This window comes from Pongo abelii, chromosome 2 (genome assembly GCF_028885655.2).
Source record: "Pongo abelii isolate AG06213 chromosome 2, NHGRI_mPonAbe1-v2.0_pri, whole genome shotgun sequence".
Lineage (NCBI taxonomy): Eukaryota > Metazoa > Chordata > Mammalia > Primates > Hominidae > Pongo > Pongo abelii.
In genome coordinates this window covers 168,497,409-168,641,587 of record NC_085928.1, presented here as the reverse complement: position 1 = coordinate 168,641,587, position 144,179 = coordinate 168,497,409, and the positions used below count along the sequence as shown (strand labels likewise).

Genomic DNA, 144,179 nt, shown 5'->3' with positions numbered 1-144,179 from the left:
CTAAAAATACATTCACTTATTTGTGGATGTGTTCTGTATTACGTTAAATTTTGATTAAAAGTTTACCCCAAAAAAGAAAAAAAAAATGACATATAATTGAAATATTTACCAAAAGAAAAGACTTAGGCTAGAATTGCTGATATTGGACCACTTATAAGCTCTCAGCAAGAATAGCTCTGGGCAGGTGTACAGGAATGATTAGTGTCCCCAAAAAGCCATGCCCACCTGGAACCTCAGAATGAGGGTTTATATGGAAATGAGGTCTTAGCAGATGTAATCAAGTTAAAATGCGGTCATACTGGATTCCAGTGGGACTTAATCCAATGAGTCGTGTCCCTATAAGAAGAAAATTTGGACAGAGATACAGAGAGGGTAAAAAAAGCACCATGGAGAAGCAGATACACAGGGAAAATGCCACATGATGACAAAAGCAGAGACTGGAATGATGTACAACAACCCTAGGAAACCAAGGATTGCTGGCAAACACTAGAAGCCAGAAGAGGCAAGGAAGGATTTTTCTGTAGAGACTTTGGAGAGAAGATGGCCCTAACGACACCTTGATTTCAGATTTCTAACCTCCAGAACCGAGATAATAAATTTCTACTGTTTTAAGCTACCTAGTTCGTGATACTTTGTTATAGCAGCCCTAGAAAACTAATACAGCAGATATAGAAGTCAAGAGTGCAAGAAGAAAACCCACTTTAAAAATAAGCATGCAAAAGCTTGAAAAGGGGGAGGGTGGAGAGACGGAGAGAGAGAGGAGAGACAGAAAGAAGCTTGTTTGGAACCAGGAGGAAAGCTGGCCCCTCAATCTCACCCACTGGGATTGTGTTTGGTGCTTTAAATAGCATTTATTGATTTTATAATACTGTCAAGCCCTATTTCAAGGCCAAGATATGAACAAACAGACTTCTTGGAGGAAACCACATGGAAAAAATAGAAAACAAATTTTTTAGAAAAGAGAAACCAAGTTTGGGCTTTTTTCAAAGAGCTCAGTCTGGCACACCTGTAAATTAAAGATGAAAGTGTTTTGCTTATAAAATACCATGCTGCCATGAAGAGACAAGTGTTTTTACATATTAAAAGTAACAGCTGTGTTATTTAACTTAATAGAGCAAATACATGCAAAAACAGCACATCAGGTAACCCTAAGAAAGATGTCTAAGTGGTGAGCATGGGACAGCAACAGTGCAGTAATCTGGATGAGTCAGTGAGTGTTCTGTGAGGGAGCAGGAGGGAAAGGGACTGTCACAAAAGCACTCCCCAGAAATCTCCAATCCTGAAACAGATCATAATGCTAAAATGATAAATCTGATTGGACCTCATTATCATCTATTGTACCTACTGAAAGGGGTAAAGGGGAAGGCTGCAAGAAGGTGAAGGAGATGAGGAACCTTGTTTCTTCTACTGGTTGCTTACCTTCACACCAGTTAAGTTTTTCTGCAAATTAACAGCAACCTTAATGTTCTAAAATAGCAATGGCAATCAAAGCTCATATTCCCTGAGGTTTGGATTGCCACCACCAGATCATGCAGTTTTTGTTATAGTCAAAATTTATGCATAAAGGTTATTTTTTAATGGGGTGATGACAAGTTCAGTAACTTAACTCTTTTCTGTTAAAAGGGTTTTTCAACAATCAGTGAATCCAAGGAGGATAACTTAAAGAGAAGCAGTATACAATCTCAGAGATTTAAACACCCCTTACTTAGAAATTATGATGGCCTGTCCAAGACCTGAGTTATGTCTATCCTAGTTTTCAAAAATGTGTGTTTCCAGCATATCCTCACGGTAAATAAGAGTACAAGGATAATGCTAACCTAACTACAGAAATCATTTTTAAGAACTCTCAGACATTTTGAAAGCATTTATTTATGATTTGCATATGCTAATCATAAAGCATTCTGGTTATTCGAAGAGGTATTGTAAGAGCCTCAACTATGCAACACTGTTGATTCGTTTATAATTAGGCATACTTTTAAATAGTAAGTCTTTTTTTTTAATAAGAATCTATACCTAAGACTTTTCGCTAATTCAAAACTCTTCTTCATATCCATTATTCATTGATAACATCTTACCCTGAACATGTGTAGCCTTCTTAAAGTGAATTCAATGTGTAGAAACTTGCACTTACAATGCAGATTACTTTGAGGGCATAATTGTTTATTTTGCCAATGGGATCTTCATTTTAGAGAAAGATTCACTACCAAAAAAAGTTATAATAAGCTTTCATAATATGCTTTAAATTCAATTTACATACAACTTTGCAGGACTATGAGTAAAATGAGACATAAATCCAATTCCTCACTCTTCCAACTGATCTTTACATGGCCATTGCCTCACTTCACTCAGGACTTTCATAAATGCCCTCAATCAATGAGAACTGCCCTGATGATCCTGTATAAAATAATATCTCTGCCCATAATTCTCTACCTCACCTTACTCTGCTTTATCATTTCCAGAGTATTTATTACCACCTGACATATTCCACATTTATTTATCTTTGTTGTTAGTACTTAATTTCTGCCTTCCCTCATTAGAATGCGACCACCTTGAGGGTGAAGTCTTTGCTGAGCCAACACCAAGAACAGTACCCGGCAAATAGAAAACAGGCAATAAATAAACCTTAAATGAATAAATGCCATAAATGAAATAATAAAGTCTTACAAGCTGTGATGAAAATTGAACATTTTCTTAGATGTACAGTACTGGGTTAGGAAATTATCCCACTTGGATTATTAATAACATAGCAATATGGTTTCCTATAATTATTTTCCACTGGGTAAAAGGTTTCAGGGCAGATCTTTTATGAGCTGGCCGGTAACCTTCCCCATTTTAAGTCAATAGGGATAATTAACCTAGTGCAGATTTTTTTAAAAGCAATAAAATTATTAAAAATTAAAACCACTTAATGGTGGCAGTAGTTAAGAATCTGGGGGTATGGAATAAGTCAAATCTCTCCAAAGACAGAATAGTTCTTTGATTCAGGTGCAGCCCATTCTGACTAAAGAATGAGATTTTGCAGTGTTTCCCTTATGAGAGTTCTGACCTCTAGCCGTCAAACATGAGGTGATGAAGCACTTGTCCTTATTATTATACATTTTGCGTGGGTAATGGATGGCTTCTTTATTTTCCTGAAGGTAGTACTTTATGAGTCACCTATGAAATCTGTTTTCTTACTTGGGTGGCCTTTCATTGTGCCCTATTGTGGTAACACCTATTCTTCATCCTTGTCATTCCTAGAGTAAGAGAGCATTTTAGAAAATACATCTATAGTATACTTTGCAGCACAAATGATATGCGCCCCATAATTTTTCAATATGTTCATACTACTGCATTAGGTGGTTTGTGTTATGCTTCAAAGAGCTGTTCCTGACTTCAGACACCTCCTTGTATTGGTGATTTTTTTCCTATACACACTTAGCCACGGGGCAGAGGGAAGAAACAGGCACAGAGTGGCTCCCTTCTGCTAGAGAAGCACTCTGAACCTGACAAAATAGCCTCTGAGTTTCAACAGACGAACCCCACAGAACTAATATCTTATTTCAGTCTCCATGGGGAAACCTTGAAGTACCACACAGAATCCACAGGAAAAATGTGTCACTCATTAATGGACTAAACCACAGGAAGCTGATCACACCAGGGCCTTTCAGCAGTGTCCTGTAAGATTCTGAATGTAACCCAAGCTGCCACCTGCTGGAGCAGTCAGCTTATGCCAAGTTATGTTGCCAGCAGCAAAGAACCCCCAAATCTCAGTGGCTTGCAACAATATGGTCTATTTCTTACTAGCGTGACATATTCCAGAGTCAACTTCAGCTCCAGTTCTTCATTCTCAGTCAAGAAAGTAGACGCAGCTCCTCTTTGGGACATGTTAGTCACATGGCAGAAGTAAAAGAGTGATGGTGGAATCAAACGATGGCTGTTAAAGCTTTTGCTCAAGAGTGTCATGTGTCATAGCCACTCATTTTAACTATCAAAGCAAGTCACATGGCCAAGCTCAACATCAGTGGGATGGGACTCTAATCTTTCTGCAGGAAGGTGCCAATGGGGAGGCACAGTGAATACTTTAGAACAATAATACAATCCATCACCCCCTAAGACCTAAAACGCTAAATCATTTAAGACATGATTGTACAACCAGTGTGGGAGTGTTCACATGCCCCTTTGAGAACTTGATAAAAATTGCAGAACCTATCCCTAGAAAAATGTACATATATACAAACCTATCCGTGAAAAAAACACATACATACAAGTACCTCCAAACGTTTCAATATAATTTCAAGAGTCAGAAACCCCTGAGTTCCATACATGAACTCCAAATCCAGGATAATAATTCTCATTCTAAAGAGAAAATTTCCTCACCAATAATCAAACTGCTATTCGTTAACATGAGGTCATTCCTCATTCCACCTGAAATTATACACGAAAGACATCATTCAGAAAGGACACCTAGGTACTCTGCACACGGCCTGCTATGCTTGCCCTGAGGAGCTGGGGCCCTAGGTCACTGTCCTCCACACCACCTGGCAAAGTCCATTGAAAGAGGTTTATATTGCCTTTAAAATGTATTTTCTTCCTGTTTAAATTGTGCACTATTTTGTCACAGCACTTTTTCTTTCTATTGTTTTATAAATCATGATACTGAAACTTAGTATTAATTAAGTCATATTGCTTTATCCTAAGGCAACAGAATATTTGTGGTTTTACACACACAGATGCATGCATGTACACACACACAAAATGTGGCCATAAGAAGATCAGATAAGGGAGCTCAGGACAAGGCCATTCATGACACTACCCAGAAAGCAACTCTAGCAACGGAGCCTCATATGGGGGCAGCACGGCCTGCCATAGATGCAACTGATGCAAGGCAGGTGAACCCCAAAATTAGAGATTAACCTGAGAGAGTTCTTGGCTTCACCCAGGAAGGAATTCAAGGGCTACCCAACAGGCAGTGTGCCCAGAGCAAACCTGTTCCACAAGGAGCAGAACCTCTGATGCTGCTGTACACTGCCAGTTCAATAAAAGTTGCTGTATAACACTACTGGCTTGCCTTTGAATTCTTTCCTGGGCAAATACAAAAACCCTCCTAGGCTAAGCTCCAATTTTGAGGCTCAGCTGCCCTCCATCATTCAGTGATTAACAAAGGGATGAAGACAGCCAGAGAATGCGAGAGATGACAAGAGATGGCAGTCAGCAAAGACAGCAAGAATACAGCAAGAGACCATAAGAGACAGCAAGAGACGGAACAGTGAGACAACAAGCAGAGATGGCAAGAGACAGCAAAGCAGTCTGTGATAGAGGCTGCAAGAGCTATAATACAAAGGCTGTAACAACAAAGAGCTAACACTATAGAGCTGTACCAATAGCCAAAGGCTCTTTTCAGAGCCATCATTTTCCCTGGCAGGCAACAGAGCTGAATGGATGAGCAAGTGACCATAGTGCTGCTGCCTCATGTGAGACTCGCTGCTCTAACCAACAGCTCAATAGGTTACCAGCATTTGCGCCAGACATCCTGTGTGACAGCCAAGCCCATCCAAGCTCAGGAAATCTGGAGAGACCTTCAACTGGGTCCCATGTGGAAGATCAGTCAGTGCCATTTTGGTTCCTGAGGATGAGTGAGTATCCTCTCTTCCCCATGGTCCGCATAATATCAGGAGAGCTAGGAAATAAAAGCCTTTGGCTAATTGGTCAGTCAAAAGTCCTGCACAGTTTGGGTGCCCTGAAGCACGTCCCCATCATCCTTCTCCCAGTTCTTTCTCCTCTGACTCCATTTTATTGTTCCACCAGTCATACTGTTTTAGTTCTACAATGCATGTTTTGTTTGCAGTCTTTTGTTTGCTTTGGACTTTGTGTTTGGGCAGTTGTTAAAGGCAGGGCACTTGGTTGTGAGAGATCCCCCACTGTGTTGACCCTGGGATGCCAGAGTCACCTTGTTCAGTGACCCCAGCTTGGCCTTGGGTTCACTGTTGGCCACCCCCACCCTGGGTGCCCCAGGGATCTTGACATTTGGTGTAGGGGGACCCTCATTTATTGAAACTTGGGCACTCTGAGTTTTCAGTGTTAGTTTTGGCCACCACCTAGATGCTCTGAGATATTTGGCACTGACATTTCCTCTAAGATTGTGGATTATAACCCCTCCCCCTAGAGGAATATTGCTGCCTTTTTCTACCCTGAAGTTAGAAGGTATTATTTTCCTAATAATAATCCCATTGCAAGCCCTTTCTTGTGTGCTGACTTAATACTGCCTTGTTCAAGCCCCTCTTGGTCAAAGGAACTGGGAGCTTTTAGGCCCCTGGCCTGATGGACAGCCACCTACAGTGGTAGATGAATGACCACCTAAACATTTTTTTCAGTGTCTCCGCTGCTGGGTAAGTTCTCCCACAAGTCAGTGCTTCCAAGGTTTCCCCTTGGGCGATGCTGTTCACCCACTTCCCTTTCTCCCTTCCACAGTCGCCATTTGTTTAGTCCCTCTCTGCATAACCCTCGCTTTCTGTGGTATTTAGACTCAACCTCCAACAGCTCATTTGTAGTGCACAATCCACTTTCGTAGCACCTTATTATCTGTATTTTGTAGAAAGTAGGAAGTTAAAAGAGAGAACTAAACATTTGCTAATCTTAGGCTAACTGAAATCCCCTGTAGAAATCTTTACTAGACACGGGGACAACAGCAAGCATCCCAAGGGACTCACCACTAGGCTTTCAGGCATTTGGAACAAATTCAAATTAGACAAATTGAAACAGAAAAAACTCATTTACTATTGCAATCATGTTTGGGTTCAACACAAATTGGCAAGCCAACAGATTTTGCCTAGGCATGGTTATTTACATTACAATAATATTGTACAATTAGATTTGCTTTGTAAAAAGCAAGGAAAATGGGAGGAAGTTTCTTATGTGCAGGCTTTTATGGCCTGCCACCAGCATCCTAACCTAAGGGCTAAATGTAGCGTGTGTCTGGCTCAAGATACTCCCAGGCACCCAGAAGCTGCACCACATATTCTAGACGGCCCCCTCCTAACTGCTCCCCCTAGGAGGCCTGTGCCCCGCCACCTTCAGAGCTTCTTTAATCCCCTAGTCTAAGGGGGGGGCCTCACCAGTTCTCTAGTGCAGGATTCCACCCCAAGGCCATCTTGGCACTCTAGCCCCCTCAGACCAAGACAGTTAAGAGCCTTTTTAGGAATGGCCAGATTTTGCCAGATTTAGATTCCTGAGTTTGGGCTTATAACAAAACCACTCTATGAAGCTCTGAAAGGAAGTGATCATGAGTCTTTGAATTTGGATAGAACCTGCCAACAATCATCCTTAACCCTAAAAGAAAAACTAGGAACAGTTGCTGCTTTGGGATTCCCTAATTTAGTAAAACCTTTCATCTTTTCTGTGGCTGATAAACAAGGGATGGCTTCGGGTGTCCTAACCCAAAGGCTCAGGAGTAGCCCCGGAATAGTGGCTTACTTTTCTAAACAGCTAGACAAGGTGGCAGCTGGGTGGCCAGGATGCTTGCAAACTGTGGTCGCCACTGCTCTATTGGTAGAAGAAGCCAGGAAGTTTAACCTGGGACAACAATTAGATGTCATGACCCTTCACCAAGTACAGGAGGTTCTAGATGCAAAAGGACACTAATGGCAGCGACAGGAGGTTACTTACTTAAATATCAGATCCTTCTGCTTTATACCCCAGATATTACTCTTAAAGTGTGTCAAGTTTTAATCTCTGCTACCCTGTTTCTGGACTTCACATCCCAGAAAACAGATCCCCAACTTACTCATTGCTGTGTGGAAACCACTGAACAGACCTACCAGAGCAGGCCTGTCCTCAAAGATGAGCCCCTGCCTAATCTCCATGTTGAATGGTTTACAGATGGGAATAGCTTTGTGCATGATGGAGTAAGAAACGCAGTTTATGTGGTAGTTATCCAAAAGAGGTCACTGAAGCAAAAGCTTTGCCACCCTAAACTCCTGCTCAAAAAGCAGAACTGCTTGCTTTAATTAGGGACCTCCAATTGGGAAAAGACTTAAGAGTCAATGTATTTACTGACTCCAAATAGGGGTTCCTGGTACCCCATGCTCATGCTGCTATATGGAAAGAAAGGAGACTCCTAACGGCTCAGGGATCCCCCAGACAATATGTAAGGATGGCCCTAAAGGGAACTCTAAAACTTAGTCCATTTGAGATGACTTAGGGGAGGACATTTTTAACTTCAGATCTCCTGCTTGATGAGGGGACACATAGAAAGCTCACCCATATTATCAACTTAGGCCAGGTTCAAAAGGCCCTCCAAGCCTATGGAAATAAAATATCGCCCCCTCCTACAAGCAAAATATTGAATCCCCCATTCAACCAGGAGACTTAGTCCTGCTAAAAACTTGGAAAGAAGGATCCCCTGAAGATCAATACAACCAAAATGGAGGGGCCACTATCCGGTGTTGTTGAGTACCCCCATAGCTGATAGACTTCAGGGAATAACTATTGGGCACACCTGCCCAGGATTAAAGCTGTTTTTTATGAATCACAGGCACAAGAGGACACTATGGTCTACATCTGTGAGCCTTTGGAGGCTCTCTGCTACCTATTTAAAAGAATCAACACTCAGCTACAAGTGGTAATGTGATGTTGTGGGTGGGAATACGAGCTTAATTTTTCTCTTCTAGCTGATTATGATACTTCTTTTCTGTTACTTTAGCCAACCTCCTAGGAAACATTTTTGTCCTTGTTGGGTGTAGAGGCCGCTCTAAGGTCCAAACCGGACACCATGCTGTCACTGTTAATCTCATTTGCTTTCCCTGTTACCCTGATCCAGCATGGGTAGGAACGTAACTCCATAGTAAATATTTCAACAACTATAACATCAGGGAATCATATTTGTGGTTGCTGGATTTGTCATCGACATCCCCAAGACAGAGTTCTATCTTCTGACTTATCCAGAAAATCTCACGACCATCTCCCCAGACCTCTTAACTAACCATAGTGATCCCCAAATACCCAGACTCCTACTTGTTAAGTGGAACGCGCCCCTACTTAACAAATTCCACCTGAGTCTGCCCACCACTGTTACCTGGACCTGGGAAGCTGGATATCTAAAAAGTAAAAGTTTCCCTGCTATGCTCTGATCCAACTCTAGTTGCCAAGCTCCCAAGGCTGCAGCGAGGTAAAAGGGATTCCATTTTTAAGCAAGGAGACCATATGTGATGCCTTCTAGATCATGCAAGAGAAAAACAATCGCCTTGTCGGTGAAGATGGGACTACTGCCCCCTTCTGGAAAACAAAGATTGTCTGACCAATCTCCATGGGATCCGGGGGAAAATCTCTCTATAGACCCAACTTGACAGCAAAGCATAAACATCACACCCCAGAGGGCCTCTGTTTGTGCCCCAACTGGGCTCATTTTTGTTTGTGGCCATGAATGGGAAGAAGTCACACCTCATAACTCCTGACTCCCCAGGGAGTCACCTCTTCTTTAGGAGCAGCTTTCCCTTGTATGTCAAAAAACTTGGAATAGAGGTGAATTACATTGGTTACCCTAGCCCCTCCAGGGGTCACTGTCTATAACCCCTTAAGACCCAGGAATACCAGAAGTAAACAAGCAATAGGGTTAATTCTGGCAGGAATCAGGGCAGCGAAAGGACTAGCAGCACCCTGGGGCAAACTTGTCTACCATAAGTTAACCCTAAAGAATTTAACTCAAACCCTAGAATCCTTAGCCACCAACACTGGTGTCAGGTTCAAACCCCAGCTGAGGTCCGAGAGGAGTGGGTGAACAAGGGGGCAGGGAGCTGGGAGAACACTCGAGACAGCAGGTAGATGAGACATGGCTTTATTCAGCTCTTTCACAGTGTCAGTGCTGCATTTATACACCTCATAAACAATAGTGGCTGAGAGCCAGGTGATGAGTCTGTTATGTTGACATAGCTATGATTATACAAGACACAGAATTGTACACCTGTGCTCCAATCCCACCAAGTCACGCAGGATATTTACCTCAGCCTATGCCTGCCTGGCTGCAGCGCAGCCATGTTCCTTACAACAGGCCAGGAATTAAAGGGAATTCAAAAGTCCCTGGACTCTTTAGCAAATGTAGTTCTTGACAATAGACTAGCTTTGGATTATTTACTAGCTGAACAAGGTGGAGTCTGTGCAGTTATTAATAAAACCTGCTGCTCATATATTAACAACTCTAGACAAGTTGAAATTAACACTCAAAGATTTATGAGCAATCTACCTGGTTATGTAGATACAGCAAGGGCACTGACCGCAACTAAAACTGGTTGACTATCAAAAGGGCCTTTCCAAGTCTTACCTGGGTTTTACCTCTCCTAGGACCTTTGATAGCAATCTTCTTGTTACTAATTTTTGACCCTAGTTTGTTTAACGTCTTATTAAAGTTTTGTATCTTCTGGATTACAGCAGTTCCAGGTAAAGACAATGCTGGCACAAGGCTTCCAACCCATCCCACCTGCTGACCCAAAGAATAAAACTGTCCTGCCTCTGGGCCCCTTAGGTCAGGTACCCGGAGATATTTACTCCTCTGGTGCTAGGCAGTGCCCATGCCCATAAACTCGGCAGGAAGTAATCAGAAGACAGACCTCTGCCCTTTTGCAGCCCCTTTAAGGAGGAGTATCTCATCTGAGAAGAGAATGAGGTAAGAGGCAGAATTCAACTCCAGAGGTAGGGTACAGACACCAGAACAAATTGCAGACTAGCTACAATAGGGCCTTGTGGAAGCAGCTTTCCATAAGACATGCCCACCAGTGTGCTATGTCAATTTACCATTGCTATGGCAACACCCAGGAGCTATCCCCGCTTTCCATGGCAATAACTTGATGACCCAGAAGTTACTATGCTTTTCCCAGAAATTTCTGCAATAAACTAGCTGCTAATCTCATACAATCAAAAGTAGGTATAAATTTACTGCCTATGGGGTATTCTCTGCCTATGCTCTGCAGGAAAAGCACAGCAGTGCCACACTGCTGGAGCTGTAACATTGCCACTTCAATTAAGCTGTTTTCTTCTACCCTACCACTGGCTTGCTTTTGAATTCTTTCTCTGGGGAGGCCAAGAACCCTTCCAGGCTGGGCCCCACTCTGGGGCTCACCTGTCCCGCATCACAATGGTATTGCACCAAATGTCGAATGTGATGGAATCAGCCACCTACTAATGCAATAAAAGCCTCGCAGAATTGTTGGCAGGCTCCTTGTGAGAGCCATTTTTGTTCATGCTGTAGTTTGAGCTCCCTTGTTTCTCAAACATTTAAACGTAGATTTGTTTCTTTTCAGTTATGATTTTGAGCCAGAAATCCAAATGAAATTAACGTGTTTTAAGAAAGTGTGTGAGACCAAGGAAAGTGCTGATCAGAGTTACATGGCAACGAGCACCTTAAGTCGGATGCAGTTTTGACTTTTTGACCCACACTTCTCTCTGTGGGAGATGAAACAAACATCACTAATTTAAAAAATAAAAACGTCCTGAACACTTCATGACTTCACATTTCAACAAGCAGCAGCCCAAATTGAAAGTTCAGCTCCTGGATGTAGAGGGAGAATCCCAGTGAGTCACAGGCCCATATTTTGTCTGACTGGGCTCCACTCAACACACAGGCAGTCTCAGCCTCTGTGTGCCAAAAGACCCACAGCTTGGGCCTGGAGGGCTAAAGGGGGAAAAGTGCTGTCAGCGGAGGAGTCTCCTCCCATGTTTTCATCTAAATAGGCTCAACTTCACACACACACACACACACACACACACACACACACACCTCTTGTGCTGTAAAATCTCATTAAGAAAGCAAAATAATTTCACTGGGAAAAGTTTCCACAATCCAGAAAGGCTTTCTGTTGAATTCTAAAATTCCATTTAAACTTTACATATAACCGCATGCATTTCTTTAACCAAACTCAACACATAAACATTCTGATTAGGAGATGAGAATTTGTTTTACAAAAACCTTCACCAAAAACTCCTTTAAATAGCAACTGTCTCTGATGGCACAAAAAGATGATTTACACACATTTTGATACACAGTTAATGTATTAGGAAAGTACACCACCCACCCAATATTTAGTTTAATATTGTTTCTTAAGATTTTACTAATACCTAGTTATAAAAACAAAACCAAAAAAACCTCCAAATACTCACATTCTATAATCTGCAAAATGTTTAAGATATTAATAAAAGTGGTATTTTTGCAAACTACACAGAAGTATAAATGCCATTATTTTCTCAGAATATGGATTAACTATTATTAATTTCATTTTAATGGACTTAAGTATCAAAACCAAACAGCACATTGCAATTTTTGTTTAATTGTGGTTGTGAAATAATTAAGAATGAAAACACATATAACATTTTTCTCATATGGTTCCACTCTAAATCCCATTTCAGCCATTCCCCCTCCCCCATATTTCTCAATGCCTTAGAAATACTTCATACCAGTTATGAATGCCCCGTTGGCCCCAACCACGATGCCATCCCAACTAGCTCTAACCCTGCAGGGATCCAGGAATGGAGGACTCGGGAATAGGCATAAGGCACCTTTCAAGCTTTTATAGACCAATGAGAAGATGAGATTCCAGATAATGGGCCATTTTAATGGTGTAATGCCTCAGATTCAGACATTCCCCATTTCAGACACATCATGATTAGAAAATCCAAATAAAGGCGGGGCGCAGTGGCTCACGCCTGTAATCCCAGCACTTTGGGAGGCCAAGGCGGGTGGATCACGAGGTCAGGAGATCGAGACCATCTGGCTAACACGGTGAAACCCAGGCTCTACTAAAAATACAAAAAAAAAAAATTAGCCAGGCATGGTGGCAGGCATCTGTGGTCCCAGCTACTCGGGAGGCTGAGGCAGGAGAATGGCGTGAACCCAGGAGGTGGAGCTTGCAGTGAGCTGAGATCACACCACTGCACTCCAGCCTGGGCGACAGAGCAAGACTCCGTCTCAAAAAAAAAAGAAAGAAAATCCAAATAAAGGAAAATCATTTTACATAATTTATGACTATTCCCTAATATTTTAAAATATCACATAACCCTCCCTAATATTTTATTACTAATGGTAAGACATGCTACATGCTGATACCAGCTGAAAATTAGGATAAAATGTCAGGAGTCAGAGGGATAAGACTTACCAGGGAAGGAATATAGCCCAGAAATCTTGATTAGCAATCACTTTTCACCTTGTAATGAGTTTCTGGACAAGCAGGGGTGAAATTGCATGCCAAAAATCTCAATAAATTATTCTCCATTTGAACACAGACTATCCATATCATTACCTAGTTCCAGGTTTAGAAGATTAAACTTATCAAATGCATTACTGAACAAAAGCTTGCCCTCATTTCCTAATGCAGTTGACTGCTTTGATGATTGATTGTGGATGAAGTCTTCCAGTAATATGGAACAACAATCAAAACCGTATATCCCATCAGGCATGCAGTGCTGTTATTACGGTGTCAATCAGTAAACAGTTTTTTAAGAGACTCTACTAGTAACACTAATTCAAGAGCTGAGCTGGTCTGTAGAATTGCTCCACAGAGAAATTCATGGCAGGGTACCACAATTATAATGTCCCTTCAATTAATACCATCTGGTACTGGAGTAAGCTACCTGTGTCTTCTGAGTACTTTTTTAACTGGCTAACTTTTTATAAAAATGGCTTCAAATAGCCTTGAAAGCAGATTTTAAAGAAATCATTTCAATATTTACTCCTACATTTACTAATATCGTCATCCTCCTTTTAATATATATCTTTCAGTAGCATCACAATAAGAGAATACAAGTACGTTCAACAATACCCAAGAGACACCAAGTTAAAAAAAATCTGACCAAAGGAAAACTGGAAAGGCAGATACGTGTAGTTTTCTTAGGATCTCTGCTCTAGATTCTTGATAAACCTGAGAAAAAAATGTGAATTTGTATTTATATCTGGTTTAATAAAAAGTGTTTCCTGAGATGTTTTCTGAGTCAACAATGCCATGCTTATCTATGTACAAATAGTCATTAAATTTCAACCAGTCATTCAAGATTAATTCAACAAGCCCTGAGTTAGAACATGTGCTAAGCTCTGAGTCCAGCATAGGAAATAGAAGAACACAGTATTGATCCTTGCCCTAAGCCCAGAGTAGGGGGTAAGATGCTTAAATACTAATTATTTAGAAGAAATAAAGAGTAGGATAAGAGAAATGATAGAGATAGGCACTGAGTATCTTGAATATCTCAAGAAGGCTACCTAAATAGAATGGGGAGCCCTCAGGGGAGACCTTCCCCAGGGAATGATGCCTGAGCTGTGCTACAGGAGAGTAATCATCACTTCATGAAAGATAAAGGGGGATGGACTGAGGGCACAGCCTGAACAAAGAGGTCAGATGAGAACTACAGCTGTTTTGCATTGTGGAATGTGAAAGAAGAACCAGGCAAGGAATAGCAAGAAATGGGCAGAGAAGCAGGCAGAGCAGATCAGAGGGTATTGTAATGCAGCCCAGAAAAGGTTGGCTTTATCCCACAAGCAAGACGGAGCAATAGGAAAGAAGTGGCATAGTAAGATTTTTAAGCAATCGCTTTGTTAACTGTATGAAAAATGGGTCTAACCAGAATCAAAGTGTCCAATTAAAAGTAGTCCAGATGAGAATGGCTGAAGTCCTGAACTAAGGCAGAGGAGAGAAGAAATTAAAGACATGGGAGGCAAAATTTCCAGAAGCTGATACTTCATTGAATGTAAGGGTAAAAGAAAGAACAGGCAGTAAGAACCCCTGTTTGGTGTCCTTTCTAGGCAACTGAGTGAAAGGTGATGCTGTTGAATCAGATGCAGAATGGAGAAAGAAGAGGAGGGGGCAATATAGAATATAGACGCTGAGCCCAGTCCTTATCTGTGTTTGAAGGCCTTTGGGACCACCATCAGTTGACTGGATTTTCAAATCTAGGGTTCAGGGTAAAGTCTACTGGGATATAATAATAGATACAACAGTTGGTACCCAACAGGTGCATGATGTCATCCACATCATATGTGAATATCATGTGAAGCAATCAAAAAAAGGACTGAAGCCAGAACCCTGGGGACTGCTTGATGCTTAAGTAGTGGGAAGAGGAGCTCACCTTCGAGAGGGAGATAGACTAGAGGAAAGGAGGACATTGTCATAATTGGAAGGAAGAAGGTGATGAGCAGTACCTAATGCACAAGTCCAGTGGAGAGTGCTCTATCATGAATATAGCATCTAGACAATCTTCACTGGCTCTGGCAACTAAAGGGTGGCATTGCTGCCCCCAAACAAGTCACATTAATGGTATGATAGGGGTGAGCCCAGACATCAGAAGGTTGAGGAATGAGCAAGTGAAAGAATAAACTATTCTTTCAAGAATTTCAGAAAGAAGAGGGATGAAAGATTTAGATATTAGTTCAAAGGGAGATTGAAATGGCTGAGAGGTGTTGGCTCATTTTGTAAATATGGGGGGCCTGAGTGTGTTTATACACTGAATTCTTGACAGAAGCTATGAAGGGGAGGAGGTTTGAGGGCCCCAGGTGTAGGGAAATGAGAGACTGAGGGAATGATGAAGGAGGTGGGAGGGAGTGTGGTCAAGAGAAAAGAAGAGGAAACTAAGCCTGATGCTGGCATTAGCTTTCTCAATACCATGCTTTTTGCCAAGCTTTTTTCCAAATAAATCATTTTTGCCTTCCTAGAAAAGCTGTGGCCACTGGAGAAATGAGGTCAGCCTTCAGAGTCCCTATTGACTAAAGACTACGCAAAGAATGGGAAATCCATAAATAAGTTATATGTATTGACAAATGTATTAGTCCATTCTCACACTGCTAATAAAGACATACCTGAGATTGGGTAATTTATAAAAGAAAGATGCTTAATTGACTCACCGTTCCACATGGCTGGGGATGCCTCACAAGCATGGCGGAAGACAACAGAAGAGCAAAGACACGTCTTACCCGGCAGCAGGCAGGCAGGCAAGAAAGCTTGTGCAGGGGAACTCCCATTTATAAAACCATCAGATCTCGTGAGACTTATTCACTACCATGAGAACAGTATGGGGGAAACTGCCCCCATGATTCAATTATCTCCACCTGGCCCTTCCCTTGACACGTGGGGATTATTACAATTCAAGGTGAGATTTGTGTTGGGACACAGCCAAATTATATCAACAAATAATATGCTTACCCACAGAGATATAAGCATATTCATTAAGTATATTTTACACCAACTTCTAAACAATATCCTCCAGTAAATAGCTGTTTAGGTAAACAGCAGAATTATTTTAAAAATACATGGAGTCCGCAATTTTAATGAGAATCTCTGTGACCTCATCGGCAAGTTAACCACTCTTCAAAGGCCCAAGGAGCTTGAATGTCAGATAATGCAGACCACCTGGCCTCAGATATACCTCACAGCTTAGTCCAGCTTGTCAAGGGTCTCATCACATAGACATATGCATGCTGTGTACCTGCTTATTCCTTTCTTCCAACAGGAAGCAGGAAGGCTAATCCAATTCCCCTGGGAGGTGGGAGACCATTCTAGGAACACCCAGGGAATAGATAAAACAACAAAAATCAAGAGCAACCCAGGTGGGAGCAGGGAGAGAGATAAAAGCAATATAGGCAAAGGAAAGTGTTGGAATTTATCACTGGGATCCCTGAGAGCTACTTTCTGCCTGATCTCACTGCTATAAAACTTCTCAGACTACTCTAAATCCATCTTTAAAAGTACTGCATGGTGAGACTACCGATTGGCCAGCCAGTAGGAAAAACAAGAACATAGGGTCATTACTTGACACTGTCTTTTTTTTTTCAACTTTTCAATATTAATTTATTGATAGTGATTAACTTATACTATAGAAATAGTACTATTAATTAACACTGAATTTGTATTACTTAGTTGTTTCTCTCTGAGCTTTTCTTTTTTTTTATTATACTTCCAACTGGATTAAAGATAAAAGTCTGAAATATCAAACCATAAAAGCATAGAAGAAAACAAGATTAATCTTGTTTTTAATCTGAGTCAGAATGGTCTAAGTATGACACAAAATCCAGGAAAAACAAGAAAAGAGCAATAAATTTCACCAATATTTAAAATTTCTGAGTAGTAAAAAAAAAACAAATTACAAAATCATATTTGCAACTCATATTCCAGACAAATAATTGATTTATTTAATAAATAAAGAAGTCCTACAAACAATAAGGAAAAAAAGCCAACAAACCAATAGAAAAAGGAGCAAAGAAGATGAACAGATTTCTCACTAAAAAATAACGAATTTCTCTTGAACACAGAAAGATATGCAACCTCATTTACATTCAGAGAAACACCAATTAAAACTCTAATGAGATGCCATTTAACCTGTTAGGTAGGCAAAGATCAAAATATTTTAAAACACAGAGTTTTGAAGACAGTATAAAAAGAAAGGAATTTTATACATAACCAGTTAGATTATAAATTGGTGCAACATAAATGAAAGACAATTGTTATCAAAGTGTAAAGTGTGCATACCCTTTGACTCTACAGTTTCACTTTATATGTAAGATATTTGTATAAAGATCTTTTTTTTTTTTTTTTTGAGGCGGAGCCTCACTCTGCTGCCCAGGCTGGAGTGCGGTGGCATGGTCTCAGCTCACTGCAACCTCCGCCTCCCAGGTTCAAGCGATTCTCCGGCCTAAGCCTCCCAAGTAGCTGGGATTACAGGCACCCACCACCATGCCCAGCTAATTTTTGTATTTTTGTAGAGATGGGGTTTCACCAGGTTGGCCAGGCTGGTCTCAAACTCCTGACCTCAGGTGATCCACCCACCTTGACCTCCCAAAGTGCTGGGATTACAGGTGTGAGCCACTGTGCCTGGCCTGTATATGGATATTTACTGAAACATTTTATAGGAGCAAAAGATTACAAACAATCTAAATGTCCACAAATAGATAACTAGTAAATAAATTCCAGTTTATTGATATAATGAAATAATATGAAGCCATTAAAAAATGAAATAGTATTACTTGTACAGATAAGAAATGGTCTCCAAGATATATTAAACAGACAAAGAGTAAGGAGCAAAGCAATGTATAGTATGGTATTATTAACGTAGGAATTAATACACACACACACACGTTTGCAAATTGTGTAAATTATCTCAGGAAGAATAAACAAAAAAGTGATTGCCTTAAAAAGAGCTAGGTAACTGGGGTAGAGAGGCAGGCAGGAAACTCACTTTTTTTGTATGTCATTTACATATTTAGAATTACATGGCAAGCATTGACATTACCTATTCAACAGTAGATTTTTAAAAATACATCTTATAACAATAGAGTCTTCACACTATAGACATATAATATCATCTGTCACTGGGAGATATATTGTCAAAACACAGACTTTTTTTTTCTTTTGTGAATTTTCAGGATCCTGTTTCTGTTTTCATTATTCGTCACCACTGGATGACAAGCATATGTGCCCGGAAGTTTAGAACAGCAGTTTGCACTACTTCCCATGAATGAGGCTTAAATAATTCAAATACAACTCCCATATGGAGTTATTTAAAATAATTTTTGAACCTCCTTAAATCCCTTTTGGAACTGTGTAGGGTCCAAATAAATGAAGTAAACTCTTTATTAGCAAAGTATAGTTTTATAGCTGTCATATTCAAATGAGACAAAGAGATCTAAGAAGACAGAACTGCTGTAGTCCTACAATCTATATATTGTCTGGCATGAACTACGTGGTTAATAAAAACTTGTTGAATGCATGGACAAAAATGTAATTAATTAAACTATAAAATGTTATTTCAGTTGAAACAGTCATAAAAAGTGTATAAGATCTAGATGGAATCCTCCCAACTTCAATTATTTCTGTCTCTCTCTCTCTTTTTTTTTTTTTTTAACAAAACTCTATCAAGCCTAATTGTAATTCTTACCCTGCCCTGTTCATTCACAGTCAACCAGCCCCGACTCTCCTGCCCAGGTTGTACACCTTTACTCCAGAATTTAAATCAGCAATTGTTAAAATTGGCCCCAAGACACTATTGGGCAATTAGAGACCTTAACGTAAACACATTTTTAGTTTTATTGCCACCCTGCTGGAAAACCTTCACGTGTTTCCTTGCTCTTGGAAGGCATCAAGGATGCAACTGGGACTTGAGTGGGTCATCACTGAATAAGAGAGATTCTCATTTATTTCACAATTTGGATGCTGCATACTCTCCTTTATTTCTCTCTAGGCTTTCTTACTATAAATTACCCTCAAGGGGTAGCAATGCCCTTCCTACCTGATCACAAAACTTTTCTGAAGTATCAGAAAGGAGCCCCCCTTCCATATGGTTCTATATTAGTTGTTGTATACACGTATTTCCCTTTAATGAGAAACCCTATATCCAATGGAAGGCTTCCAAAATTGGTGTTATAATAATGTTCTGTGGGTTTTTGGCATCTTAGACTCAGATTTTCTCATATACCATGGGTTGAGAAAGTTGGCAAAACTCAACAGACTCTCCACTGTATTGCACCAGCCACACCCTATTTTCTTTACCATCTGGATGATAAGTATTTTAGTTTTGTTTTCATAATTAACAGATATTATTATTAGGGCATTCTGCCAGGTCGCCCTGTGGCAGATGCATACCCTCACTCCATGGCCAAGCAGACCTACAAATGGAAATGGAAATTGCTGCTTTGAATCTTCCTAGGAATATTGTCAGAGGGCTGGGTGCAGTGCCTGCAATGGGTACAGCCTTAACCAGTGATTTGGGGTGTTAAATAACAGAAACCCACCTTGAACCATTTTAGGGGAAAAAGGTGGGGAGAGGAGGATTTACTACAACAAAATGTTTCTCACAGCATCCCTGGAAAGGAGGAAGACCAGAAACTAGAGAGTCATCAGCAACCAAAGCAGCCGAACCAAGAGCTTCTCTCTCTCTCTCTCGCTCTCACTCTCGTTCTCGCTCTCGCTCTCTCTCTTTTTTCCTCTCCCCACCCACAGTCTCCTGGCCCTCTACATGCATGCTTCATTATGCCTTCTCTGTGACTGCTCTCCTCTGTTTCTCTGTGCATACAGGGGCCCAACAGCCTCCAGGTCAATGTCACTTGTCATTCTATCCAGACAAACTTATGACTACATTTCTCTCAATGCCTAATCCAAATTCCTGTGAAAGACAATTTGACTGGCCCAGCTTTGGGTGAGGCAATCAATCAACTATTCCCAAAGTTCATAATAAGCTTGAAAGAAAACTAACTGTACACCTATTGCCTTTCAGAATTGCTTTGATAGTGCTTCCCAGCATTAAGAGGCTTCTATCTTAAAAGATAAGCTAGGCTATGCTGTAACAACCACCAACCTCCAGATCACACAAATCCTCAAACAGCAAAGGTTTAGTTCCCATTCACACTCCCTATCCACTGCAGTACAAAAGGGGACTCTTCGTGTTGTCCTCACTCTGGCAAACAGGCTAACAGCACTTCCAGTGTCAGAAATGCCTTTGATCAAATGAAAGAGGACAGGGACACGGCTCTCATACTGAGGCTGGAAGTAAACATGGCACTTCCATTCATATTTCACTGGCTAAACAAGTAACATGGCAACATCTAATTCACAGGGACAGGGAGGGTGACCTGGGATATGTCCAGCAGAGGGAAAGCTGGACTATCTTGGGAGCACCAGTGGTGTTCACCACAGGCCTCATGCATGACAAGGATGCCTGGGTAAGAAAACATCTTTCCTATTCAGAAATACCACTGACCATCATGCCATGAAAAGCTAAAAGCCAGCTACTTCCCTTTACATTCACTGTGAGCCCCCATTTATTTATTTTCATCTCACTTATTCTTGGATCACTGGGCATTAAAATAAGCAAACAAAATTTAATTACATTTGTATGTATATTAGCTATCTTCAAAATTAAAATGAAGAAAAACAAGGAGAAATTCAGATTTTTAAGTTATGGTAAAAAGATCTTATGTATACCTTCTTAATTTCTGGAATTTTCTTTAAGAACTGGTTCTAACACAGTCACATGAGTGATATACAAATCTTTGGAACAGCAGTCCATTAAATCAATTACTACTGTGGTATAAATAATAATCTCAAATCAATTTACCTTCTTAAATGAGATCAAGAATATTCTATTAAATAAGAGTTCTGCCACTTAAAAACCTTTATCAGTGTATAAAACCTCATGACTTTTGGTTATATTTATGTCTAGAAAAATTGCCAATACAAGTTCATTTACTTAAACCACCATAAATATATATCATGAAATAGTATTAAATCAAAAACAAATTGATTATGTACAATATATCTGATGAACTTCAATAAGGCTAAATTAAAGAAATACATAAACAATAAATGCACACTAACTCTCTTCCTTAACGTGTTTAGATGATGAATTTTGTGGTTTACAATTCATAGTGTCAACAGAAATTTATTATTAAAATGTGACATGGGCTACTAAGCCCAAAAATATCCAGTAGTAAAGAATATCTTCCCTAGACCAGCTACAACTCAGAAAGTACAGGCATGAAAACTACCAAACAAGGTTCATTATGAGCCACATGCATTATATGAATTTCAAGGGCAATTAGTAAAAGGAGGTGCTGGTATCATATTGGAAAGGTATGTCTGTGCACACTCATGCACATTGTTTAAAAAGTATATTTTATTTACAATTAAATTGCATTAGTCAACTGGACTGATAAAATCTGTACTTCAAGGTTTGTGTGTTAATTATCTCTTTCAGTATGCATGAACACCTAAAGTAGAATGAAGGTACATTTAAATTTAAATGGGAAAGGTGATTTGTTTATAAATGGTGCTTGAACAATTGCTTATGCACATGAAAGACAAAAAGGTAAACTTTTACCTCACCCTCCTTTAAAAAATAAATTCCAAATGAATTAAATGCTTACGTGTAAAATTAATGGATTAATCAAAAATTTTAAAAATAAATAGGAAAATATTTCATAAGCTGAGAGAAGAGATCTTTCTATGCTAGACAGGAAATCTAAAAGCCATATAGGAAAAGATCAAAATATTTGATAACATAAAAATTAAACAGTTTGGCTTAGCAAAAGATATCATTAAAAATCTCAAATGATATGAGTGAAAAAAGATTGCAAACCAGATGGCCAACAAAAGGTTATTATTCATAAAATACTTAAGGCCCTTATATATTGATATAAAAAAAGCAATCCAATCAAAAATTGGGCAAAAGCTATGTAAAGCAAGTGGCAGAACAAATATAAATGACCAGTTGACACAGAAGACATGTTCACCCTCACTAGTAGTAGTCAGGCAAATGCAATTGAAGTAAAAGTGAGATGCCTTTGTTCAGTGATCAGATTGGTACAAATTTATAAAAGCCATAAAACCCAGCATGGCCAACTTTGGAGAAATAGACTCTAATTCTGCTCATGAGGACTGGAATAAGCACAACTGTAACCCAATAAACCTATGTTTCACTTAGTAATCCTACCTCTGGCTATTTATGCTGAAAAATAGTAAAGCTCTGATATATGAATGAGAATATGCTAACCGCAGCTTTGTTCGAAGAAGCAAAACAACTATATTTCTTTCCATAGAAACTGGATGTAAGCTACATCAAGTTCTTTTCTAAAATTAAGCAATATATGAATAAATTATGAATAAAATATTTAAGAGAGATTATCATATATATCTATATATGGATATATGTGTGTGCATGTATGTGTGTGTGTGTATATATATAATTTAGTAGAATTTTGCCTATGCAAAAGACTTTGATCTGTATTTTTAAAAATTCAGAGACTACACTAGCATTTATACTAAGAGTGAGCTAAAAGCAATCTTTTAAAACAGACTTAAAAACTAAGGTAATTCTATTAATTTGTTTCCAAAGCAGTATTTCTTAACATAACGGAAACCCCTCCCTTTTTCAAATTGTCTTGTTTGTTTCAAAGTCCTAAATCAAAGTATCAGTGGGGTGGCCTTTTGCAAACAGGTCAGCTTTCTAATTCAAATTAAGACATGTTTGTTTGATATAATCCTACATGGTAAGTAAATTATTCCCTGCAGTAAATTAAGCATTTGATAATTTAACAGTTTCAGCCCTTTAGGGAGGCAATTCGAATAGTGGAATAGAGATATATTTGACACATTTATGAAGAATGTAACTCTAGCTTCCAACTAGTCCAGTTTGTGCAAAGGAAACAGCTTCCCCAGCTGGCAGAATTAGGTTCTATGTGTTCATCATGTCCAGAGATCAAAATACCCTATTATTGTTATATTTTTTATTCATATATATGTATGTGTATATATATATATTTATGTTTTATTTTTCATACAACAAAAGTAATTAATGTTCATGACAGAAATTTAGAAAATGGAGGGGAAAAGGTAAGACAATAAAAATCACCCATCATACCTCTATCCAGAGATAACTACTGCAAACCTGTTGCATTTGCCTCTAATGCCTGTTCTAAGCATGCAATCAACAATAACAGGAGTTTGAAGAGAAGGAAGTCATGGCTAATCCCAAATCACAGTGAAAACAGAACCAGTCAACAGTAGGCACAGCATTCATTTAACAATGGAAACATTTTTTAACACTTACCATTCTATGGTTGCTCTTATGTCAACTTGCATTGTTATTCAGTTTTATAACTAATGTTTCCTTATTTCAAATGAAGCTTATGCACCATCATTAGTTTATCGGTGTGTAAATTATCCTGTAACCTTTCTAAAGGACCCAGCAAGACAGTACAGACAATAAAAGCCAGCACTAGGCATGGCTCTATCCCTGCTCAATGGCCTCCAGTCCTCATATCCCATGAACTCTGCCCTCATCTCAACCCCATTCAAGGGTCCACTATGTTGTGAGTCTCCTCCATGCACTCTGGGCCAGAATCTACTCCAGCAGGTGACAGGGATAACAGCATTGTTATCCCTCAGTGCCTCACACCTCAATTCACAGACATCTCTGTCAAGCCACTAATTAATGCTATTTTCAACAACTGTACTCTACCAGAAAAGTGATTTCCTATCATAGAGTGACTGGTTGGGCAACTATGTAGTTCCAAAAGACAGAGGTCTCTACTATATACATGTTTTCAGTTATTTTACAAATGTTACTTTTTAACTAATTATATTGTTCGTTATTATTTCTGCCACTGTTAATCTGAATTCCAATTACTCTATCCCAGATAATTAACAGGTTTTATTTTATTTGCAAAGAAGAAAAAAAGGATCAATCTGCATAAAGAAAGAAAAAGGATCAATCTGTTTTAGTGTACAGCATTTGTAACCTGTTTTATGCTTTTTTTTTTTTTGCAAAAAAATGAATCATTCTGGTTTTGTGTTTACTGTTTTGTAACCTACTGTCTTGGTTAACCAGAATTAGAAGTGACTAGAAAAGATAACCACATGTTCTCACTCATATGCGGATGCTAAAGAAGTTGACCTGATAGAGTAGAAAGTGGAGCACTGGTTGTTAGAGGCTAAAAGTAGGTGGGAGGGGGAAACAGGAAGAGGTTGTTTGGATACAGAATTACAGGTAGATAGGAAGAATAAGTTCCAGTGTTCTATAGTACTGTAGGGTGACTATAGTTAAGAATAATTTATTATATATTTTCAAATAGTTAGGAGAGAGGGTGTTGAATGTTCCCAACACAGACAAATGGTAATTGTTTGAGGTGATAGATATGCTAATTACCCTGATTCCATCACTACACATACTATGTATCAAAATATCACTATGTGCCCCATAAATATGTACAATTATTAACCATCAATTTTTTTAAAAGCCAGAGTTTCTGAAAAAGATCTTTTTCACCGATCAAGATTGGCCATTAGCAAAACTTTTGAAGAAACTTGAATTTACCACCAAAGTATCTTTTTATACACAGTCAGTGCTTTTTCTCCATTTAACACTATCTTCCCACCAAGAAAATATGTATTTCCATAACACAAAGTAAATACAATTAGAAGAAACTACTTCATACTAAGGTTTATAGTCTTAAAATAAGATTAACCAAAAAAATGTTTAACTCAAAGTAGTAAATATTATTAAGTAGAATTTCAGGCACACTAGAAATGGGAGAGATTTCTGGGCAGGGCTTTTCTACTGCCCTCATGTAATATCTGTAAGGGCCCATTCACAATATCTATACATGAATTAAACTCTGTCAACCAGAACCCTAACTAAACTAGATGAAATTCTAAGTGCACACTGACATCTCTCTGGTTGCAATATGGTGACAATCAATATTAGTACATTCTGCAAAGCAAGTCTTCCAAAAGATGCGCCGGCACCCAGATATGGAAAATCAATCAGGTTGACATCAGAAAGCTACAAATGAATACAAGTTACTAAGCAAAAGGAATGCTAAAGAATATTGACTAAATTTTTATTTCAAGTAGAAGGTCACTGAAGCTTCAGATGGTAACATGTTGGTTATTGCCTATATGAGAAAAGTGAGTATCTGAATGATTCAAAATTTAACTGTGATTCAAAATAGTGTTTTGTATTTACTAAAATTCTCCATGGTGCAGCTAATATTTTGAAAAACAATAAAAACTCTTAGAGAAAGGCCAATTTTTTTAAAAGTTCAAGCTTAGAAAATGTTTCATTTGCCCTTTCCACCCATTGCATTTATAGCTTAAATTCTAAGCTAGCAAAAGTATTTGAATACCCAAGTAGTTTTTGTAGAGATTCTGAAGGCACTAAGCTACGACTTCCTCAAGTAGTATCATTTGACAGCACTTAGAAAATGCTACAAAAAGAAAAGTGGAAGGTTTGAACAAGCAATCCCTTTAGTCCATCTCCTAGACAGATTTTTCTCCACCTTAAGGTGAGATTAATTGTCAAACCAATGGGATATCACTAGTCATGCCTTTTAACCTGTTCATTGCATTTGGTAGTAGTGGTTCTGATGTCTTTTGGATGATTAGACTTTCTGAATAGAACATTATAAGATATCTAGACCTGTTAAGTAGATTTTCCATCTATTTGCAAAATACAGTATTTGCAAGGAATTAATTATATACATGTCCTCCACCACAAATGTCATCGACCATAACAGGTAAGAAAAACAGTAACATCTGTGGCCATTATGTAAATACAGAATATAAATAAAACACCACTCACAAAATCCTCCCAACATGTTCTGGTTACACCACAGTACAGCATCATCATCATTTTCATTCCCTCCAACAGTTTATCTAATCTCAATTTTGAGAAGCTGACCGAGAAAGATAATATTTAACAAAAGATAAATGTACACACACGTAAAATGATGTTTAATGTCTTATTCATTCTGAATGCTACAGTTATCTTTATCAAGGTAGTCTCTATTGATTTTCAGACACTTTAATACCAGGTCTGCCTATAAAATAATGAAAGGCCTGCTTTTATTTGAGGTATCAGTCACATAGATTTTTTTAATCATTATATGTCTTACACACAGTATCTCTCAGGAGATAATGCTATAATAATGATGTAGGAAGAACATGGTTAAAGAGCTAAATAGTGATCAGGTAGGATAAATATACTGCAAGTATATTTAATTTTACATTGAACATGGGTATATTTCCATTTCTGTTAAGTTGGAGTTGGAAGGAAAAGGGGATCCACACAGATTGCTGTTCTGTTACATCATTGCAAGGCCATTTCAAATATATTAGGTCGGTGCAAAAGTAATTGTGGTTTTTGCCATTAAAATTAGACAAAAACCAAAATTACCTTTGCACCAACCTAATAAAATGGAAGGATTCCCCAAGGAAAAAGAATCTCTTCCCTTTTCTGTTAGAAAAACATAGTCCTCTGCAGTCTGTAATGGTTTTTTATCCTATTCTTGCTAGCCCAAATCACTGAAACATTCCAGCATTTGAGAAAAGTCAGCTCCCCATGGACTTAGAAAGAAGAGCCTACTTGTAAAGTTCCTTTTATTTGCTTGAATTCATTTTCAGCACCATTTTCTAGTATTCGTATAACACAGTCCTATTCCTGATGAAGAGGGCAGTGCAACACTTGGAGTCAGGTGCTGATTATAGAGGAGTTAAAAGTTGGGTGAAAATATATTAAAAATTAACCATTTCTTAATTCTGCTCCAAGGATAGAAGTTAGATTTTTTTCCCCACCACTAATATGCCAATGAAAAGATAAGCTTTTCTGTGAAAATTATTCCTGTTAAATAATACATTCATTAAATTTTACTCTTTTAATTGCATTAAAAATGTGGAAAGTATAACTTTCTATGGTGACTAGAATGAATTCAAAATTCCTACTTGCCACTTATATTTATGCACATGAAAATTATTTGGAAGCAATATATGAAGTTCTGAATTCACTCACATCTTCTGCTGCGTAGTTTTCAAAGGAGATGTTAAAACCAGTTATTTTAGCACCTTTGTTTATTAAGAGTCATTCTGGTCAGAGGAAAAAAACAAACATTTGTTCACTAAAAACTGTGCATTAGTACTATGCCTTGATATTTAGTTAGTTGAGGTAATTTGCAGTCTAAACTCAGTATTAGTTATATTTCTTAATTCATGTTCCCTCTAAATTTAATAAGTCTGCCTTGTGCAGCTTTCCCTAAGACATTGATGAAAACATTGGAGAGGCTGGAGCCAAAGTTGGAGCCCTTTAGGACTCAACAAGAGACCCTGGTCAAGGTAACATTGAGTCATTAGTCATACTCTGGGACTGAGCAGCAAACCCACCTTAGCTTTCGTCTTCTCACTCTTGCAAGGCTTTCTAAAGCTTTGTTGAAGTCAAAACACAGATTTAGTAGGTCGAGTCTTATGAAATTATTTTTTCTAGGTCAAGAATGGATCAATAGCAGCAATTTCATGTGGTTCAACGTCATTAAAGGCACCCACTAATAGTTAGCCAATGTTTTGTTTGTTAATTTTTCCGGACTTTCCTTAAAGAATCTATACTGATTCTATTCTGCCATGTCCAGCATCTGCCATCTTCCACCTCTGAAAATCAAGGTATTTGCCCTTCTCTAACTAATGGTGCTCACCCATACAGATTTCTTCTTCATTTAGGATGCTGCCATTCGCTTGAATCTGGAGACCAAGACTCATTCAATGTCACTGAGGGATGGTCTCCTACAAATGCCAATGTGTATCTTGGACTCTTCTTCCACTAAATTGTGTTTTATTATTTATGGCCTGAAGACTATTCTCCTTACAAATACTTTTATACACACATAAGAGTTCTCAAAATAAAGCCCTACTTCTCTTGAAGCTGAGTAATTGGCATTTAAAGTGCTTCAATAAATGTAAAAGTTAGGTATTTTAAAAAGCAGAAGGCTGCCGGGCATGGTGGCTCACACCTGTAATTCCAGCACGTTGGGAGGCCAAGGCAGGCAGATCACGAGATCAACAGATCGAGACCATCCTGGCCAACATGGTGAAACCTCATCTCTACTAAAAATACAAAAAAAAAAATTAGCTGGGCATGGTGGCATGCACCTGTAGTCCCAGCTACTCAGAAGGCTGAGGCAGGAGAATCACTTGAACCCAGGAGGCGGAGGTTGCAGCGAGCTGAGATTGCGCCAATGCACTCCAGCCTGGTGAGACAGCAAGATTCCATCTCAAAAAAAAAAAAAGTGGATGGCATGGCAAGGCCTTCTCCCACCCCAAAAGTGACAAATGACCATACAATTAATAATACAGTAAACCAAAAAGAAGAAATTGCATAAGGCAGGTTTATATGTGTGTGACCTTCAGGCAATAAATGTGAATTTTAAAGGATCAGTGAAAAATATTACTGAAGTAGGTTCAGAGCTGTTGAACATATGAATTTGAACGAATACACCAACACATGGAATAATTTAAAAGTTATACTATACACTATAGGCAGAGATTATATAAACATTTACCTAGGAGAGATTAGAAAAAATATATAGAAAGTTGTCTCTGGATGGTTATCATTTTCAAAAACAATAAAGCTGGTAACTAAAGCCATATGTCATAATATTCAAACATAATCCTAGTTCTTACAAATATAAAAGAGTTTCAAAGTGTAACATCTTGTGCATGGTATGTTATAGAATTAATTTTTCAGTTTTGTTTTTTGTTCATTTGTTATTTTGCAATTTGTATATTAATAGTGGTTAGAAGTGAAGAGTGGGAGAAAAAACATTTCAGTAATTGAACATCATTAATGTGTTTACCATTTTAAAATACATGGAAACAACCTTAAAAAGCAAACCAGACCTAATATTTAATCAGATAAAATGTCTAATAAGTATTAACATCTATCTTTAAATTAGAGAAGGAGGAAAACATATGACTTTAAAATTATCTAAAACTAAAAACAAGATTATTTTTACGAGATGCCTTGGGCAAATGAATCTTGGCAACAAAGATATCAAATCAGCTCTTTTAAATAAATTATTTTCTCTAGTGGCCAGCAACCTGAACTATGAAGGCTTCTAGCACAAAATTCAAAGGTTGCTTTTCCTCCCAGAAAGTAATGCTGTCCCCTCTGTACTTGCCAAACCAAGCTTCTGGACTGTGTTTATTTGACTATTAAACTGTCAATTATTTATCAGGTTTTCTAGTTTGCAGTTTCTCCAAAGCACTTTGCTTCTTGCCCACTTTGAACAATGCACCTGCTCATTAGCAGTAACTGTGTACATTCAGGAAGGGAAGGATGACCCTCAAGCCAAGCTATCTAGTTGTTATTTGCATGACTAATAAAATATGCAATGGAGTAAACAACTGAATCTACAGTTTTCAACAGGGTTTGGGGACCAAGTATGGATTTTAGTTTTTCCTTAACTTGGCAACATTTTGAAGTATTTTGCTCACATTAAATTGGTTTACTTTTGTGTTTAAAATTTCTAGGCTCTCTATTACTTTATATTTTCAGATAGTCAAGAAGCACATGTTTGGTCTATTGCCCTAAGCCACTTTTCAAAGGCAACTCAATGAAAAGGATTTGCAGCTAGAGCAAAGGTGACAAGTTGACCTTTACTGGCTGCAAAGACCTTTGTCAAAATAATCAGCTGCTTTCTGGTCTATAAGAGAAAGATTCTCTCGGCTTTCATTTATTGTTTCTAATATCAGCACGTCATTATAAATATTATTGCAAGTCTGCAGAGAGCCAGGGTTTGAGTGATGATGCCTTGAAATGCTCCAGACCTTAATTTTAGCTGGAAAATCAGGCAAAAACAAGATGTTTTCTCCTGTGCCCTATCTTTTACAAGAAATATTCACTATGCCATTTGATAAATTAACCAATAAAATATATTTTCAGATAAATATATGTTAATCCTTGTATATTTCCTAGGTATTTTAATTTGTGATGGAATTTGCCTCAAAAGGATCCATAAGTTCACACTGCAAATACTTCTACAAATCTCCCCAAAGGACCTGCAACCATGTACTAGAGTGTCTACACATTGTACAAAAGAAACACCCAAAGTTTTCAGAGATTACTAAACACTGGCCATGAATTGACACTAATTTCTAGAGACTGAAAATGCCACCAGGAGCTCTGTAGAGCTCACAGTGGTCAGGTAATAGATGGAGTCATACATCATTTCCAAATTACAGTGGACCCAGCTCGTCCATGGACCTACTTTGCAGTTATTCCCCAGGTTCTGAATGTATAATTGAAATAGACACACTCAGCAACTGGAAGAATTCCTATGGGATGAGGGCCACTGGAACTTCCCTTTTCTACCAAGGTAGTAAATCTGGGGAATTTCAGAGACTAATAGCACCGTAACAGTCTTGAAAGAAGCAAAGATGGGACCTAGCACACACTCATTTAACTCACCAATTTGACCTAGGCAGACATTCATGGATTACAGAGAATGACTGTGGATTACCACAGTCTTAGGTAGTGACAACTGCAGCTACTGACCTACACGTAGTATCTTTGCTAGAGCAAGCAAACATGGCCATGGGCACATGATATGTAACTAATGCCTTTTGTGTCATGCTAATTTGCAAAGACCCCCAGAAGTAGTTTGTTTTTACCTTACAGGGGAAATAGTCTTCCTTCTGGGCTATATCAATTCTCCTGCTCTCTGCCATATATAATCTGCAGAGACCTTGATTGTCTTTACGCCACATTGACAACATTACGCTGATGGGCTCTAATGAGCAGGATGGAGCAAGTACTTAACATCTTAGTAAAATATATAAAAGACAAACCCAACTAAATTTCAGGGGACCCCAGCCACCTCAGTGAAGTTTCTAAGGGTTTAAAGGTCTGGAGCAAGTCAAGATATCCCCTGCAAAGTTAAATATAAATTGCTGCACTTCATATCACCTACACCCAAATAAAAGGCACAACGCTTGGGAGGCCTTTTTGAATTTTGGAAACAATATAGTTACAAGCCTCTCTACCACTTCATCCTTATTATCCAACAGATTCAGTGATATCTGAAATCTCTGTGGCAAATAGGATGCTGTCTGGAATCTCTGGTAGGTACAAAAGAATACTCATAATGCAAACCTCTGGAATGGTGAAGACAATTTATGTCATTTTTTGCAAATGACTATTTTCTTTTCGGGAAACAGCTACTGGTCCTTGATAGAGACTGAACACCTAACCATGGGACATCAGGTGACCATGAAACCTGAACTTCCCATCATGAACTGAGTGTTTTCCAGCCATAAGCTGGGAGTGCACACCAGCATTCTATCATAAACTGGATGAAAGACTAAGACCAAATGAGTTTGAAAGGTATGAGAAAGTTGCAAAGCAGGTCGCTCAGATTTCCACGCAATTCCTGTTGCATTGCCTCCTCTCTCTCTCAATCCATGCCTATGGCTTCCTTATGATCACTTGAATAAGGAAGATATTTGTGCTCCATATGAATTTCCATATTTATCTACTGCAGAATAGGCTTTTAATAATCAAATGGACAAAATGATGCACTCTGTGAATGTTAGTAAGTCTCTTTCCCAAGTCACCGCAGTGCTTTCTTAATAGGTAATTAACAAGTGGCCAAGAAGACAGGGATGGAGAATGATATGGTTTGGCTGTGTGTCCACACCCAAATCTCATCTTGTAGCTCCTATCATAATTCCCATGTGTTGTGGGAGGGACTTGAGGGGAGATGATTGAATCATAGGGATAGGTCTTTCCTGTGCTGTTCTCCTGATAGGGAATGGGTCTCGCAAGATCTGATGGTTTTAAAAAACAGGAGTTTTGCTGCACATTTTTTTTTTCGCCTGCCACCATCCATGTAAGAAGTGACTTGCTCCTCCTTGCCTTCAGCCATGATTGTGAGGCCTCCCCAGCCATGTGGAACTGTAAGTCATTAAACCTCTTTCTTTTGTAAATTGCCCAGTCTTGGGTATGTCTTTATCAGCAGCATGAAAATGGACTAATATGGAGACTATGTATGGGCTCAACAACATGGACTGCCCTTAGAAATGACCCAAGTGTGACTAATCTGTCAATAGCTAAGACCAACACTGATCCCCAGATATGGCACCATTTCCCAGGGGTACAAACCACCACCTGGTAGCAAGTTGATTAAATTGGACTATACTCCTTCCAAAATAGATGGGATATAGATTTTGTCCTCACTGCAACAAGCACATATTCTGAATACGTATTTGCCTTCCTTGGTAACAGGGAAGACGGTAGTTGAGTATTGCCATTGATAGACCCACAGAATGCTTTACCATCATCATGGCATGCTCCATAGCACTGCTTCTGATCAACAAACTCCATTTCACAGAGAAGGAAGTACAGCAATGGTCTCAAACATATGAAATAAACTGGCTAGCTAATTGAAAAGGGGAATGGCTTTCTGTGACTCAGCTATGATACTAGTTGAGACCCTGCACCCTGAAAAGGGGTTGTGTCTTACAGGATACAACATATGCTTTGAGTTACAGGCAATTACATGGTGCTATCTCCCTCCCAGCAGAATACACAAATTTATGAGTTGAGAAGTAGAAGTGGGAATGCCTCTTCTCATTATTATGTCTAATACCTCACTCTCAGAGTTGATGCTTCCTTTACCAGCAACCTTGAGCTGTGCTAGTTTGTAGGTCTTTGTTCCCATGGAAGGAATGCTTCAGTCTGGGGGCACAAAAATGGTTCCATTGAATTGGAAGATGATATTGCAACTTGGCCATTTTAGGCCTATACCACTGAATAAAAGACAGAAAAAAAAATGATTATTCTTTTGGCTGGAGAAATTTATCCAATTACCAAGGGTAAATTAGGTTACAGAAATGAGGAGAAGAGTAACTATTTCTGTAACACAGGGGGTTCTTTGGGATTCTCAGTACTCCCAAGCACAGTAGTGAAGGTTAGTGGAAAATCACAGCAACCAACAAAAGACAGGACAATTGAGGACTCAGACTGTTCCCGAAGGTTTGGCTTACTCTACCAGGTAAAAAAAACTCCAGCTAACTGAGATTCCAGGTGGAAGGCAGAGTAAATATGATAAAGGTGGTAGAAGAAGGAAGCCATTGGCATCAATTACAGCCTCATGACCAATTAGAGAAACAATGTCTGTAGTAGCTTTGCATATTTTCTTCTTGCTTGCTATGTGTATGCGTTTATTTGTATATGTTAACAATTTGCTTCTATCTCTTTATTTTTTGGTTTTACATACAAGTTGTTGGAGGTTAACGTTACAACTTAGTTTGTAGGTAACAAAATATTCTGTGGGCCTTTGACAGAATTTGATGAATAATGAATATAGCCAGTGATGGATACAATGACTGTTGGGACTGTGTGTCCCTTCATTTGGGGAAGAGGCTAAGAATTTTACTTGTAAAAAGGACAGCTGCATCTTGTTTGGGAGAAATATAGAGTTGTTTCATTGTTGTACCAAAGTTCAAATGTGTGTGGAAGAGTGTGTATGGAAACCGAGTAGCCAGAGAGACTGCAGCAGTTACCAACGTATTGTCCCTGATCTCCAGATCCACCTTTTATTGCCTTCTCTATGGTACTGAGCTGTAAATATTTCTCCACTTCCAGTGGGCATGATAGGCTTTGCCACTCATGGTGGCAGGAGGTGCACTGGAGGGATGGGGCGGGAGGTGCACTGCAGGAAAAAGGGATTTCCCTTCCTGGTTCTGGTGCGCTCCTCTCTTGAGAGTCCCACAGCACACATGGCTTCACTAACACCTGTCCCTACAATGCAGGTGGTTTCTCCTGCTCCCAGCTCTTACAGTATGAACAGCTTCTCCAACACCCAGCTCCCGCAGTGTGCAGCATCTAGCAGTACCCAGTGGTCAGCAGCTTCCCCCAGCATCCCTAAGGCAACTTCACAGGGGAGTGCCACTGGCAAGGCATGTCCTAGTGAACTACTTGCCTTAGGTTGGGAAGCTTCAAGGCATGTTCCCAGGTGTGGCACTTCCTGTGGATGCTTCCCCTGGCCCCAGAGGGCTGATTTCCAGCAAATTCTGCCAGCACAGCATCTCAGTGACTTCTCCACCATCCAGTTAGCCATGGCCATGCCCTCTCCAATGAGGTCTGTATCTCAGCACTAGGGCAACCTGCTTGGTCATCCTTGCGTGTTCCATCTCAGCCCTAGATGTAGTGGTTGCTCCTTATATCTACTGTTCTTGTATTCTTCTGAGTCCTATTTACCTCTTACTAACCAGTTCCTCATTATTCCAATCCCCTGTTACAGTTAATAACTCTTGATATTAAACTTGCCCTCTTCAAATTACTGTGTGGCCTCTCTCTCCTTGTCAGACCATCATTGATTCAGACAGGCAAAAACAAATGTCATGTCTTTTGGACAAAGTGTTCATTATACTTCTTAGTATATTTAAAAAATAAAACAGACTTTCAGTCTGTTATATATGTCAATTATCTATATAAAATTTACAGATTGAAGTCCTAATCCCCAGTGTGACAGTATTTGGAGGAGGGGTCTTTGGGAGGTGATTAGGTTTCGATAAGGTCATAAGGATGCAGCCCCCATGACAGAATTAGTATCCTTATAGGTAGATAAAGGAATCAAAGCCCTCTCTTTGCCATGTGAGGATACAAGAAGATGTTGGTCTACAAACCAGGAAGGAATCAGCCAGCACCTTGAGTTTGGACTTTCCAGCCTCTAGAACTATGAGAAATAAAGTTATGTCATTTTAGCCACTCAGTCTATTCTATTAATTTTTATTATAGCAGCCCTAAATGACAAGACATACTATTTACATGTTTCTAAGCTACTTGATTCTGCATACTGGAATTTAGTATTTATAACATTTAATTTAAACTATCTTAAAAAACAATCTACTATGAAGTGATTTGGAAAGCTACATATTGAAAACTAAAGAACTGTAGATTAGTGGTGATTTGTGAGATTTTGGTGCACCCATCACCCAAGCAGTATATACTACACCATATTTGTAGCCTTTTATCCTTCGCCCCCCTCTCCCTTTTCCCCCAAAGTCCCCAAAGTCCATTGTGTCATTCTTATGCCTTTGTGTCCTCATAGCTTGGCTCCCACATATCAGTGAGAACATACGATGTTTGGTTTTCCATTCCTGAGTTACTTCACTTAGAATAATAGTGTCCAGTCTAATCCACGTCACTGCAAATGCTGTTAATTCATTCTTTTATATATATATGTGTGTGTGTACATATATATCTGTGTGTGTATATATATATATCTGTATATATATCTACATATATATCTGTATATATCTATATATATCTGTATATATATCTATATATATATCTGTATATATATCTATATATATATCTGTATATATATCTGTGTGTATATATATGATGCAGTGTATACTGCTCAGGTGATGGATGCACCAAAATCTCACCAATCACCGGTAAAGAACTTACTCCTGTAACCAAATACTATCTGTACCCCAATAACTTATGGAAAAATATTAAAAAATAAAAATAAAATAAAAAGAAGTGTATTATTTTTACACTTAGGAAAGAGAAATAACCAGGAATGAGAAAAGAAATACTAACTACAGTTCTTTAGGTTGGTTCCATGAATTTGCTATTGTAAATTGTGCTGCTATTTCTCCACATCCTCTCTAGCATCTGTTGTTTCCTGACTTTTTAATGATGGCCATTCTAACTGGCATGATATGGTATCTCATTGTGGCTGAGAAAAAGAGGGACTCCTCCCTAACTCATTTTATGAGGCCAGCATCATCCTGATACCAAAACCTGGCAGAGACACAACAAAAAAAGAAAATTTCAGGCCATATTGGATATTCCCTGATGAACATCGATGCAAAAATCCTCAATAAAATACTGGCAAACCGAATCCAGCAGCGCATCAAAAAACTTATCCACCATGATCAAGTCAGCTACATCCCTGGGATGCAAGGCTGGTTCAACATACTCAAATCAATAAATGTAATCCATCACATAAACAGAACCAATGACAAAAACCACATGATTATCTCAATAAATACAGAAATGGCCTTCGATAAAATTCAACACCCCTTCATGCTAAAAACATTCAATAAACTAGGTATTGATAGAACATATCTAAAAATAATAAGAGCAAAATAATATTCATGACAAACCCACAGCCAATATCACACTGAATGGGCAAAAGCTGGAGGCATCCCTTTGAAAACCAGCACAAGAAAGGATGCCCTCTTTCACCACTCCTATTCAACATAGTATTGGAAGTTATGGCCAGGGCAATCAGGCAAGAGAAAGAAATAAAGCGTATTCAAATAGGAAAAGAAGTCAAATTGTCTCTGTTTGCAGATGACATGATTGTCTATTTAGAAAAACCCATCGTCTCAGCCCAAAATCTCCTTAAGCTGAGAAGCAACTCCACCAAAGTCTCAGGATACAAAATCAATGTGCAAAAATCACAAGCATTCCTATACACCAATAATAGACAAACAGAGAGCAAAATCATGAGTGAACTCCCATTCACAACTACTACAAAAAGAATAAAATACCTAGGAATCCAACTTATAAGGGATGTGAAGGACCTCTTCAAGGAGAACTACAAACCACTGCTCAAGGGAATAAGAGAGGACACAAACAAATGGGAAAACATTCCATGCTCATGGATAGGGAGAATCAATATTGTGAAAATGGCCATACTGCCCAAAGTAATTTATAGATTCAATGCTATTCCCATCAAGCTACCATTGACTTTCTTCACAGAATTAGAAAAAAAACTACTTTAAATTTCATATGGAACCAAAGAAGAGCCCATATAGCCAAGACAATCCTAATCAAAAAGAGCAAGGATGGAGGCATCACTCTATCTGACTTCAAACTATACTACAAGGCTACAATAACCAAAACAGCATGGAACTGCTACCAAAACAGATATATAGACCAATGGAAAAAAACAGAGGCCTCAGAAATAACATCACATATCTACAACCATCTTATCTTTGACAAACCTGACAAAAACAAGCAATGTAAACAGGATTCCCTATTTAATAAATGGTGCTGGGAAAACTGGCTAGCCATATGCAGAAAACTGAAACTGAACCACTTCCTTACACCTTATACAAAAATTAACTCAAGATGGATTAAAGACTTAACTGTAAGACCTAAAACCATAAAAACCCTAGAAGAAAACCTAGGCAATACCATTCAGGGCATAGGCATAGGCAAAGACTTCATGACTAAAACACCAAAAGCAATTGCAACAAAAGCCAAAATTGACAAATGCAATCCACTTAAACTAAAGAGCTTCTGCAAAGCAAAATAAATTATCATCAGAGTGGACAGGAAACCTACAGAATGGGAGAAAATTCTTGCAATCTATCCATCTGACAAAGGGCTAATATCCAGAATCTACAAGGAACTTAAACAAATTTACAAGAAAAAAACAAACAACCCCATCAAAAAGTGGGCAAAGGATATGAACAGACACTTCTTAAAAGAAGACATTTATGCAGCCAACAAACATGAAAAAAATGCTCATCATCACTGGTCATTAGAGAAATGCAAATCAAAGAATTTTTATTTTCCATCTTAATTTCGTTTTTGACCCAATGCTCACTCAGGAGCAGTTTATTTAATTTCCATGTATTTGCATGGTTCAGAAGGCTCCTTTTGGAGTTGATTTCCAGTTTTGTTCCACTGTGGTCTGAGAGTGCTTGATATAATTTCAATTTTCTAAAGTTTATTGAGGCTCATTTTATGGCCTATCATACGGTCTATCTTGGAGAAAGTTCCATGTGCTGTTGAATAGAATGTGTATTCTGCACTGGTTGGATGAAATGTTCTGTATATATCTGTTAAGTCCATTTGTTCCAAGGTATAGTTTAAATCCATTGTTTTTTTCTCTTTTTTTTTTTTGTTTTTTTTTTTTTTTTTTTTTTGAGATGGAGTCATGCTCTGTTGCCCAGGCTGGAGTGCAGTAGCACAATCTCAGCTCACTGCAACCTCCACCTCCCAGGTTCAAGCAATTCTCCTGCCTCAGCCTCCCGAGTAGCTGAGATTACAGGCACCTGCCACCATGCCTGGCTAATTTTTGTGTTTGTAGTAGAGATGGTGTTTCACCATGTTGGCTAGGCTGGTCTCAAACTCCAGACCTCAGGTGATCTGCCCACCCCAGCCTCCCAAAGTGCTGGTATTATAGGTGTAAGCCACCATGCCTGGCCTAAATCCATTGTTCCTTTGTTGACTTTCTGTCTTGATGACCTGTCTAGTGCTGTCAGTGGAGCACTGAAGCCCCCACTATTATTATGTTGCTGTCTATCTCATTTCTTAGGTCTGCTAGTAATTGTTTTAGGGAAAGAAAACAAAAAGTGTTTCATTGCCTAGATTAGAGTTTATTACAGAATTACCATGAAAAATATTTGCAATATTGTGCATTTTACTTATTTTTTATGCATTTTAAGTAGATTTGTAAGACTTTTTCAGTCAATCCTAAAGATAGTTAATAAGCTTGTAACTTCTAACCCGCAAACATTGAGTGTCTCTTATGAAAGCATGAGATTATTCAGAAGTCAGAGTTATCACTTTTCTTTTTGTTAATGCATTTGCACAATTGTTATAATTTTATATTTTAATTCATTAAAGTAAGCCTTGTCACTAAAGTGGCCTCAAAGCCCATAGGATGGGATTCTGGTTAACTCCTCATACAATTTTTCTTCTCATGGCTTGCAGAGGCCTGATTGTCCTCTGAAAGAAACCAGCCAGTGTGTGGTAAACTGTTGAGTTTGCCAGTAGGTACACTTTTTGTTCCTTAATTCTTTGCCATTTTTGTCAAATAACTGAATAACATATGGCTTTTATCCCTGTGTTTGTCTGTTTGTATCACTATAAAGGAATACCTGAGACTGGGTAATTTATCAAGAAAAGTGGTTTAATTGGCTCATAGTTTTTCAGACTGTACAGGAAGCATGGTGCCAGCCAGTACTGCTGGTGAGGGCCTCAAGAAGCTTACAATCATGGCAGAAAGCAAAGGGGGAGCAGCTGCATCACATGGCAAGAGTTGGAACAAGAGAGGGAAGAGTGGCGCCAGGCTCTTTTTAAACAACCAGATCTCCTACGAACTCAGAGCAAGAACTCACTCATTACCATGAGGACAGCATAAGCCATTCATAAGGGATCTGCCCACATGACCCAAACACCTCCCACCAGACCCTATCACCAACACTGGGGATCACATTTCAACAGAAAATCTGGAGGGGAAAAACATCCAAACTATATCATTCAACCTCTGGCCCCCCAAATCTCATGTCCTTCTCACATTACAAAATAACATAATCCCTTCCCAATAGTCCCTCAAAATCTTAACTAGTTCCAGAATTAATTCAAAAGTCCAAAGTCTCATTTGAGACTCAAGGCATGCTCCTTCTACCTCTGAGCCTGTAAATTAAAAGCAAGTTATTTACTTCCAAGATACAATAATGGTACAAGTATTGGGTAAATATTCCCATTCCAAAAGGGAGAAATCAGTCAAAAGAAAGGGGCAGCAGGCTCCACACCAGTCTGAAACCCAGAAAGGCAGACATTAAATCTTAAATCTCCAACATAATCCCTAACTTCATATGCTGCATTCTGGGCACACCAGTGCAAGGGGACGGTTTCCAAGGCCTTGGGCAGCTCTGCCTCCATGGCTGCTCGCACAGGTAGGTGTTGAGTGCCTGTGGCTATTCCAGGCCCACGGTGTTAGCTGCCACTGGTTCTACCATTCTGGGGTCTGGAGAGTGGCAGCCCCCTTCCCACAGCTCCACTAAGCGGTACCCCTAGTGGCGATTCTGTATGGCAGCTTCGACTCCACATTTCTCCCTTGGCACTGTCCCTAGTAGAGGCTCTCTGTGGGGGCTCCACCCCTGTGGCAGGCTTCTGCCTGGGCACTCAGGCTTTCCCCTACATCCTCTGAAATCTAGGGAGAAGCTGCCAAGCCTCCTTATTCTTGCATTCTGTGTGTTTGCAGGCTTACCACCACATGGCAGCTGCCAAAGTTTACAGCTTGCATCCTCCAGAGTGGCAGCCCAAGCTGTGCCTGTGGCCCTTGGAGCTGCAGCTGGAGCTAGAGCAGCCAGTATGGTGAGCAGCATCCCAAGGATGAACAGGCCAATGGGGCCCTGGGCTTGGGCCCTGAAACCATTCTTTCCTCCTGTGGGCCTGTGATGGGAGGGGCTGCCTCAAAGATTTCTGAAATGCCTTCAAGGTCTTTTTTTCTATTATCTTGGATATTATTAGCACTTGGCTCCTATTTAGTCATGCAAATCTCTCTAGCAGGTGGTTGCTCTGTAGCCTGCTTGAATTTCTCTCCTGAAAATTCTCTTTCCTTGTCTACCACAGGGCTAGGCTGCAAATTTTCCAAATTTTAATGCTTTCTTTTTAAATGTACGTTCCAACTTTAAGTCATTTCTTTCCTCCTATATCTGATCTAGGCTGTTAGAAGCAGCCAGACTACATCTTGAATGTTTTGCTGCTGAGAAATTTCTTCCACCAGATATCCTAAGTCATCACTCTCAAGTTCAAACTTCCACACATTCCTGGGACATGGACACAATGCAGTCAAGTTCTTTGCTAGGGCATAATAAAAGTGATATTTATTCCAGTTTCCAACAACTTTCCCATGTCCATCTGAGGCCTTGTCAGCCTGGGCTTTCATTGTAAATATTTATTATCAACATTTTGGTCACAACCACTTAACAAGTTTCTATGAAGTTCCAAACTCTCCTTTTTCTTCCTTTCTTCTTCTGAGCCCTCCAAACTCTTCCAATCTCTGCCCAATATCCAGTTCCAAAGCTTCTTCCACATCTTCAGGTGTCTTTATAGCAACATCTCACTCCTTCTACCAATTTTATATTAGTCCATTTGCATTGCAAAGAAATACCTGAGACTGCGTAAGTTACACAGAAAAGAGATTTAATTGGCTCATAGTTACTCAGGCTGTACAACAAGCATGGTGCCAGCATCTGTTCCTGGTAAGGGCCTCAGGAAGTTTACAATAATGATGGAAGACACAGAAAGATCAGGCACATCACATGGCAAGTCAGGAGCAAGAGAGAGAGGCAGAGGTGCCAGGCTCTTTTTAAACTCACTCATTACAATATTTCGTAAAAACTCACTCATTACCATGAGGACAGCACTAGGAAATTCATGAGGGATTCATCCCTATGAGCCGAACACCTCCCACCAGGCCCCACCTCCAACACTGGGGATCACATTTCAATATGAGATTTGGAGAGGACAAACATCCAACTATATCAATCCCTGTTCATTGTGAATTTTTATATTAGAATAAAATTTAAATGCAATGAAGCAGATGTCTCCAAGTATGATTATGCATTTCTGTTCCCTCATCATCCAACTGACCTCCACATCTCCATCAGTTTGCGTACTCCTTGAAAAACAAACAAATATTCTGTGAGCCCCTAGCAAGAGTCAGGCACTGAATCCTCACAGAAAACCTATTATTTCTCCCATTTTATTTTACTTTATTGAGACAGGGTCCTGCTATGTCACCCAGGCTGGACTGAAGTGACACCATCTCAGCTTACTGCAACCTCTGACTCCCGGGCTCAAGCAATTCTCCCACCTCAGTCCCCTGAGTAGCTAAGACTACAGGCATGTGCCACCACACACAGCTAATTTTACCTTTTTTTTTTTTTTTTTTTTTTTTGTAGAGATAGGGTTTCACCATGATGTCCAGGCTGGTCTCGAACTCTTGGACTCAAGCAGTCTACCTGCCTCTGCCTTCCAAATTACGAGGATTGCAGGTGTGAGTCACTGTACCTGTCCTATTGCTCTCATTTTATAGATGAGAACATTAGATAGGGGAGTTGAGTTATTTGACCAACATCAAGTAGTTAGTAAGCAGCAGAGCTAGGATCTGAATCCAAGTCTGCATGGATCTAAAGTCTGAATAACCCTGGCATCATGAAAACCAAATTAGAGTAGAGGTATCAATCCAGAAATAATTTCCTGACTTGAAAAAATAGATCTTCTTGAATTTAACTGTTCAACATTTGTCCGTTTGTACCAGAGCAACCTTTAAAGATGGCATTATACCTTTTCTAAAGAAATTGAACATATAAAGAAAACCATTAAGGTTGCAGTCAAATGTTTGTGCACCAAAGATGTGGGCAATAACCTCAAATGTCTATATATAGGTTGAATGTTATAGCACAGACACAAAATAAAATATTATGCAGTCATTAAAAACAAACTTTCATAGACATTTCAATGAAATGGAAAGTGAAAAAAATCATGATAGAAAACATTATAGAGTATAAAACTAGTTACGTTAACATACAGACACACATATACACATTATTTTTTTAAGAGCACAAGATGTATAGAGATTAGCTCAGCCTCAGAATGCAAAAAAAGTTTCCTCTTTTCTTTATAGTTTTATCTGTTCTCTACAATATATGCAATACGCATCACTATATTTATAATAATAATAAACATAAGTTATAAAGTACTTTTCAGACTTTCAAAATGGGAAAATATTTGATTTCCCAATGATTTGGTCTGTAGAAAATGATTTCAGAAATGTGTAACTATAATTATAAGAAATATTTATAAGACCAACTATAATTCCAATGTTACTTTGTTTCAATAAGACACAAAACTTACATGGTCATATGCAACCCACGCATCAATTCATTTATAGCCCTCCTGATCAGTGTATATATATTCATAAGGCCCTAGAAAATTTGATCATAACCAGTGACAAAGAATTCCCATTTTTAAATTTTGGAAAAGAACTATCAGCTTAAGCCTGAAGCCTCTCTTTCTTCAGTCTATTTCTCTGAGTAAAATTTTTGTTATAAAAGACAAACCAAGAAATTATTTGTCCTCCATGCTCAAATGCAGCCCTTCTCCAGGTTCTCCCTCATAATGACATTCAGCTCAGGGCTGCATATTATGATAATTGAAACCACACACTTATTTTAATTACTTTCTGCATTTTCCATTTGCCATCTTGTCAGAACGATGTATGAATCACAGTGAACAATTAGTGCACTGGAAGAAACCATGTGTGAGTCTGAATGGAAGCCTAGCTCAGTTTGTTGCTCAAGCCAATGCTGTGATGATCCTGACAGTTCCATTCCATTAATTCCAAAGCCACCAAATTACATTGTCCTGCTCTTCTTGTGCAGAGATAAGGTCTACTGCCAACACCTTCTTTTCACTATGACCAGGTTCTGGAGGAACAAAACTGCTTCAGGGCCACCCTGGATTGCCATGAATCACCTTCATATCTCACATTGTCCAGGGCAGCCCTTGCACAAAACTAGTACTCATAAACAATGGGGAGATTAACCTATGCGGCATGCCCATTTGGTAGGAGAGAAAAGCTCTTTTCAGCAGTCTGCATCTCTTTTTTTTCTCAACCATAAAAAGATAAATGTTTTTATTTCTAGGTGGAATATCCTATTGTCAGACTTTCTGGGGGTATAGATCTAAGAGAAGAAAGGCTTTGTTCTTCAGGTTTCCTCAACTCATATAACTTCTATTTTCTCAGAGCTACAGTGCCATTAGGATTTTTCTGGTGGCTTTCTTTTATTTGATTTAAGAACATGGGTGGTGGAGCCAAGATAGCCGAATAGGAACAGCTCCAGTCTACAGCTCTCAGTGTGAGCGAAGCAGAAGACGGGTGATTTCTGCATGTCCAACTGAGGTACTGGGTTCATCTCACTGGGGAGTGCTGGACAGTGGGTGCTGGACAGTGGGTGCAAGACAGTGGGTGCAGTGCACCATGCATGAGCTGAAGCAGGGCGAGGCATCGTCTCACCCAGGAAGCACAAGGGGTCAGGGAAGTCCCTTTCCTAGTCAAAGAAAGGGGTGACAGACAGCACCTGGAAAATTGGGTCACTCCCCTGCAATACTGTGCTTTTCCAATGGGCTTAACAAAAGCACACCAGGAGATTATATCCCGCACCTGGCTCAGAGGGTCCTACGCCCACGGAGCCTAGCTCATTGGTAGCACATCAGTCTGAGATCAAACTGCAAGGCGGCAGCGAGGCTGGGGGAGGCACACCCGCCATTGCTCAGGCTTGAGTAGGTAAACAAAGCCGCTAGGAAGCTTGAACTGGGTGGAGCCCACCACAGCTCAAGGAGGCCTGCCTGCCTCTGTAGGCTCCACCTCTGGGGGCAGGGCACAGACAAACAAAAGACACCAATAACCTCTGCAGACTTAAATGTCCCTGTCTGACAGCTTTGAAGAGGGTAGTGGTTCTCCCAGCACGCAGCTTGAGATCTGAGAACGGGCAGACTGCCTCCTCCAGTGGGTCCCTGACCCCCAAGTAGCCTAACTGGGAGGCATCCCCCAGTAGGGGCGGACTGACACCTCACACGGCCAGGTACTCCTCTGAGACAAAACTTCCAGAGGAACAATCAGGCAACAGCATTTGCGGTTCACCAATATCCGCTGTTCTGCAGCCACCACTGCTGATACCCAGGCAAACAGGGCCTGGAGTGTACCTCCTGTAAACTACAACAGACCTGCAGCTGAGGGTCCTGAGTGTTAGAAGGAAAACTAACAAACAGAAAGGACATCCACACCAAAAACCCATCTGTACATCACCATCATCAAAGACCAAAGGTAGATAAAACCACAAAGATGGGGAAAAAACAGAGCAGAAAAACTGGAAACTCTAAAAAGCAGAGCACCTCTCCTCCTCCAAAGCAATGCAGCTCCTCACCAGCAATGGAACAAAGCTGGACGGAGAATGACTTTGACGAGCTGAGAGAGGAAGGCTTCAGAAGATCAAACTACTCCAAGCTAAAGGAGGAAGTTCGAACCAATGGCAAAGAAGTTAAAAACCTTGAAAAAAAATTAGACGAATGGATCACTAGAATAAGCAATGCAGAGAAGTCCTTAAAGGACCTGATGGAGCTGAAAACCATGGCATGAGAACTATGTGACGAATGCACAAGCCTCAGGAACCAATGCGATCAACTGGAAGAAAGGGTATCAGTGATGGAAGATGAAATGAATGAAATGAAGCGTGAAGAGAAGTTTAGAGACAAAAGAATAAAAAGAAACAAACAAAGCCTCCAAGAAATATGGGACTATGTGAAAAGACCAAATCTACGTCTGATTGGTGTACCTGAAAGTGACAGGGAGAATGGAACCAAGTTGGAAAACAATCTGCAGGATATTATCCAGGAGAACTTCCCCAATCTAGCAAGGGAGGTCAACATTCAAATTCAGGAAATACAGAGAATGCCACAAAGATACTCCTCGAGAAGAGCAACTCCAAGACACATAATTGTCAGATTCACCAAAGTTGAAATGAAGGAAAAAATGTTAAGGGCAGCCAGAGAGAAAGGTCGGGTTACCCACAAAGGGAAGCCCATCAGACTAACAGCGGATCTCTCGGCAGAAACTCTACAAGCCAGAAGAGAGTAGGGGCCAATATTCAACATTCTTAAAGAAAAGAATTTTCAACCCAGAATTTCATATCCAGCCAAACTAAGCTTCATAAGTGAAGGAGAAATAAAATACTTTACATACAAGCAAATGCTGAGAGATTTTGTCACCACCAGGCCTGCCCTAAAAGAGCTCCTGAAGGAAGCACTAAACATGGAAAAGAACAATCGGTACCAGCCACTGCAAAAACATGCCAAATTGTAAAGACCATCAAGGCTAGAAAGAAACTGCATCAACTAACGAGCAAAATAACCAGCTAACATCATAATGACAGGATCAAATTCACACATAACAATACTAACCTTAAATGTAAATGGGCTAAATTCTCCAATTAAAAGGCACAGACTGGCAAATTGGATAAAGAGTCAGGACCCATCAGTGTGCTGTATTCAGGAAACCCATCTCATGTGCAGAGACACACATAGGCTCAAAATAAAGGGATGGAGGAAGATCTACCAAGCAAATGGAAAACAAAAAAAGGCAGGGGTTGCAATCCTAGTCTCTGATAAAACAAACTTTAAACCAACAAAGATCAGAAGAGACAAAGAAGGCCATTACACAAAGGTAAAGGGATCAATTCAACAAGAAGAACTAACTATCCTAAATATATATGCACCCAGTACAGGAGCACCTAGATTCATAAAGCAAGTCCTTAGAGACCTACAAAGAGACTTAGACTCCCACACAATAATAATGGGAGAATTTAACACCCCACTGTCAACGTTAGACAGATCAACAAGACAGAAAGTTAACAAGAATATCCAGGAATTGAACTCAGCTCTGCACCAAGCGGACCTAATAGACATCTACAGAACTCTCCACCCCAAATCAACAAAATATACATTCTTTTCAGCACCACACCACACCTATTCCAAAATTGACCACATAGTTGGAAGTAAAGCACTCCTCAGCAAATTTAAAAGAACAGAAATTACCACAAACTGTCTCTCAGACCACAGTGCAATCAAACTAGAACTCAGGATTAAGAAACTCACTCAAAACGGCTCAACTACATGGAAACTGAACGACCTGCTCCTGAATGACTACTGGGTGCATAACGAAATGAAGGCAGAAATAAAGATGTTATTTGAAACCAACGAGAACAAACACACAACATACCAGAATCTCTGGGACACATTCAAAGCAGTGTGTAGAGGGAAATTTATAGCACTAAATGCCCACAAGAGAAAGCAGGAAGGATCTAAAACTGACACCCTAACATCACAATTAAAAGAACTAGAGAAGCAAGAGCAAACACATTCAAAAGCTAGCAGAAGGCAAGAAATAACTAACATCAGAGCAGAACTGAAGGAGATAAAGACACAAAAAAACCCTTCAAAAAATCAATGAATCCAGGAACTGGTTTTTTGAAAAGATCAACAAAATTGATAGACCACTAGCAAGACTAATGAAGAAAAGAGAGAAGAATCAAATAGACACAATAAAAAATGACAAAGGGGACATCACCACCTATCCCACAGAAATACAAACTACCATCAGAGAATACTATAAACACCTCTATGCAAATAAACTAGAAAATCTAGAAGAAATGGATAAATTCCTTGACACACACACTCTCCCAAGACTAAACCAGGAAGAACTTGAATCTCTGAATAGACCAATAACAGGATCTGAAATTGAGGCAATAATTAATAGCTTACCAACAAAAAACGTCCAGGACCAGATGGATTCACTGCCGAATTCTACCAGAGGTACAAGGAGGAGCTGGTACCATTCCTTCTGAAACTATTCCAATCAATAGAAAAAGAGAGAATCCTCCCTAACTCATTTTATGAGGCCAGCATCATCCTGATACCAAAGCCTGGCAGAGACACAACAAAAAAAAGAGAATTTTAGACCAATATCCTTGATGAACATTGATGCAAAAATCCTCAATAAAATACTGGCAAACTGAATCCAGCAACACATCAAAAAGCTTATCCACCATGATCAAGCGGGCTTCATCCCTGGGATACAAGGCTGGTTCAACATACGAAAATAAATAAACGTAATCCAGCCTATAAACAGAACCAAAGACAAAAACCACATGTTTATCTCAATAGATGCAGAAAAGGCCTTTGACAAAATTCAACGACCATTCATGCTAAAAACTCTCAATAAATTAGATATTGATGGGATGTATCTCAAAATAATAAGAGCTATCTATGACAAACCTACAGCCAATATCATACTGAATGGACAAAAACTGAAAGCATTCCCTTTGAAAACTGGCACAAGACAGGGATGCCCTCTCTCACCACTCCTATTCAACATAGTGTTGAAAGTTCTGGCCAGGGCAATTAGGCAGGAGAAGGAAATAAAGGGCATTCAATTAGGAAAAGAGGAAGTCAAATTGTCCCTGTTTGCAGATGACATGATTGTATATCTAGAAAACCCCATCATCTCAGCCCAAAATCTCCTTAAGCTGAGAAGCAACTTCAGCAAAGTCTCAAGATACAAAATCAATGTGCAAAAATCACAAGCATTCTTATACACCAATAACAGACAAACAGAGAGCCAAATCATGAGTGAACTCCCATTCACAATTGCTTCAAAGAGAATAAAATACTTAGGAATCCAACTTACAAGGGATGTGAAGGACCTCTTCAAGGAGAACTACAAACCACTGCTCAAGGAAATAAAAGAGGATACAAACAAATGGAAGAACATTCCATGCTTCTGGGTAGGAAGAATCAATATCATGAAAATGGCCATACTGCCCAAGGTAATTTATAGATTCAATGCCATCCCCATCAAGCTACCAATGACTTTCTTCACAGAATTGGAAAAAACTACTTTAAAGTTCATATGGAACCAAAAAAGAGCCCACATTGCCAAGTCATTCCTAAGCCAAAAGAACAAAGTTGGAGGCATCACGCTACCTGACTTCAAACTATACTACAAGGCTACAGTAACCAAAACAGCATGGTGCTGGTACCAAAACAGAGATATAGACCAATGGAACAGAACAGAGCCCTCAGAAATAATGCCGGATATCTACAACTATCTGATCTTTGACAAACCTGACAAAAACAAGCAATGGGGAAACGATTCCCTATTTAATAAATGGTGCTGGGAAAACTGGCTAGCCATATGTAGAAAGCTGAAACCGGATCCCTTCCTTACACCTTATACAAAAATTAATTCAAGATAGATTAAAGACTTACATGTTAGACCTAAAACCATAAAAACCCTAGAAGAAAACCTAGGTAATACCATTCAGGACATAGGCATGGGCAAGGACTCCATGTCTAAAACACCAAAAGCAATGGCAACAAAAACCAAAATTGACAAATGGGATCTAATTAAACTAAAGAGCTTCTGCACAGCAAAAGAAACCACCATCAGAGTGAACGGGCAACCTACAAAATAAGAGAAAATTTTTGCAACCTACTCATCTGACAAAGGGCTAATATCCAGAATCTACAATGAACTCAAACAAATTTACAAGAAAAAAACAAGCAACCCCATCAAAAAGTGGGCGGAGGATATGAACAGACACTTCTCAAAAGAAGACATTTACGCAGCCAAAAACACATGAAAAAATGCTCATCATCACTGGCCATCAGAGAAATGCAAATCAAAACCACAATGAGATAGCATCTCACTCCAGTTAGAATGGCACTCATTAAAAAGTCAGGAAACAACAGGTGCTGGAGAGGATGTGGAGAAATAGGAACACTTTTACACTGTTGGTGGGACTGTAAACTAGTTCAACCATTGTGGAAGTCAGTGTGGTGATTCCTCAGGGATCTAGAACTAGAAATACCATTTGAGTCAGCCATCCCATTACTGGGTATATACCCAAAGGATTATAAATCATGCTGCTATAAAGACACATGCACACGTATGTTTATTGCAGCACTATTCACAATAGCAAAGACTTAGAACCAAGCCAAATGTCCAACAATGATAGACTGGATTAAGAAAATGTGGCACATATACACCATGAAATACTATGCAGCCATAAAAAATGATGACTTCATGTCCTTTGTAGGGACATGGATGAAGCTGGAAACTATCATTCTCAGCAAACTATCGCAAGGACAAAAAACCAAACACCGCATGTTCTCACTCATAGGTGGGAATTGAACAATGAGAACACATGGACACAGGAAGGGGAACATCATACACCGGGGACTGTTGTTGTGTGGGGGGAGGGTGGAGGGATAGCATTAGGAGATATACCTAATGCTAAATGATGAGTTAATGGGTGCAGCACACCAACATGGCACATGTATACATATGTAACAAACCTGCACGTTGTGCACATGTACCCTAAAACTTAAAGTATAATAATAAAAAAAAGAACATGGGCAATGGATTTTTGCTGTTAACATTTGAGTTTGTAAATAAGACCCAGACATGGACACAGCAAACAACCCCAAAGTGGCATTTGAAGGACAACAAAACCCTCCCTCCTGAAACGTTCTCTTCTCCCGATCCAGAAAACCACCTCATTGATTATTGCTTTGGGCTCAAACCCTGGGGGCCCCTGGGAGAAAAAAAGGCCATAGTATAATCTGGGAGAAATAGCATAGTGGGATAACACCGCTTTACAGCTTTGTTGTTATAACACTTTAAATTCCATTTGGATGTATTTTGGAACTATACGTGCTGGGTAAGTTTGGATTCGTTATCAGCAAAGAGATATGGCCCCTGTAACAGAAAGTTGTTTGTGTTCTGAACCAAGTTTATGGGTTTGCACTTCAGTGAAGTGGTTAATGAGTACGTTTAACAATTAAATTATCTGCAAATTGGCAAAATGGAAAAGAGAAGGAGACGCTCTCTCAGATACTAAAAGAGATTAGAAAATTATCCCACTGATTGGGAAATATGGTACCCAGGAAAGATATGGACCAGGAAGCCACTCCTGCCATGTCACCTTTCCATTTGGCTTCTGTTGGAAACAGAAAGTAAGCTCTAAAGGGAATTAAGTTAGAATTATGAGACAATGGCTGTATACAATACAGTGGACTATATAAAAATACAGTTAATGAAACAATTCACTAAGTTAAAATAGCCATAGGTGGTGCAACATAAAAGTTCAAAAGATTTTGGAGTCACACTGATCTGAAAAACCACGGCCAAGAAGAACATGTGACTCTGCACCAAGAGTGGATTTGAGGAGTGGCTATGACCTCAAAGAAGGAGTTTTAAAACCAGAGATATATTCAACAGAGACTGAGAAACATTAGGCAAAAAATAAGGAAAGGAAACTTCTTAACTGGATCTGCGGTTTGATTCTTTAAGCCCTGTGCAACTTCTATAATTTTATCAAGCTTGTTGCTAATTAACAGGGTCGAAACATAGAAGGGTTGATAGCCATTTTATGTCCTCTCTCCTCCTCCATCCTTACCTGGTTGAGCACCATCATGTGACTACTTAGCCAAGACTGAGACCTTTCTGAGGCTACTCAATCTCTAGATCCTCTGTTGTCAGAAACATCTATCCCCCCTGACATTAATTGGTCCCGATTCTTCTGAAACAAACACAAGTCCAAAAATATTTCCATAAGACAAATATTTGAAATATTAGAAAACAGCTGTGGTGTGCCCACTGAGCCTTCTCTTCTCCAGGCTAAATTAAGTTCCTTCTACAAGTTCGCATATAAAACGGCTTCTGGTCTTTTCATCCTCTCGGTGATCCAGCCCTGAGTGAGTTCCACTCTGTCTAATTATTTCATAGTGCAGCACTAGAACGTTTGGTGCAGGTGCCCTGTCTTCAGTTGAAAGTAGAGAAAAGTGATTATCTTCCTCCTATTATTCTACCACAAACACAGGCCAAAGCTCAGGACAAGCACACTGACTTCTTGACTCGCCTTGTGGCGAGGCCACCTCTCCCTTATCTGTGTCATGCACTTGGTTTTCCAAACCCAGAATGCGACCTTCCACTCATCCTTATTAAATTTCCCTGTTAAATCCAGACCATCCTTCTAGCCTCCCAAGATCTTCTGTAGCTCTATTCTGTCACGCAGCAGATCTGCTGGGCCTGCAGACTTCTATTTCTGGCAAGAGAAAGAATGACATCCAATTCTTCATACTCCTCATAGTTAAGGGACAAACCTGACACATGGGTCTCCTCCACTTGCCTTTTGATAATGTTGGGCTGGATGCCTTGTCTGGTTCCCTACCTCATGTGAGAAGAGACATATGCATTATAAAACTCTTCAACACAATACCACCACATACCTCCCCATCCTCAGGTCATTATTCCAGACAACATTTTGGCCCCCTTTTTGGATATATGTCTACTAAAATAAAGACTTGCTGGCCACCTATTTCGCCACAGCAATATCTCTTCTTGTCCTTACGCTTCACAGACTGGCCCTTTGTTGACCTCTATATCCGAGTTGACTTTGAACATAGAGCACATACAGTCAAACCTTTATGAAATACTGAAAAGAAAATTTTAACCAAATGAGAGAGAAAGAACAATAAAGAGGCTAGACTATAAAGAGAGAGAAAAGAAAAGGAGAGAGTTATGATCTTCTTTTGTTAAAAATTTCCATCTGATTATTATTATTATTATTATTATTATTATTATTATTATTATTGAGATGGAGTTTCACTCTTGTTGCCCAGGCTGGAGTGCCCTGGCATGACCTTGGCTCACTGCAACCTCTGCCTCCCAGGTTCAAGCGATTCGCCTGCCTCAGCCTCCCGAGTAGCTGGGATTACAGGCATGTGCCACCACGCCTGGCTACTTTTGTATTTTTAGTAGAGACGGGGTTTCTCCATGTTGGTCAGGCTGGTCTCAAACTCCTGACCTCTCAGGTGATCTGCCTGCCTCGGCCTCCCAAAGTGCTGGGATTACAGGCATGAGCCACCACACCTGGCCCCATCATATTATTAAGGTACAACTCAACTGCTCCTACCTCTTGAGCCTTCCCAAATGCACCCCCATCACTGTAATTAATTGATTTCTCCTCAATGTTTCCATGGCATTTTGATTATACTCCTAATAGTAATTTTTGCTTTATATCAAGGGTCAGCAAACTTGCAGGAAAGAGCCAGACAATAAGTATGTCAGGCTTTGCAGAACATGTAGCCTATGTTGGAACTAGTCAACTCTTCCATTTTAGCATGAAAGTATCCATATGTAATATACAAATCAATGGACATGGTTATGTTCCAGTAACACTTTACTTACAAAAACAGGTGGCAGGCTAGATTTGGTTCATGGATCATAGTTTGCCAACCCCTATTTTATATAATGATTATTTATTTATGTGTTATCTCCCACCAACACTGTGAGTCCTTTAACAGCACATCCCATTCATCTTTGAACCCTCTGCAATTCACACTTAGTAAGGGATTGGTAGATGTTTTAGAATATATAAATTGTTAGCTGCTATCTGAAGGAACATTGTCCTGTGCCTTGCTGGAGTCAAGGCTGACTATTACTACTATATATCTCTCATCTATAGTCAGAGATCTTATCAAAAAGAAGACAAGATTCACTTGCCATGAACTCTTACTGGATCCTGGTGATCCCTACTTTAACTTCTGAACTAACTTCATAATCCTACTTGAAATCAACACCAAGATCACTGGCATGGATTTTGTGGACTCCACCTTCTGCCCCACCCCTCCATTTGACTGTTGAAAAATGTACATTTTCCCACCTCTAGTTTTCTGGTACTTCTTCCTTTTTCATAATTCCTGATCAATTATGAGCATCAGCTCAGGAAACTCATAGGGAAGGTCTTCTAAGCCCCGAGCTTAACAGCCACTTCAAAAAGCCAGCAGTCAAGCCAGGCTCAGTGGCTCATGCCTGTAATCCCAGCAATTTGGGAGGCTGAGACAAGGATTCCTTGAGGCCAGGAGTTGCCTGGGAAACATAGTGAGACTGTGTCTTTACCAAAAAAATTAAAAATTAGCTGAACATGGTGGTACACACCTGTAGTCCCAGCTACTCAGAAGACTGAGGTAGGAGGATCACTTGAGACCAGGAGGTTGAGGCTGCAGTAAGCTATGATCAAGCCACTGCACTCCAGGTTGGTTGATAGAGAAAAAAAAAAGCCAGAAGTCCTCTTGTAATATCACCTCTTGGCCCCAGTCCCCAATACTAATTACCACTGTCTATTTCACCTTTTGACACAAAAAACATTCTGCATGACACACACACAAAATATGGATTGAAAAGATCAAACTTTTTTGCTGAATAGTCAACATTATGCTAACTTTTATTTGCTCTGAACATGGCTTTTAAAAAAATCTACTGTCACCAGGTGCAGTGGCTCATGCCTGTAATCCTAGCACTTTGGGAGGCCAAGGAAGGTGGATCACTTGAGGTCTGGAGTTCGAAACCAGCCTGGCCAACATGGTAAAACCCCGTCTCTACTAAAAATACAAAAAACTTAGCCAAGCATGGTGGCAGGTGCCTGTAATCCCAGCTACTTAGGAGACTGGGGCAGGGGAATTGCTTGAACACGGGAGGCGGAGGTCACAGTGAGCCGAGATCACACCATTGCACTCCAGCCTGGGCAACAGAGCAAGATGCCATCTCAAAAAAAAAAAATAAAATCTATTGTCATCCTTGCCATTTTTCCAAGCTTCAACTCAGGATTTTAGCATTCACGATACCACTTTATTGGTGCATACTGGTCTTTATTGTTATCCTTGTATATGCCTTTCTTTCCTTCTTTTTTATTACATAATACATTTTTAAGAATCTGAACTCAGGAGGCCGAGGTGGGCAGATCACAAAGTCAGGAGATCGAGACCATCCTGGCTAACAGAGTGAAACTCTGTCTCTACTAAAAATACAAAAAAACTTATCCGGGCATGGTGGCACGCACCTGTAGTCCCAGCTACTTGGGAGGCTGAGGCAGGAGAATTGCTTAAACCTGGGAGGCAGTGAGCCGAGATCATGCCACTGCACTCCAGCCTGGGTGACAGAGCAAGACTCCATCTCAAAAAAAAAAAAAAAGAAAAAGAAAAGAAAGAAAGAAAGAATCTGAACTCTTTGTTTCTTTAGGTCTCTCCATTTGCTTATTCAGATGGTTGCAATAGGACAGTCACGGTATTGGCTCCAGAATTATAGAAGGACCTTAGGGATGGTGGAAATCTGACTGAAACAAGAACTAGGTCTTGCTTTGAGGTGGTAATAATATTAAACAAGTATCTTTTGCCTATACTGTATGTATGTTACAGACAAATTAAAATAGTCAGATTAATAAGTTTGCTTTCACACTTTAAATGAAATTAATAAGATACCTATTATTCATATCAATAAAAAAACAGATTTTTTTTATTCTCATTATTAGGGCTTGGTAGAGGGCTAATGAAGATTAGTGAGGAGAGAAAGCTAAAGATTTCTCCACTCCTTAGCACCACCAAGCCACCCCTTAGCACCACCTTTTCAGAGATAGAATTGAATTTTTGTGAGCTTCCCCCACCACCTGGGTCATCTTCCCTCCCTTGATATCATGCCATTGAAATAACACATCTTTCATTTCTCAACTTTTTGACACCTTTAGCACAGCCTGATTGTGCTTTTCCCTCACTGGCAATCATGAACTCTTTCCCAGTGGAAGCCTGTTCCTCCTGCTCTTCTCTATTCTTCCTGTAGCATTAACCAATACACCCTTCATGGTTAGAATTAGAACCAGTGGCAGTTTCCTTTTGACTTTCTCATCTCTTCAGTAGAGAAAAAATATCGCATTAAAAATGTTGAAGATGCTCTGTTTTTAGCCAAAAGTAGCCTTAGAAGACACCCAGAGAATCAATGATCCCCTTACAACTACGCCTTGGGCTATGATAACGACCAAGATTTTTTCATAACCTTAAAGGAATATCCCCTTGTAAAAGTATCCATGTCTAAACTAGTACTGACAAAAAATCATGAGAAGTGGGTGAACATCACGAGCATATTTTATAAAACAATCTGTTGCACACTCCAGAACAGCAAATTTCTCAACTAAACCTGTCAGACACTGTGCTAGGCATCAGGGCAGCCAGCTCTGAGCTCCCTCAATTGTGCATTCTCCACGCTCCATCAGGGTCCAAGACAAACTTCTAGTTCTTCTTCTTCTTCATCATTGTCTTCATCGTCTTCATCATTGGGCCCATGGCTGACAACAAGGCCTGTGGGGAGGACCTGGGAGCTCCCCAATTTGGACCCCCACTTTGTGGCTCTGCACACCAAGGAGCCCCCTCCCAGGCAGGAAGGGGAAGAGGCAGGTGAGCAGGGCTTGTTAGGTTGTAGCTATTTAATAAATGTTTTTTGTTATGAAGTCTAAAAAAAAGTATGCTCATTCATCTGCTTTCTTAAAAACATCATCTAACTTTAAGTATATTCATATCTATATAGATATAAAACTTACTGATATTATTCAAACTCTCCTCTGAACAGCATAAAGGTGATTCACTTTTCCCCTATGTCCTAAAATTGAGTTCTATTTCAATGAGTCTTGGGAATACTTCTGAGAAAAACAGGTTCTTCATTTAGTGGTGACCTTGATACTTTTGCAAGAGCCTGTCACTAAGGCATCTTAAATCCTATTGTAGAAATTCAAGGCCAATGATTCATCAAAGATCTCCTTTCTCTTCTAAAGTCATAATATATGCCAAGGAGAAGAAAACACCATGCTCGTGGTAGAAGTCTCCAATATATATGCGTGCATGTATGTGCACACACACACACACACACGGTGAACAGGCCTTTAGTTATACACATTCTTGTGTAGTCCATTCCCAAGATGATTTTGGACTAGTCTTTATAACCAATAGAATGAGATAGAAATAATTCATGATGCCTTCTGAGGCTAGGTCATAAGAAGGCTCACTGCTTCTGCCTTGCTCTCATAGAACACTTGCTCTGAGAAAAATCAGTCACGATGTAAAAAAAATCCAATTATACCGAGACCCTCATTCTATGAGGAATATCAAGATAATAATGCACAGAGACTGCGTGGAAAAAAGATGGAACCTGGCCAGGCTGAAGCTATTCCAGATACCCCAGCCCATATGCCAGATGTATGAGAAAATAAACCCTCTTGGAGGTAGATCTTCTAGCCCTGGTGAGTCTCCAGATGGCTACCGCCCCAACCACAATCTGACTGCAAGTAAGGACCACAAGCTGAATCTAGAACTGTATCATACCATAAAAAACTGTTGTTTTAAGCTACTAAGTTTTGGGGTGCCTTGTGCAATAATATATAACAAAAGCAACGTTTCATGTACTTAAATTAGATGCCCAAGTTTCCATAAACCTTAAAGGCATTTCAAGGTTCATTTCAAGGTTCTCTTCTGAAAGTGTCATTTATTCCTATAGAAAATCATCAGGAATGAATATGTTCCAGAAAATTTGGTGCTCATTTCCCAGCTGAACCTGTCAAGCATTTGTTCAGCCTACTCTGTTCCTGTCTGTCCACATTACCAGGAAATCAATAAATATCATAACTTTTCTTTTCATTCCAGGCCAGTGGCAGGTAGCTGACAAATGACTGGGATTCTTCCTTGTTGGCATGTGCTTTTCTTCCATATACCCAGCCCCTCTCTGTGGGTGACCAACACACCAATCAGGAGTCTCCAGGAGTGGTAGAAAGTTATCTTCTCTGTCACATCCTCTGTTTCCAGACTGACAGGGCTGGTGTGGATTCTTCCCACCTTAGCATAACCACCTCCTAGCACTTCTCACCAAACCTCTTCATTTTGACCTCAAGTACACATCAGGTTGGGGAGTGTCCTCAATACTAGATTTCATTTCAAGCAAGAAGACAAATATTCCTTTTGCTCCCCTCAACCTCTATTCTTCTTGAGGGAGTCTGAGCCCTTTTCTGAGTTTTCATCCCTCATGGGATCCCCTTTGTTAGTGGTGGCAAGCTCTCTTCCCTTCAACGATCCCTGACCAATTCTGAGAGCTGCTACCTAGCTCTGTCTCACACAATCCCATGATGCTTCCTTCCCTTTCTGACCTGGACTCCCCTTCCCTACAACACATCAGTTGGTATCCATGATCACTTGTCCAAGTCCCAGTCTGACTTTCCTGAGTCAATATTATTGTCATCTTTCTACCTACCTGAGCCCTTTGGGGCCCACTGAAGGCAGGGCCACCAAGGGAAAAATCTCCCCTTCTCCAAGACTATAACCCTTGCTCAACTTCTGCCACTTCCATGTCTGACCCAAGTCCTCTATTCTCCAGGTCTCAGCTTTCAGCAGACACTCATCCTTACTCAGCTGGATAGTTCTCCATTGGCTTAGATCCTGACTAGAAGCCCTTTGGGAGATATGCAGATGGAGCAAGGTACAAGAGAATGGCAGAGCCTCAGTCCCAGTCATTCCATCTCATCACCCACCCCCAAAAGGCTTATCTGATCCATGGGACTTTAAAAGGAAAGAACCAATATGAAAAATATTTTACATGAATATGTATAGCACTTATCACTCCTTAACTTGGATATCATATATTTATATATAAAATAAATACATATATTTATCTTGCTTATCATCTATCCCCCTTAATTAGAATGCAACTTTCATGAAGGCACATCTTTTTGTTTGTTTTATTTGCTTCTGTTTCCCTAACAGAGAAGAGTACCTAACACAAGGTAGGTGCTCAATAAACATTTGGTGAATAAATTAACGAATAAATATTCACAGTCCAATCAGGAAGCCTCAGTTTCTTGTGGGTTCACAAACGCCCAATTTATATATTAAGGTCTTTTGTTTCAAGTAAGAGAAACCATCTCTGGCTTGGTTAGCAAAGTAGAATTTATTAGGATGTTACCATGAGGCTCCCGGAATTGTCAAATGTAGGAGAAACAGACTTGAAAAACAGTTGTCACTCAGATGGCCAGACAATGACAGTGATAGGAACAATCTGATCAGACTGGAAATTAGGAACTCCAAACTTTTTCAGTGTTTGTTCTTCTACTCAACAGTCAAACTTCAGAAAGGGACATCCCTTTGGATATGTTGGATCAGGGGCTAGCCCCTCGGACAAAGAGGGATGGCACCAAACTATAAACAATAGGGAAAGGGTCCCTCCCGCAAATAATTTTTTAGGAAGGAGAAATTAATTCTGAATAGCCAAGTACAAAAATTATCCAATAAAAACTCAGACAATTAACTTAGGTTTCACAACTTCCATGCCCTCACCAACTCTTAAACTGCTTTCCCTCTAAGAAGAGAATTTTCATGTATGTTCTTCCACTACTGCATGTTTAGATAGGCAAAGCTAAATTGTACTAGAAACTAATTTAAAACACTGTAGAAAGATGCTTTAAATACCGTTTCAATAAACTTTAGGAGTCAATACTATAAAGACTTGAAATATATCAACTCAAGAAAACACAGTTACAACCTTCTCTAGTGGCCAATCACAACTTTGGGCTGCTTTGATTTACAACATTGGCCACTGTAGCCTAGCCATTTAATCTTATAATCAAAATCAATCACCAATTTTTATTACAACATTTTGCAGACTGAGCAAGAAATATTTCTCCTGAAGACAAATTAGGAACCCCAAAGTAACTCTTGCAAATAAACACTGTTGGCCATAACTTGCTGTGCTACACTGAACTCACAGCAATTCATTCTGTAAGTGCCACGGAAGCTAGAAGCAATTGTATAATTTTTTAAAACAAAGGAAATATCCAAAGAGATTAATATAACATAATGGCTATCTGGTGACTGAGTGAAGATTTTTAGTGGTTCAATGACAACATGTACTTTCATTTATGCCTCCAATGGTTGTCATCCAAAAGATATTAAGTGTGTCCAAATATCCTTCAAGACAGATCATAACTCACCATTAAAATGATGCAAGGCCCTATTAGGTTGACAGGCAGACTTCCCCATTGGTTCAAGGTGCTCATCCCTGAGTTTGCGCTCAATAGTGAAAAGTAATGGCCAAACAGAAGACACTATGCAGAATGGCTAATTGCCAGATACACCACCAATAAATCAGCTGGACCCATTAATATGTAATGGAGCTCAATTTACTGTTAATTCAGATACTCCCAGCAAACCCAGGGAGCTCTTTAAAAGTAACTGCAGTAATAATTTCCCTTTATGTAAGTCAAATAAAATTAGCATTTCATCCTAGAGTTGTATTCTGTGGAAATAATCATAATAAATTATTTAAATATTTCTCAGTACAGGTTCCAGGATTCCAGAGTCCTAGTTTCACTATTCCAACTTGGCTATCAACATACTATGCAGCTTGTCTCTGGTTTCCCATGTTTCAGGAAAGCCCAAAATATTCCACCTATAATATGTAAGTCACAATTTGATCTCTACTGCCTATAATAACAGAATATTGTGTTTCCTCTGACAATCTCTACATGCTTATTTGATTTTCCAGATCTTACCAGAAATGGCACATATTGAAACAAAAAGGATATAGAAAAGTGTTCAGTGAGGAATCCAAAAGTTTGCTATTCAGCATTGTGGAGTGCAAGATAGCATTCTCCCTTAATCTTGCAGCTTTTCCTCTGAGAGAGTACTCCATCCACCAGGTGGAAGAAATAATGAGATACGGTCTCTCCCAGGGGACTAAAATGTCCAAAACCAATCTGAACACTTGCAATGACACTAGTCAAAAATACAGTGAAAATAATGCTTGTTCCTCCTTCGCATCTTTTCCTTCCCACACATTACTGGGACTTTTTATCTCAACCAAAGGACTTCAGTGTCAACACTTAAAAATATCCCAACTTCCCTCCCACAGTTGTTGTGGGGAACAAATGAGATGATGTATACAACAGCACTCTGTAGAACAGTAAAATCTCATACACATACTGGACAGGTGTAGGGTATCATTATTAATACAATTTAGATATAACAATAATATGCACTTAAACTCTCCATATAAATAGCCCCCTGTGGTCTGTTAATCCAAGTCCTGTTTGTAGCCTGCTACTTATACGTGTGGATACCCTCTGCGGGCAATTCCAGACCAAATACATACATTTTAAAAAGCATAATCCCTTTCAAATTACAAATTATTTTTCAGAAGAACACTACAGCTATTAGAATGGATAAACATTTCTAAACAACAATATATGCTTTTTAAAAATGTATAAAGAAATGTTATACAGTGATTGTTGTGTGGGTCAGTGGGCCAAGTTGACATATACAACAGGTTGAGCTATCAGATTATTTTTCTCTCCAGCTAGTCCAATGGGCAACTGCCAAGTTCTTATTTCCCCAGATCTGAATCTTATAAGATGGTTACGCCCTCCTCTACCAATATGAACCACATGGATAACTCAATCAATAAACTCAGTGCCTGGGAAGAAACTGGGATCCAGGCAACAATTCCTAGCACATAAACCAAAAGAATTCCTGTTGGCCTTAATGTTGCTTTCAGTGTAGTGATTTTTAAAAATAAATGTATATAAATTTTCTAATTTTTTCTTTAGTAGTAGAAATCCATATTTTTAAAAAAGGATCAGGACCTTTTGTTCAAATTAATAACTAGCTTATGATGTTCATAAATTTGCTTAATTGAGTTCAAAAGGCTCAAAGTTCCCACTGTAAGCTCTTACAGGTGGAGGTTTTCAACCAGAGATAAATTTTGATTCTCCACAAAGCCTGGTAAAGAATGCAAGTCCCCAGCCTTGAGAAAGAACCAACATAAGGGACTGTCTCTCAAAGAACATGGGTCATCATATGTGCTCAGCACACTCAGTATCTTCCAAAACACCAGCTCTGCTCATGACCACACAAAACCCTAGGAAGGCGCAACAGATAGATAGTGACAGCAACACACTATTGCCAGATCCCCCCAGTGAATCTGTTCTGTCAACCTAAAATGATCAAAATTGTCACAATCTAGTTTTAAAAGAGTTTACTCAAATGCAAAGTTTGAGGATGAGCCTCCTGGGAGGCACAGATCCCAAAGAATGGAAGTCAGTGTCATGAAGTACAGAAGTTTGCAATTGCTTACATAAAGTATAGGGAAGCTTAACAGAATTTCAACACCCTTCCATGTTAGGCTTAATGCATAGTTTCAATGATCTGATTAGTCAAAGTGGTCTTTTTTTCTTTCAGGAGAGGTATATTAAACATTCCATATGAAGATGGGTACAATCATGGGTTCTTGGGCACCATATGGTCTGAGTTAGGTCCAGGACAATAAAAGAGGCAGTTAACCTAGAACAAAGATCAGTGATTAGAAGGGGTAGAAGGCCTGGTCTCTGGTCTCTCCTAGACATTTTAGAACAAGAACAATAAAGAAGAGAGCTAATATATAATCTAAGAAGCAGAATTGCAAGCATACTATGTGGTTCAGTCTCCAGGGCTTAATTTCCCTTGGCATAATAAATTTAGAGGGCCCTGAAATTTTATTTTCATTTACAGTTCCATGCCTGTCACATTATACATCATGCACTTACAACACTGAGCCAGGGAAGCTCACCAGTGACACAAAAATAAAGAGCTGCAATTTGCATGGTTTTTTCCATCAGAAGCAGGATTCCCCCAAGGGGTGACAAATGTACCATAATTTTAGATAATACATGGAAAAACTTTAAAACAAAATTCGTACTTATATATTTATTTCCATGGACATTTAAAAAACATAACCAGCATATCAAACCCATGTGATTATTATTAGTTAAAATGTAACCAACTTTTTTAACATCTGCCAATTTAAATTTGAATTTTAAACAATTAAGAATATAAAGGTATGTAGATATGATAAAGAAGGTAATGGTTGCAAATTTCTGAATATTTAGAAATGCCAAAACCATTTTCGTTACTAAAAATGTATATATTTCTAACATTTACAGCTCAGGATTCAGACAGTTTAAGTTGAGAAATTCACTGGCATATAAACAGTACTGCGGATTTTTTTCTCTTTGGGTTCTGTTGATGGCCTATTCAGTGATAGGGTGAACGTAACTAGTAACCCTGATGCTCCTGTGTACTAAGTTGTGTCTATAGGCATTTACAGATTTGGAGAAACATTCAAGCCTAAAATTGGGGCCACACAGTGAACAGTATGACAGTTTAAAAAAAAATTTTTTTAAATAAAAAACCATGGGCGCCTGAGACCCTGATGGGCTGTGACCATGAGATCTTGTGCAGGTGCTCTGAGCCTCCTCTAGGGCTCATCTGCAAAACAGGGGCCATAATAACACCTACTTCATCAGGTCATGGAGACATGTAAAGGAATGATTTATAAGAGGGAACTTAATGAAAAAACTGTAAAGCAACTGTGTGGTTATCATTATATTATAGCATTTATTATGGGGAAGGCCCACAGTTCTCCAAAAGGATAAAAACAACTCCCCCTACTGCTCTGTCCCTAATTGTAGGCTGCAATCAAGCTCAAAACTGAGAGGTCAGGAGCAGGGCAAAAGACTGCAGGGTCAGACCCACATGTCCATGGCACCAGAACTAGCACCTCCAGCCAACAGGCTGGGATCTGCCCACAGATCTCCAATATTTACCCAGAGATCAGCACTCAGCTTCCAAACTGCAACTAAGTCTGTGGGGAAATAAAGCATAGAGCTCTTCCCCAGGAAGAGTGCATAGGGCTGCTATACAGGATTTGTTACAGCTGGGATTGGTGAGGAAAAGGCCCATTGGAGGGAGTATCTGAGACAGCAGGAGTAGCAAAGCAGACACTGAAAAGTGTGGGAGCTGGAGAAGGGGGGCTGTGTCAAGGGTCTCAAACCAAATGCCCTCTGGGCTAAGCAGATAATGAAAAAGCTAGACAAATGTAGGCCAGTGATGGTGAACTGGTGAGCAAATGCCTTGGTTAAGAGAGGCAACAATCGCCCAGTAGTAGTCAAGTGGAAACTGACTTTTTAAAAGTTGGGAATCTACGTTTTTATGTGAGTTGAAATCTCCCACTTATTAACTAGGAAATAATCCCCCCTCAAAATGTTAAGTTCTCTACAAGCCAAATGAAGCAAGTCTATGGCCCACATGCCATTCTACCATTGCCATCTTACATGCTCTGTTGCGCCTACCCGGGAGGTGGGTGGAGAGAAAGCAGATCACAATAAGAAGGCAATAAAGTTTTTAGCCATTTTCTAATGTCACTTTTAAAAAAAAGAGGGATAACTAATATTCAGCTGAGGAACTTTACTCTTTGGAAATCATAGGTGGAGGCTTAGATGAGGGACCATATTGTAATCACCTACTATCCGGAAAAAGCTTGTGAATAAGAAAGCAAGAATTGCTTTACTGGGTAAAGTAGGTATGATTATAAGGGTCTCAATAAAATAGTCAATTACAATAATATACGGTCTCTTTGGATGCTGGCCTGAGACCTAAGACATATCACCAGGGGAATGTGGTACCAAAATCCAGCCAGTGCAGTCTGTTAGCACCAATGGGAGGAAGCTGGATGGACACTTTCACTCAGTCCTCCAAACAGAGACAAGACCACAAATAGGGCGGGGACTGTGGAAATGATTCATCAAAATCAGTACTTCTTTCTCAATCACTAAAACTTTCCAATCTGGCTGTACTAATTCCTTTTTCCAAAGACCATCTGGAGCAAAATCTGCCTCACCCCTTCAGTGTCAAGGCCCTCATTACTCTTGACAGGGGACTTTTTAGTGTCTGAACTCCCAAAGGCCAAGCAGGAGTCCCTGTATAAGCCCAACTGAGACAACGGAATAATGCCTGCTTCTACCACCCATGTCAGCTGCCTGGACACCTGAGTGACAGTGCCACTGACCCAAGGGACTGGAGGGAAGAAAGTGCAAGGAGGACACCTGAGTAGAGCTGAGGGTGGGAATTGAGACACAGTTCCACACATGGGGTGTGTTTGCATAGCAATCCCGTCTAGCAGAAACATGGAAACCAAAGGATAGCATAATACTGTATAAAAGTTGCCTTCAGGCTGGGCGTGGTGGCTCACGTCTGTAATCCCAGCACTTTGGGAGGCCGAGGCAGGTGGATCACGAGGTCAGGAGATCGAGACCATCCTGACTAACAAGGTAAAACCCTGTCTCTACTAAAAAAAAAAAAATACAAAAACTAGCCAGGTGTGGCGGCACACGCCTGCAGTCCCAGCTACTTGGGAGGCTGAGGCAGGAGAATGGCGTGAACCCAGGAGGCGGAGCTTGCAGTGAGCCAAGATTGCACCACTGCACTCCAGCCTGGGCAACAGAGCAAGACTCGGTCTCAAAAAAAAAAAAAAATTGCCTTCAAATGCCAGTCCTGTTGCTGTCAAAATGGAGTAACCTTGCAAATACAGCTTTGACTCCTCCCAAACCCACACTGATCTGTTTGTTTGCCTCCATTCCTCTGACCCCTAAAAAGCAGTGGTTAGAATTCAGGTCGGCAAAGCTGAGGACTCAGGAGGCAAGCTAAGGCAAGGCTGAAGCTGTTTTGTTATGACCTTCCTTTACAGAAGTGGCCATAAGAATAACAGCCTGAGGATGGGGAGGTGACACAATGGTAAAGCAGCCAGAAGGCAAAGAAGACGGAAGCTGGGGGCCGTACTGCTCCTGTCCCTCCATTCCTCTTGAGTAGTAGCTACACAAATAACTAGCCAGAGTCACTTCCCCTAAACAGAATACAGGCCCCTTGGTATAATACAGTTGCATTCAGCAAACATTTCGTGAGCACAACTAGGTGCCAGATATCAGGGTTCTGATGTGAGTGAAATATATTTAAAGTGTCAGGTGTTAGGGTACTGAGCGGCAGTACTACTGCAGTACCAAAGAGGAAGAGTGTTCAAGAGAGGTTTCAGAAAAGAGGCAAAATTTGACCTGGCTAGTAATCATGATAAGGAGGATAACAGCAAAATGTACGTGGTGTTTACACAGATTTACTAGCTGTGTTAAGTACTTATGTGGACTGTATAATTTAATATAATTATAAAATTAACTAGACGAGCAGGAAGATAACCAGAGAAAGCATTGCAGAAGGAACAGCATGAGCAAAGGTCAGGAAGAGAGAGAGCGTCATGTTCAGAAAACAGTAAGACAGAAGAAATAATGAGAGATAAGAGAAGAGCTTGGGCTGGGATAGCAGATTCTTCCAGGAAGCCTTCCCTCATTGCCATTCTCCATTCTCATCACTGCTCTGTATATTGTCCCCTCCACACTTAAAGTGCTCACTTTGTAGGACGTTCCTATCAGGATCATATTTGGCTGAAAGTGTCCGACACCCAAAATAACAGACAGATCACAGTTCATCAGCTCTCTCATGTAAAAGTCCAGGGCGACATGCAGCCCTGTGGAACACAGACAGGGTCCCAGCTCCTGCCAGACTCCACTCCCCACTCCTAAGCGAGGCTCTGATCTGCATGGTCCAACATGGTCACAGGAACTCCAGCAGTTACATCCACATATCCCATGATCAAGAAGAAGACGAAAAAGGAGGGCCAAAGGAGATGCAGCTGACACTTAAAGGAGGTTCTCAGAAGCTGCCCCAGGACACTTACTCTTCCACAGCATCATCCAAGCTTGGGCACTGGCACACCAAGCTACAAGGGAGGCTGGGATGTGGCTTTATTCTGGGTCGCCATGTGACCAGCTGAAAACTGGGGATTCTGTTACTGAGGAAAATGAGGAGAACAGATGTTGAGGAACAACTACCAGCCTCTGCCCATAATAATTTAATTAATCGTTTCTCTATAGAGCATTTGTTTTGACTCAACTAGATTATAACTTCCTAAAGAGCTATCTTCTTCTCTTTAATGTGTTTCATGGCATCTAGTAAACACTAAGCATCCAATAGATGATATAGGAAAAGAATGAATGAATAACAAATGAAACAAGCAAATTCTTAAAAACTTGGTAATGTATATGTGGACTATTTTCATGGCTAAGCTACACAAAAATAGTGTGACTATACAGAATAATGCCTGCTTCTACCACCCATGTCAGCTGCCTGTACACCTGAGTGACAGTGCCACTGGCCCAAGGGACTGGAGGGAGCAAAGTGCAAGGAGGACATCTGAGGAGAGCTGAGAGGGGGAACTGAGACACAGTTCCACACATGAGGCATGTTGGCATAGCAATCCCATCTAGCAGAAACATGGAAACAAAAGGATAATGAAACTGACTTATTTTTCCAATATGTACCATGGGAAGATAAGAACTTTAAAAAAGTCATCACCATAATAGTGTTAGATACAGGTTTGTTTGTTCATTTTTAACAAACTAGACCTTTATATATTCAAAAGGGAATTTTCACCTTCATTGTGACAGTCCACTGAACATCCATTTTTACAATAACCAGTGGTGTTGAATCTTCCATTTCCTGAGGATGTGTTTAGAATTTGGAAACAGGAAGTGATCCAGAACCAAGTCTGATGAACTATAAGGTAGATGATCAAGTTGTATTATTCCAATTCAAGTTTTTTACAAGTATAACAATAAAGTAACTGGTCAAGTTTCCACATATGCTTATAAAATTCCTGTTGAAAGCAATTTCAGGAATGTAATTCCTAAAATCTTTCCAAGAATGGTGAATTAGCTAAATGCCATAATTAATAGTTACTTATCATGTTATTTCAGAATAATGGTAAATACATAGGTAAGCATATTAACATGATATATGTTTTTATACATGTGTGTATATATGTGCACATATATATGCATATATACACACATCCTTTGATTTAATGAACAAGATTATGAATTATGGGTAATGCACATTAGCATTATATATACATATATATAAACACTATATACATATGCTAAATAGTCACAGAGTTTTCTGTGTGTGTGTACGTGTGTGCATGTGTGTGTGTGTATGTGTGTATCCCCCTATTATTTAGTGGACAGGGTAACCCAAAATAGATAAGCAAAATTTTTACCAATCTAGGCCTTCCTTAACATAAAAGATTTACTGGGCTCTACATTATTTCAGATAATTACTGAAAAACAAAACAATACAAACAAATAAAAAAAAGACTCTGATATGCAAAGAAAAATACAACAATAATATAATCAGTTTAAACCATGTAATAATGTGTTTTTTCAGAGAAACTGAAGGCTTTTTACAGACATCAATATTCCTAAGAGAAAACACAGGCCACATCTCTCCCGGCAGCGATTCTTGGCTGTTTATGCAATGCTGAGCCATTATCTGATATGTGGAGAATTTTATATTAACCACAAGGAAAAATTGAATCAATAATGTTGCTTAGGATGGGCACAGCACTTCTCATCTTCCCAGCACTTTACCAACATTGATAAATTAAGCCTTTCATGGTCCCAGTGAGACAAAAAGAACCATACTCCTTGACCCAGGGAAGGAGACAGAGATCAGGAGTTCAACTCAATTGCCCTCAGCTCAGTGGGAATTTAGGTTAGGACCAGCACCGCAGGGAGAACCTGGTATCTGGAGTCATAAGTCCTACGCCCAGAACACTCAAGCCTTCCAATCCCATCCCTCACTCTGTCTTCAGAGAACACTGGTCCTGAAGCTTAGGCACCCCATTGTCTGAGTCGAGGGGAGAATGTGCTTTCTAGTCAAATATCTATCAACCAAAACACATTGATTTTCTTTAATTATCTCCACAAAGCAGACTTGGTTCTGAAGAGCTTATGTGATTTGAAACATGTATCGCCTATTTGTCAGACATGTATAATTTATGAAGGCCTTTTCATTTAAGGTCTGTAGTCCAAAGCGGACAATATGTGAGTTATTAACATGTTATTAGGTATACCTTATTAAGATGTGCAGACTTTCAACCTCTCATACAAAAAGCAAGAGAAACACTACATAAATTTTCACTTGCATTATTAAGCTCAGAAGATTCTGATTCTTTTCCTTCTTTTTTCCTTTTTTTTTTTTTTTTTTTTTTGGAGACAGAGCCTAACTCCTAAACCCAGGCCAAAGTGTGGTGGTGCGATCTTGGCTCACTGCAACCTACACCTCGTGGGTTCAAGTGATACTCGTGCCTCAGCCTCCTGAGTAGCTGGGACTACGTGCATGCACCACTACACCCAGCTAATTTTTGTATTTTTGGTAGAGACGGGGTTTCACCATGTTGGCCAGGCTGGTCTCGAACTCCTGGCCTCAGGTGATTCTCCCGCCTCAGCCTCCCAGAATGTTGGGATTACAGGCATGATCTACCATGCCCGGCCAGAAGATTCTGATTCTAATGCCACCCTATGAATCCATTCCAAGAAGCTTCCTGGTACAATGAAACTATCAAAAAATTATACTTAATTTTAAACTCCTTGGTTTAATACAAACCTGCTTCAGACAGGCTTCTACTTTATCAGAATGTGTTGCTGTGATTTCCTTCCCATGCAGTGCTTGCCAATACTGACATTAAACTCAATGAAAATTCTTGGGAATTTCTGTTATCAATGCATGCTCCTGAGCTGGAGAACAGATCATCTATCTTACAGATAACTTACTTAAAAATAACTAATAGTACTTAATTCATAAGGCCATGGGCTCTTTACATTAGGATCCACTGATACAAAGTAATATTAAGTTTAGATATGTCCAAAGACACATAGTAGAAATTTCTATGAATCGGATAAGGCAGTTAACTTTATACCTATCATCGTCATGTATAGCAAAAATAGAGAAAGGGTAAATAAACATATCACCATTCATAAAAGGGACAGTGGGCGTTAAAGTGTCATCTGGTTCCATTTAATCTGTATAATTCTAATTTCAGGTTAGTTAGTGAGAGTTAACAAATACATATTGATCATATGCCCCAGTGTCAGGCATGTCCGGAACCATGCCTGACACTGGGAGCCAGCAGAGAGTTGGACCAACACAGATGTCCTGGAAGAGTCACCTAGAGCTTAGGGCTAAAGAGGGACTAGGGGTGACAGCAAGCCTGGCAGAGGCCACCAACCTGTGAAGACCCTAACTCCCCTCCTTCGTGCCTCCACGGAAAGAATAGGGAATGTGGTAGAAAAAGTCCAACAGGCAGAGGAGGGGCTGGATGCTTCAGGGCTGCAGGCCTCAGAGCAGCCTGGGGTTTTTATTCGGACAACAGGAAGCCCGCAGAGGGTTTTAAGAATGGAGGTGGCTGGAGCAGGGAAAAGGACTCAGAAATTCTGAAAAAAAGTCATTATAAATGAGAGGCCCTTAGAGTCCAGCTCTTTTTTGAAACCTGCTCAAATCTGAATTTGAGGTGATGTTTTTTAATTAAAAAGAAAGAAGAGGTCACCTCAAAACCACATGAAGAAAACCAGTCTGATAGGTTGTTTTTCACATGCAATACTACTTTATCTCTCTGAGGTTATGAGAAAAAGTGGGGTAATGGGGAAGAGAAATTGACTGTTTCATTATTAAAGATTTCCCATATGCCAAAAATCATGAAGCAACAATAACAGATACGTCATGCCCACCACCAAGATTTAGCTGAGATTAACATTGACCATATTTCTTTTTCCTTTCTCTTCTTTTTTTGCGAAATAAAACATTACAGACATCAATTGATTTCCTGTGCATTTTTCCCCTCCTTCCCTAGAGGTAACCATTATACCAAAATTCTTGTGTATCCTTCTTGCATATTTTATTTTTGCTTTTATTATAAATGGATGTATCTATATGTTAATACGTAGTCTCTATGTTTTTATGTGGTATGTAATTGGTTTCATATTGTATGTATAATTCTGCAACTTGCTTTTTTCACTCAACATGTTTTTAAGATATATTCATATTAATATATGTAGTTCTATTTCATTTCATTTAAATGCTGTATCAATATTGTATGGTTATAGCACAATACATTTATGAAGTCTCCTATTGGTGAATATTAAGGTATCCCCCACCTTTTCTCTGATTACAAACAATACTGCAATAAATACCCTTGTGTTCACCTATCTCCTGATGTACAAGTGTGAGAGCTTCCCCAAGGGATAATATTTATGTAAAATGTTTTAACACATTGGAGGAAAGTAGTCTATTAAATTAAATTAATATTCTAATTGCTAATCATGATAACAATGACAATGATATTTTCACGTCACAGAGAATAGCAGCGCTTTCAGGACACATATTTGAGAATACAGACATATGTCACTTAATGACAGGAATATGTTCTAAGAAACACATCGTTAGGCAATTGTGTCATTGTGCAAACATCATGGAGTATACTTACACAAACTCAAATGGTATTCCATGTAGCCTACTCCACATCTAGGCTACACGTAATATCCTATTGCTCCTGAGCTGAAAACCTGTACAGCATGTTACTGTACCGAATACTGTAGATAATTGTAACACAGTGGTAAGTTTGTGTGTCTAACCATATCTAAACATTAAAAAGGTCTATTAAAAATACAGAATAAAAGATGAAATATGGTACACCTGTTTAGGGCTGTTACTATGACTGGAGCTTGCAGGACTGGAAGTTGCTCTGGGTGGGTCAGTGAGTGAGTGGTGAGTGAATCTAAAAACCCAGGACGTAACTGTACACTATTGTAGACTTTATAAACACCATAAACTTAGGCTACACTATGTATTTATTTATTTATTTTTATATTCATTTTTAAATTTTTTTCTGTAATAATAAATTAACCTTAGCTTTACTGTAACTTTTTACTTTATAAACTTTTAAATGTTTTAAATTTTGTGACTTTCATAATAACACAGCTTAAAACACAAACAACACTCTTCAGCTGTGCGAAACCATTTTCTTCGTTTATATCCTCATTCTATAAGTGTCTCATTTTTTTTTTTTTTTTTTTGAGACAGAGTCTTGCTCTGTGGCCCAGGCTGTTATACATTGGCATGATCTCAGCTCACTTCAACCTCTGCCTCCCAGGGTCAAGAAATCCTCACACCTCAGTCTCCTCAGTAGCTGGGACTACAGATGCACACCACCATGCCTAGATAATTTTTTTATTTTTTGTAGAGACAGGGTTTCGCCATGTTGCCCAGGCTGTTCTTCAACTCCTGGACTCAAGAGATCCACCCATCTCAGCCTCCCAAAGTGCTGGGATTACAGTCATGGGCCACCATGCCTGGCCCGTTTTTTTTGTTTGTTTTCTAATTTTTAAAACATTTTTGTTAAAAGCTACAGCAAAAACACACACATTAGCCTAGGCCTACACAGGATCAGGATCATCAAGACATCACTAGGAGACAGTGATTTTTCAGCTCCATTGTAATCTTATGGCACCACTGTCACTTATGCAGTCTGTCATTAATCAAAACATCGTTACACAGTACACGACTGTATATGAAATCATTTAAGTTGAGATGAAGAAAAATGGGCATGTAGAAGTCTACCAGAAGTTGGTCCAGTTTTTTATTTAGTGGCTGAAATTCTGCAGGGTCTGATGTAAGCTGAAAATCTGGTTGAAAGAGCTGAGTGTTTCTAATTTAAGATACATGTCAAGTAGACCTAAATAGCAAGGGAAAATGAGAATAGATGTACTGAGAAAAGAAAATCTTGACAGGTTCAGGTTAGCATCTCACTGAACAAGTTTCCCAAACCCCTGAGGCTCATCCAGCATCAAGAGTTATACAGAATTAGCTGCAGATGGATGAGATTTTCAAAGTCTAATTTTTAAAAAAAAATCTTTTCAAAAACTAACAATTTAGGGCCAGGCTGAAGTCAAGGTTTTCATTCACATCTTACTGCTGCTTTTTAAAATTATCACTGATTGACAATACTCAAACAGCTACCTTGTCAGAACTTGCCCTTTGGCTAAGAGAACTGAGAATGAAAAATCCTTCTAAACTGAACAGCAGCCCCACTTGAGCAAGTGGCAAGGCTTCAGTGGGAAGAAATTAAGTACAGGATCCATCCCATCCAATGTCAACTAAGGGTAAGAGTCTTAGATCTCACTGCCTGCCTACAAACCTTCTAACAGCCCTAAGAGGCTCTGCAAATTGAGCCCTCAACATTGTCACTACTGTCACTCAGACTCACCAGCACAGCAAGCACTCAGAATCAGAGGAACAAAGACATCTTCAATTTGTAAGGAACTTGGAGATCATCTCATTTAAGCTACTTGTTTTGCAGAAATGGGAGCCTAGCTATAATAAATGTCTTGACCCGGCTCACACAGTGAACTATTTTGGCATACGAAGACTCCAAATTCTCCATTTCATGCTCTTTTGTCCTGCATTATGTGGCTTATGCATAAAGCCAATACATCATAATTAAAGATATTCATTCTTTTTTTCTTTAATTTTTATGCCTCAGAAGTTGCCAGGCCGGTCATGGTGGCTCATGCTTGTAATCCCAGCACTTTGGAAGGCTGAGGTGGGTGGATCACCTGAGGTCAGGAGTTCAAGACCAGCCTGACCAACATGGAGAAACCCCATCTCTACTAAAAATACAAAATCAGCCGGGTGTGGTGGCACATGCCTGTAACTCCAGCTACTCGGGAGGCTGAGGCAGGAGAATGGCTTGAACCCAGGAGGCGGAAGTTGCAGTGAGCCAAGATCACACCATTGCACTCCAGCCTGGGCAACAAGAGTGAAATTCCATATCAAAAAAAAAAAGAAGTTGCCAAAATTTTTCAGCGGCTGTACCTTGGGTCTTCATTAGAAAGCTCCTGTGGAAGATTATATTAACATTCTCAATCACATGCTCTGCCTCTGTGTGAGAAGATTACACTGCCCCATTGATGTCAGGTTTGATGATGTGACTTGCTTTGGCCAATGATGTGAGTGGAATTGAAGCATGTCACTTATAAGCAAAAGCTTTTAAAGTCATTTATGTTTCCTTTATCTCTCCTTTCTCCCTCTGCTATAAGATTAGTATGTCCCAAATAGGGACTGTTCCTTCAGCCTGGATCCCAGGATAAAGATGGAAAAGAGCTGAGACTGAATCACAGGTGACATATTGTAAATGAGAAAGAAACCTTTGCTCTTGTGAGCCATTAAGATTTTAGGGTTCTTTGTTATTACAGCAATACCTAGTAAAAGCTGACTGCTACAATTCCCAATGAACTGCAATAACAAAAATACTTGATCAGTCATCACAAAACAACTCCTATAAAATTGTGAGTAAAGAGACCAATCCAACACAATGTTTTTTAAGACAAAGACAAGCCATAATTGACTCATTTTTTTATTTGATATCTTAACTTCCACATCACACAGAACTTTCCTTCTAACCATTGTGTGAAAAGTTGGCTGCAAGATCACTAATAGATGCTTTTCCCTTATCCTCCTCAAGAACACACATCTTATTTCAAAGGAATCAAGATCTGTGAACATGAAATTGAGATGTTTTGTCTCAACATCTGCTCATAGATATACCTTGCTTCTGGAAAGGAAGCTAGAGAGTTGGAGCAATAGGGAAGCCAAACACACCAAAAGCCAAGACCTTGAGGGCTGAAGGCTCAAGCTATTTCTCTTTATGCCCATCCATGATGGTAGTCACCAACAATCACTGCCTCAGAGGCCAGTGGTCATTGTCTGCATAAATCCAGCAATAAAGTCCATCCTGCTGGGTGGGAGAGGTAGCAGTACTCTCAGCAGAGCAAGCCATTTGTCTCCCTCCCTTCCTAGATGGTAAACAGGACAATCTCTCATTCAGCTAAGTGCCTACACATGCAAGGTACCATTAGGCCCAAGGACATACAGAATAAGACAGACAGGGTCCCTGACCTCGATTTATATTTTAGTGGGTGAGACAGATAAAAATCAAGCAAAATAATACATAAACATAGATTTTGTGAAAAATGTAAAGTGAAGAAGTTTCTTTAGTAAGAAATTACAGCACAAATTGTTTTCTAGATAGTAAAAAGCTCTCTCAGAACATGACATTTTAGCTAAGATCTGAAGGATAAGAAGAATTCTGCAATGCAGAGAAAGAGCTGGAAAAAGTATGTTCCAAGCCGTGGGGACAGAAATTGCATAGACTCTCGGCATGAAAGAGCACTACATATTTAGGGAACAGACAGGCTTTTAGGAAAATGAACTTGTGAATGGGGTCGTAAGACCAAACTCAGCATCAGAATAACCAAGACTGAATCAGAGCCAGGGAGTAAACTATGGGGAAACAGACTGTCCAAAATGCTGAAAAGCTAGCTGTCACTGTGCAGTCCTGCTGGGTTGCACAGGTACACTTTTGGGCATCAGGATGCAAGGACTGGGTAGATGGCACACAGGGCAGACTGTGGAGGGGCTGGGCACCCAGCAGGCTTGGAGTGTTCCCTGCAGCAGGCTGCTAGCAGCCTCCTGCTATGTAAAGTTTGCCACCACTGCCTGGAGGGTTCTACAGCAGCCAGGGAGGGAAGAGGGGACCAGGACCATAGTTGGAAGGAGGCAGTGGTGTCAGGCATGCAGAGAGCCCTGGGTGGAGAGGTGGGGGCAGCTGCGAGTCAGAGAAGTAGAGGAGCAGTTGCCAGGCCACTTCCACTTGCACGCCTGTCAGCCTAAGTAAAGTGCCCACCTCCTCCCACAGACTTGAGAGGCATGCCTTCCTGCCACGGTGCCCAAGTTGGATGTGGGGGTCACATGCCCATGGGGAGCCTGGAGATGCCAAGGTTGTCATCCCCACCAAGAATGCCCAGGCCTGTGCCCTCATGCTCTGTGAGGCCATTGTAGACAATGCCACCTCAGAGTCCTTGAGCATGGAGCAGCATGTGGTACAGACAGCAGCAGAGTTTGACTCTTTTCATCAACAATAATTGGTGTCCTACATGTAAGGCCTCAGAGAAGTCTCAACCCCCAAAGGAGTTGCCCAAACCTAGAACTAAGTGTTAGTGTGCCTCTCCCACTTGGAAAGACAAAATAGTGTGTAGAGATTCACATTGTGAACTTTATTCAAAGAAGCAATGAAGGAACTTAACAGGAAAACTGAAAAAAAACACAGACCCTTTGAAACACATGGCAGGCTTCAGGCAAAGCTATGTCCCCAGAGTGTGAGAAGGGGGAAAACTGCCTCCAGGATACATACCCCCACTGAGAAACCTGGCAATGCAATCCACAGGGGAAGGCCTTAACCCTACCCAGTACTGATTTAGGCCTTAACCCTACCCAGTACTGATTTACTCCTACTCCTAGGGGAAGAGGGAGTGTGCCACAACAAGGGAACATCCCATGGGACAAAAAAATCTGGACAGCAGGCCTTGAGTCTCAGATCTGTCTGCTACTGGGAAGTTTCTTTCATCAGAGGCACAGTTGCAGTGCTGGGCTCAGTGGAGGAAGTCTACAGCTCTACCCCAATAGTCAGGCAACCCTGGTGCTCATGAAGGGTCTTGGAGAAGGGGACTTCTTTCCCCCTCATCCACCACTGCAGACACAGGTAGGGCTTCTCCCATGCGAGTCTGGTGTGGGTGTGGCTATAGACAGCCTTTCTGGAACACTTCAGGGTGTTCCACAGGTGGAGCTTGCATGAGAGTTAGAGTCACAACTTCTCTCTACTTGGAACATCAACATTACCACAAATGAAAAGAGGTGTCTGTTTTGCTCTGAATAGCAATAACACTGGGACAGGAGTGTGTCTGAAAGGTAGATTGCTTTCCTACTGGACTGGCAGGGGATCTGAGGTGTTTCCTCAGTATCTATTATCAGTAGATAATATAAAAGTAGGAACGGCAGTGGGAAGAGCCTTGTGGGCATCTCCAGTCTCCAGCATGGACTGGGGGAAGCCATTTCTGATTCTAAACACAGAGGACCTCACAGAAGTCTGCTAGCTAACTCAGGAGGCAGTCACAGGTTGAGAGAAGCTCCCAATTAAAATTCACAATATAATCTCAAGTGGGGACAAACCCCCTTGGCCAGAACCAGGGGGCAAGTGGGAAGTGTGCTACAGCCATGAGTGCAGGAGCTGGGTGCCCCAGCTTTGCAGACAGACTGGGAGGGGCATGGGCATGGCCTGAAAGTTTCAGTTACTATCTCCCCTGGAAGGCTTATGGCCTGGGGCACTTTTGAGTTTTGAGTGTAGACTACTTGGAACTTAGCTAGCTGCTGCTAGTGGAACACTGCAAATGAGAGACCTGCCTTCCCAAGTGCGTGGAGTTGGATGGGCTTACTGCTGCTGCTACTCCCCACTCCCTGCACAAGCTCTTCTGTGCAGCAGAGGCAACTATGCTCCTTCCTGTAACATTACCCCCAGTGACCAGAGAACCACCTTCCTAACCCCTGCATGGGCTGTTGCTTGACCTGCACATGGGGAACCAGAGGACAGACCTGCCTGACCCAGTCCCCACCTGGCTTTGCCCTTCCATCCATCCCAGTAGCTTAATACAAAGGACAAAAACTTTTGGGAGCATTATAGCCCCATCCATCACCTGAGACACTAGAATACCTCCCCTGGGTAACATAAGGCAAACACAAATCCTACTGCTACTACCACAGCTGGTGCTCTTTTGCAAGTGCCACCTCCTGGCTGGAGGCTAACAGTCACAGTTCATGAGAGTATCTGCAGGTAGAATAACCCTGCACCCAGGAAGGAGAAGACTTGCGTGTGACCTCAGCTATGACCATTGCCTGCAACACCCTGGATAATCAGGAGGTCCTGAGTCTGCTCAGATGATCCATTCATTACTGCTACAACTGGCGCTTGAGAAAACCAATGCACTGAGGCTATTTATAACCAACGACTCTCACAGAATCTATGTCACTCCCCTGCCACCCCCATCAGATCTGGTGCTGGTACCCACTACTGGGAGACTTGAGGGCATGTCACATCACAAGATCCCTTGCATTCCCCAGCACCAGCCTGGAGTGAGGCAGCCCCACTGGGTGGCTAGACCCAGAGGAGCAGCAGCATTCACAGTAATGTGACTTTCAGGGACTCCTACTCCTAGGGGAAGAGGGAGTGTGCCACAACAAGGGAACACCCCATAGGACAAAAAAATCTGGACAGCAGGCCTTGAGTCTCAGATCTGTCTGCTACTGGGAAGTTTCTTTCATCAGAGGCACAGTTGCAGTGCTGGGCTCAGTGGAGGAAGTCTACAGCTCTACCCCAATAGTCAGGCAACCCTGGTGCTCATGAAGGGTCTTGGAGAAGGGGACTTCTTTCCCCCTCATCCACCACTGCAGACACAGGTAGGGCTTCTCCCATGCGAGTCTGGTGTGGGTGTGGCTATAGACAGCCTTTCTGGAACACTTCAGGGTGTTCCACAGGTGGAGCTTGCATGAGAGTTAGAGTCACAACTTCTCTCTACTTGGAACATCAACATTACCACAAATGAAAAGAGGTGTCTGTTTGCTCTGAATAGCAATAACACTGGGACAGGAGTGTGTCTGAAAGGTAGATTGCTTTCCTACTGGACTGGCAGGGGATCTGAGTTGTTTCCCACCCTTCCCCATGATAAGACCTCAGTGTGTTTCACTAAGAGCTCCCCCAGTCACCTGTGTCAAGGCTAGGACCTCTGCCCACCATTGAGTATTGCATTCACTCACCTACTTTAGCCACAACAGGTTTCTACGTAGGAACACCTCCCCTACTGGTCTGAAGCCTGAACTATTCAACCCAGTAAATAAAAACAGTAAATAAAATACTGGGAAAAAAACATAAATACGTGCTCACCATGGAGGGATAAGATAAGCTTCAAGAGACCTTTGCCATTCCAACCACATAGGAGACAATGAACTCGCTCACACACCAAGCACATTGCTATTACAACCGGTATCTGAGAAAGCCATCATACATCTATAATCAAGGAACACATACAAAGTCTTCACCCATGAAAGCACCAAGAGTCAAATTAGGCTACAATAAACTATAAACATTAAAGTCACATCCTTAAGATGGAAAAAAAGAAATTTTAAAAAAAAAGTAAAATCAAAAATAAATTCATAATAATTAGAAGAAATAGTCTACCCAAATGAGAAGAAACTAGAACAGTGATTCTGTTACGATGACAAAACAGCGTGCTATAACACCCACAGACGATCACATCAGCTCTCCAGCAATGGATCCAAAACAAGATGAAGTCTTTGAAATACCAGATGAAGAATTCAAAAGGTTAATTATTAAGCTACTCAAGGAGATATCAGAGAAAGGTGAAAACCAACCTAAAGAAATTTTTAAAACGATCCAAGATATGAATGAAAAATTTTCTAAAAGGACAGACATTTGACAGATAAATCAATCAGAACTTCTGGAAATGAAAAACATATTTAGGGAATTATAAAATGCAGCAGAAAGTGTTAACAATAGAGTAGAACAAGTAGAAGAAAGAATGTCAGAGCTCGAAGACAAGGCCTTCAAATTAACCCAATCAGATGAAAATAAAGAAAAAAGACACGAATGAAGTCTCCAAGAAATACGGGGCTTTGTAAAAAGGCCAGACCTAAGAATAATTGGTGTTTCTGAGGGAGAAGAGAAAGCAAAAAGTTTGGAAAACTTATTTGAAAGAATAATTGAAAAAAACTTTCCTGGTCTTGCTAGATAGAAATTCAGATATCCAAATACAAAAGCCCAAAGAACGGGGAGATTAATTGCAAAAAGGACATCACAAAGGCATATAATCATCAAGCTATCTAAAGTAACGTGTAGAAAAGAATTCTAAGAGCAGTGAGACAAAATAATCAGGTAACCTATAAAGAAAAACCTATCAGAATAACAGCAAACTTCTTAGCAGAAATCTTACAAGCCAGAAGGGACTGAGATCCCATCTTTAGCCTCCTTAAACAGAATAACTGTCAGCCACAAATTTTGCATCCAGCAAAAATAAGTTTCATAGATGAAGGAGAGATAAAGGCATTTTCAAACAAACAAATGCTGAGGGAATTTGTCACTACCAGATCATCCCTACAAGAAATGCAGAAATAAATGAACTTGAAACAAGAAAAATACAAAATATCAATGAAACAAAAAGTTAGTTATTTGAAAGAATAAACAAAATTGATAGACCATTAGCTAAATTAACCAAGAAATGAAGAGGGATGATTCAAATAAGATCAATCAGAAACAAAACTGGAGACATTACAACTGATGCCACAGAAATACAAAAGATCATTTGAGACTACTATGCATAGTTTTATGCACAAAAACTAGAAAATCTAAAGGAAATGGATAAATCCTGAAAACACACAACCCTCCTAGAATAAATCAGGAAGAAATAGAAATCCTGAACAGATGATGAATAACAACTTGTAGGATTGAATTGGTAATAATAATATATAAAAAACTGCCAACAAAAAAAATGTCCAGGACCAGATAGATTCATACCTGAATTCTACCAAACATTCAAAGAAGAACTGGTACCAATCCTACTAAAACTATTCCAAAAGATTGAGAAAGAGGGAATCCTCCCTAATTCATTATACGAAGCTAGTTTCATCGTGATACCAAAACCAGGAAAGGACATAACAAAAAAGAAAACTACAGACCAATATCCCTGATGAATATAGATGCAAAAACCCTCAACAAAATACTAGTTAACCAAATCCAACAGCACATCAAAATGATAATACACCATGATCAAGTGAGTTTCATCCCAGGGATGCAGGCATAGTTTAACATACACAAGTCAATGTGTATACATTATGTGATATGATACATCACATAAACAGAATTAAAAACCAAAACCATGTGATCATCTCAACAGATGCAGAGAAAGCATTCATTAAACTCCAGCACTCCTTTATGATAAAAACCCTCAACAAACTAGGCATAGAAGGGACTTACCTCAAAATAATAAAAGCCATATATGACAAACCCACAGCCAACACCATACGGAATGGGGAAAAGTTGAAAGAATTCCCCTGAGAACTGGAACAAGACAAGGATGCCCACTTTCACCATTTGTATTCAACATAGTACTGGAAGACCTAAGCAGAGCAATTAGGCAAGAGAAGGAAATAAAGGGCATCCAAATTGGAAAAGAGGAAGTCAAACTATCGCTGTTCACTGATAATATGATTGCATATCTAGAAAACCCTAAAGTCTCCTCCAAAAGACTCCTAGATTTGATAAACAAATTCAGTAAAGTCTCAGGTTAGAAAATCCATGTACACAAATTGGTATCACTGCTATACACCAACAATGACCAAGCTGAGCATCAAATCAAGAACTCAATCCCTTTTACAACATATGCAAACAATAAAATAAAATACCTAGGAATATACTTAACCAAGGAGGTGAAAGATATCTACAAGGAGAACCTACAAAACACTGCTGAAAGAAATCATAGATGACACAAACAAATGGAAATACATTCCATGATCATGGATTAGAAGAATCAATATTGAAAAATGACCATACTGCCCAAACCAATCTACAGATTTAATGCAATTCCTATTAAACTACCAACATCATTCTTCACAGAATTAGGAAAAAAAATCCTTAAATTTATATGAAACCAAAAAGGAGCCCAAGTAGCCAAGGCAATCCTAAAAAAAATAAATAAATCTGGATGTATCACATTATCAGACTTCAAATTATACTACAAGGCTATAATCACCAAAACAGCATGGTACTGGTATAAAAGTAGACACATAGACCAATAAACCATAATTGAGAACCTGGAATTAAACCAAATACTTCTTCAACAAAGCCTACAGAAATATAAATTGGGGAAAGGATACCCTATTTAATAAATGGTGCTTGGAAAACTGGCTAGCCACATGTAGAAGAATAAATCTGGATCCCTATTTCTCACCTATACAAAAATCAACTCAAGATGGATCAAAGACTTAAATCTAAGAACAGAAACCATAAAAATTCTAGAAAATAATGTAGGAGAAACTCCTCTGGACATTGGCCTAGGCAAAGAAGTCATAACTAAGACCCCAAAAGCAAATGCAACAAAAACAAAAATATGTAAATGGGAACTGATTAAACTAAAAAGCTTCTGTACAGCAAAAGAAATAATCATGAGAGTAGACAGACAACCCACAGAACAGGAGAAAATATTTGCAAACTGTATCTGACAAAGGACTAATATCCAGAAGCTACAAGAAACGCAAACAAATCAGCAAGAAATAAATAAATAATCCCACCAAAAAAGTGGACAAAGGGCATGAATAGACATTTCTCAAAAGAAGATATATGTACAAATGGTCAATAAATGTATGAAAAAATGTTCAACATCACTATTCATCAGGGAAATGTAAATTAAAACCACTTTACTCCTGGAAGAGTAAAAAGTCAAAAAATTATTAAAAAGTCAAAAAATAGTAGATGTGGGCATGGATGTGTTAAAAAGGAACACTTATACGCTGCTAGTGGGAATGTAAATTAGTACAATCTCTATGAAAAACAGTATGAAGATTTCCTAAAGAACTAAAAGTAAGTTTACCTTTCCATCCAGCAATCCCACTACTGGGTATCTACCCAAAGGAAAAGCAGCAAATATGTGTATTTATTGCAGCACAATTCATAACAGCAAAGATATGGAACCAACCTAAGTGCCCATCGACCAATGAGTGGATGAAGAAAATGTGATATATATACACCTTGGAATACTACTAAGCCATAAAAAGGAATGAAATAATATCTTTTGCAGCAACTTGGATGGAGCCGGCGGCATTATTTTAAGTTAAGTAACTCAGGAATGGAAAACTAAGTACTGAATGCTCTCACTTATAAGTGAGAGCTAAGCTATGGGTACACAAAGGCACACAGAGTAACAAGGGACTTTGGAAACTCAGAAGGGAGATGGGAAGGGGAGGGATAAAAAAACTACATATTGGGTACAATGTACACTACTCAGGTGATGGGGTCACTAAAATCTCAGACTTCACCGCTATACAATTCATCCATGTAACCAACAACCACTTGTACCCCCAAAAGCTACTAAAAATTTTAAAAATTAATAAAAATAAAATAAATTCTGGAAAGCTAGAGGCAGAAATATTTTTCCTACATAATTGAATACTGACTCTCCTCCAACAAGGATGTGGCTTGGCTGATGCTGAATTTGGTTCAAATCAGGTAAGTGTAAGAAGACAGTACATAGAACATTAAGCTAAGTCTTGATGTGTGTCTTGCATATAAAATACTTGGGGTACAGCAAATATCTGGCTGTTTCTTAGAACCAGCAAGACCCTATTCTGCTCAGCACAGACATCTCAATGAGGAATTAGCAATGAGAAAAAAAGCTCTATGAAAATATGCTGCATCTGCTCCCATCCTCTGTGGCCATCCTTTTTCTCAGAAGTTTCTGGGCCTTGACTATACCAATAAGGGTGGGGTTTGTGTGTGTATGTGTCTGTGTGTCTGTGTGTCTATGTGTTCAGTTTCCAAATCATATCTCACCTCATATACTGCAGGCAGCCGGTTTGGGTGTGTCCCCACAACTGAAAAGTAAAGTAGACAAGACAAGGTTGGAATGTGGCAAGAACAAGATGACACAGAACCTTGTAGTCCATGGGAAGACATTTGCATTTTATTCCAAAGAACAATAGGAAGCTTAGAAGGGCACATGGTCTGATTTGTGCTTCATTTCTATGAACCTTGCTGCTGTGCAGGAAGTATGATAGAAGGGGGCATGGTGACCAGTGAGGAGTACAATTGAAGAGGGCCATGCAATAGGTCACAGTGGCAAAGACCAAGGTGGTGCAGTGAGTGAACAGAAGTGGATGGTTTAACAGATATTTGAAAGGACTTTGTGATGGACTGATGTGAGAGAAGGAAAAAGAGAAAAATAGAGAATGACTTCTAGGATTTTTGCTTGAATGACTGGATACCTAAGAGTGCCATTTACTGAAATGACAAAGAATGTTGAGTAGAGTGGCAAATTTGGTGGGAGGAAAAATAGAGGAAATCAGGAGTTCACTTGTGACCATATTAAGTCAGTGAAATCTGTAAAGTATCCAGGTGGTGCTAAGCAGGCAATTTTATATAAGAGTCTGGAGCTCAGAGGACAGAACAGAGCTATGGATATGAATTAGGGGTTTGTCAAGACATAAATGGTGTGAGGAAAGGAAGTTTCCTATACTATTTAGAAATTGTTTTGCTAGAATCACAAGCTTATTTTTCTCAAATAAACCTATAATGAGGAAACCAAGACAAAGTGGCTTGATGGTTTCTGACTAGAAATTGGGTTTATGAATTTATGTGGAAAAGGAGTTAAGGAATAAAGTCAGTGATGTCGTTTGCAGTGTTGGTGGGCACACAGCAGCCTAAGTACATGAATCCAATCTCCTACCCTAGACATACTCTAATATATACAATGTCTTATAACACACACAAAGTGAATAAATGCAATTCCTCACAACAAATATGTAAAAGAAAGTTTGCAGTAACCATAGCCTCATGGTCAAAGATTATATTCCATAGATGATTACAATAAACCTCCGTAAGAAAGAAGGGAAATATCCCAGGAAATCTCTTTACCTTCCAGCAAATAAATCAGCCAGAAATTCAATTTCACAATGAGAAGAGCAAGTACATAGAGATCTAACCTTAACAGGACTTTTAGCCCATCTAGCTCATATACTTTATTCTTTGTGCCTTTATGGTAACTATTTGTAAATATCCGTCAACTGCGTTCCTTATCTTTAGAGCAAAGGATAAGGAGTAGCTTAGTGCTTCACATTCTCAAATACACTTGTGTCAACAGTCTTTCCTCCTCTCCCGATTTCCCATTAAATTATTTATCATTAAATTATATGGCCTACAATTTCAACTACAACCTTAGCCAAGGTTGACTCAAAGTGCCTTGGGCTACAAGAGTCTTCTCCTCTCACAATGCACTGGATGAAATCGCCTTGGGGGCAAGTATAGATATGGGAAGGAAGAAGGCTTGAAATTGAACCCGGAGGAATTCCAACATCAGAAGCCAGTTGAGGAGGGTGATACCATGAGCAAGACTGAGAGCGTGAGGTAGGAGGTATAATAGGAAAGTGTGATGTAAGAGAAGTTATGGGTATTTGTTGTTTTTGCTTTCCAGCATTCAGTCCCTTTCTTGTGGTAACAGAAACCCAAATACTCTTTAGGGGAAATGTCTTTCTCTCACTCTAAACACATGAGATTTGGGTGAGACTAATTCTCCTATAGGTCTAGGGTTGAAGAATTTGACTAAGGACTTGGCCAGTCAATGTATTCCATCACTCTGGCCATGGCAGTTGCTTCAGGGATGAACACGGAGCTTAAGACAAGATAATAGACCCAATCTGTACTAATCCCAGGACTTGCGGGCTGAGGTGTAATTTTTCTTGCTGGGTTGGCACATAAGTAAATGAGAGCAGAATCCATGGCAGCCATCTTGTCACCATGAGGGGAGAATCAAGCACGCATCAGAATGGAACCAACCTGGAGAAAACGGAGCCAAGAAATAGACAACAAGCAGTCCTGGCTGCACCATCTGAGCTCTGGCATGACACCATACCTAAAGCCACCCTCACCAGGACAGTTTGAGTATATGAGCCAATGGATTATCATTTTGTCTGGCTGCATTTGGCCTGGGTTTTTCTCATCAGCAAGAAAGTCCTAACTAACGGAGAAGGCAAGAGAAGAGATTGCTTCAAGGAGTGCTCAACTGTGGAATACACTGATTAGAGGTTTAAATAAGTCAGGAAAGTTTCCGCAGAATTTGACAACATGGAGGCCATGGGGAGCCTTGACAAGATCAGTTGCGGTACAGGCGTGGATTAGAAACCAGATTCAAGTGGTCCTGTGGATATCCTCCATGTATGTGTACAGTCATGGCTGGACGGTCATGGCTTCTAAGTGATAACGTGGAGTAGAAAAAGCCCTAGACAGAGAACCAGAAATCTGGATTCCAGACACAGCTCAGCCACTAAGCAGCTATTTGACCATGGATAAATCACTTACTTAACCTGTTGGGTTTAACAGTTTCTTCATCTATCAAGTGACTACACCTGCCTGGCACCTGGGGGCCCCTTTTGCTTTAAAATTCTCAGTATTTTGCTATTTTCAACAAACTTATACTGTCCTGAAACCAAGTAGAAGGAGAGGTCATCCAGGACCCCCCAGGTCTCATTAGCATTCTTTCCTATGCCGCTAAATTAAATTCTCCTTGGCTCGATTTTCATTTCATAGTGATTATTTTGTTGAAGCCCAAATCACTGTTGTGGTTGGTTTGTGCAGAAGACAGGGTGTGCAGCCCTTGCATCTGGCATCCCAGACTCAGGCTTTTCTCTGTGAGCATCCATGGCTGATGCTTTCCACATCTCCCCTCTGAGCTGGGGCCTCTGTGCCACATCTCTTGTCATCGCTCTCACTGTTCACCAACGATACAGGTTATGGGCTCCATGATATGTGTCCAGAAAAGTTTCACGGGCCTTTCAATCCTCTAAAATGCAAAGATTTTTGCTGATCACTTGTCACTCTTGGCAGAGTCTTCTCTGAAGAGTGTTGAATATGTGCTGCCCTTTACTTCACATCATGGGCCAATCCCGTTGCAAACCAGACACTGGCCATAGGGCAAAATATGCACAAAAGATCAGCAGCCATCAAAGTGCTTACCTCTTATTTAGTTCAGTTGGGAGCAGGACAAGAGGGGTTAATTTTTCAACAGGATAACATACCATATATATCAGCACTAACAATGAGGTTTTATTTCCCTGAGTCAGCTTTAAAAATAATGTTGACTTTTATGGTCGATACATTATAGATCACCATATTTATGTCAGAACATATTGGCAGGAAAATAAATCAATGAAAATATTAATACATGAGCCTTGTGTTTAAATGAACCCCTTGCAACTCCATACCTTCCCCTCATATTTCACTGTAAGGCTTTCAGAGACTTCCCCATTGACATGTTTTACTGAACAGGAAATCAAGGGTTATATTCATTTTCTAAAACTACTGTTTTTAATCTGTCTTGTATATAATCGGGTTCAAAAATACACACTTTGCTCTTTTACCATAAACATACATAACTGCATTCCATCATTAATAGTACTGTCAATTCAAATATATGGTTTATGCATGAACAAAATATCTCAGAGCCAAAGCTCTGACTGGCATACTATTAATAAATGTAACTCTCTGTGTTGGAGGCCAGCTTCAAATATTATATTTGCTATTCACATTTGTTTGAGAGTCATGAGAAATTTCTAAGTATGTGTTTCAGAAAGCAAGTTCATAATTTAGACATTATTTAAAAACATAAAGTTAAAAAGAAAATTTGCCCTCTTGAGTGTATCTTCTCTTTCTGCTGCTCTTCCATACTCACAGGACATGCCATGCACCTGTTACTCACAGGCCCCTTCTGAGGGGAACTATGTTTCTGAAAGACCCTAAAGACAGAGCAACCCTAAATGTTCATCTCCATCAAGTGTGCACTGCTCATTAACTCCGTGAGCCCCATGACACCAGCCCCTGGCCATAGTGAAGGGGCCCCCCAGCCAGCTAATATGTGTGCTGACCTACTGCCTGTGAGAGGCCTGGCTGTGCCGTCCTACCCAAACAGAAATAATGCTGACTACCTGGGCCAATCAGTGTCTTGGGAAAATTTCTTTGGCTCTGCCTGCAGAGTTAGTAATTCGCAACAGGAGCAGAAGCCAAAGGATGCTCAGAGAGAAGGTAGAGTCAGGAGAGGCAAGGAAGAAACAGAAAGTGTTTAGAAAAAAACAATGAAATAATAGACAGAAGAAAGGGGAAGTCATCGGTTGGTAGCAGCAGAAGAGTTGCTAGGGATAGTCCTTAAGCCCTCCCTCACCCACATATTTAATTCATCACCAAGTCATATTCATTAGCCCCCTACATACCCACCTATTCCTCATCTATCTTCCAGACTAGAGCAATAGCTTCCTAATTCATCTCCCAGTGTTCCTTGCTCTCCAAACAGTAGAGTGATATTTTTTCAATATGCAAATTTGAGCAGGTTTCTCTGTTTTTCTTACACACACACACACACAGCTGGTGAGACACACACACAAACCCTAAACACTTTAGTGGGCCAAATCAATTTGATCTAAAGGGGAAAGGCTTTCCTATGGTAACAAAGAATATCTTTATAACCCCAAGGTAGAGAAAGATTCTTAAACCAGATACAAAAAGTAGGACCATAAAAGAAAAATTGATAATTTGGACTATATTAAAATTAAGAACTTCTATTCCTCAAAAAAAAAAAATATATATATATATATACACCATTATGCCAGAGAAAAGGTAAGGCAAAGAGTAGGAAAAAAAATTATTGTAACGTGTAATGTAAAGACTTTTACCCAAAATATATTTTTAAAACTCCTAGAAATCAATAACCAAAAGATAAACAACTCAACAGAAAAAAAAATAGCAAAAAGAAACTGGAAAAATCACTTCCCATGAAAGTATCCAGGGCCAGATACAGCATGAACCCTTCATCTCCCATGAAGAGGTACCCAGGAGTATGTGGGGAGGGAGGGATTAATACTTCAAAGGGCAAAAGTAAAATAGTGTTCTGTGACAAAGGAAATCCTCTCTCTTTAAGTGTGTCTTCTCTTTCTGATCCTCTTCTGTTCTCACAGGATATGCCATGCACCCGCTGTTACAGCCCCCTTTGGAGGAGAACTGTCTTTCCCAAAGCCCCTGCAGGAAGAGCAGCCCTGAAGCTCATCCAGGGAGTGTGGGCCTGGCCAGGAGACAGGAGCTGCTAAATGCTTCCCTCTCCTGTGCCTGAGGGTATGAGGCACAATCAATTCCTGAGACACAGGAGATTCAGGTTTCAGATTCTCAGAGGACAGTCCCTTGGGATTGCGCATTCAATTGCCTTGGGTGTGGGCCAACTCAATAACGCATCTTCAAATCCTCACATTTGGTTCTCCCTCCTTCAACAGGTCATTCCCCTGTTCTTCACTCCTGCTCCCTGGGATTGCACTCTCCAATAAAACGGTAGCCCATTCAGCCTTGGCTCTGCTTTCTGGGCGACTCAGGCTAAGACAGCATCGTTCTCCCTCCTCCCCAACATGTTGAGTGTACAGAGCTGCTGTAGATTCTTCCCCTGCCAGCACCACCATCCCACCCCAGAAATCCTATAGCAACAAGAAAGCTCTGATGGTGGGCAGCACACCAGTGTGTTAGCACTGTAAGTAGCATTTTCCAGCCAGGCTGTCTGGGGAACATGCTGCCTGAGGGTAAGACCAGATCAAAGGAGGGGTCCTGGGATACAGCCCCTACTCTGCAGATGCCTTAGGCAACTTTGCCACGACTCCTGGAGCCCCAGGCTCCGCAACTGATACCTTATCTTGCCCCAAACCAAACCAGCTTTCTACATTTCTTCATACACAGCACACAGGAAAGACTCAGTCATGATGCATTTAAAGATCTTTGATGCTAAATGAAAATAAAAGGAAAAAGATTTTTTCAAAATCCCCTTTCAGAGTCCTGAGCCTAGAGGCAGTGATGGGCTTTCACAACTACAGGACAATATAGCTATAGCTATTTTTACCACATCATTAATTGAGGTTAAAAATTCTGATTTCAGAGTCAATTTGAGGTATCACACAAATGTACATATGGATTAAAAAGAGAAAGGTAGTAATTATTCTTCCAGAGTCACATTGATTTCAGAGCAGCCACCTTCTCTGCTGTGACAATAAAAGTTTCCCAATCACTCCCCCTGTTTACACAAAGTTGAAGATGTCAATTGTGTCAGATCCTTGTAAACAGAAAACAAAAATGTGCAAGCTGCTATACAAATTAATTATTGAAATTAAGTACTCACTGTCTCTAGAAAGTCTTCTAAATTATTTAAAGAACCCAATTTGCTTTGATTGTGAAAAAATAAAAGCCCTTGGATTCCCATATTTCAGGACAATTCAAACATGGAAGAGGGGCCCAGGTACAGAGAAAATGTAAGCCTACATTGTAAAAATATAATACAAAATCATTAAAAAGCTAACATCAGTGCTGTTTATGATCAGACTCAAGGTATATCTTAAACTGAGTATAGGGTTGCTATGTTTCTACAGCCATGCCACCTTAAATGCGCCTGATCTCAGAAGCCAAGCAGGGTTGGGCCTGGTTAGTACTTGGATGGGAGAGGGGTCTCACTCTTGTCAGTTTTTATTTTAATATTATATATTATCTTTCTTTTTATTATCTCCAGATCATGCTTTTTGAGCCAGGGCTCTGTCATCCATGACAGAGGGCTATATCTAGTGACTTGAGAGATGACCTGCTATTTGATTTCCATGTCCTTCTTCTTCCAGGTGGTGGTGACAGGCACTGCAGAGACAAGTAGGTAAGAAAACATTCCCCGGAAATCTGAGAACTTGCTGAATCTCTGCTTTGTAAAAAGTCCAGGCTTTCCCCAAATCACCATAGACATGACTTCTACCTAACCTCTCTGAACCTCAGTTTCCTCAGCTGTAAAATGGGGGAAAGGTGCCTGCCATGCCTATCTCACCGGATGGTCTGAAGAATCATCCCAACAGGCAGCTTTCAACTGGCTACGCTCTATTCCTGTGTGTGAACCTAACATAGTAACTGCAGACAACAGACCAATAGAATCAATATTCAAAGAATAGAAGATTCTTTGATCGGTGGGATTTTTTTACATGTCTTCAATGAATTATATCTCTTTCACAGCTGCTATACCTGAACAAGAGCCCAACCCTAACTCTGGCTTCCATTTTTGGGGTTGAGGCGGGGCAGCGGGGAGGAGGAGGGATTGTAACCTGTCGGTCTTTATTGCCACCTAGTGGTCAGGTGGCCAAATAACATCAAGTTATCCAGTGGACTAGAAGCACATTAGAAAATTAATTCCAAATAAACCGCCTGCTACTTTAATCCACCACCTAATTAATTGTACCCAGGGGGGGTCCCCCTTATATAAACCTGTTAAAAAATCAAATAATTATGCTGTGATGTAAATAAGTCCCTATTTCATCTTTGCAAATTAAGAATTGTACATATGAATCAACAGTTTTTTTAAAAACTTGCAAAAACAAACTTTTACTGTCTGAAGGCATTTATGAGACTCCATCAAATGGTTTCATTTGTTCAAGATGTTCTCCAGATGGAGATAAAATATTAAATGCTAAAGTCAATTCACAGATTTAAATCCATGTGTTCACATGGCAGCGAGAGCAAGCTTTTTGGTGTCCCTTTGTTTTTGTTTTTGTTGTTGTTGTTTTCCATGAGATGGAGTCTCACTCTGTCTCCCAGGCTGGAGTCCAGTGGCACAATCTTGGCTCACTGCAACCTCTGCCTCCTGGGTTCAAGCAATTCTCCTGCCTCAACCTCCCGAGTAGCTGGGATTACAGGCGCTCGCCAACACACCCTGCTAATTTTTGTATTTCTAGTAACGATGGGGTTTCATCATGTTGGCCAGGCTGGTCTCGAACTCCAGACCTGAAATGATCCTCCCACCTCTGCCTCCCAAAGTGCTGGGATTACAGGCGTGAGCCACCGTGCCCAGCCAGTGTCCCTTTTAATAAGAACACCAATCATATCAGATTAGGCCCCATTCTTATGACCTCATTTAACTGCAATTACTTTCTTACCCCAAACACAGTCACGTTGGGGTTAGGGCTTCAACATATGAACCGGTGGTGGACAAAATTGGGTCCACAGATGGTAACAGACAGGAATAAATTGACCCTGTGCATCCTGGGGTAGCAAAGCCACACCTGCCCTCCCACGCAGCCACATAAACCAAAGAGCTCAGGTCTCCAGGTACCACTGTCTCTAAAAGAGGCAGAGGGAAGAGATGGGAAGAGAAAATGTGTTGGTTCTCTCCCTCGTGGCAGCCCTGTGGGACACTTGCCTCTCTTCTAGGTAATACTCACAGCAGTCTCCCCAGAAAGGGATTGTCTCATTTTACAACAGCTGAGGAAATCATGGCTCAGAGATACGGTAAGTGCTTTAGAAGGCATACTTGTCCCTGGCAGAGGTGGGATTTGAGCACTTCTCACTAGCCCAAAACAGTCCTTTGAAGGGCATTAGCCCATGGGCCAGATCAGAGTACTGCCTACTAGACTAAGGGTCCTAATAGGCCCCAGAGGGTTCTCTGACTCTCAATTTCCTCATCATAAAACAGGGGTAATAATGTTTTGCTCACAAGGTTGTTCTGAGGATTAAGTAAGATCACATGCGTGGACTGCCAGACCCAAGCCAGTGCTAAATCATGGTGGATTCCCGCCTCGGCTTCCAAGAGCCGACACTGAGATGGGAAGGCAGCTTCACTAGAAATTACTAAGCATTTTCCAGCCACCCAGCATGAACAAATTATAGGATACAAAATGAATGAAAACGGCTTTTTTACTCGCCCAGCCATAAAAGCTTTGCTCTCCAGATTTTAAAGCCAGGGAGCAGGGTGGTGAGCCCCTCAGCAGGCTGAGGCATGGAGAGCCACCGTCCCCCCAACCAACCTCAGAACGCCAGTCCTCAGCCTCGTGCTCACCTCAGACCCTCACCACCCACACAGTCCTCAACACTGTAGAGCTCAGAGACACCCTCAACTCATCTGGCTCATGCCTCACATCCAGTGAGGCCCGTCACTCCTGCCTCAGCAGCGTCTCCTGCTCTGCATCCACCCTGCATGGCCTTGCTTGGGATACTGGTCATCTCTCACCTGCATGCACTTCAACAGCCCCGCACTGGTCTGACCAGTCACTCTCTGTGTTCCAGGCCCAGGTCCATGTTGCCATCTATATCTCCTATACAGATACAGGAGAGGGGATTTGCTATGGGAGTTGGCTTGAGCAGTTATGGGGCCGAGAAGTCCGACGATATGCCAGCTGCCATCTGCCAGCGGGGAAGCAGGGATGCCGGCGGTGTAGCACATTCAGAGTCAAAAGGCCTCAGAATCGGGGAAGCCAATGGTGTAACTCTGAGGCTGTAGGCCTGAGAACCCAGAGGGCAGATGGTGCAGGTCCCAGAGTCCAAACGCCAGCGAACCTGGAGTTCTGATGTCCAAGGGCAGGAGAAGAGTGTCCCAGCTCCAGTAGAAACAGTGAATATGCTTTTCCTCTGCCTTTTTTTTTCTATCCAGGCCCTCAACCTGATTGGATGCGGCCCACTCACACTGGGTGAGGGTGACTCTTCCTTACTCAGTCCACTGACTCACACGCTAATCCCTGTCAGAAACACCTTCAAAGGCATACCCAGAAATAATGCTTTACCAGCTACCTGGGTATCCCTTAACCCGGTCAAGTTGATACCTGAAACATCACAGTAGCCATATCCCATCACTGTCCTGCTAAGACATCCTCCTTACAGCGGCTGACTCTCTTGCCCTCCCTGGACACACTGTGCCCTTTCAGCTTCCATTCCCTTGGGTGTGCAGTCCCCCTACCCAATGCCTCTCACCCATCTCTGCTAGCAAGCTCATGTTTCTTCTCCCAAGCAGTTCAAATGCTGCCTATTCTAAGAAGCCTGCCCTCAATTCCCTCAGGGGAGAATTGGCTGTATCCTGCTCATTTTCACAGCACTTTGTTGACCATTTTTCACATCATTTTACAATCAGCTGTATCCATTTATGTCTTCCCCCACCAGACTGTGAGTTCCTGGAAAGCAAGAGCTGTGTCTTATTCATCTTCATGTTCCCAGTGCCTGACTAACAAATGCTCAATAAATGTTTGTTGATTGATGGAGTGAATGAAGTCTCTGTTTCTTTGGTTCTGTCTATATCATAGTTTGCAGGCAACATTCAACTTATCCCCAAAATTACCTAACTTATGCTTTTCTCTCTTCCTTTGTTTTAACCTGTCTTTCTAAATATTAAGCTTCTAGTATGAAGCCCCAGAATTAAACATCTTTCAGTTCCCGTGGGCTCCATGCTGATTGGCTGGCCCACATGCTGGCTCCCCTTCATGCTCTGCACACGGCTTCCTTAGCTACTTGGGCCCACCTACTGCATCTACTTTGTCAGCAAGGAAGGAATAAGGAAGGAGCTGCACCTGGCTTCATGGCTCAGATTTGTTTTCTTGGATGCTCAGATGCTAAGATTGTTAATAAGCAAATCAGCCCCAGTATTCAAATACTCAGTTAAGAAATCCTGGGGGAGGAGCCAAGATGGCCGAATAGGAACAGCTCCGGTCTACAGCTCCCAGCGCAAGCGACGCAGAAGACGGGTGATTTCTGCATTTCCATCTGAGGTACCGTGTTCATCTCACTAGGGAGTGCCAGACAGTGGGCGCAGGTCAGTGGGTGAGTGCACCGTGAGCCAGCCGAAGCAGGGGCGAGGCATTGCCTCACTCGGGAAGCGCAAGGGGTCAGGGAGTTCCATTTCCAGGGGTGACAGATGGCACCTGGAAAATCGGGACACTCCCACCCGAATACTGTGCTTTTCTGACGGGCTTAGGAAACGGTGCCCCAGGAGAGTATAGCCCACACCTGGCTCAGAGGGTCCTACGCCCACGGAGTCTCGCTGATTGCTAGCACAGCAGTCTGAGATCAAACAGCAAGTCAGCAGCGAGCCTGGGGGAGGGGCGCCCGCCATTGCCCAGGCTCGCTTAGGTAAAAAAAGCAGCCTGGAAGCTTGAACTGGGTGGAGCCCACCACAGCTCAAGGAGGCCTGCCTGCCTCTGTAGGCTCCACCTCTGGGGGCAGGGCACAGACAAACAAAAAGACAGCAGTAACCTCTGCAGACTTAAATGTCCCTGTCTGACAGCTTTGAGGAGAGCAGTGGTTCTCCCAGCACGCAGCTGGAGATCTGAGAACAGGCTGACTGCCTCCTCAAGTGGGTCCCTGACCCCTGACCCCCGAGCAGCCTAACTGGGAGGCACCCCCCAGCAGGGGCAGACTGACACCTCACATGACTGGCCAGGTACTCCAACAGACCTGCAGCTGAGGGTCCTTTTTGTTAGAAGGAAAACTAACAGAAAGGACATCCACACCAAAAACTCATCTGTACATCACCATCATCAAGACCAAAAGTAGATAAAACCACAAAGATGGGGAAAAAACAGAGCAGAAAAACTGGAAACTCTAAAAAGCAGAGTACCTCTCCTCCTCCAAAGGAACGCAGTTCCTCACCAGCAACGGAACAAAGCTGGACGGAGAATGACTTTGACGAGCTGAGAGAAGAAGGCTTCAGACGATCAAATTACTCCGAGCTACGGGAGGATATTCAAACCAAAGGCAAAGAAGTTGAAAACTTTGAAAAAAATTTAGAAGAATGTATAACTAGAATAACCAATACAGAGAAGTGCTTAAAGGAGCTGATGGAGCTGAAAACCAAGGCTCGAGAACTACGTGAAGAATGCAGAAGCCTCAGGAGCCGATGCGATCAAATGGAAGAAAGGGTATCAGCCCTGGAAGATGAAATGAATGAAATGAAGCGAGAAGGGAAGTTTAGAGAAAAAAGAATAAAAAGAAACGAGCAAAGCCTCCAAGAACTGTGGGACTATGTGAAAAGACCAAATCTACGTCTGATTGGTGTACCTGAAAGTGACGGGGAGAATGGAAACAAGTTGGAAAACACTCTGCAGGATATAATCCAGGAGAACTTCCCCAATCTAGCAAGGCAGGCCAACATTCAGATTCAGGAAATACCGAGAACGCCACAAAGATACTCCTCGAGAAGAGCAACTCCAAGACACATAATTGTCAGATTCACCAAAGTTGAAATGAAGGAAAAAATGTTAAGGGCAGCCAGAGAGAAAGGTCGGGTTACCATCAAAGGGAAGCCCATCAGACTAACAGCGGATCTCTCCGCAGAAACCCTACAAGCCAGAAGAGAGTGGGGGCCAATATTCAACATTCTTAAAGAAAAGAATTTTCAACCCAGAATTTCATATCCTGCCAAACTAAGCTTCATAAGTGAAGGAGAAATAAAATACTTTATAGACAAGCAAATGCTGAGAGATTTTGTCACCACCAGGCCTGCCCTAAAAGAGCTCCTGAAGGAAGCACTAAACATGGAAAGGCACAACCAGTACCAGCCACTGCAAAATCATACCGAAATGTAAAGACCATCGAGACTAGGAAGAGACTGCATCAACTAATGAGCAAAATAACCAGCTAACATCATAATGACAGGATCAGATTCACACATAACAATATTAACTTTAAATGTAAATGGACTAAATGCTCCAATTAAAAGACATAGACTGGCAAACTGGATAAAGACTCAAGACCTATCAGTGTGCTGTATTCAGGAAACCCATCTCACATGCAGAGACACACATAGGCTCAAAATAAAAGGATGGAGGAAGATCTACCAAGCAAATGGAAAACAGAAAAAGGCAGGGGTTGCAATCCTAGTCTCTGATAAAACAGACTTTAAACCAACAAAGATCAAAAGAGACAAAGAAGGCCATTACATAATGGTAAAGGGATTAATTCAACAGGAAGAGCTAACTATCCTAAATATATATGCACCCAATACAGGAGCACCCAGATTCATAAAGCAAGTCCTGAGTGACCTACAAAGAGACTTAGACTCCCACACATTAATAATGGGAGACTTTAACACCCCACTGTCAACATTAGACAGATCAACGAGACAGAAAGTCAACAAGGATACCCAGGAATTGAACTCAGCTCTGCACCAAGCGGACCTAATAGACATCTACAGAACTCTCCACCCCAAATCAACAGAATATACATTTTTTTCAGCACCACACCACACCTATTCCAAAATTGACCATATACTTGGAAATAAAGCTCTCCTCAATAAATGTAAAAGAACGGAAATTATAACAAACTCTCTCTCAGATCACAGTGCAATCAAGCTAGAACTCAGGATTAAGAATCTCACTCAAAACCACTCAACTACATGGAAACTGAATAACCTGCTCCTGAATGACTACTGGGTACATAACGAAATGAAGGCAGAAATAAAGATGTTCTTTGAAACCAACGAGAACCAAGACACAACATACCAGAATCTCTGGGATGCATTCAAAGCAGTGTGTAGAGGGAAATTTATAGCACTAAATGCCCACAAGAGAAAGCAGGAAAGATCCAAAATTGACACCCTAACATCACAATTAAAAGAACTAGAAAAGCAAGAGCAAACACATTCAAAAGCTAGCAGAAGGCAAGAAATAACTAAAATCAGAGCAGAACTGAAGGAAATAGAGACACATAAAACCCTTCAAAAAATTAATGAATCCAGGAGCTGGTTTTTTGAAAGGATCAACAAAATTGATAGACCGCTAGCAAGACTAATAAAGAAAAAAAGAGAGAAGAATCAAATAGATGCAATAAAAAATGATAAAGGGGATATCACCACCAATCCCACAGAAATACAAACTACCATCAGAGAATATTACAAGCACCTCTACGCAAATAAACTAGAAAATCTAGAAGAAATGGATAAATTCCTCAACACATACACCCTCCCAAGACTAAACCAGGAAGAAGTTGAATCTCTGAATAGACCAATAACAGGAGCTGAAATTGTGGCAATAATCAATAGCTTACCAACAAAAAAAAGTCCAGGACCAGATGGGTTCACAGCCGAATTCTACCAGAGGTACAAGGAGGAGCTCGTACCATTCCTTCTGAAACTATTCCAATCAATAGAAAAAGAGGGAATCCTCCCTAACTCATTTTATGAGGCCAACATCATCCTGATACCAAAGCCTGGCAGAGACACAACAAAAAAAGAGAATTTTAGACCAATATCCTTGATGAACATTGATGCAAAAATCCTCAATAAAATACTGGCAAACAGAATCCAGCAGCACATCAAAAAGCTTATCCACCATGATCAAGTGGGCTTCATCCCTGGGATGCAAGGCTGGTTCAATATACGCAAATCAATAAATGTAATCCAGCATATAAACAGAACCAAAGACAAAAACCACATGATTATCTCAACAGATGCAGAAAAGGCCTTTGACAAAATTCAACAACCCTTCATGCTAAAAACTCTCAATAAATTAGGTATTGATGGGACGTATCTCAAAATAATAAGAGCTATTTATGACAAACCCACAGCCAATATCATACTGAATGGGCAAACACTGGAAGCATTCCCTTTGAAAACTGGCACAAGACAGGGATGCCCTCTCTCACCACTTCTATTCAACATAGTGTTGGAAGTTCTGGCCAGGGCAATTAGGCAGGAGAAGGAAATCAAGGGTATTCAAGTAGGAAAAGAGGAATTCAAATTGTCCCTGTTTGCAGATGACATGATAGTATATCTAGAAAACCCCATTGTCTCAGCCCAAAATCTCCTTAAGCTGATAAGCAACTTCAGCAAAGTCTCAGGATACAAAATCAATGTGCAAAAATCACAAGCATTCTTATACATCAATAACAGACAAACAGAGAGCCAAATCATGAGTGAACTCCCATTCACAATTGCTTCAAAGAGAATAAAATACCTAGGAATCCAACTTACAAGGGATGTGAAGGACCTCTTCAAGGAGAACTACAAACCACTGCTCAAGGAAATAAAAGAGGATACAAACAAATGGAAGAACATTCCATGCTCATGGGTAGGAAGAATCAATATCATGAAAATGGCCATCCTTCCCAAGGTAATTTATAGATTCAATGCCATCCCCATCAAGTTACCAATGACTTTCTTCACAGAATTGGAAAAAACTACTTTAAAGTTCCTATGGAACCAAAAAAGAGCCCGCATCGCCAAGTCAATCCTAAGCCAAAAGAACAAAGCTGGAGGCATCACACTACCTGACTTCAAACTATACTACAAGGCTACAGTAACCAAAACAGCATGGTACTGGTACCAAAACAGAGATATAGATCAATGGAACAGAACAGAGCCGTCAGAAATAATGCCACATATCTACAACTATCTGATCTTTGACAAACCTGACAAAAACAAGAAATGGGGAAAGGATTCCCTATTTAATAAATGGTGCTGGGAAAACTGGCTAGCCATATGTAGAAAGCTGAAACTGGATCCCTTCCTTACACCTTATACAAAAATCAATTCAAGATGGATTAAAGACTTAAATGTTAGACCTAAAACCATAAAAACCCTAGAAGAAAACCTAGGCATTACCATTCAGGACATAGGCATGGGCAAGGACTTCATGTCTAAAACACCAAAAGCAGTGGCAACAAAAGCCAAAATTGACAAATGGGATCTAATTAAACTCAAGAGCTTCTGCACAGCAAAAGAAACTACCATCAGAGTGAACAGGCAACCTACAAAATGGGAGAAAATTTTCGCAACCTACTCGTCTGACAAAGGGCTAATATCCAGAATCTACAATGAACTCCAACAAATTTACAAGAAAAAAACAAACAACCCCATCAAAAAGTGGGCGAAGGACATGAACAGACACTTCTCAAAAGAAGACATTTATGCAGCCAAAAAACACATGAAAAAATGCTCAACATCACTGGCCATCAGAGAAATGCAAATCAAAACCACAATGAGATACCATCTCACACCAGTTAGAATGGCAATCATTAAAAAGTCAGGAAACAACAGGTGCTGGAGAGGATGTGGAGAAATAGGAACACTTTTACACTGTTGGTGGGACTGTAAACTAGTTCAACCCTTGTGGAAGTCAGTGTGGCGATTCCTCAGGGATCTAGAACTAGAAATTCCATTTGACCCAGCCATCCCATTACTGGGTATATACCCAAAGGATGATAAATCATGCTGCTATAAAGACACATGCACACGTATGTTTATTGCAGCATTATTCACAATAGCAAAGACTTGGAACCAACCCAAATGTCCAACAATGATAGACTGGATTAAGAAAATGTGGCACATATACACCATGGAATACTATGCAGCCATAAAAAATGATGAGTTCGTGTCCTTTGTAGGGACATGGATGAAATTGGAAATCATCATTCTCAGTAAACTATCGCAAGAACAAAAAACCAAACACCGCATATTCTCACTCATAGGTGGGAACTGAACAATGAAAACACATGGACACAGGAAGGGGAACATCAGACTTCAGGGACTGTTGTGGGGTGGGGGGAGGGGGGAGGGATAGCATTGGGAGATATACCTAATGCTAGATGACGAGTTGGTGGGTGCAGCGCACCAGCATGGCACATGTATACATATGTAACTTACCTGCACGTTGCGCACATGTACCATAGAGCCTAAAGTATAATAATAATAATAGTAATAATAATAAAAAATAAAAAATAAAATAAATAAAATAAATAAAAATAAATAAAAAAAAAAGAAACCAAAAAAAAATAAAAAAGAAAAAAGAAAAATAATGAAATCAAAAAAAAAAAAAAAAAAAAAGAAATCCTGAAGGAGATACAAATCAAAATCCTCCAGCAGAGCCTGCAGGCAAAACCTGGGCTTTCCCTAATCCTCTCTAATCCCTAAGGGTCACTTGCTACTCTACTATGGTCTGTGTGGTTAGGACCAAATTGTGGGCAGTTTCGGCCCCTGGGAATATACCTGCTTCTCTGGCTAGAATACCTTCCCTTGGAGATTTCCTGACTCTATGCAAAGGATTCCAGCAGGAGGAGACACAGAGCTGGAGGTTCTGAGTACCCTGTTTAAATGACAGTGTCATCCCACCACCATTTCTATCACAACCCAGCCTAGAGTAGACAGCATACAAGTCAATGTAAGGCCAACCCTTTGGACCTGGTAAGTCTAGACGCCCAGCTATGGACGATTATTTGGCCCTTGTTGAATACTCTATTTTCCTAGGGTTGGTCTCTTTTAAACAAGGCCTCTGACTAGACTTTGGGAGACAAAGTTGAATGCCGGGTTGAGGCAGAGGCTGATGCCAGGCTGAGGTCATGATGCTATGCTGTCCATTTTGCTTCCTTCCAGGAGAAGCAGAGGTAGGAGCTGTTGTGGAGCTCTGCTCCTGGAGGGAGCCTCCCGGGACATGGAGAAGCTGGACACGAACACATCACAGCAACAAGGTCTCTGCCAGTTCTCAGAGAAGTACAAGCAAGTCTACCTCTCCCTGGCCTACAGTATCATCTTTATCCTAGGGCTGCCACTAAATGGCACTGTCTTGTGGCTCTCCTGGTGCCAAACCAAGCGCTGGAGCTGTGCCACCATCTATCTGGTGAACCTGATGGTGGCCGACCTACTTTATGTGCTGACATTGCCCTTCCCATCATCACCTACTCACTAGATGACAGGTGGCCCTTCAGGGAGCTGCTCTGCAAGCTGGTGCACTTCCTGTTCTATATCAGCCTTTACGGCAGCATCCTGCTGCTGACCTGCATCTCTGTGCACCACTTCCTAGGTGTGTGCCACCCACTGTGTTTGCTGCCCTACTGGACCCGCAGGCATGCCTGGCTGGGCACCAGCACCACCTGGGCCCTGGTGGTCCTCCAGCTGCTGCCCACACTGGCCTTCTCCCACACGGACTACATCAATGGCCAGATGATCTGGTATGACATGACCAACCAAGAGAATTTTGATTGGTTTTTTGCCTACGGCATAGTTCTGACATTGTCTGTCTTTGTCTTTCCCTCCTTGGTCATTTTGGTGTGCTATTCACTGATGGTAAGGAGCCTGATCAAGCCAGAGGAGAACCTCATGAGGACAGGCAACACAGCCCAAGCCAAGTCCATCCCGACCATCCTACTGGTGTGTGGCCTCTTCACCCTCTGTTTTGTGCCCTTCCATATCACTCGCTCCTTCTACCTCACCATCCGCTTTCTGCTTTCTCAGGACTGCCAGCTCTTGATGGCAGCCAATGTGGCCTACGAGATATGAAGGCCTCTGGTGAGTGTGAGCAGCTGCCTCAACCCAGTCCTGTACTTTCTTTCAGGTGGGCAAAAATAGAGTCAGGCTCCTCCAGAAACTGAGGCAGAACAAGTTGGGTGAGCATCCAGCTGGGGGGAAGGAAGAGATGCCCAGGGGTGAACAGATCTGGGTAATGCCAAGGTGAAGCTTGGGGACAACGAGCTCCAACACCACTAGCAACAACTTGTTTGTACACAGACGAGTGCTGGTGGGAGAGGGGTTCAAGACTTCCTAAGTGTCCTGCTGCAAAGGATACTTTTATATTGATGTTAAGTGAGTTTAAAATAAGAGTATGGAGAGAGCCACCAAAACAAAGGAAAACTTTCTTATTTTAAAGAGAGCTGACAATGGTCTCTTGTCATTCAGGTCTCAGCTCAAATGTCACCTTCTCAGAGGCCACTCCTGCCCACCCTAGCTAATGCTGACCTCTCTCCTCATAACCCAATCACTCTATTTCCTTATATATTGTCTTTGCAACATTTATTACCTGGACTTGTTGATTCATTTACTTATTTATGATCTCTTTCCACCGAAGTATAGGCTCCAATAGGACAGAGATCTCCTCTTATGGCTGACCCCTCAATACCAGCCTCCATAGCAGGGCCTGGCACATAGTAAGGGCACAATAGATAGGGGCTGAATGAGTGAGCAAATGGACCTGTAAATGAAACCCTTACTATGAAAGAGCACCTTTGCATGGAGGAACTCATTTAACCCTCCCAATAGCTCCTTGTGGTGGAGGCCATTGTTTCCTCCATTTATAGAGAAGGAAACTGACACGCGCAGCTCGAAGTAACTTGTCCAAGCTTACCCAGTGGGAGAATGCCCAGATCATAGGGTTGAATGGAGCTTTCAAAACCAGGCAGTGACCTCCGAAGCACATGCTCCTAAGTGTGAAAGCTATGCCCCCATCCGAACACCAGCCTAGAGCCGGCCCAAGTTCTTGACAGCACTGGCTCGTCATTTTAGGCCAGCTCACTTGTTGACACAGTTGCTGTTATCTGCAGAACACTGAGGAGACCTTGTGTGTTCTTTTACTACATTTCTTAACCAGTGTTTTTGTTAGGAAAAGTCTGCAGGATAAAATGGGAGATACAGAGTAAAGTGGCTTCAAGAAAACTGATTCGCTTCATTTTTATTTAAATTTAAACATGACGTCGGAGTTTACGAAAAAAAATCTTCATCAATGTCTTAAGTCATAATGATGTTTATTCCCTAAAAAGACTTTTTTTAGTTAAGATGCAAGGTAATCCAAAAAGACAACCTTAAAAAAACCTCTCATTTCTAACAATAATGATTTCCAAGGATTTCTCAGGTCTACACATAACATTATCTAGGCCGGGCACAGTGGCTCATGCCCGTAATCCCAGCACTTTGGGAGGCCAAGGCGGGTGGATCACCTGAGGTCAGGAGTTCGAGACCAACCTGGCCAACATGGTGAAACCCCATCTCTACTAAAAATACAAAAATTAGCTGGGCGTGGTGGCAGGTGCCTATAATCCCAGCTACTCGGGAGGCTGAGGCAGAAGAATCGCTTGAACCCGGGAGGCGGAGGTTGCAGTGAGTCAAAACTACGTCACTGCACTCCAGCCTGGGCAACAAGAGCAAAACTCTTAAAAAAAATATCTAATAATTCACTAATCTCCCTATGAAGAGAAGGTGGTTAAATTCTTTTTATAAGAAACAAGCATAACCCCTCATTACTATCTCACTCCAATTACGGGAAATGTCTGAGTAAACCATGTATATGCCTACATTATAACATTTTATTCTAAAAGTACAGTTTATTGCTTTCAAGGACACACAATAATTAGAACTGGACTAAGTGTTGCTTAGCAAAATTCCTCAGGATAAATGGCTTAATGAATAGGCAAGGATGTTTTCTAATTAGCAGGTCAGCTGTTTCCACATAAATAAATGTTTCTATAGGAGCTGAGAGAGCTTAAAATGTTTGCTCTTTTGAACATTCTCTCAGCTCTCTGGCTTATATCATTAATTTCTGGCCCTTTCTTAGCATAACACATAGGCAAGTTTCACCTGAGTTACAGTCCCAATTATCACCCCTCACAAATTACTAAGGTTTCACGTTACTGGAGAAACCAGTGCACCAGGCTCCCCCAGGAAAGGCTTGGAGCCAGCCTACATGCCATAAAGCCACTAGCTCTATGCCCATCAGCCTTTCAACCCTGGAGGTGGAAAGAAAAGTAATGCAGAATCCTCAGGATGCACTGTCTTTTCTAAAAAGAAAGTACATTACACTCCTAGCCAAAGATTTCCTGCCTTTAAGTTCTTGTTAACCTATGTGCTTGCAATTATTTCTCTGATCCATATAAGGCTAAATTGCTTCTGCAGTTTTTTGACCTACTTAACAGCAAAGTATAAACATCCATTTTTAACTTATTTCTGGACAGTTAGGATCAAAAAAGTTTAACTGAGCTGACATCATATCCTGGGTTTTCAGGGACAATTATCTCAAGAGACTAGGATCAAACTAGGCTATTCCCTTCGGGAAAAGGACCCCATTGTAAGTAGAATTAGGAATCCACTGTCAAACCTGAGGCAAGACAATATTCGTCACTTCCTTTGTGATTAGAGAAAACTCATCTATAGAAGGGGATAAGAAAACCAAAAAAAAAAAAAACAATGTCCTTCCTGATTTTACCCATTCAATGCCCTCCACCCTGGGGAAAGCTGGGATCCTCAAATCTGTTATCCCCCTGGGCCCTTAGAATCTTCCATAATCTTCCTGATTGTTTGGACAGGTTAAAACAAAACCGAAGGTCAGCAAATACTATGATGTTCAAAATACAGTCACTGGGGCTAGTATTTTCATATTGGATGAAAATATGATGGCTATAGCAAGCTACAAAAGTGCCAAACACAATCCCAACCCTTAAGGAAGTTATAGACTGTTGGAGAAGCAAAATATAAAAACATACAAACAACAATATGGGTACTAATTAACAGCTTAAGCAGCTACAGAAGAAACTATGTCAGTTGTTGATTATCAAAATGAATAATACAGGCAGTAAGCGTTAGAGGAGTTTCAAAGGGGACTGAGAGCACTCAGGCTGAGAGGGCCATGAAGAGCCTATGAGTACACTGAAGGCTGGGAGAAATTTCAACCAGGAGAATGTCCCAAGCAGTGGAGAAAATGGAAAGAGAGATCACTGTGAGCAAATTTAATTTGTGTGAAAGTCATTGGTTGGTTCCTGAAGGCGAGGAGTTGGAGACAATGCTGGAAGGGTGGGCTGACATGTGATGATGAAGCCCCCCTAATGCCAGTGAAAGAACCACTTCTCATGCCAGGAGGAATCACCAACGGCATTTCAGCAAAAGTGCAGTATGATCAAAGTCATGATTTAGAAACTTAATCTGGCAGCCCCCCCATGTTTTGAATGAATTAAAGAAAACGTCACAGCTTAGACTCCTTCAAAGTCTCCATATTGACCTCCCTTCCCTTCACAGCATCTCCAGATTTTCTTTAGAACAGTATTTTCCATACATCCCACCCTCCCCAATTGTCCACTCTCCCCTGTATCTTCACTTCCACAGAATAAAGCCCAGCTCCCTCACGCTGACATGCTAGCCCTGTCACAGTCTAGTCCCAGCTGAACTCTTCAACTCATGGCTCTCCCACCACATCCTGTGGCTTCCAACCTCTCTCACATTTGCCACGGGCCTGTCATTTGCCACAGGCCTGTCTTTACAATCCCTGACAAAGCCTTCTCCAAATGCCTCCGTTCCCAACTTCCACAGGCCATGGGCTTGGCGTCCTCCAATTGCCTCAGACCTCTGCACTGCTGACTCTCCCACGGGGCTTATTCCTTTGAAGATGACATGGGCTCCTTTATCATTTCAGGTCTGTTTTATCTCCCTCACAACTCCATTTTTCAACCCATAGAACATGGTATCCCAGCAACATTGCAAGTGTGGTAGGCAGTGGGCATGGGTGATGTCAATCATGAAAAGAAAGATGATCAATATTTAGAAGACCACTGCAGGGATCCAAGAATGCATTTAACAGGCAGGCTAAGGTGGCATAAGGAGAACTAAAATTTTTAAACGTATTGGAAAAAACAGAAATAAAAGGATTAAACACGGCTGGTAGGGAGACATAACAACAACTACTCTGAGACCCTGAGCCACAGGAATCAGAAGAATGATCAACTAGCACCTAGCACTCAGTGTGTGGGCAAGGGAGGAAGGGAGGGAGGGGACTGTGTGCTGTTAGGGAGAGCTCAGATTTAGACAAGCTACTGTTAGCTGCTAGTGAGACCTCAAGTTGGAAATGCAGGGTGGAGGTTGAGAGACAACCGAATCTCAAGCTCTGGGTTTGGGGCCAACTGGGTGGGCAAATATTCAGAGCTGAATCAGAAAATGGTATCTCTGAGAGAGAAGTGAAGAAAAAGAACAGAGGACCTAGGATACACAGGAATCGCAGAAAGCTTGACAGAGCAGAGGACAGGAGTTGCTCTCGGATAACAGAGCATCAGAAAATCAAGTAAGTAAATGGGGTCAAGACACAGAGAAGTCAAGGGTGTTAACATGAAACAAACTAGTCAAAGAGAATGAACAGTTGTAACAGTTGTCTGTCTCTCAGCAAACAGCTCAAATGCCACCTCTTCCAAGAAGCCTCCCTGGATCACCCATCAGAAGGCCCTCTCTTCTCTGAACATCCTCCACACCTCTCTTAGCACATCTCCCCTTCTGCAAAGTATGAGAGGCATTATTTAAATCCTCTTATCTCCCTCACCCCCAGATCTAACAGAGGCTTGAGCATATGGGTGCTGACTAAAACACTGAGGAATAAATGAATACATAGCAAATGCTTCTCCTGTGTGTGCTTTTCTGGAATTACTGAAAAATCCAATTTATGAATGTGTGCCTATAAAACTAAATCACAAGTTGTTTGGGATTTATTTGTTCTAACACCCACCAACTTCAATTCAAAGCAGTCCCAGGACACACAACCTGCAAGCATTCTCACTTTTTCTTTTTATCCCATATTTCAAAGGCAATAAAAAGGGGAAAGTTTTTAATTGCTTGCAATTAAGCATAACCTGAGCTTATAAAGTTACGTATTCTCATTATCTTTTACTTTCCCATAAACAAGCTAAATCTCTTTAGTATTTGTACTTCCCAACTTTTTGTTTTGTTGAGGATTTTTTTTTAACGTATCAAACAACTTCAAAGGTAATGGCCTCAAAAAGAATTCCATGATAAGAAGCCAAACTTATGTTCTTGCAGCAAGCTGTAGCTGCGCATTTTTATAGTGGTTAAATCACGAACAAAAAGCAAAGAGTGCCACTTCAGGAAAATTAAAGAATCGCAGAGTCTGCAAATGTTCCACTCTGCAAATAGAAAAACACATTAATAAAGAGGACTTTATAAAGCATTAACCCGACAATCAAAGAAGCAGCCTCTGAAGACCTTCTTACACTCTCTTCTTTTATAGCCTAGTTTCTTGCAAGGGCAGGCTACAATTTTTACTGTAATTTCTACCTTGAATTCATACTCCAAATCATTATACCCTGGCTGCTGCCTACCCCACCACCCCAGTCCGCTGAAATTCCTCTCAAAAACAAACTAATGACTTCCCAGTTACAAGTTAAACAGACACTGTCAGCCCCTATCCTCTCTACCTTTCTTGGCATTTGACACTGTCACTCACTCCTTTTTTTTTTTGAGACAGAGTTTCACTCTTGTCACCCAGGCTGGAGTGCAATGGCACGATCTTGGCTCACTGCAACCTCTGCCTCCCGGGTTCAAGCAATTCTCCTGCCTCAGCCTCCCGAGTAGCTGGGATGACAGGCACTCGCTACCACGCCCAGCTAATTTTTGTATTTTTAGTAGAGATGGGGTTTCACCATATTGGCCAGGCTGGTCTCAAACTCCTGACCTCAGGTGATCCACCCACCTAGGCCTCCCAAAGTGCTGGGTTTACAGGCGTGAGCCACCACGCCCAGCCCACTCACTCCCTCTTAAAACCTCTTTAGCTTCCATAGACTGCATCTCTCCCTGCTCCCACCGGGTGAGTGGATGTGACCCAGGACTCTGTCCTTAGCCCTCTTATCTCATCCCACATTCTTTCTGAGCAATCTCATTGACTCCCCGATGGCTCCCAAATCACACCCCAGAGCAATCCTCTCTCACATTTTCAACCCATGTTCCTGTTCACACAAATGTCGAGCACCGCAAGCTCCGCAATGCCAAAACTAAACTCATTTTCCTCCCAACCCTGCACCTTCTCGCCTGTGGTCTTGATGGCCGAATGGCACCACTGTCCACCCTAGGCAGGAGTCTGGGAGTTGTCCTTAACTCTGGCCTACCCCCCACCTCACATCCAGCCAATGACCACCTGTCAGTTCAACCTCCCAAGCACCATAACCACCTGTCCCTCCTTTCCATCTTCACTACCACTGCCTTAATTCAAGGCCCATCATGTCTCCAGCTTCAATGCTCCAACCTATTAACCATTCTCCTGCCTCCAAATTTGTTCCCCTCAACCCCCAATCCATTCCCTTCCTACTGCTTAAAGGGTCATCTTTCTAAAATTCAAATCCTACCTTGAGAATCACCAGCATAAATATCTTCCAGAAGCTCAAAAGATTACGATCACAATCCTGAACATCGAAGAAACATACTTCAGTGATCTGCCTTGCACAACTAAATTCCCCACATGCCACTTTCATTTCATTTCCATTAACCAGCAGCCTCTCTCAGGATTAGCTCTGGGACGTCTTCTCCTCCTCCCTCCCATCCTGCACCTTCTCAGCTTTAGATGAGCTATCCTACTCACCCTTTACCACGCAGCTCAAAGATCACCTCCTCTTCAAATCATGCAGGTGTCCTAGGTTCTCTGAACCTTATTAAGTCTTGTCATTGCTCTGACAGCCCTCACTCATCACGCTGTATCAGAGTCACTGAATCACTGATCCTCTGTCCATTTCCCCATTCATTCATAAGACCCTTGAGCAAGGTGGTCCATGCTTTCCACATCTCTGAGTTGCCAGGTCTAGCAAAGAGCCTCGGAGTCAATGATGCCAGACATGAAGACCCAGAAGCCCGTGAACATCTTACTCAGCAAGCAACATGACATCACCACAAGCATCATGCTTGGTTTTCCCCACTACTGTATTTCTTTGAATCATGAAATGCTAACAAAGATAAGACACATCCCAATTTCAGAAATGTTAAAAGGTGAAAAATTGTCTACGAAGCACACTAAATAGCATGATCATAAAACCTTACGTACTTAGTCATTAGACTCGAAAAGCATTTTAAAAATCTAAGTGCTGACAAACTAGAACTTTCTAAGATAATCCAAATATTTCCACATGAAAAGAATACACACGTTATCTTAAAAGGCAATTATAATATTTTTCCTTTGAAACGTTAAGGAACTATTTGTTCTGCATCCTAATTGTGGTGTCATAGCACAAATCTCTATTAAAATTCACAGAATTCTAAAAAAATATGGAAGTCATGGAAAACATTTTAAGAGATAATATGATTGTCCTCAGGCCCATTCCCCGTACCTTCCTATCCATTAAGCCTGGCCTTTACCTCCAGGGACCCTGCCAGAGCCGGAAGAGGACTCTTACCTTCCCTCTAACACTCACTCCACCTCACAGGCATGACTCTAAAATCCTGGGATGACCTGCTGCCAGGCCCACCTTCCTACTACCTCCAGCCACTTTTCTCTTCCCAGTTCTTGAACCCTGTTGCTTCCAGCTCCAGCCCAGCCTCTCTCTCATCCTCCTCCCACCCATTCTATCCACTGTCCATCTCTTGTTCACTTTACCCTGTGAAATCTGGGCTCTACTGGGCTGGAGGTGGGGGTTTCCCTTTTGTCGTGAAATTTTTCTTTACCTCTTCCCCAGGGCAGACACGGTTGGCTTCCAAAGGTTAAAAACTATCTGAACATGGTAAGACATAGAACCCCCACAATAATCAGATTTTTCTTGGAAAACTGAACAAGCCTCAATATTGGCGGGAGGGAGCAAGACTTGCAAGAAGTTAGCCCACACTTTCAGCTGTTTGGGATAACTCATTGACTTTTAGAAATTCCAGAGGGCATTTTGTTGCCCCTCCAGGGTGCTTCATTTACTTACCACAGTAATGTGAATGCAATCCTGGAAGGCCCAGCTTGCCCAACCCATCAACTACACAAGGTATGGAGAGATACATTTGTAGATGTTTCAGGTCATCCACCAATACACATCTAACATATATTAGCCATATCCTTATGTCTCATAAATTCAGAATGAGAGTGCTATAGAAGGAACTCTAGTGATCTTCTATTTTGCTAATAAGAAAATGGAAACACAAAAGCTACTACGTGGTAAAACTTGGGAGACACACACAGAAGGTGATCCTCTTCAAAAAGACAAAATGACAAATGCCTACAAGTACATGATAATCTGAAATGAAATGCCCTGTAGGTCCACTGATTTTCATTACACAATAAATCTGCCAAATCTACAACGGGAAAATCAGTTTAGGGAATACAGTAGATTACTGTAGCAGGCAGCTGCCAAAACCTGGAACTGATAAAGATCCACTGAAGAAAAGACATGTACACAGGAATACATGACCATATACACTAATATACTTGAGACAAATAAATGTTAATAAGTTATACTAAGTTTGGCTGTCTGGCCTACACGATGTCAGGGCGTTTTAGTATTTCTTACAAAAACTCAAAGATTTCTTCCATGAACTTTTTGGCAGCAAATCACTGCTGAAGGCTTACAACCAAATCCCCACTGGGGCACTCAGGAACACTCAAATGGAAGAGGGCAAAGGATATGAGGCTGGAGTTGAGGCCTTCCAGATATCACGAGCAGCATGCACACAAGTTGGAGCTGTTGTTTGCTACCAGTGAATACTAGGACTAAAAAATAAAGGCATTGTTTCATGTATCCCTGATGCCATTCTTTTCCATTTTGTCTCTGAAAATTCCCTTTACATGCAATTTTATTCCTGGCAATGCAAATTTGATTTCTAACTCATGGCACTGTTGAACTCCCATCTTCACCCCCAGAGTTCTTTGAAAAACACTACCTGTTACTTTCCTCCCTTCTGAACATTATCAATTTTTTAAAACAGCAGGACTCAAACTTGCATTGAATTATATTCTTTGTGGGGTTTTTAAAACCTTCATTACACAATAAAGAGCTATTGTGAAAAAAAATCAGGAAACATAAATAAGCCAATAGAAACTCATCATTCAGAGACACTGGTGTACATATCATGCACATATATTTGTTTTTATAAAAATGGCACCACTATGAATCTTCTGTGTAAAAATGCCATCAACATTATTCCATGTGAATATGTTCTCTAACAAAACCATTTAATGACTACTTAATATTTCACTTTAGGTATGTAATATGATGTACTTAACAAATCCCCTATTATTGTAAATTAGAGTGGCTTTCTATTATACTTTAGGCTATTATAAAATCTGGCAGTGAAGACACTTTCTTAAAATATATTTACATGTATATTCGTCTGATGTTTTCTTTAGAACAAGTTATTAGAAATGGAATTGCTAAGCCAAAAGGCATTTAGCCCACCACCATCCCCCTTTTAGATCTTTTTATTCATATTGCCAATTCATCCTCCAAAAGGGTTATTCTAATTTACTCTTTTTATATATCATTCAAAAAAATATTTATTTTGTGCCTACTTTTGCTAGGCACTATCAATACAATCATCAATAACAAAATGGACACAGTCCCTGCCCTCAAGGACCTTACAATCTAAGGAAGAGAGAGACACCCATACCCACATTATCACAGATTCTTCATTATTTTACGTTGAGGTAAGCTAAAAAGGAAAACTGCAAGATCACAGCAACTTAGAAGAACCCAATACACCTTGAAGGATCTGGAAGAGCTTCCATGAGGAAGAATGGTTCTGGGCTGGGGGCTAAGGTTTTCTGGTATAGATCAGGTAAAAACAGGTTCTAGAGAGCCATGGAGAAAACATTCTAAGCAAGGGGAACAGTGTGGACAAAGCCACTGGGAGAGAAAGGAACACAACCCATTTGAAAACATGTAAGCAGCTCACTGTGGCTGGGGCACAGAGGCAGTGGAGAGACAAGGCAAGAGGCCAGGCCACATGGGCCTTCCAGCAGAAGTAGTGTGGACTTCCTGCACTCTCCCCTACTTGTGAGGTCAATATTCAACACCCATGTGCTAAAACAGTCATATGGCAGTCAGAGCCTAAAGAACTAACAACTCAATAATGACACATATATTAGTCAGTTCTCACACTGCCATAAAGATACTACCTGAGACTGGGTAATTTGTAAATTAGAGGGGTTTAACTGACTCACACTTCCATATGGCTGGGAGGACTCAGGAAACTTAAAATCATGGAAGAAGGCAAAGGGGAAGCAAGGCACATCTTACATGGTGGTAGGATAGAGAGAGAGAGCGTGAAGGGGAAGTGCAACACTTTTAAACCATGAGATCTCATGAGAATTCCCTCACTATCACGAGAACAGCATGGGAGAAACTGCCCCCATGATCCAACCACCTCCCACCAGGTGCCTCCCTCAAACACATAGGGATTACAATTCGAGATGAGATTTGGGTGGGGACACAGAGACAAGTCATATCAACACAATAAACTGTAAGTCAGAAAAACAGATGTAAATAAAGCTGCCAAGCTACCTTGCATAAGGAACGTACTTTCAATCTGTTCCCATTTACACTTACAATATCATGCCATGTGCTTTAAACAATATAATCAGCTAAATACATTGGTTTAATATCTTGTCTAAAATATCTGCATTCCTTGACTTTAACAAATAATATGTTAAGGCTGAAAAATATTAAAAAGTATTTAAAGTTTGTCAGAGAAGCTTCATACTCATATTTTATTTAATATAAAAAAACCACATATGTTACTTAAAGTTCTACTCTGGAGAAAAAGCTACCCCCATAATCTTTCAATGACTGTAATTGGGCAAGTTCTCTTTATTCTAACTTGGGTTTTCTTCTAGATAATCTTCTGCATGAATAAAAGTTAAAATCAGTGTTTTTGTATTTTTTAAAATCAAAAGAAGACATCAAGTACTCCGTGTGCAGTGTTTTAATTTATCCATGTACACAGGCAATTATCATAATTTGAAGGACATTTCTTACTTATTAGACTATAAGAAAAACTGTACAGAAAGTTTATACTATAAAATTACATCCCTAAGTAATTAGGGTCCTCAGTAACACAGAAATAAGAAATTGAAAAGGGTCACTGCTCAGCAATCCACATAACTACAGAGTAGAGTGCAAGCTATTGCTCGTGATCAGAAAGAGACTTCATAAAAACATCTTCACATATTCCCTAGCATTATGCCCTACTACTAAAAGGAAGGCCTATGACAATGCCATTGTTTATTTTGTGTAACACAGTCCTTCTATTCCCCTCAAAAGTTTTTTTTTCCTGCTATAAGATAAAGAAAAGGCTGTATCCCTAAGATATATACCTAATGAAGATTATCTCAACAGAAGCTCCAATGTTTTCCATTTTTCACTGTCCTTCCTGAAGTTCACCTGGATGTTCCACAAAAATTTTCTAACCCTTTCATTGTTGATTAGCCTACTAAAAGTAGAATTCTTTAGCAGCACACAATACAAAAGACACAGGCTAAAACAGGCCTCACAAATACACTTTGAAATAGGTATATTTGGATATAAATATAACTTTCCAGTCCATTATTTTTTCTAATGACTAAACTCTTAATTTCTAAAAATGGAGGTTTTCAAACCAACGATGTGTTAAGCCCATTCTCATGACACATTCATTTTAACTTCTCATCTGCAAAACATAATGCAATAAATTATCAAAGAGGAAGAAAAAAACATGAAGCTCACCTGCCTTATAAAATGAAAACCAAGCATTACAAGACATGTAATAGCAAATACTAAGCTACACATTTTTTTCTGAGTAATTTTTTAACCCTTCTTGATTCTAAAAGTCACAAAAGATCAATGTAGAAAATCTGAAAAATATTCTGAGTTTTTAATTAATATTCTGAGGTTTCAATTAATATGAGGTTATTTCTAGTGGTATATTTTCTATTATACGTAAATAATTGGATTTAAAACAAGCACGTGACAGCATACTTTTTCTTGAATAAAATTAGGATATTATATTTGCATTTTCATCTTTTGTTTACTTAGCATACGGCATGTTAAGCATCTATGACATTAAAAATCCTTCTAAAACATGGTTTTAACAACATATCACATGGATGTGTCATGATACATTTAACCATTTTCCCTACTCTAAAACATTTATGTTGTTTCCAAACTTTTAACATAATATGACTATCATAAAGATATTCAAACCTCATACTTCTGATTATTTTAAGATGTATTTGTTAAAAGTGAATTTAATATGACGAAAACCACCCCATCTCAAAAAAACAGACTATTCTACCAGATTTTAACCTAGTCAAAAGTCACAACAATTACAATCACATGGTATATATATTTACAAATAAATGTTTAAAATCATAAAAACTTCAATGTCTAAAAATATTAGAAATAACAGGAAACAGAATCACTATTATGTTTCAGTAGATACTTTTAGAAAAAGAAATAAGTTAACTTAATCACCACACTATATACTTAAATCTCTTCCAAATGAATCAGAGAACACAGAACCACATATTGGTACCAGAAGATGAAAAATTATCAACTACTTAAGAAAAATAAAATATCTGAGAGAATGGAAGGGTAAGCCCAGTTCAGGACCTCAGGACGAAGGCCTTTCCTCCAATAAATTACAAGTACTATAGATTGATCTCTCTCTCTCTCTGTCTCTCTCTGTCTCTCTCTGTCTCACAGAGAGCAACTTAAACCGAATTATTTTTTTTCCTTCGTTTCAAGCCTTAATATCCATTTTTAAATTTTCTGAAGCAAACAAGAATGTTGTTATAATAGTTCCACAAACATAATAGTTAGCTCTCAAAACTCAAGGAAGACTAATCTCTTAGAAGTTCAAAGCCCAGGCCAGGCGCAGTGGCTCCCATCTGTAATCCCAGCACTTTGGGAGGCCGATGTAGGCAGATCGCTTGAGCCCAGGAGTTCTAGACCAGCCTGGGCAACATGGCAAAACTCCATCTCTACTAAAAATACAAAAAATTAGCCAGACATGGTGGCACACACCTGCAGTCCCAGCTACTTGGGAGGCTGAGATGGGAGGATTGCCTGAGCCGAGGAAGTTGAGGCTTCAGTGAGCTGTGACCATGCCACTAACACTCCAGCCTGGACGACAGGCATGAGAATCTAAAAAAAAAAAAACTTCAAAGCCCAAACCTTGAAATGAAATGCTCATATTTAGGATTTCAAAAATAAAGACAACTTTTCACTCTTTTAATACTTACTCAGTATGGGAAAATTTTATTTCTTCTCTTTGTCTTGCAGAATAATTTAGGTTCCCACCTAAAACACAAATAAACATAGATCTTTTCCATATAAGTATTATCAGTAAGTAAATTTCAACCATACACACATACATGCAACCATTTGCATAGATATACTGTATTTTAAGTAATAGAAAAAGCTATCAACAATGAAAAAGTAATGGTTTAATCTACTGGAACCTTCCCAAAGGGAAAAAATGAAATTCTTGTGTGATATAAATAATCACCCCTTAATTTAAGCATTTCTTTAAGTTTGGACTTATGTATTGCTTCAAGTGTTGTTAATTAGGACATTGTATTAATATTCAATAATACTGAAAATTAAGAGAAATTAAAGGAAATGAACAGGTGTGGTAGCTCACGCCTGTAAATCCCAGGCTAAGGCAGGAGGATTGCTTGAGCTCAGGAGTTTGAAACCAGCCTGGGCAACATAGGGAGACCCCATATCTACAAAAAATTTTAAAATTAGCTGGGTGTGGTGGCATACACCTATAGTCCCAGCTGTTCGGGAGGCTAAAGTGGGAGGATCACTTGAGCCTGGGAGGTTGAGGCTGCAGTGAGCTGTGATCGCACCACTGCACTCCAGCCTGGGTGACAGAGTGAGACTCTGTCAAAGAAAAAAAGAAAAGAAAAAAAAAACTATTTAAATAAGAAAAAAGGAAATGATCTAAAATTATTTACACAGCATGTATATTATATTCTACTAAATATATAATACTCTTTAGGAGCAAGCAGTTAGAAAAATTACTAAGGACAACATCAAAATCTTACCAAGAACAACAACAAAAAAATGCACTAATGCATACAGTATGAATTAGCAAAAGAAACAAAAAATCTGTAATTTCTAATTCTAAACCAACATCTTGAACCTTAAAATGTTAATTATAGCTATAAATTTGCTTAGTTCTGATTTTTTTTAATGTAGGACAATAACACAGGGGGCTTTAGGTTACTTTTTAAATGCTCTATTTCTTTATGTTAATATAAAAATAACATCTAAGATTTTATATTATAAGAAACTGATCTGGCTAGAAGATTTAAAAAAATGACAGCAATTTTAATAAATATGAAGGCCCAGAAAACATAATTATGTATTACATGATCAAATGTGTTTCCATCATTATGAACAGAAAGTCATTACTGCATGGACTAAACCACTGGCCCCCAAAGAGGCAGACCCAGAGATCCCACAAGATGATCCACTGCGGTTTAAGAAGCAAATATCAGATCTTCTACTTACCCTGGGCACGATTCACCAAATAGAGTAAGACCACAGATAAAAGTGACACTAGGAGTGAAAAAACATAGGGCCCTTAAAATACGTATTTCTTCTCAATGATTCCTGTGTAATCATAATCACAAAGTAAAGCTTAGACACAATCAAACCTTTATTAATTGCTATTTAAAATAAAAATATTATTCCCATTATTTTATTTTCCAAAAGCACTAAAAATAAGTTACACACCATTTTCTCCAAGGGCTACTCAGCCCAGGGGTGGCAGGACCAGAAACAAAGAAGTTGAGGTCCCTACAAAAAAGGGAGCCAACCCAGCCACAGCCCAGCCCTGCCCCTCTTTCCTCTCCCGTTCTCAGTGCTGGTCCTTTCCAGGACTTACCAAAACCTCCTGCCAGCCCCCGATTGTTTATCACTTCAGAGGAAGCCAAACAGTAGTCTTTTGGGGCTTTAAGTCTGAAAATGCCATGTCCATTTTACAAATTTTAAGTAACCAAACATTAAATTGTGATCATTAGACTCAAATCAATCAAGACCTCAAAATTCAAGTTTTCCCTTGGCTTTTTCCTTTAATAAGTGAAGAACACTGTTTAATTTACTTTAAAATAATAGGGCAGGCCTATTATTTTATTATTTTGGCTCATGCCTGTAATCCCAAAGGCAGGAGGAGTGCTTGAGGCCAGTTCAAGTCCAGTCTGGGCAACACAGTGAGACAGCATCTTCACAAAAAATTTAAAAATTAGCCAAGCATGGTGTGCACACCTGTAGTCTTAGCTACTATGGAGGCTGAGGTGGGAGGATCACTTGAACTCCACAGCTCAAAGTTACATTGACCTGTGATTGCTCCACTGCATTCCTGAGCGACAGAGACAAATCCTGTCTCTAAAAAAGTAATAATAATAAAATAAAATAACAGAAAAACATATTCAAATGGCACACTGTTTGCTTTTAGACCCGAATATGTGTTGAACTGTGGACTGACATTTAACCACATGCTGCAGCATCAAAAATAGACAAAAAACATTTTATGATTTAATGTTTGAAATTCTTATATGACCCACTTTTTAAAACATTTATTTGTAAAACTTGATGTCCTTGTTTCTAAAACAAGCAGGTTTATTTATGAGATAATAAAATGCACTCAAGGCAACTCAAAAGCAATTATCTGCAAATACCACACTTCAGGTATGGATAGCCTTTATTCCCTATAAATGAAAACAAAGTTTGATAAAATCATCACTGTGGTTTGTCATTTTAAGCACAATATTGAAGTATAAAAGACATCTTGATGTGTTAAGGAGAATTTTCTTTTCAGATAAGCACAATTTATATGTATGGTAAAGATTATCTATGGACAAATGCTATTATTTTTATATATTTTTCAAGTTTCCTAATGCTTCCTATTTCAAACCAACAAAATTACAGGTAAAAACTAAATTACGGACTAAAAATAAAAGTTAGTTAAAACTGCCTAATGAATAACCATGAGTACTCACACCTAAATCACACCAACGTTTCCACATAGTCACACTAGGGATATACTGAGGATTCTTCAAATCGTTCCACTTTAAGTGGGAAAATGCTTTTTTTTTTTAACTGTAAATAGTTAAAACAGAATATGAAACCAACTCAATCACTGCCTTTAAGGATAGGAATCTCCTGAAAAATGCCTGTGAATCTTCAGAGGGCTAGAAAGTCACCAGCTATGAAATTCTAATACACAGGCAAGAATTAGGCAAATCTGGGAGATATGACTAAGTAAAAATAAGAACATTCTGTTATGTAGTAAAAGAAACAAAATGTCACACAGAATACTCACAAGAAACACAGGCAATGAAGAACACTTCTAAAAACAAATACCCCCGAGAATCCAGCATCATACCAGCAATGATGGAAATGATGGCCAGCCCAAGATTCTGAATGGACTGCATGCTACAGTGGAAGAAATATAAAGACACATTTCATTTTCAAAAGTCTTCACACATAGGCTAACACTTCGCTATAAATATTACTATCTGTGAACCATATACTATTTGTGTTCAGAGATGTTTTCCACCAGGGATGACTTGATTAGATTTTGGATTGGTTTTTATCCCATAACTATTTCTACTACTAGACTGCTCAAAGGTAAGGGAGCTTGTCTCATTAAGTGCAATGTGGATTCAATACCTTTGTGCTGAATGGAAGAAGGGCCATGTGAGTACCAACCACAGGTGCGGTTTCCCCCTTCTGCCTTTCTGTGCCAGGGACTGGACTCAGCTTCTCACTGAGAAGCCCCACATAAACAGGCAGGGAGATTGTAATGTCAGCAAGGACCTCTTCTGGGTTAGCTTACTCCAGCCCTCTTGCCGGAGGCTCTTTTGCGGCCACAACGGTATCTTAAATATATTTACTGACTTTTCCAGTTATCTCCAGGTTCAGCATTATCCCAGAGGCTGGATGACGACTAGATTCAGATCTGGAGTTTTATATGATAATTAAATTGACATAGCAGAGAGAGAGACATATACGATCCACAGCGTAAATACTTACAAGCCATATGCAGTTCCCAGCTGATGTTCAGGAACTACAAATGCCACCATTGGCCACAATGCACAGGCAAGCAATGAATAGGAGAGTCCCAGAAGACACTATAGAAAGCAACGCAGAAAAAGGTCACGGTCTTACATTAACCAAAAGGTGATTTTCCTTTAATGCAGATTAGCAAAAGTGACAGAGTAGTTAATATATACATATTCAAGCAAATTTTGTTGTGATTAAGCTAAAATTCATATTCAAAATATACAAAAAAGTCTCTGCCCTAAGAGCATCCCTCTAGCGACAAGATACACGCTGTCTTAACCATTTTCATTTGTCATCATATCATATGCATATATAACTGGCTGGGGCCTAAGATGCAGTCAAGGACCAAGTAAGAAAATAAAGGTAATTTTTAAAAAGTTCTTACCAATGTTTCAGGCAAGCTAATTTTCCAGTATTTATTAGGAGTTACAGATTAGGCAATCAAGGCAATATCATGCCAACAGTCCATCATCCTGAGTCACCAATACCCAGTAATCACCAACAATGCTTGGTAAACCTCACTTAATGCTGATTTTTAATTCAGTTAAAAAAGAAATATTGTGATTTCAATTTAAATGAGTATCACTTATACCTATCAGACTGGCAAAGATTAAAACAATGACAACGCCCAATACTAGCAAGGATACTAAAAAAAGTCACATTTGTATATTACTAAGGTTATAAATGGGTAGAAAGTTATTGGAGAAAGTTTCACAATCTCGACCAAGATGTTAAATATGCAAACCCACTGCTGTAGCATCTCTGCCTCTGAGAGTTTGTACTGTATCTGTTGAAACACTTCTACAGAAATTCCCACTCACTGCACAAATATTTATGTTCCAGATATTCCTTTATTAACAGGTAGGAAATGCAGCACTAGAGCCTCGGGTCTTAAAAATGACGTTTCGAAGAACAATAACAAAAACTTGAATTAATTATCACTTTTTAACCTACTAAGCAAAATACTCAAAGAAAAATAAGAGTTACTGGCCCAACAGATTTTTGTTTTTTTGCCATCTATGATGGAATGCCTTCTTTTAAGTCACTTATTTTAGAAAAACAAATGGGACTAATAAGCACTCTGGCTTTTTAATGCTACTTTATTTCAAATTCTCTTTCAGCACTGAAGTTAACTGGTTAAATAAACCAAATGAAATTAAAAGATACCTTATATGTTAATAATTCATAATTATACTTTAAAAAATAATTATTTTATAGAAATTGGAATCAAGTCGTCGTTTCCCCACTATCATAGGCCTTGTCATCTGAATTTGCTGAGCGTGCCTACTTAGATGAACATGACAGACTCCTTGCTGAAGCCCTGACCACACCACGTGCTAACACAGACGTTACCATAGCAATCCAAGGGTTCCACATCGTAAAGGCCAGCATCATGTGGGACACAAGAGTGGCTGCTACCGCGCAAAGAACCCAGATGATGTTCTTCCCTGTTTTATCCACCAGGAGCCCAAACACCGGGGACATGGGAGCTGATATGACATATACAACACTGCCCAGAGAACACATAAGACATTTCATGAAATGCAACACAGTCAAACATCAGTTTCAAGAAAGTCTTGAAAATATCAGGCAAAGCAAATGCTAACTTATTTAACATTCTTATAAAATGCTCATCAAAAAAATATAAAAAGCAGTCCAAGACTTCTTTGGTTTTCCACTAATTTAAACACGGCCACTCAGGATTCAAGTCCCAATGTAGTCCCAGTTTCGCACTTAAAAAATATTAGGTCACATACATCTTTTTTGCTCCTTATAACATTTGATTATAAAGACCCACAACTTCACATGCAATAGGCACTTAGAAAATTAATTTAAAAATACCTGTTAATTGCACTTGCTGCCTGGGAAGAAAATCCAAATTTCTCTGTAAAGAAAACTCTAAAATTAAAAAGACAGAGAAATTAGCATATTAGAGAGAACTACTCTGTTTTCAAAAAATAAAGTTGAATAAAAATAACGCAAGCTTAATTAGCTTCTTTGATATTATTCTCCCACCTTATTTATATTCACTTTCAGGCAATCTGCTAAAGCTTCAGTATTTATATTAATGTTTACTGACTAAATGAAATATGATGCTTATTTTTTTCCTTTTCTGGTATGCAGCAAAGAATACACACAAATTTTCAGAAAATCAAATATACTACCACAGGGACCTAAGGCTGCTTCTTTTCCTTAAAAGCAGTACTGAATGGGTTCTCTGCTAAATAATAAATAGGGTTCTTTTCTCAAATTATTTAAAAGGACAGCCTGAACTGAAAGGGTAGAAACCATACACCTATACTAACACACTCACATTGCGCTGCTTAAGCAGCTACCAATGAAAAAGGAGAGAGAAGTAGAAGATAAAGCAAAGAATTTGCTTTGAACCCAGAATTTTAGTCTGGCAGAATTCAGTCCTAATAAATGGAGATGTTCCCAGGCACAGTGCACCAATAAACAGTCTCCATTCTCAGTAAGAGCCTTTCTAACCAAGGAATAAAGAGGGAATGAAAAAGAATACTAGTCTAAAATCAACTATTAAAACAAATCAATATTATGAATCAAAAATTATTAGGTATTGAAATGGTTTGGCTGTGTCCCCATCCAAAGCTCATCTTGAATTGTAATCCCTATAATCCCCACCTGTCACGGAAGCGACCCTGTAGAAGGTAATTGAATCATGGGAGTGGTTTCCCCCAAGCTGTTCTCGTGATAGTGAGTGAGTTCTCCCGAGATTTGATGATTTTATAAGCAGCTGGCATTTCCCCTGCTGGCACTCATTTCTCTCTCCTGCCATCATGTGAAGAAGGATATGTTTGCTTCCCTTTCTGCCATGGTTATAAGTTTCCTGAGGCCTTCCCAGCCCTATGGAACTGTGAGTCAATTAAACCTTTTTCCTTTGTACATTACCCAATCTCGGGCAGTTTTTTATTAGCAGCATGACAGTGGAGTAATACAGGTATTTCTTCAAAAGAATAATAAAAGTACAAAACCAATACTAAACCTTAAGCTAAAAGAAAATGTATATCCCAGGATCTAAAGTAATTCCTGTGAAAATATAAACTATAACCAGAGAAGCAAGATTTACTGCTTTAAAAACTACATTTATGTGATTGAACTCTCATGATAATTTAGACAAGAAATAATGGAAACATAGAGAATACTCACTTCCCAAGTCCAATAAAAGGGAACACAGCAACATAATAGCAGACACAGATGATAAATAGGAGCCACAGGGGTAAGGAGAAGTCCTTCACATCAGTTAATTTAATAACTTCACCTTAGAAAAGAAAGGGAGGACACTATCAGCATAATTTTGCATACCTAAGGAGCTTTCATCTATAGTCAAGATTATTTTTTAAAATCTTGCGATTAATCTTTGCAATTCAATTTAAAAAAAATACTTTTCTAGTAAATTATACAACATCATTTCTGGGATAACTTACAAAGATATAAGAAAAAGCGAAACCTAAGACTGGCATCTACCTTCCCTGCTCCTTTCCAAGAATAACCATTTTGCAAATATACAATCGAGAATGTAAATTCTGCCAAAAGATTTAAGGGGAAAAGAAAATACATCTAAAAATTTAGAAAAATGGAAATCAATTTGGAAATAAAAAATAAAAATCATGTCTTAAGCTCCACCAGGTTTTACAACACTTCATTAGGAACTTAGATCTCATTGTAAAATCTCACAAAGGCCATAATTTCCCTAAGTCCCATTCTTTCATTTAGACTTACCTGTTTTTCCTTGTTCTTTATGAAGGATTCTCTCTGCTCTCTGATCCAAGTAGGCAAGAGCCAAGGCACAGATTAGTGAAAGAATACACGTTATACCCCCTAAATAAAAAAAAAAGAAAAACAGACTTTGAAAAGAGAACCAAACAGAAGGTTCCTAAAGAGAAGTACGTTACATAACAGCAGAAAACAGCAACTGAAAGGGATGTCACATAAAGACACGAGAAAAATCTGCAATTACTAAATCGGGACAAAAGAGGAAGAGTACAGTCAAATACTCAGCAAACAGTAGTAGCTTTTATTGCATTATTTCACAGTTCAAAGTTATAGATTAAAAGGAAAAGACTAGAAAAAACTAGTCTAGTCTTGTAATGCAGAATACAGACTGAAGAAAACTGATGAGCAGCTACTGATTTAGTCTTCATTTCTTCATTCAGCCTAAGCACCAATTGTCAATGGAAACCAGGGAAAAAATGATGAAGCCAAGTTAGGCTCTTTAACTACCTCTCTTCCTTCCGATGTTTTCCCAGAGTCCACGGCCTTCGCTCCTGCCCTCTGGCAGACCAAGTGCCCCATCCTCCCAAAGCACAATACTCTCAAGCTCTTTCCTGTGAGATCAGCATTTCTCTCTAATACCAATCTCATATCACTACAGAAAATCAGGATAAAGAGTGAATAACAATACACTTCTCAGGAAGAATTTTCAAAAGAAGCTCAATAAAATAAATGAATCTTTAACTGGCTGCTCTACTACAGCCCGGTTGAAAATTCGCTGAAATGAGCATCAGTAGACATGAGCTCTAATGAGCTGAATCACCTTGGACATGGAACATAAGCTCTCTTGGATTCAGTTTCCCCAGTTTTAAATAAGAGGATTTGACCTGATGATGGCACAGATCTTTTCTGGCTCTAAGTCTTACTCTAAAATTCCCCATTGTGGAGGAAATTAGATGGAATGCTAAGAAGCATTTAAGAGTAAAAAGGAGGTTTTAAGTAAGGCAAAGGATTTGAGAGGGAGAGTTTGAAAGAATCTTTAAATATGCTTGCCTGTTTAGGATTACCACTCCACTGTCTTGTTTTTACCAGGCTTTATGGATCAAGGAATTATAAGGAATAAAACACAGAAAGATAAGTACTATTCATATGTGGAATAAAAAAATATACATATTAAAAAAAAACCTGATCTTACAGAAGTAGTGAGTAGATCAGTGGTTTAACTAGAGACTGGGGAGGAGATTGGAGAAAGGAGGACAGGAAGAGATTAATCAAGGGGTACAAAGTTACAGTTAGGAGGAGTAAATTCTAGTGTTCTATTGCACAGCAGGATGACTACGGTTAACAGTAAGGGATTATACATTTAAAAATAGCTAGAAGGAGGGTTTTGAGTGTCGTCACTACAAAAAAGTGATAGATGCATGAGGTGATGGACATGCTACATACTCTGATTTGATTGTTATACAATGTATCTATGTATGGAAACATCAAATTGTACCCATAAATATGTATAATTATGTGTCAATTTAAAAACTGGGGAAAAAGGGAATAAAAGATGTGCACATCTTGGGCACAGAGCTTTCACTCTATCATCACACAGGTCTCTCTAGAGCCCTGCAAACAGCCAAATGCACACCACAGGGTTCAGTTAGACAAACTGCCTGCCCAGAGAAAAAGCAAAAGTGGTAAACCCAGAAGGCCTCGTGCCCTTCCCAGTGACCCACTCAGCAACTAGCACCATGGAGCAATGGCTAAGACAATTTACGGACAGTAGTGACCTATATAGTCTTGTTGAAACAACTGTAATTATACAGAAAAGAAAACTGAGGCACAGAAGGTTAACTTTCTTATCCAAGATGACAGAACTAGTTAGAGCTAGCATTAGAGCCAGGGCTCCTGACTCCCAACTTAGTGGTTTTTCAACCATATCATATCACATCAAACTTCCATAAAATCTAAGCTTTCCAGGCACACTGACTGAAAAGGTCAGTATTTGATTAAAAGGAAACAATTATCCCTTATGCTATGGATGTTTTGTTTGTTTGGTTGGTTGGTTGTTTTTTTGTTTGTTTGTTTGTTTTGAGACAGAGTTTTGCTCTTGTTGCCCAGGCTGGAGTGCAATGGTGTGATCTCAGCTCACCTCAACCTCCGCCTCCCAGGTTCAAGCAATTGTCCTGCCTCAGCCTCCCAAGTAGCTGGGATTACAGGCATGTGCCACCACGCCCAGCTAATTTTTGTATTTTTAGTAGAGACGGGGTTTCTCCATTTTGGTCACGCTGGTCTAGAACTCCCAACCTCAGGTGATTCGCCCACCTCGGCCTCCCAAAGTTCTGGGATTATAGGTGTGAGCCACCACGCCCAGCTGCCATAAACTTTTAATTAACATCTTACCTGAATAAATTCTCAGGTTGTTCTCAAAGAGTTTTTCCATACATCATCTCTTTGTATGTATGAATAAATTCTCAGGTTGTTCTCAAAAAGTTTTTACATACATGACCTCTTTGTATATATGAGATGCAAATGACAATATTAAAGTAGACAACAGGCCAGGTGCGGTGGCTCACGCCTGTAATCCCAGCACTCTGGGAGGCCGAAATGAGCAGATCCCCTGAGGTTAGGAGTTCGAGACCAGCGTGGCCAACATGGTGAAACTCTGTCTCTACTAAAAATACAAAAATTAGCCAGGCATGGTGGCAGGAGCCTGTAATCCCAGCTACTTGGGAGGCTGAGGCAGAAGAATTGCTTGACCCTGGGAGGCAGAGGTTGCAGTGAGCCGAGATCGTGCCACTGAACTCCAGCCTGAGCGACAGAGCAAGACTCTGTCTCAAAAACAAATAAAAATAAAATAAAGTAGACAACAAGGAATAAGGCTATCCATTTTAAGAAATTTTAAATCCATTTTCAGAAAGTGGAAATTAATATACAAACGGGGTAAATGATAGCCTATTTCTAGTTGTGTCAAAGAGTTCATTAGAACCATGGAGACGAAACTATAACCAAAGTAGACACAAATTCCAGTGTTCCTTCCTCCCTTCTACGATACTTCCTATGACAAGCTTTCAGGAGAGGGGAGATGTGGGACATGGGATTCACTCACCAATCATAAGTGTGATCCCGAGGGTTGTGTGACCAGCAGAACCTAACAAAGCTTCAATCTTAGAATACAGCCATCCCATGAGGTTCATGTTTACTGTACTTCCCTAAATGAGAAGGCAAAAAAATCAACAGCATTTTCAATCATATATACCTCTGCTTTGTTCAAAAAAAGGGATTTGAGGTGGCTCAGAAGTAGGTATAATAGGATCCAAATTGAACAGCAGGTAATTTCCTTAAAAGACACCACAAGAAAAAATTGACAAACCAAGATAAAGCCACAGATAGTTACGACAGCAGAAAAAAAAAGACAATTTATTAGAAACTGCTAGTATAAAAAAAAACATAATACATGTAGAATTTCCTACCAGCCAAAGCAAAAGTGAAACATGAGTTATAAAATCCAGAGTATCTAAGACAAAAATATACCAATAACAGAAAAAGCACAACTTTTCCTGGCACTGAAATCTGGGGGAAAAACATCTTCCTCTGAATGTCCATAAAGAGTACAGTAAAAGTTATAATAGATGATTCTTCATTCATTTATTCATTCACTCATCAATTACTGAGCCCCTGTTACATGCCAGTCACTGTTTCAGGTATTGGGAATATAATAAAGAATAAAGTGGCCAGGCACAGTGGCTCATGCCTGTAATCCCAGCATATTGGGAGGCCGAGGTGGGGGGATCACAACGTCAGAAGTTTGAGACCAGCCTGGCCAACATGGTGAAACCCTGTCTCTACTAAAAATACAAAAATTAGCCAGACATGGTGACGGGCACCTGTAATCCCAGCTACTCAGGAGGCTGAGGCAGCAGAATCGCTTGAATCCAGGTGGCAGAGGTTGCAGTGAGCTGATATCATGCCACTGCACTCTAGCCTGGGCAACAGAGCAAAACTTCGTCTAAAAAAAAAGCAAGCATAAAAATATCCAACTTATTTTGGTAAAAAAAAAAAAAAAAAGTAAAATATCTAGTATATTAAATATTGACAAGTACTTTTAAAAAATAAAAAAATAGTAAAGCTGGAAAGGAGAATATAAAATTGGGAGTGGAGGCCTCCCGACTGAAAGTGACTTTGGAGTATAAACTTGCAGGAAACGAACTGTGGGGATACCTGAGGCAGGAGCACTCCAGGCAGAAGGAACAGCCACTGCACAGGCCCCAAGAGGAGCTTGCCTGGAGAGTTCAAGGAATGGCAAGGAGAGCAGAGGCTGGAACAGTGCAAACGGAGAAGGGAGAGGATGAGATGAGGTCCCAGTGAGGAAATGGTGGGAAGGAGAGCTACAGAAGGACTTTCAGTTTTTATTCTGTGTGAGATGGGAAGCCATTGGGGTTTGAGTAGAGAAGCGGCATGATACTTTGACAGACTCATACTGGCAGACTCACTCTATATTCAAAACAGACCACAAGGCAAAAGCAAAGGCACCAGTTAGAGAGCTATAGCAATAATCCAGAACAGAGATGACTGGGCCTAGCCCTAGGTGGTTAGCAGTGGGCATGGTGGGAAGTGGTCGGAGCATAGATATATTTGCATATAAGTTGCCCTGAGTTTCTAGAAGGGAATCTCAGGGGCTTCTTAGAGGCAGTTTAGGGACTGAGAGTGGTAGGAAGATCTTGAGGAGGTGAAGTGAGCCAGATCGCAGGCAGCCACCTCAGTTTCAGCCAACGCTGCTCAACTTTTATCTGATTTATGTATTTAGCGTCCATGTAAGATGATTTTATGATCAAAATGGCCAAGAGCTATTCCATTATAGGGCTGCTGGGGGTGACATAAATTCCGTCTTTTTTGCGCTTCTCTTGTTCCCTGTGCAGCCTCCAGAATGACCACAGAGGTCCCAGGTTTACCTCTCCATGATTTTTCTATTGCCTGAGCTTTTGAGTTTGATTGTGTTTAGACACTTGAACTATTAGCATATACCATATACCTTCAGTGGACTTCTCATTTTTCTTAGTATTCATGTCTTAGCTCGGGACTGGAGATCCAGCACCCTTTCAATTTTCCTTCACTATTGTTACTTGAAAACTCATTATTTCAACAAACATTTATTGAGTACTTGCTAAGCCAGGTCATGTTATTTTATTTAATAGATATTTTAAATAGTTAATAGAGATTTTAAATAGTTATTTAACAGGTATTTTGGAATGAAAGGATTATTAAGGCAACATCTTATCTTTGAGGAATTTATATTATTGATGGCATTAGAGAAAGCTTCCAGTAGGGCTCTGTTTACCTTGTTGCTTATTTGAGTAATGTCATTAGCTAGTATTTTATAAGAAACAGCCATGTGAAATTTGCTACTGTATTCGCTGTGAGAATATTGTTGAAGGCATGTACATTTCTCAGTCTTCAGTAGTGTCTGACCTATCAATAGCATTTCACACAGTTGACATCCTCTCCACCTTGATTTCTTTTCTTGGGTTTCGGGATACCACAGCCTATAGTTTCCCCCTTGCCTTTCTGCCCACCCCATGGAGCCCTTTTGTTGGTTCCATCTCAATCTTCCCAACCTGCAAACGTGGGAAGTGCCCCAGTGCTTGGTCAATTGACATCATCTCTTTTCTTTCAACCTCCAGAGTCTTGGTGATCTTACCAACTTTTGCCATTTTAAATAGCATTTTCCTTGCTCCTGAACTTACATCACTTGCCCAGATTTTTCCCCTAAATTCTATACCTGTGTATGCAACTGCCTACTCAACATTTCCACTTGGATGAATGGCAGGCATGTCTAACCTAACATGACCAAAACCCAGTTGCCTTTAACTGAGGATGTGAAAACTACAGTAGGAGCTGGTTTGGGGGATGGTGGGCAGAGTATCAAGAGCTAGGTTACAGCGCTCACAGTTGCTTAAGGAAAAACTGTGCTGTCATCCTGAGCGCCTCCGTCGTTTTTCCCCCACACTCTACATATTTTCCGTTAGCAATCCTATCTGCTCTATCATCAAAAGAATATACATACATAGAAAAAGAGAGAAACTTAGGGCTCCTCAGAATGCAGCTTAATGAATTACAGCTAACTTAAAATGACACAGAAAAGAACCTGATGTCCTGGTGACCAGAATGAAGTCAGTTGAGTCTTGCTCAACTGATTTCACTTCCTTCTTTAAAAAGTTGTTAGACAACTAGATTCACAAACTGCCACAAACATATCTTGACTTGCACAAGACTCGTAATGAAGGCTTTGGGAATATCCTTATAGGTAAAATTTAGAAAATATGGAAAACCACACTATTTACCTAAGAATTACAAATTCAAATATTTAGCTGTTTCCTATCAAAGTGATAAAGTAATTTTCTAAAAGTAATAATAGCCTGTACTATCAATGCTACAATAAAAGGGATCCTCTCATATCCCACAGATGGTGATTGTAAATGTCTCTGGAATGATAATGTAGAAATACCTCTCAATAGTCCTCAGATGACCTAACAAATACTCTGACTTAATAATTCCATTCCTAGCCACTTAGCCTAAGGAGACTAAAAGAGATGCATAGAACTTTCATAGTGAGTGTGTTAGACTATAGCACTATTTATAATAGTGAAAAATCAGAAAGAACCTACATGTATAAAAATACAGAAATACTCATATGATGAAGTATTTATATAAAAGTATTTTTATATTGAATTTCTTATTCTCTGAGACTATGTTGTATTTTCATGACACTTATTAAAAGTCAAAGCTTCTGCTCGCCTTGGCAGCACATATACTAAAAATCAAAGCTTGAAAGCTTGATTTTTAGTGGCAAAAAAAAATTTTTTTTAATACTCTATTCATGGGAATTCATGAGAGAAAAAACCTAATGGGATTTGGAACTGCCAACACACCTTATAGTTTGCATTAATAAAAACATAATGTTGTCTCTATAAAAAATACACAAAATTAGCTGGGCATGGTGGTACACATCTGTAGTCCCACTATTCTACAGGCTGAGGTGGGAAAATCACTTAAGCCTGGGAGGTCGAGGCTGCAATGAGCCAAGATTGCACCGTTGCACTCCAGCTTGGGCAACAAAGTGAGACCCTGTCTCAAACAAACAAACAAACAAAACCTATAATGTTGTTCCCCCTAGGTAGCCTCTAAGACCAAACCTGAAACACCATGATCATTTCTAGGTTCCAAACGCCAACAGGAGTACTGGCTAACTGAGATAAGTTCAGAGAGGCATGAGCACCACAGTAAGGGAGCTGAGATCCATGTCATATGGCTCAGGCAACCACAGGAAATGAGCACACATAACCAAGAACTTAAGAGCTGTCTACAAAGCAGCAAAGCGCTGATGCACAGCAGAGGAAGTAAACTTTACCTACAGAGAGCAAAAGTCAGAGCCATCAGTAAAAGCTACTTGTAAATGGAGGTTTCATCGCTATGTGAGGTTACGCTTCATAAAGTTCATTGAAGTAGGTGGGCTGCTTCATCACAGAGCAAGCTTGCAATCCCTGGAAATATTGCAAACAGAACCTGGACAGCCATATGTGGAGAGGTTCTAGCAGGGATGCCAAAAATGGGTAAGAAATTAGACAACAAAATTTACAGGATCTCTCCCTATGCTCAGATTCTTTGAACTAATGAAGGTACACAGCCATTTTAGACTGTTTACTAGATGAAATAAGGTTAGAAATGCTTTACTCAAGGTAAATGCCATGCTGTGTTCTAGAGAAATCCATAAAAATTAATATCTAATTTACCATACACAAATACATTTCATCCTGTGATTTTTAAGAGAACTGTAAGATTTAATCTTTTGCTTCCCATTTGGCTTCATCAGGCTTTTCATTATACTTACAATTCTAGCCATGCTAAGTTGAAGTCCAAACACCAGGTTTAACTCTTTGCCTTTAAACCAGCTCACAGCATATGTATTCTGGGCAACTGCTAAGGACTCTCCACCAATCCTAAAAATAGAAAAAAAAAAAAAAACCGGAAGTCACAACTTTAAAGAAATACTACAGTTAGCAATGCAGCAGGTTTAAAATGTTGGCACTTCTCCTATCAAGAGATGGGGCCTCTGTCCCCTCCCCTTGAATCCAGGTGGGCTTGTGACTACTTCAACCAATAGAATATGGTGGAAATGAGACAGTGTGATCCCAAGGCTCAGTTATAAAAGGTGACATCACCTTTTCACTCCGACACTCGCACTCGGAGCCCTGAACCACTACCCCCATGCTATGAGACAGCAACCCACAAAGAGAGGCCACATGTAAGTGCCCTAGTCAGCAGTCCCAGTCTTTGAGGCATCCCAGTCCAGGTGCCAAACATGTGAGTCAATAAGCTTTCAGATGATCCCAGCCCCCACCCTTCCATGAATCTTACCAGCTGAGGCCCCAGACACTAGAGGCAAAGACAAGCTGTCCTTGCTACACTTTGTCCGAATTCCTGCCCATGAAGTCCACGAGCATAATGAAATGGTAGTTTTATACTGCTAAGTGTTGGAGTCACATGATATACTGCAATAATAACCATGGCAGGCAACAAAAGGAGTTGTCTTGGTTACTACATTACCATCAATATTATATAAAATGCAGATGTGGGAAAAGTGGTCCATGCTTTGTGAAAACATAAAAACTCACATTTTTCAGAACAATATGCAAAGCTCTCCATCAATCAATCCCCACATTCACTTTCCATATTCAACACTCTCCTACTTCCTGGGTCTTAATTTTCCTTCAGTAAGTTTCAATATTTACGATTCTCCTCCAAGGGCCTTCAGTTAGGAGCTTCCTTCCTCCACATCCTTACACCAAGGCCACCTCAGTATTAAGGACTAAGAAACAGTCTTAAGACAAATAAGAAATAGTCTTATTTCTTGTGACTCTGTCCTAGCCCAAAAATATTTTCCCTCTCTTCTACTAATCCAAATCCTGTACTTCTGTCAAGGCCTACTTCATCTGTAAGGCCATTTCTGACCACATTTCTGTTTCTGAATCCCTGTCATAATTTTACATACATTCTTCTTCCTTCTCTCTCACTTACGGTACTTTTTGGGGTATGTCACCTATGTCTACATGCTCCTGACACCTGTGCAAAGCTTGAATAAGGTATGCTTTTAAAACTGAGTCAGTTCTGTCATCTGGGTCCCTCAGGGCAGCAAGCCCAAGGCTGGTCTCAGAATAGGCTTACTGAACAGACAATGCAATTCAGGTAGAACAACTGGTCTATAAGAATTCACACAGAATAGTCAGCTTACACGTATTGTGCTCATTCAAGCAAAGCTCTTGGACAGGGTTGAAAGGACCCTCACATCACTTGCTAAGAAAGAGTGAAATGTCCATCAGTCACCAACCTAGAAATCGACGGTCTATACTTTTCTAAATGTGGTTCAAATCATAGTCTTTAATACAACAGAAGAGGTGAAATGCCTGGGAAAAATATCATTTCTAGAGAACTATTTAATACTCAAACCCCACACAGAGTTGATTAGGACCACTCAAAATTGTTGCTTATTTTAAAGGAAAACTAAGACAACTAAGAAATACTCTTATGCATATGAAGCTAGGTTTCAAGGATTTGAAGTAATTCCCCAGAAGAGACAATGTTTTTTAAAGATCTTTCATAGATGAACACTAAAACAATAATACATTAGGATAAATTAAATTATGCATAACTTACCCAAATACAAATCTTCCAAATTCCATCAGCCAAAAAACATTAAATATTCCACCCAGGGCAAAAACAACCTATAATGTAGAAGTTCATGTCAAATCAATGAAAAAGTAAATTCAAGGTATTAAAGAGAAGCAAAAGGAACATGATAAATCTCAACTTCTACGATAGTTTTAATATTTCTCCTTAATCCGTGAAATTAAAATATTAACGTTCATTTATTTCAAGGCTTAAAATAGACTATGGATTATATCACATGGGCATTATGGGTTCTGCTTAACTAAGCTAGGCATTAATTAAACACATCTTTGCCAATGGAATTAATTAGATAAGAATTCAGAAGTCACTGTCAATAATCAATGAACGTTTTGGCCTTCCTTACCTGTCCAATGCAAACAAAGCAGCTAAAAATGATTGTGCCCCATCTGTTTGGGAAAGAAAGAATGAGAATGAGAATGAGAAAAAGAAAAAGAAAAAAAAATCTTAATTTCTGTTTACATTAGTATTAGTAATCACAAAGTCGTTTAGTAATAATTCACTTTGGTTTTCCTTGCCCCCTCTGTATTCCCTCCAAAGAAAGAAAAATAAAGGGCTCATCTCCCTCTGAAGCCAGCAACTCTCAGGCTAAATGTGAATCTACAGAAGTCTAGACTTCTAAGGGGATTCCAGAGGCTTTAGCAATGGCATATATTAGTTTAAATCATTATCATCTCTTAAATAAAACAAATCAACTAATCTTCAAGAAGTTCCCAGGGTCAAAACTATTTAAAAATGTAAATTCTTTATAAAATTTCTATTAAGAGTTTAGGATTGATTCCAAGGAATTTTACAGTAAGTAATTTTAAGTGGTTATAATTCTTGATAACTAAAACCAATTTTTAAAAGGACAAATACCAACCATATTATACAAATCTAACATCCTACAATCTGGACATCTGATTAATGTTGCCCTAGAATAATAAAATGCCAGTATTAGAAGAGTTCTTAAAGGCCATCAGGGTAAACCATACTTCTTAAACTTAAATCTCTCTCAAGATCCTTGTGAAATAGCCATGCCATCTTCTACTGAATGTTCTCTAGCACTGGAAAACTTACTATGAGCCCAAGAGAATTCTTGTCATCTCCTGCCAATCTGACCAAGCAAACTCCTCATATTAAAAGGAATCTGTTCCCCAGAAGTTTCAAGCTAATTCTCTCTCTTGAGACCAAACAAAATAAATTTAATTCTTCCTTCATATTCTAACTCTTCAAAAATTTTAAAGGTTAGTCCCCAGGTGTAAACTCTTAAAGTTTCTTTAATCTTTATCCACCAGACATGGTTTGAAGACCTTTCATCATCTTGGTCTCTGCCTTCTGAAAATATTCCCAGTCTATATTCCTCTTTAGTTCCACTAACGACATACACACAATAGTAAGGATGAACAGTGGCAAAGCTTATAGTGTTATTCCCTGCTCAGCCTCTAACAGAAGTGGTCACAAAATGTTTTACCCCCCAAGAAAAGCAGAAATAGAAAATCTCACTGGGGCTGGAGGAAGCACATACTACCTATGTGCCAAATACTGTCCATCCATCTCTCACTTAATCCTCATAACCACCTTGCAAGGCAGGAATCATCTATATTTTGGCAATGAGAAAACTGAAGTCAGGAAGCTGCAAACAGCTCAGAACAGCCAGGAAGATGAGAAAGTGGCAACGATGAGATTCAGAACCTGGTTTACCTGATCCCAAGAGTGAGTATAATTTTCCTATGGATGACTGAGTTACCTTATACCATCAGCATTTACTAGTCCTGACCTTAACTGAAATACCACGTTTCAAAAACCAATTCCAGAGATATAAAAATCATTTTTTAAAAAACTCAAGCAAATTATTAGTTAATACAGAAGTTTATTCAGCTCTTTCTAGAAATACCTTAATCTAGCTCTGTATTTTTCTAACAATCAGGTAAGATTTACCCATAGTTTCTTTTCAAGCTTACCGTATTCCAAATACTCGGTCTATCAAAAAGCCACCAAAGAAACACAAAACTACATTGGGCCAAGAATACCAGGCATACAGCAGCATGAATTTCGTGGTATTCACTTGCATATCCTATGTGAAAAGAAAATAAAACTATTTTTTTCCAAACAGTTAAGTTTAGCAACTAACAAATCAAAATATGACAATCTAAAGTGGAAAGTAGTTACATTCTTCTTTCTGTAAAGGGCAAGTTTTTTTTAACCATTTGTAAGTCTCACTAACTTCCTTGAGAATCTCATGAAAGCTATGGCCCCTGGCCCAGAAAAATGGTCACACCTGGGAACTTCTTCAGTTCACATGCCATTTCAGGGTCTTCCTGGATTCCAGGATCAGACAACCTGCTACAGGGACCACTTCTGTCTGACTATACCTTCTATATACTACCTGCATTGGGGACTCTGCCCACATATACAAGGACAATCTTAGCCTATCCCTACCTACCCTACCCTTTCCATCCCCTCAAGCATGCTCCTCCTACTTCCTTTCTCTTTCATTCTAGAATGAAAAGGGCCAACCTATGCATTTTCCCTGTCCAAAGGTTAAAAAGAACCTACAAAGAAAAGAGACTAAATACCCAAAAAACTGTAAATATCAAGTATGTTTTTACAATACAAAACCAGACTAAAAATCCTGACATGGACAATCCTCTGCAATCAGTATCCACATTTAAAAAACAAAATAACAACTAAAACCTATTTAAGAAGGCAAAAAGCTATCTTAACAAATCATTTGTCATTCGGGTGACTAAGCGCTGGGAGAGTGAAATGCAAACAAAAACCTGCTCATATTTTTGACAATACTGTGGAAATACCACATAATTATTTATCTAAGGTCTGAAACAATTTCAAGTCACACATGTGCTATAAATGAATTATTTGTGGTAACGCATTTCAACTTAAGAACACCCCTTGCAACTTGTGGATTTGGTGACTACAGATGTCAAAATAGATTCAGCGGACATGTGAGACTAGGGCACCTGAGGGTTGATAATGCCTCCACCACTACACTTGCTCTAAAGAAAACAAAAGAAACAAGGGTGAAAAATCAACTTACTCGTTTAACTTGAGTCTGAAGGGCAGCAGGATTATCATAGCAAAAATAGCTGCCTAGAAAAGAGCAAATACTTTATAAGTAACAATACTTCCCATATAAAAGTTTCAAGTTGCAGTTGCTACTGAAATTACAATTTTAAATGCTGATACTATGGGTTGACACTACAGAAATATTTCTGAACCACTTTCTTATCAACCAGTATTTTCTAAGTTATATGAAATAACTTCCATAAATTAGTAGTGTTCATACATAGCAAATATTGGGAACCTGAATTAAAAAGTCAACAATCAACAATTAAATGTTTTTCTATTTTACTTTCATCATGCTTCACACATATACTATTTTATTAACATCTGCATGAAGCATCTATATTTTATTTATTTCCTTATTTACAAACACACATACACTAAAAACTTTACAAGCAACCTCATCAGTTTCCTAATAATGTTAGCTTAAGGACAAAGGAATGGAATGTAACCATTCTGACAAAATCAATATTTGAAACAAGTTCTCCAATTCTACAAACTACCCAAAATCAAATAATTTAGTGAATACAGGGCCAGGAATGAAAAAAAAATGAAACTGAGAATTCTAAAGGATTAAATTAAAACATGTCTTTGGGGGAACTGGAAAGAGAGAAGTAGGGAGAGATCTGACCATGCACTCAGATTTATTTTAAAGATAAAATAATTGAGATTGCTTGGTAGGCTACAAGAAAATATTGCCTCCATAGCTCTACTAACTCTACAAGTACACGAGGCTATTGGTTCTAATGACAGTAAAAACTGTCATTAGAAAGGAATGCATCTGGCTTCTGAAATCTAGGCAGATAACCAGAATTTACCAAAAACTGTCTGTCTGCTTGAGTAGGGACCCTTTTTTTTAATGTTTTATTGTTGTTCTTTCTTTGTTGTTGTTGTTGTTGTTTCTAAACCCTGCTTTAATCGCTTTTAAGGATTCAACGTCCTGCTTTAAAGCTAATGGATGGGCATCATCTTTTAAAAAACAGGGGAGGGGGGAAAAAGGAGTTGCAAGGAAACCAAAGCCCAAAGCATCCTTCATGTCTATTTATATGTTCAGCAGTAGCATAGTTATCCACCATAATGTTCTTAAACCTGCTGATTACACGGGCTCCAGCTAGCCTCCTGAAAAACACATTCATACCAAATTAATATTAGAATTTTGCTTAACAAATTAAAAACTATAACATAGGAAGGAAAATTTTTTTCTAATTATCAAGAAACTGTTTTCGGAGACATCAGATTTCATAAGTGAAACCAACCACTGTCAAGATTACCACAAGTCCAGTCCAATATGATTGCTTCACAGTGGCAGAGTGGAAGATTAAGAGAACAATATCCACTCACTGAAGCTATCAGCAAGACACACTCATACATTTTCTCAAAGACGGTGAAAAATATATAAAAGACTGCCAACGAAATCATTCATGTTTTTTAAAAGCTGGACAACATTGTAAGACCCTGTGTCTAAAAATAATAATAATAATAATAATAATAATAAAGCCTGGTGTGGTGGCGCCCCATCTGTGGTCCCAGCTACTTGGGAGGCTGAGGCGGGAGGATTGCTTGAGCCCAGGAGGCGGAGGCTGCAGTAAGCCACGTTCACAGCACTGCACTCCGGGCTGGGAGACAGAGCAAGCCCCTGTCTCACTTAAAACCAAACAAACAAAAGTCGTTTAGGAACAGTTAAAGCTTTCTGAATTTCCTCTGACCACGTGTGCCAAGAGAGGAACCTTGAAAATCTGGAGTTACCTTCATATCTGTCGCCTCAAGGGCGAGTCGGTAGCCCCTGGGACTTACTGAAGAGCAAAGGAGCGCGACAAAACTCGTCCAGCTCAGTCCCTCGACCTCCACGTTCCGGATACGGAGTAACTAGCAACATCCACAGGTGTGGCTGGAATCGATCGCAAAGGGGAAAATGAGGAGGCCCAGGAGCTTAAGACAGAAGCTGCGCTGAGGCCCCGTGGCACCAGTGACCACGATGACGATCTGCCTCGAAGAGAAAGTTGGGAATTCCTTAAAGATCAGCCCCAACCCACCCGGCCGGCTCACCAAAGCCAAGGAAGCACATCAGTAACAGCACCAAAAGCCGGTGCGCCAGGCGACTGGGGTCGCAGAGGGCCGGCAGGGCCCCGGGGGTGGCCGGGGCACCTCTGTCGGCCTCGCCAGGGCCGCCTGCCAGGAGCGCCCGCGCTTCCTCATCCTCCTCCTCCATGGCGCCCGCAGGAGACGGAGAGGGGAAAGTGGTGACAACTCCAAACCCCGGCAGGAAGCAGCGCCCGTGGAGCACTGGCAAGACGGCGGTCACATGACTCCGGGCGCTCACGTGACGCCCCGGCCGGTCACGCAGGGCCACGCCCATGTGAGCGGCCGCGAGCGCTGGGAGGCCGGACCCGGCAGGCGATGAGAGGGCCTGGCGCGGTTCGCTTTCCCTGGGTGACTGTGTTCATGGGGCTGAGGCCCTCGAGGTGCCCACTTCCAGCTTTCCACCAATTACCGCACTGTCTTTTCGTTTCCTGCCCCGCTGACGCGTACACCTATTTCAGACTCAGCGCAGCTCTGCGGGGAGAAAAGTGCGGGCCTCCCTCTCGGCTCCACACCAGACCCCGGAGTAGTTCGACCTGCGCTGGGATCGCCAGGACGCGCGCTGCCCGTCTCCCAGCACTGCCCTCCCCAGCGTCTTTGACCACTCTTAATGCCCACAGACTTGGTCGGACAACTTCTGGTGTGTCCAGCCATGTGTCACGTACTGGGAATACAAAATGGAATGAGGCAAGCTCCCTGACCTCAAAGATTTCAGAGTTCAGTTGAAGAAATCGACAGAATCTAATACTTTTAAAACTCAACATGATGAATGAATGTGGTGAGAACAGCGGCAGAAAACTGCACTGAATTCCATAGAAATATCTGGAAAGGGCATTCCAAAAGGGGAGAAAATGTGCATAGTTTAGCCAGCTTTCGGGGCAAGGGAGTGAGGGGCGCTGAAGCTCCTTGAAGTTGAAACCCAGGCTAGAATGAGTAAGAATGCGCCAGTCAGGATGCTTGTCTGAGCGGGTTGGTTGCAGGGCGGGCGGTTACGAGGGATAATAAAGACAAAAGCGTGGAACAGAACTGGGTGTGTATGGGTTTGTATTGAACGAGAGAGAAGGAACTCGAGTAGAAACACTAAACCTGTTTCAAGAAGAGCCATGCAAGGATTTCGAGCACAGCAGCAGGCCTGCAAGCTTTGTGTTTTAAAAAACATTCGGTCTGCCGGCACATCACCATTGTCGCTTTCTGGGGGCCCTCAGGCTTTACTAACAGAATTTTGAGGGCGTCAAAGCTGGAGGCTGAAAACTGTGAGGATTATGAGGAAGATGCTGCAGTCGTAACGATTAGAGATGACGAGGGCCTGTTAGCAATAAAAAGCAGGAATGGCACAGAAGAAATAATCCGTAATTATTTAGGAGGTAAAATGGGAATAACTGTAAATAATAGCCTATGCAATCTGAAAGAGAGGAAGGACTTGAGAATGTCTCCCAGATTTCTAGCTTGGGCCCCCAATAGAGATCAAAATTTAGGGAGAGAAGGAGATAGGAGAGAGTGTCAAGGATCAGGTGCTGCCTTTGAGATGTCTATACATATCTCCACTTTCACCGTCCATTCTCTCTTCAGCTCCAGTGGAGGAGCTCCCAATCTAATAAAACTGTCTTGCCGAGATGAGTAATAACTCCATCTTTCCAAATACATTAGTCACTTCTCTGTCATCTTACTCAACTTCTATCAGTTGATGCAGTTGACAGCCCCTCCTTTTTAGCCTCCTTGGCACCATACTTGCCTTGTGTTCCTCCCACTTTGCTGGCCTGTCTCATTTGCTGTCTCATTTGTCAGCTCCTCCTCCTCTATTCAAAATCTAGATGTTCAATGACGCAAGACCCATTCCTGAGCTCTCCTCCACTCATCCATTTCCATAGCTTTAAATACCCTCCCTCTGCTCTCCAGTAGGTAGCCATGTGTGACTGTTGATCATTTGTAATGTGGATAGTTGGAAATGAGATATGCAATATGTATAAAATACACACCAGATTTCAAAGACTTGTATGAAAAATAGAATAACCTCCTAATTTTAATACTGATTACATGTTGAAATAATATTTTGCAGATATTGGGTTAAAAATGTATATATTAAAACTGGCCAGGCGCAGTGCCTCACGCCTGTAATCCCAGCACTTTGGGAGGCCAAGGTGGGTGGATCACCTGAGGTCAAGAGATCGAGACCATCCTGGCCAGCATGGTGAAACTCCGTCTCTACTAAAAATGCAAAATTTAGCTGGGCATGGTGGCGCGCGCCTGTACTCCCAGCTACTCGGGAGGCTGAGACAGGAGAATCACTTGAACCCGGGAGGCAGAGGTTGCAGTGAGCCGAGATCATGCCACTGCACTCCAGCCTGGCAACAGAGGAAGACTCCATCTCAAAAAAAAATTATATATATATGTAATCTTATTTTAGTTTATATATATATGTAAACTAATTCCACCAATTTTTACTTTTTATGTGACTGCTAGAAAATGTAAAATTACCTATGTGGCTTACATTGTATTTCTGTGTATCAGTGTGGATTTATATGCTGTTGCCTCTAAAATACCTTCATTCCAGACTCCTTTCTTCAGCATAAGACTACCATTCCAACTGTTTATTTGACATCACGTGGATTATGTGGATGACTAATAAGCATCTCAAACTTATCACATCTAAAACAGAATCCTTGAATTCTCTCACCCATGCTATACCTGTTCCTCCCTAAGTGTTCCTTAGCAAAGTAAATGGGACATCTCTCTACCATTTGCTATCCACAAGTCCAGCAGTCATCCTTGATGGCTTACTTCATCTCCCACATCTACTCCCTCAGCATGTCTTGTCAACTCTCCTCCAAAATATGCCCTCATCGTGGATGTTCTCCATCACTGCTTCTCTTACCAGAATGATATCTCCCAGACAATCGCAACAGACTCTTCAAATTTTTTTATTTTGTTTATTTTTGATGAGAGATACATCTGGTGTATATCATTCAAACAGTACCAAAGAGAATAAAGTTCAAAGCGAGTCTTTCCTGCCTTCCTATACCCAGTACTCTTGGGAAGTAATCATCATTATCAGATTATTTTGCATCCTTCCAGAGTTACTACACACAGTTGTTTTTCTTCCTTTCAGTCCAGCAGTATAGCCTAGAAATTGTTCTTATTCTTGAGGACGATCTTGGAAACAGCCTGTTTGCCACACCATCCTAATCAAGCTTGTTACCAGATTTTTGGTCTTTGCAAATATGATAAGTGAAAATTTGCTATCATAGTGTAGTCTCAATTTATATTTCTATTATATTGAGGAATATTGAACCTCTTTTATGTGATTAACAGCCACTTATATTTGTTCTAGGAATAATCTTCATATCCTTTGCTTATTTTTCCAAATGAGTTATTGAGGCTTTTTCTTATTGATTAAATAGGCTCTTTGTTGCTGATAGGAGCTGCATATATTTATTTTGACTCTGTTTATGGTAATGTTTCCATATAGTTTCTAATGCCAAACTCTCTCTTTTTTTATTTTATAACTCCAGGGGTTTGCTTCTCACGCAAGATTTTCAACAGCCTCAATTGGTCTCTCTACTTCCGTTTTTGCATTTCTATGATATGTTGCCCGCACAACAATCAAAATGATCTTTTTAGTTAGTTTGGAGCTTTGGTTTGTCAAGGAATTATGAGTCAACCATCAATATCTGAACTAAAAGAAACAAAACTGGGCCAGGCACCATGGTTCACGCCTGGAAACCCAACACTCTGGGAGGCTGAGGTGGGGATATTGCTTATACTCAGGAATTGGAGACCAGCCTGGGCAACATGGCGAAACCTCATCTCTCCAAAAATACAAAAATTAGCCAGGTGTGGTGACATGCACCTGTAGTCCCAGCTGAGGTGGATCACTTGAGCCCAGGAAATAGAAGCTGCAGAGAGCCGTGATTGCACCACTGCACTCCAGCCTGTGTGACACAGCAAGACCCTGCCTCAAAAAAAATAAAAATAAAAATAAAAAGCAACAAAACTGGATTTACTGTGTACTCTAATAAGGAAAAGCTATGCTGGGTAGGCACAGTCTCCCCAAGCAGAGCCGGCTACTGATGCTCTATGGAGCTTTGGGGAATATAGAGTTGAGGAATAGGTGCATTTCAGAGGCAAAAGGGTTTGTCATCACCTGTAGAAGAGTAGATATTCTGGTAAGACTGTTATTAATTCTCCACTGAATCTATTGGAGTTAATCTGTCATTGGCTGACTTTGAGAAAGGAAGGGTTTTTCAAAACAAGTTTTACTGAGGCAGTTGATTAATTGAATGGGTTTAAAACTTTTTCTAGGAGTGTGGAAACTTGCTTCTCAGGGCTTCAAAAAATTATTATAGAAATGTGAAACCTACAGGAAAAAAAAAAGGTAAAAAGGTAATGTACCCACCAAACTGAGCACCCAGAGAAGGACACAGGAAAGAGCTTTTTAGTCAGTGCCAACTCCCCTGTGCATGCCTGAGAACTTCTCCTTGGGGGCTTGCCCTTCCCAGGAGTTCAGGCTACGTGGTTACCTTGCAACCCAGCTGCATCTGATGGTTTCAGTTAAGGTTGTGACTTTGTAGTTCATCTGAGTTTTTCTCATTATTGAGAAAGGAAAGATGTTCATTGCAGCTTTTCATATCCTAAGCACAACAGAAGTCTTTCATCTCAATTTTAACAGTACATTAATGGGATATTACCCTTTTTCTCCCAGTTTCACAGTTGTCTTTTGTCTTTATGAAGTTTTTGGCTTATTTGTTTTGTCATGAAAAGGGTTTTTTTTAGAATATAGTCAAATTTATCAATTTTTTCTTTTATTGCATCTGGATTTTGAAACATAATTAGAAATCCTTTCCTTGTACCTAGGTTAAAGTAGAATTCACCCATTTTTTTTTCTAGTACTTGTATGGTTTCATTATTTAGATTTAGATTCCTGACCCATTTGGAGTTTATTCTTTTGCCTAGTATGAGGTATGGGTCAAACTTTTTATCTTTTTCTAAATGGCTAACCAATTGTTAAGTCCATCTTTGTCCAAGTGATTTGAGATGCCACCTTTATTGCATACTAAATTCCCATATGTATTTGGGTTTACTTCTGGACTTTCTTTTCAGTTGTACTGCTCTTTCTTGTCATGCACCAGGACCATAGTTTTTATTTTAGAGGCCTTAGAATATGTTTTAGTGACTGGTAGAGGTAGTCCCCTCTCATAGCTTTTATTTTTGTTTTCCTGGATATTCTTCCATATTTTTCCACCTGAAATTAGTATCAGCTTGCCTAGCTCCATAAGAAAACTTGGTATTTTTTTAATGAACTTTAAAAATTAACTTAAGGAGACTTCAGTTTTTAATGTTAAGTAATCACATACAAAAAAAAAGGGGTGTTCCAGTTTTTCAAACTATTTTGTGTCTTTTGAGAGTGTTTTAAAGTTTTCTTCATATATATTTTACAAATTTCTTGTTAAATTTATTATTCTTTGTTGCTTTTGTAAATGTAGTTTTCTCTACCTTTATGTCATGTTACTGATTATGTATGTGAAGGCTGTTGATTTATGTATGTTAAGTTTATGTCCTGCCAACTTACTGAATTCTTCTCTTGTTTGACTTAGTTTTGTTGTTAATTTTCTGTGATATTCCAGGTGTACTATCATACCATCTGCAAAGACAAAGAGTTTTACTCACTCTTTTCTGGTTCTCCTGCCTTCAATTGATTTCTCTTTTCCAACTGCAGTAGTGAGTATCTCCAGTTCAATGTTAAATAGCAGTGAAGATAGTGTACATTCTTCCCTTAGACCTGGGATAAATATTAAACAAACAGAAGAGAAAGGAATGCTCTTCCTTGTAGTAGAAAGCCAATCAATACATGTAGAAGGAATGATGGAAATATAAAACCACTATTTGCTAGGCATCATCATAACATCTGATCCAGGCAAGAATCAGTAGTTACTAAAATTAGTGGATAAAAGTTTGAAGTGTAAAGGATATATGCATAATCTCAAAGTAGCTCCTCACCAGAGATTTATTAATGACAAAGGAAAAAATAGTGCAGAAGCCTGGCCCACATACGTGAACCAAGTGATCATAGTTAATATTACCAGTATTGGAACAAAGCGACATTATGTGCCCCCCGATGTGCACTGAAACTGAAAACACAAAACTCTGTGCTTTACCTAACAAAAGCTCATCATACCTAAATCTCAGCATAAGGAAACATCAAATAAACCCAAATTGAAGGACATTATACAAAATAACTGGCCTGTATTTCTCAGTGTCATAAAAGACTAAGGAACTGCCCTGATTAAAGAAGATTGCAGAGACATAACAGCTGAATGCAACACATGATCCAGAATTTCTTTGGCTATAGGGAACATTATTGGGACAGTTGACAAAATCTAAGTTCTGGAAGTAATTTGTATTCTGTCAGCATTAATTTCCTGATTTTGACTACTGGACTGTGGTTATAAAAGAAGGTACCTGTGGCTGGGCGCGGTGGCTCACTCCTGTAATCCCAGCACTTTGGGAGGCCGAGGAGGGCGGATCACCTGCGGTCAGCAGTTCAAGACCAGCCTGACCAACATGGAGAAACCCCATCTCTACTAAAAATACAAAGTTAGCCGGGTGTGGAGGCGCATACCTGTAATCCCAGCTACTCAGGAGGCTGAGGCAGGAGAATCGCTTCAACCCAGGAGGCGGAGGTTGCAGTGAGCTGAGATCACGCCATTGCACCCCAGCCTGGGCAACAAGAGCAAAATTCAGAAAAGAAGAAGAAGACGAAGACGAAGAAGACGAAGAAGAAGAAGAAGGAGAAGAAGAAGAAGAGGAGGAGGAGGAACTTGTTTTTAGAAAACACATACTGAGATATTTAGAAGTCAAAGGACATGTACATACAGTAGATATATATGTATATGGAGAGAGAGAGAATAAAACAAACGTGGTAAAATGTTGCCATTTCAGACATCTGGGTAGAGGGTATGTGGGAACTCTTTTTACTAGCATTACAACTTTTCTGTAAATCTGAAACTATATCCACCACACTTTGACCTCCTAAGAGTCTTGTGTATCTTTGTATCTCAAACATCTAGAACAGAGCCCAGCTTGAAAACTGCTTAATAAGTGAATCCCTTAAATCAGGAGCACGTTGCACCACCTAGTAGTGTAACAAAGGACGCTTACTGCTGTGGAAAAACCTGTTCCTGTCCACAATGAACTTGCTCATTCTAACTGCATTGACCTATTATTAGCCAAACAAATTGCGCTTATTTTATAATTATCAAGTGATAGGAAAGTGAGAGCAACTTGGGGTGTAAGTATAGGCTTT

The 144,179-nt window shown here is 40.1% G+C and overlaps 1 protein-coding gene and 1 pseudogene across 6 annotated transcripts; one reads left to right on the top strand and one right to left on the bottom strand.

Annotated features, from left to right (window-relative positions):
- Positions 1–100,025: 100,025 nt before the first annotated feature.
- On the top strand, positions 100,026–102,049 carry LOC129058701 (P2Y purinoceptor 3-like; annotated as a pseudogene).
- A 10,081-nt stretch (positions 102,050–112,130) lies between these two features.
- On the bottom strand, positions 112,131–137,091 carry MFSD1 (major facilitator superfamily domain containing 1). Of its 6 annotated transcripts, none has more exons than XM_054550464.2 (16): positions 136,595–136,683; positions 134,775–134,827; positions 133,681–133,793; positions 132,084–132,126; positions 131,708–131,775; positions 129,885–129,993; positions 125,106–125,208; positions 122,018–122,116; positions 121,445–121,556; positions 120,119–120,175; positions 119,630–119,786; positions 118,247–118,344; positions 117,534–117,646; positions 115,721–115,768; positions 114,442–114,499; positions 112,131–112,868 (listed from the first exon to the last, which is right to left on the bottom strand). In XM_054550464.2, exons 1-16 carry the CDS (start codon positions 136,674–136,676, stop codon positions 112,865–112,867), a joined length of 1,317 nt encoding a protein of 438 aa, XP_054406439.2. In that variant the 5' UTR covers positions 136,677–136,683; the 3' UTR covers positions 112,131–112,864.
- Positions 137,092–144,179: the final 7,088 nt, after the last annotated feature.

Coding starts and splice junctions, on each gene's coding strand:
- MFSD1 (XM_054550464.2), bottom strand. CDS start 136,676: ATGTTGCTAGTTACTCCGTATCCGGAACGTGGAGGTCGAGGGACTGAG. Junction 134,828..136,594: donor TCGCGCTCCTTTGCTCTTCA/GTAAGTCCCAGG, acceptor GCTCTTTTCTAG/GCAGCTATTTTTGCTATGAT. Junction 129,994..131,707: donor TTTGGAAGATTTGTATTTGG/GTAAGTTATGCA, acceptor TTCTATTTTTAG/GATTGGTGGAGAGTCCTTAG.